At 35.1% G+C, this 144,179-nt stretch overlaps 4 protein-coding genes, 1 long non-coding RNA gene and 4 other non-coding genes across 15 annotated transcripts; 4 read left to right on the top strand and 5 right to left on the bottom strand.

The window, feature by feature from the left end:
• Positions 1-11,879: 11,879 nt before the first annotated feature.
• Positions 11,880-11,986, bottom strand: LOC112416118 (small nucleolar RNA R71). Its single transcript, XR_003006433.2, has one exon. It is a non-coding gene; the product is annotated as a small nucleolar RNA R71 (small nucleolar RNA).
• A 42,326-nt stretch (positions 11,987-54,312) lies between these two features.
• LOC112420518 (small nucleolar RNA R71) lies at positions 54,313-54,419 on the bottom strand. Its single transcript, XR_003010698.2, has one exon. It is a non-coding gene; the product is annotated as a small nucleolar RNA R71 (small nucleolar RNA).
• Positions 54,420-63,639: 9,220 nt separating this feature from the next.
• Positions 63,640-63,746, bottom strand: LOC120576253 (small nucleolar RNA R71). Its single transcript, XR_005642330.1, has one exon. It is a non-coding gene; the product is annotated as a small nucleolar RNA R71 (small nucleolar RNA).
• A 7,317-nt stretch (positions 63,747-71,063) lies between these two features.
• Positions 71,064-71,170, top strand: LOC120576237 (small nucleolar RNA R71). The gene has a single exon (XR_005642314.1). It is a non-coding gene; the product is annotated as a small nucleolar RNA R71 (small nucleolar RNA).
• A 3,586-nt stretch (positions 71,171-74,756) lies between these two features.
• Positions 74,757-76,577, top strand: LOC25495773 (amino acid transporter AVT6A). Of its 4 annotated transcripts, none has more exons than XM_039834938.1 (3): positions 74,757-74,997; positions 75,467-75,935; positions 76,022-76,577. In XM_039834938.1, the coding sequence occupies exons 1-3, from the start codon at positions 74,757-74,759 to the stop codon at positions 76,149-76,151; spliced, it is 840 nt and encodes a 279-aa protein (XP_039690872.1). In that variant the 3' UTR covers positions 76,152-76,577. The 4 variants fall into 4 exon arrangements, with proteins under 4 accessions (XP_039690872.1, XP_039690875.1, XP_039690873.1 ...); XM_039834941.1 differs by having other exon boundaries at positions 74,843-74,981; positions 75,282-75,935; XM_039834939.1 differs by having other exon boundaries at positions 74,855-74,997; positions 75,282-75,935.
• A 6,578-nt stretch (positions 76,578-83,155) lies between these two features.
• LOC25495772 (protein MAIN-LIKE 1) lies at positions 83,156-86,325 on the top strand. The gene is made up of 5 exons (XM_024785702.2): positions 83,156-83,270; positions 84,223-84,584; positions 84,663-85,314; positions 85,404-85,940; positions 86,033-86,325. The coding sequence occupies exons 3-5, from the start codon at positions 85,279-85,281 to the stop codon at positions 86,183-86,185; spliced, it is 726 nt and encodes a 241-aa protein (XP_024641470.1). The 5' UTR covers positions 83,156-83,270; positions 84,223-84,584; positions 84,663-85,278; the 3' UTR covers positions 86,186-86,325.
• A 14,360-nt stretch (positions 86,326-100,685) lies between these two features.
• Positions 100,686-106,251, bottom strand: LOC11413950 (uncharacterized). 4 transcript variants are annotated; one of them, XM_039834954.1, is made up of 11 exons: positions 106,157-106,251; positions 104,851-105,019; positions 104,355-104,583; positions 103,350-103,843; positions 103,079-103,219; positions 102,611-102,970; positions 102,406-102,522; positions 102,239-102,324; positions 101,944-102,130; positions 101,616-101,784; positions 100,686-101,166 (listed from the first exon to the last, which is right to left on the bottom strand). In XM_039834954.1, the coding sequence occupies exons 1-11, from the start codon at positions 106,186-106,188 to the stop codon at positions 100,871-100,873; spliced, it is 2,280 nt and encodes a 759-aa protein (XP_039690888.1). In that variant the 5' UTR covers positions 106,189-106,251; the 3' UTR covers positions 100,686-100,870. The 4 variants fall into 4 exon arrangements, with proteins under 4 accessions (XP_039690888.1, XP_024641541.1, XP_039690890.1 ...); XM_024785773.2 differs by lacking the exon at positions 106,157-106,251 and adding an exon at positions 105,110-105,208; XM_039834956.1 differs by lacking the exon at positions 106,157-106,251 and adding an exon at positions 105,110-105,208 and having other exon boundaries at positions 102,611-102,958.
• Positions 106,252-106,961: 710 nt separating this feature from the next.
• On the bottom strand, positions 106,962-110,012 carry LOC120575915 (uncharacterized). Its single transcript, XR_005642162.1, has 2 exons — positions 109,895-110,012; positions 106,962-107,058 (listed from the first exon to the last, which is right to left on the bottom strand). It is a non-coding gene; the product is annotated as an uncharacterized lncRNA (long non-coding RNA).
• An 11,395-nt stretch (positions 110,013-121,407) lies between these two features.
• On the top strand, positions 121,408-123,476 carry LOC25495769 (probable pectinesterase 53). The gene is made up of 4 exons (XM_024786362.1): positions 121,408-121,487; positions 122,396-122,459; positions 122,854-123,089; positions 123,317-123,476. The coding sequence occupies exons 1-4, from the start codon at positions 121,408-121,410 to the stop codon at positions 123,474-123,476; spliced, it is 540 nt and encodes a 179-aa protein (XP_024642130.1).
• Positions 123,477-144,179: the final 20,703 nt, after the last annotated feature.

Raw genomic sequence — 144,179 nt, 5'->3', positions numbered from 1 at the left:
TTTCAATGGTTCATTGCCTCCTTTTCCAAAACTGTGTGCAGTATTATTTCTCTCAAATAATATGTTTACAAACTCCTTGTATTCTTTTTGTACATCCTCATCTCTCGGCTTAACTCATTTGGATTTGTCCAATAACTTGCTCTCGGGTCAACTTTCAAATTGTTGGAAGAAATTTAAAAGGTTACACGTTTTTAATTTGGTAAAAAACAATTTATGTGGAAAAATACCAATGTCACTCATTGACTTTAATAACCATTTCCATAAAATAATAATAAACTTTTTACATATATGTGCATAATTATTGTGTGGTTATTAAACTCAATGACTGAGATTGGTATTATATATATAATTGCCAGACATTGTATGAGTTGGGAGCTAGGAAGATAGTAGTGTTTGAGATTGGACCTATAGGGTGCATACCAGCAATTTCAAGGACACATGAACACACAGAGGTGAACGCATTGAAGAAGCAAACCAAATGACACTTACTTCAACGAAAAGCTCCCAGCAATGCTAAAAATCTTACATCCAGTCTTCCAGGCTCTACCTTTGAAAAATCTTAATTAAGTATTTTCAAAGTATAAATGGCATTAGCAAATGGGTGGCTAAGATTAGTGAAATCAATATCATTCAAGGCTACATCAATTTATTAGACATAAAAAGATGTAATTGTATACCGGATTTTTGTTGTCCAACTATTTAGAGAACATATTTTTATGTTTATTTTTTTATTTTTTGACAAAAACAAAACGATATTTATTCCTTCAAATCGATTGAGTACATCAGTTACAAACATCGCTAAAAACATAAAGAGTGAATCTGCGAACAAACTCACAGCACCCAAGTTAATAGCATATAACGGCAAAATGCCTACAAATAATATGATAAAACCTAAGTCACCGAAATATCCATGCTTCCGGATCTGCAATGTTGACGTCCAAATCATTGGTTGAATTTGTAATTGACTGATGTAGATCTTTCAATAGGAAATGAACAAACACCGCGACAAGACGCGAAATCAAAACGCCGCACAAGACGACGAACAACACAACACCGCACTTAGATGACGAAATCACAAAAAACACAAAAGGAAAAACTTGAAAGATATGAAAACCACTTATTTAGATTGAAAGAAAAGGGGAAAAAGATGTAGAGGGGTGATTCTAGGTCAAAAAATGACCTAAAACCACCCCTCCTCGAAGAACGAAGGAGAAAGAAAGTTTAGAGAGAAGTTGAAGTTTCTCTCACTAGAAAACTAGGGCCGGCTAAACATATTTTTATGTTTATTGTTAGCATGACCATGCATTTATATTCCTATGAGTTGACTATTAAAAGTTAATAAAAGAACAATTTAACATGTGCTAAATAACATGTGTTAAAGTCATATAAAGCAAAAGTTTATGGTTCAAAGAGTTGTATAGGATTAAAATTTAGAAAGCACTACTAATGGCACCAATTATGTAGTACCCTTTTTTCTTCTCTTGCCTAGCAAAGATCACTTTCTATTTAATTTTTGTTTGCATTTTTTGGAAATGGTCCGAATCTAAAAAAATAAAAAATAAAAAATTCTTCTTGCTTTGACACAGGGAATGTGTTAACTGTGCCTCAATGACAGTAGATAAGGAAACAACTATGGAAAAATTATCTCACAAGATATGTAATCAAACACTTAAAAAGTATAATAAGTGCTCTTTTCAATATAAAACTCTCCGAAAACACTAGTTAACATAACTCATATTTTAAAATTCTCCAGAGTCCTTTGAAATAAACGAATATTGGCGTCCAAATGTGTTGAGTATCTTGCATTACAAATGATGCTAAATGATTATGTTAGATTCCTAATAACTTTTTTTTTGTCGAACAAGATGAGATTCTAATAAATAAAGACGGTATAATCGACAGAACGGCTAAAACCACAAATCAAGAACAAATGAAGTTTTGAGATATAATTAACCCAAATATTACACCCTTAATATAAATAAACACTAACGCGCAAGAGAGACCATGGGAACTATAAAAGATATACCAACCCCCAACTTAAAAGTAGCAAAATTATGAAGCAACTAAAGCAAAGCCAAAACAACAAAGCCTAATGCAAAGGACATTTGACCTAAGTCTATTAGTCCAGAAGATAAATTAATTAGCTAGTACTAGTACGACAAACTGAAGTGTATCAAAGCTATATACCCTCACACGTACCGAATTCTTCTCATGTCGTGTACCTGAACCAGTACCACGTACCGAAACGAATTACGAATTAAGTGACTATGGTCTAGAAGCTAAATTAAACGTAAAAAGTATGATGGTGGCCAAGGCAACCAAAGCCTAATCTTCATGTGACATCTAAAAGATACAATTAATAGCACATTGAATTTGAAGCAATCAACACGAGCTGGTGGCAAAGAGAAGAATAGGAGTTCGATACACATATAACTAGTTCTACAAGTTATCTAGATAGTTAGTTATAACTAACTGTCGTAGGTTTTCGATAGCCAACAGTCATTGTAATATAGCTATCATACACCTTCATAACCTCTATATAAGTTGTAACGCTACACTTTGATCAACGAATGAGAATTTACTTCGTTCATTTCATCTTTTATAAGATCTTGATCACTATAAACTAAAGATAGGTGACACAAATGTCTTGGTTTCCAATTAACTGGATTAAGACTTAGCATTAATTGAGGAATATGACAAATATGTATTTACTTATTTTGCATTCTTTAATCTTGGACAATCTGCATATTCTAACATGTAATAGAGAGATGATTTAATCTTGTTGGTGAAAAAGACTAGCTTAGTTGTGATCAAGGGAATGAAAATATTACTAGTTTGCTCATATTTTTTGGTTTCTAATGTGTATATCATATTGTTGAAATCCTTATTTGTACCTGCCAACATTTCTACATATGCTCATAACACATAAATATAAAAATAAGTTATGTCCCTATTTCTATTCATATTGACAATAATATGCAGAACAGAATTCCCTTAAACATCTTTATATGTCTAACAAATTGATGTACCATTTAATAACATTGATATGAGTATGACTAATATTAAACACAAAAACTGCATGAGAGATTGGTCAATATTGTTGCCGACAACGAGAATGCGGGTTTTCTGTTAAGACTTAAGGGTCATGTTGATAGGTTTTTGTTCCATTGCTTTTGCTTCTTCTCAAATGTGTTTTTATTTTTACTTCGGGCTTGAAATTCCAACAATTGAAAAGTACATCTATTCTTCAAGGTACAATGGCAAGTTACTATTAAAATGAGGAGCTTTCTGTCATAGTTGTAGAATAAGGCAATGCTTGGAAGCTATAAGAATGTTATTAGATCACATTAATATTTTATAACTTTGCAAAATAGATGTATCAAAAGTAGTACATTCAACTTCTTAAAAATTAACAAATTATGTTTTCAAATGCAAAATTGCTCTTTTTGCGTTCCTTAACATGTACCCTTAGTGTGAGAGTTAACTTAAAATCAGGTTTCTGCAGAATCGTGGCACGATGTCAAGGCAACGTGGCACGATGGAGGTTTTAGTTTTTTGGGCAAGGCACTGGAAAAATCGTGGCACGATGGGGTCTCATCGTGGCACGATGGTGCGCTGGCGGATAAAAATAAAACGTATTTTTGGGAGCAGATTTGTTAAAACGTATTTTTGGGAGCAGATTTCTTCTCGCCGTTGTTGTCTACTTTTGGCTTGTATTTATAACTTTCATACACTTTGTTTTGGTTGCTTGATTATCCCTTGCTCCACACATCAAGTTGTTATTGGTGTCATTTTTCATCGAATTCACAACAATTGGCGCCCACCGTGGGGCAAGGGTCAAAGGATAATTAAGTACCATGGGTTCAAAGTGGGATATTGAGAAGTTTACCGGAGATAACGATTTTGGGTTATGGAAGGTAAAGATGGAAGCAGTATTAATACAGCAAAAGTGTGAGAAAACTTTGAAGGGTGAAGGTTCGTTACCGGTCACCATGTCACAAGCGGAGAAGACCGAGATGGTGGACAAGGCCAGGAGTGCCGTTGTCTTGTGCCTCGGGGATAAAGTTTTGAGAGAAGTAGCAAAGGAAACAACCGCGGCATCCATGTGGGCAAAGTTAGAATCTTTGTATATGACAAAGTCTTTGACTCATCGGCAATTCCTAAAGCAACGACTCTACTCATTCAGGATGGAAGAGTCAAAGGCCATCATGGAGCAACTTACGGAGTTCAACAAAATCCTAGATGACTTGGAGAATATTGAGGTGCAACTTGAGGACGAGGATAAAGCTATACTCTTGTTGTGTGCTCTACCAAAATCTTTTGAATCGTTCAAAGATACCATGCTCTATGGCAAGGAAGGCACTGTTACCTTGGAAGAAGTTCAAGCGGCTTTGAGAACCAAGGAGTTGACCAAGTCCAAGGACTTGACTCATGGACACGGTGAGGGCCTAAGTGTCACAAGAGGGAATGGTGGAGGTAGAGGTAACCGGAGAAAGAGTGGTAACAAGTCAAGGCTTGAATGCTTTAACTGTCACAAGATGGGTCACTTCAAGAAGGATTGTCCGGAGATTAATGGTAATTCCGCACAAATTATCTCTGAGGGTTATGAGGATGCGGGTGCTCTGATGGTGTGGTGTTGTTTGGAGGATGAAGAAGGTGATGTGTCTCACCTTGGGAGTGATGCCTAGTGGAGCGGTGGTCGTCTGGAGAGACGTTAAACACTCAACATCAGCCTGGAGAGGCGGTGGTAAGAATACTCATGATCTACCTGTTGAGGTGGAGTTTCAAGGTTGAAGACATAGTGGGAGGTACGCATTTGCTAGTTGAGGTAGAGTACGCTCAGCGTGAGGTGGAGTTGAACACACCGGTATTGGTACGACTATGGAGGACCTTGGGTGCTATGCTCTATGGTCAGCAAGGGATTTCTTCATGAAGTTGAAGAATGTATAGCACGGCTTGCGGGATTACTCTAAAAGAAGGCTAAGAGTGATTGGGTGCAAGGTGGTCTTTAAGGAAGCAGGAGATGTTCTGCGTTGAAGATGTCATGGTGAATGCTTGTGGGACTACCTAAAACTCCTAGCGTAGTTGGACTGCAAGGACCTTCGAGAAGGCGGAAGACATTCCGAGGGCTGAAGGGGTTAAGGTGTATACTTGTGGATTACTCTAAAAGCCAAGGGTGATTGGGTATTAGTAGATCTTCAAGGAAAGCGGGAGATGTCTCGTATTGAAGAGGTTATGGTATAGTCTTGTAGAACTACCTGAAATTCCTAGCGTAGTTGGACTACAAGCATCCTCGAGAAGGCGGAAGATGTAACGCCCTAATTATTATTTAATTATTTTTAGTTGATTTAAAGTCTTTTATATGATTTTAAATGATTTATGTTGATTTTGTGGTGTGGTGTATTTTATTAAATGGTTATTTTCATTATTTAATAGAATAAGTGGAGAAATAGAATTATTTTGGAGTGTGGGAGTTAATTAGGATTTAATAAAAATTAAGGGAGTTTAATGAAATAGGGAAGTTATAGTTTGGGAGTTAGGAAAAGAAAGAAAAACAGTCTGAACATTTTAACGTAAGAAAAACTAGCTTTTGGGAGAAAAGGGAGAACGAGAGAAGGCAAGGAGAGAAGACCAAGAGAGAAGAACTTAGGAACGGATTTGCTGTGCTTTTTGTCTCTACAATTCTAAGGTAAGGGTGAGATTATCTTCCAATAATCATAATATGTAAATTCTGAAAATTAATCAATTGAATTGTTCATGAGAATAAAATTGGGAATTAGGGTTGATGCTAATTTTGAAAGGGATGGTGTAAGAATCATGTTTAATGTGTTTAGTTTAGTGTTTAGAATGATTTCTTAATCTATAATGTTGCTGTGATCAGAATTATGAGGAGATTAGAATTTGTTGGATAAATTGGAGAAGTTTTGTATGATTGCTAGAATGGTCTGAATTGTTGTTGTTGAATGCATGTTTTATGTTCATTTAGATGCCTAATTGTATATTGAACCTATAAACAATCTTTGGAAACATGTTTGGGCATTGGGAGATCAAAATTGGGAGTTTTGGGGTGAAAAATGGTTTAAACCCGTGAAAAATTATGCAGAAACGATGACTGTTCGCTTAAGCGAGCTGGAAGCGAGCTGTAAGCGAACAACTACTGTAAGTAGTTCGCTTAAGCGAATACTCGTTCGCTTAAGCGAAGTGCCTTTTTACAGCATTTCTTATTTTGTGTTCTTGTGTCTTTTTCACACGTTTCTGTTTTGAATTGGCCTTTGGTGTAAACATGAAAGTTGTAGATAATTTTGATAGCTTTCCAATGGCTTTGGTTTGACTCTAAAATGATTTTTGGTTTAGGAGTTATGATGAAAATACTTCAAGTAGAGTTGTTTATGTCATTGATTATGAAGTTGTCATGTTGTATACGAATTATGAGTATGATGTTATATGATTATGATTAAGATGTTGATTATGAAGTTAAATGATGTTGTTATGATGATTGTTTATGATATCGAGTTATGACTGTTGATATGATGAGTAAATGATATGGTTTAGGAGTCGTTAAAAGAATTATTATTACTAATTGATGGAGGTTAAGTTGTTAGATGCATTTGATGAATTATATATTATTATTATTGATTGTGAATCTCACCCCTTCTGCTTGAAAATGTTGCTCTTCGTATGAGTAACTTGCAGGTGATCGAGAGTAGGTTGCTATGTTTTGCTGTCGTGAGTGGTTATCCCTCACTGAGTCGTTTAGGTGCTCTGATACGTAACGGGATGGGAATTTTGTTGCATGATTTTCTATTCCTTACGTATTGTTTATAAACTTACATGATTAAGTTGTTAATTGGAGTTTTATGAGATGTTTTGATGAGGCCTTCGTGCCAAGACTTTTTATGTTAACGAATTTAATCCGCTGCAAAGTTTGAATTAATATGTTGAAGGATAAATTAGTTAATTAACTTATTTATGATATTATGAAGTGTAGCATTCCGTTTACATGTTGAATACTCTGATTTATTAAATGAAATTTTTAAGTCGGGAAAACGGGGTGTTACAATTGGTATCAGAGCAGGTTGGTCCGTCCGGCCAAGTAGTTGAGTCGTGTCTTGTTGAGTAACAGTTGTAATACTGTTTTACGTTGTCTTGATTGTCGTTGTGTTTACTGATTAATGGTTATATTTATTATGTGATCATGTTTGATTGATTGACTTTAATGTGGTTTGTATGTATTGTTTGAGGTTTCTATTTGGGTATATATAGTTTAAGATATTTAACCAATAATTGAATTCATTTTCTTGTGTGCTTTGAATTTCGAGGACGAAATTCTTTTAAGGGGGGTAGAGTTGTAACGCCCTAATTATTATTTAATTATTTTTAGTTGATTTAAAGTCTTTTATATGATTTTAAATGATTTATGTTGATTTTGTGGTGTGGTGTATTTTATTAAATGGTTATTTTCATTATTTAATAGAATAAGTGTAGAAATAGAATTATTTTGGAGTGTGGGAGTTAATTAGGATTTAATAAAAATTAAGGGAGTTTAATGAAATAGGGAAGTTATAGTTTGGGAGTTAGGAAAAGAAAGAAAAACAGTCTGAACATTTTAACGTAAGAAAAACTAGCTTTTGGGAGAAAAGGGAGAACGAGAGAAGGCAAGGAGAGAAGACCAAGAGAGAAGAACTTAGGAACGGATTTGCTGTGCTTTTTGTCTCTACAATTCTAAGGTAAGGGTGAGATTATCTTCCAATAATCATAATATGTAAATTCTGAAAATTAATCAATTGAATTGTTCATGAGAATAAAATTGGGAATTAGGGTTGATGCTAATTTTGAAAGGGATGGTGTAAGAATCATGTTTAATGTGTTTAGTTTAGTGTTTAGAATGATTTCTTAATCTATAATGTTGATGTGATCAGAATTATGAGGAGATTAGAATTTGTTGGATAAATTGGAGAAGTTTTGTATGATTGCTAGAATGGTCTGAATTGTTGTTGTTGAATGCATGTTTTATGTTCATTTAGATGCCTAATTGTATATTGAACCTATAAACAATCTTTGGAAACATGTTTGGGCATTGGGAGATCAAAATTGGGAGTTTTGGGGTGAAAAATGGTTTAAACCCGTGAAAAATTATGCAGAAATGATCACTGTTCGCTTAAGCGAGCCGGAAGCGAGCTGTAAGCGAACAGCTACTGTAAGTAGTTCGCTTAAGCGAATACTCGTTCGCTTAAGCGAAGTGCCTTTTTACAGCATTTCTTATTTTGTGTTCTTGTGTCTTTTTCACACGTTTCTGTTTTGAATTGGCCTTTGGTGTAAACATGAAAGTTGTAGATAATTTTGTTAGCTTTCCAATGGCTTTGGTTTGACTCTAAAATGATTTTTGGTTTAGGAGTTATGATGAAAATACTTCAAGTAGAGTTGTTTATGTCATTGATTATGAAGTTGTCATGTTGTATACGAATTATGAGTATGATGTTATATGATTATGATTAAGATGTTGATTATGAAGTTAAATGATGTTGTTATGATGATTGTTTATGATATCGAGTTATGACTGTTGATATGATGAGTACATGATATGGTTTAGGAGTCGTTAAAAGAATTATTATTACTAATTGATGGAGGTTAAGTTGTTAGATGCATTTGATGAATTATATATTATTATTATTGATTGTGAATCTCACCCCTTCTGCTTGAAAATGTTGCTCTTCGTATGAGTAACTTGCAGGTGATCGAGAGTAGGTTGCTATGTTTTGCTGTCGTGAGTGGTTATCCCTCACTGAGTCGTTTAGGTGCTCTGATACGTAACGGGATGGGAATTTTGTTGCATGATTTTCTATTCCTTACGTATTGTTTATAAACTTACATGATTAAGTTGTTAATTGGATTTTTATGAGATGTTTTGATGAGGCCTTCGTGCCAAGACTTTTTATGTTAACGAATTTAATCCGCTGCAAAGTTTGAATTAATATGTTGAAGGATAAATTAGTTAATTAACTTATTTATGATATTATGAAGTGTAGCATTCCGTTTACATGTTGAATACTCTGATTTATTAAATGAAATTTTTAAGTCGGGAAAACGGGGTGTTACAGAAGACATTCTGATGGCTGAAGAGGTTAGGGTGTAAACTTGTGGAGCTACTTGGAGTAGTGGGAAGCAAGGGTTTGAGCAGCAAGAAGATTGATGATCGGCATCATCACTGATTTGAAGTCAAGGTGGAGAATTGTGAGAGTTAACTTAAAATCAAGTTTCTGCAGAATCGTGGCACGATGGCAAGGCAATGTGGCACGATGGAGGTTTTAGTTTTTTGGGCAAGGCACTGGAAAAATCGTGGCACGATGGGGTCTCATCGTGGCACGATGGTGCGCTGGCGGATAAAAATAAAACGTATTTTTGGGAGCAGATTTGTTACAGATTTTAAGCAGATTTGTTACAGATTTTAAGCAGGACTTTTACTATAAATATAGACCTTGTATCAATGCAAACTTTGAGATAGAGGGGGCTAAAACAAGGGTTTAGAAATGCAACAACAAAACTAGGGTTTGTATAGAGTTTGTCTCTTAGGAGCAAACACTAGGGTTTGTGGGTTGATTCACCTTGGGAAACACTATTAGGATTGGAGTCTCTTGGTTACGGGAAGAGATTGGGACTTTGGGTAGAATTAGGCGGGAGACTTATTCTTGTAACCCATTGATTTCTCTTTGTAACGAAACTCATCATATAGTGGATTGGAGGATTGGAGGGCTGCTCTCTCCCCCATACTAGGTCAGATTGGACCGAACTGGGTCAACAAATTTCTTTGTGTTCTTCTTCTTCTTTGTGTTCTTCTCGCTGTTGTTTTCTACTTTTGGCTTGTATTTATAACTTTCATACACTTTGTTTTGGTCGCTTGATTATCCCTTGCTCCACACATCAAGTTGTTATTGGTGTGATTTTTCATCGAATTCACAACAATTGGCGCCCACCGTGGGGCAAGGGTCAAAGGATAATTAAGTACCATGGGTTCAAAGTGGGATATTGAGAAGTTTACCGGAGATAACGATTTTGGGTTATGGAAGGTAAAGATGAAAGCAGTATTAATACAACAAAAGTGTGAGAAAGCTTTGAAGGGTGAAGGTTCGTTACCGGTCACTGATGAGTCATTTATATACTATTTTAATATGCTTTTTAGTTTAGTTTTATTTAGATTTTATATTCGTATTATTTCCTTTTTAGGATAGTTTACTTTAAATTGCATTTATTATATTTCAGGGAAGAATATTGGATGGATTGAGTCTTGGAGCAAAAGAAAGGGATTTGGAGCAGATTGGACATGAAAATATGAAGATTGAGAGACAAAATATGTCTCCCACAAGTCAGAAGCCTGGCACGGCCCGTGCTAGCCTTGGCACGGCCGTGCAACCCTCCAGAATACCTTTTGCTGCTTTTGCTTGGATTCTAAGCTATTCTATTTTGGCGCACAATCTACCGTGGAATATTCTTGGAATATACTTGCTTAGATTTTAAGTCAAATGTGTACTATAAATAGAGTAGCTAGCCATCACAAATAATCATCTTTACTTGGAATACAATAAGTGACAATTGCTTTTCTAATTAAAGTTCTTTTATTTTCCTTTACTTTCTTGTCTTTTACTTTTATGCTTTCTCTCTTCTCCCCCATGTCTACGATGAACATGAGTGAGTAGACTTCTCCTTGTCTTGGGATTGTTGGATAAGTCTAAATGACATAATCCTAATCAAACCAAGCCCTAAGCCTTAATCTTATGTAACCCTAATTTCTTATCTGGATTCACCGTCTTAACATGGATCAACCATTATCAAACTGTGGAAACGAAAGTGGAGGGTTTGATAATTGTTTATCCATTATTTCAAATATCAATTCATAAAATGAAAGAGCTTTGATATTCGAACAAGTGAATTCAGACAAGGATTGCAAAGTCAGCGAAATAGGCTTTGCAATCTTTGAGACATATAGTTTCGATCTTCAAGGTAACTTATAACAATCAAGTCAGCGAAATAGGCTTGGTTGTTAGAGGAACCAAAATCTAATAGTAATCAAGTCAGCGAAATAGGCTTGGTTGCTAGAGGAACATAAGAGAAACTGTCTTGAGAAATTAGGTCTAACATAACATTATAGGCTTATGGTTTTGGTTTGAGAAGGACTTGTCATTTAGAGAAAACCAACGATCCCAAGGCTCCTTTTATTATTATATTCTTTCAAACGCTGGAAAACCCCCAACTTACAATTCTCTTCTCTCTTCTAATCACCTCTAAAAAGTTAATTGAATTGAACTACTCCCTGTTGGAACGATACTCTTTTATACTACTTCGGTAAGACCGTGCACTTGCAGTTTTATCTCATCAAGTTTTTGGCGCCGCTGCCGGGGAGTAAACTAATTTGATTAACTCTTTCTTTGTGATTAGAACTCTTTTCTCTCCCCTCTTCTTCCCTTCTTCTCTATTTTTCTACACTTGACTTTTTGGGTAGTTTAAAGATAATAGATAACATGGCTGAGGAACGCACTCTTAAGGAGTATTCGATCCCTTCTTCGGATGAGCCATGCACTATTATAGTTTACCCAACGGTTCCAGGTAGCAACTTCAAAATAAAACCTACACTACTAATTCTGGTACAACAAAACCAGTTCTCTGGATCACCTTCCGAAGATCCAAATTTACATATCTCAACCTTTTGGAGACTTAGTGTAACTTGCAAAGACGACCAAGAAACCGTCAGGCTACATCTCTTCCCTTTTTCTCTAAAAGATAGGGCCAGCAATTGGTTCAACTCTTTGAAGCCCAGTTCCATTACCTCATGGGACCAACTGAGGCGAGAGTTCCTTTGCCGTTTCTTCCCCCCATCCAAAACCGCCCAACTTAGGGGAAAGCTTTACCAATTTACTCAAAAGAACGGGGAATCTCTTTTCGATGTATGGGAGCGTTTTAAGGAAATACTTAGACGTTGTCCCCATCATGGTCTAGAAAAATGGTTAATCATCCACACCTTTTATAATGGTCTAACATCTAGCACTAAATTGACTATTGATGCAGCTGTAGGTGGTACCCTAATGAATAAAGACTTCACGACAGCTTACGCGTTGATTGAGAACATGGCTCTAAACCTTTTCCAATGGACAGAAGAAAAAGCAATCACCGATCATTCACCCTCTGAAAAAGAGGCAGGTATGGATGAAACCTCTTCCATTAACTATCTATCTACCAAGGTGAATGCGTTATCTCAAAGACTTGATCGCATGAGCACTAGTGCTAGCACACCTACCTTCTCACCTCCTTGTGAAGCATGTGGCCTATCTAGTCATTCTAGCACCGATTGCAACCTAAGTAGTGTTGAGCAGTTAAACTTTGTTCAGAATGGCCAAAGAGTTGTTCAAAAATCTCACATTGAACTTTTAATGGAAAACTATTTTCTTAAACAATCCGAACAGCTCCAATAGCTCAAGGATCAAACTAGACTTTTGAACAACTCTCTTGCTACTCTCACAACTAAGATAGACTCCATATCCTCTCTCAACAAAACTTCTGAAACTCAGCTCTCCCAGGTAGTTCGTAAGGTTGACCACCCCAGTAAAATGAATGCTGTTACACTTAGGAGTGGTAAGCCACTCGAAGACCCCATAAGGAGAACCAAAACCGATGACAGTGAGAAAGAAGTCTGCGAACCACCATCTAGGGAAACCAGGGTAGAAAGAGAAGAACCACGAGTTGAGGAAAACACACCACCTCCCTTTAAGCCAAAAAATTACCTTCCCACAAAGGTTTGCCAAATCAAAGCTAGATGAGCAATTCAAAAAGTTCATAGAAATGATGAACAAGATATATATTGATGTGCCATTTACCGAAGTCCTAACCCAAATGCCTACATATGCTAAATTTTTGAAAGAAATCCTTTCTAAAAAAAGAAAGATTGAGGAAGGTCAGACGGTTAACCTTACGGAAGAATGTAGTGCCATCATCCAAAATAAATTGCCACCAAAGCTTAAATATCCAGGCAGTTTTTCCATACCTTCTGTCATAGGGTCGGAAGTTGTGAAGAAAGCTATGTGTGATCTAGGAGCCAGTGTCAGCCTAATGCCCTTATCCCTTTATGAGAGGTTGGGAATAGGGGAACTTAAATCAACAAGGATGACCCTACAACTAGCGGACCGTTCTGTTAAGTACCCAGCTGGAATCATAGAAGATGTCCCCGTTAAGGTAGGAGAGGTGTACATCCCCGCCGATTTTGTTGTAATGGAAATGGAGGAAGACAATCAAGTACCGATTCTTTTAGGAAGACCTTTCCTTGCTACTGCAGGAGCTATCATTGATGTAAAAGAGGGTAAGCTTGCCTTTAATGTCGGTAAGGAGACTGTTGAATTTGAACTTGCTAAACTAATGAAAAGCCCTTCCATTAAGGACTCTTGTTGCATGATAGATATAATCGACCATTGCGTGAAAGAGTGCTCTTTAGCATCAACTACACATGATGGTTTGGAAATATGCTTAGTAAACAATGCAGGTACAAAACTGGAAGGGGAGGCAAAAGCTTATGAAGAGTTGTTGGATAGAACTCCTCCAATGAGAGGTCTAAGTGTGGAGGAGTTAGTGAAAAAAGAACCAGAACTTCTACCCAAGGAAGCACCGAAAGTAGAACTTAAAACACTTCCATCAAATCTAAGGTATGAATTCTTGGGCTTTAACTCTACCTATCCTGTTATTGTAAATGCAAGTCTCGATGAAGTAGAAACTGAAAAGTTGCTTTATGTCCTCAAGAAATATCCTAAAGCTATAGGTTACACCATTGATGACATTAAAGGAATAAATCCTTCATTATGCCTGCATAGGATACTTCTTGAAGAAGACTATAAACCCTCCATTGAACACCAAAGAAGGCTAAATCCTAATATGAAAGAAGTTGTGAAAAAAGAAGTTTTAAAACTCCTAGATGTAGGTGTTATTTATCCAATTTCTGACTCCAAATGGGTTAGCCCCGTGCAAGTTGTACCAAAAAAGGGTGGTCTCACAGTTATTAAAAATGATAAAAAATGAATCCATTGCCACTAGAACTGTCACCGGTTGGCGAATGTGTATTGATTATAGGAAGCTTAATAAAGCAACCCGTAAAGATCACTTCCCTCTCCCTTTTATAGACCAAATGTTAGAAAGGTTAGCTAAGCATTCACATTTTTTCTACTTAGATGGCTATTCTGGGTTTTTCCAAATACCCATTCACCCTAATGACCAAGAAAAGACAACTTTTACATGCCCCTTCGGGACCTTTGCCTATAGAAGAATGCCTTTTGGTCTCTGTAATGCCCCTGCTACTTTTCAAAGATGCATGATGTCTATTTTTTCTGACTTTGTTGAAAAGATAATGGAAGTCTTTATGGATGATTTTTCTGTGCATGGATCTAGTTTTGATGATTGTTTGACTAACCTTGAAAAAAATTTGGAAAGATGTGAACAGGTGAACCTAGTCTTAAATTGGGAGAAATGTCACTTCATAATAAGAGAAGGAATTGTCCTAGGACACTTGGTCTCCGACAGGGGAATAGAGGTAGACAGAGCAAAAATCGAAATTATTGAAAAAATGCTACCTCCCACCTTAGTCAAAGAAATTAGAAGTTTCCTAGGACATGCAGGGTTCTACCGCCGTTTCATTAAAGATTTTTCATCAATCACTAAACCACTAACCAGCTTGCTTCTCAAGGATGCAGACTTTGTCTTTGATGATTCTTGTTTGCAGGCATTTTGCAGGTTGAAAGAAGCACTAATTACCGCCCTAATCATACAACCACCAGATTGGAACTTGCCTTTTGAAATAATGTGTGATGCAAGCGACTATGCGGTCGGGGCAGTGTTAGGTCAAAGAAAGGAAAAAAAGATGCATGCCATATACTACGCCAGTAAGACCCTAGATGGGGCACAAGTAAACTATGCCACAACAGAAAAAGAATTGCTTGCAGTTGTCTACACCATTGACAAATTTCGGCAATACTTGGTAGGATCCAAAATCATTGTTTACACAGATCACTCGGCCATAAAATACTTGCTAAACAAAAAAGATGCCAAACCGAGATTGATCCGATGGATTTTGCTCCTCCAAGAATTTGACCTTGAAATAAAAGATAAAAAAGGCGTAGAAAATGTTGTCGCTGACCACTTGTCCCGACTTCGGGAGACCAATAAAGATGAGTTACCCTTGGATGACTCATTCCCGGATGACCAACTCTTCTTATTGGCACAAACTGACGCACCTTGATATGCAGATTTTGTTAACTTTCTTGCAGCATGAGTACTACCGCCTGAGTTAAGTTACCAACAAAAGAAGAAATTCTTCAATGATCTCAAGCACTACTATTGGGACGAGCCCTACCTCTTCAGAAGAGGCTCAGATGGGATCTTCAGGAGATGCATTCCTGAAAACGAGGTAAGTAGTATTCTAACTCATTGCCACTCCTCTTCTTATGGCGGCCACGCCAGTACACAAAAGACTTCTTTCAAAATCCTTCATTCTGGTTTCTGGTGGCCATCACTTTTCAAAGATGTGCATCTCTTTATCTCTAAATGTGACAAGTGTCAACGCACCGGTAGCATTACTAAAAGAAATGAAATGCCTTTGAACAACATCCTTGAAGTGGAAATTTTTGATGTTTGGGGTATTGACTTTATGGGACCTTTCCCCTCCTCTTTTGGGAATCAGTACATATTTGTAGCCGTTGACTATGTGTCCAAATGGGTTGAGGCCATTGCCTCCCCCACTAATGATGCACAGGTGGTTATAAAACTGTTTAAAAAAGTCATTTTCCCTAGATTCGGAGTGCCACGTGTTGTGATAAGCGATGGTGGGTCTCACTTCATTTCAAGACATTTTGAAATTTTTTTGCAAAAACTTGGAGTGAGGCACAAAATTGCGACACCCTATCACCCCCAAACTAGCGGACAAGTGGAGGTCTCCAATAGACAAATTAAAGCTATCCTTGAAAAAACTGTTTCAACCTCTAGAACAGATTGGTCAAATAAGCTTGACGATGCCCTTTGGGCCTATCGAACGGCTTATAAAACCCCCATTGGAATGACCACGTTTAAACTTGTCTATGGGAAATCTTGTCACCTTCCTGTTGAGCTCGAGCATAAGGCCTATTGGGCAATTAGAAACCTCAACTTAGATCCCAATTTAGCCGGTGAAAAGAGAAAACTTCAACTAAACGAGCTAGAAGAACTTAGGATGGATGCCTATGAGAATGCCCGCATTTACAAAGAGAGAACTAAGAACTGGCATGACAAGAAAATCATCAAAAAGCATTTCAAAAGCGGCGACCTTGTGCTGCTCTTTAACTCTAGGCTAAAGCTCTTTCCAGGTAAACTGCGGTCCCGATGGTCCTGTCCTTTTCAAGTTTGCACAGTCTACCCTTATGGGGCGATTGAGATCTTTTCTGAAGAAACAGGATCCTTCACGGTTAATGGACAAAGGCTTAAAAGCTATAATACCGGAGAAGTAAATGAATTAGTGGCTGATTTCACCCTTAGTGACCCACCTTGAGGATTTTTCATCCTTACCTTCGTCAAGCTAGTGACGTTAAAAGAGCGCTTCGTGGGAGGCAACCCACCAATTTAATCGCTTTCTTTCTTTTCTGTTATTTCTCTTTGTTTTGTAGGTAAATGTCCGAGATTGATTAAGAAACGCAAGAAAAATCAAAGTTCCAGGAACCAGAAGGGCGGCACGGCCCGTGCTTGATTTGGCACGGCCGTGCCAAGCAACACAAACATAACACTCGGCAGAATGATGGCACGGCCCGTGCTACATCTGGCACGGCCGTGCCAACCTGAAGGCCTCCGGAGTTCAAAATTTCGACAAATTGTGAGCTTTCCGCACCCTTTCTCACTTTTTCCTTATTTCTTTCGTTTCTATCATCTTGAATCATTGAGGAAAATGCTTCTCCTAAGTGTGGGGGGAGCCTAATAAAGTGTCTTTAGTCGTAGTGTTTCCAAACTCCCTTGAACTTTATTCTTTTGTTTTGTTTTATTGTAAAAGGCATGGTTAAGTAGCTAATTTCTATTGAAAAAAATCATGACACAAAAATTTTCATTGTCGCCTCTTATTTTGTTGATTCTTGTACATGAAAGCAAACTCTTGTGTTTTAAGTCTTCTTGATATACCCACATCTTGTTTTAAAGTGAATAAAATTCTTCAATGAGAAAAACACAAAGTTGCTTCCCTTGAGTAAATGTATGAATAGGTATTTTAAGGAAACACGTTTTAATCTTAGTGGTGCATTAACCTTTAGAGATTCTCAAAGCGCCAGTAGTATAAGTGAGTATAAGGGAGTTCATAAAAATCCAAAAAGCCAAATAAATTCCAAGATCTCATCACTGAATCTAGATTGGGGAAGGAGGTAGGCCCTCCGACTTCCTACGTGAAGGTGATTGTTATCTTGAGAAAAACTTTAAAAAGCATCGTTGAATCTAGATTGGGGAAGGAGGTAGGCCCTCCGACTTCCTACGTGAAGATGATGTTTTAAGGGATACCATTGAATCTATATTGGGGAAGGGGGTAGGCCCTCCGACCTCCTACGTGAAGATGTTGTTCCTTAAATAAAGAATTTAAAATGTGCATATGGCAAAGAACAAAGATTCTCAAAAACTCCCATCTCTCTTATAAATATTGTAGAAGGAATCTTTCTTGGTTAGTTTAGTGCTAGGATTAGACCATGTTTCCTCATAATACCTATCTTATACAAGAGCAAGAAAAGGGTTGGACTTCACACACACACTCACTTGAAACTTGATCGTTGGGTTGAATAAAGATTTCAAGAAATGCTTGAGTTTGTGATTAGTGTACATTTGGGACTTAAGCCCTTGAGGAGACATGTGTTTTAATTAAATTGACATTTGATTTAACTGTTGATGCTACTATGTTTATGCATTTTGCTTGAGGACAAGCAAAGATTCAAGTATGGGGGAGTTTGATGAGTCATTTATATACTATTTGAATATGCTTTTTAGTTTAGTTTTATTTAAATTTTATATAATTTTATATTAGTATTATTTCCTTTTTAGGATAGTTTACTTTAAATTGCAATTTATTATATTTCAGGGAAGAATATTGGATGGATTGAGTCTTGGAGCAAAAGAAAGGGATTTGGAGCAGATTGGACACGAAAATATGAAGATTGAGAGACAAAATATGTCTCCCACAAGTCAGAAGCCTGGCACGGCCCGTGCTAGCCTTGGCACGGCCGTGCCACCCTCCAGAATACCTTTTGCTGCTTTTGCTTGGATTCTAAGCTATTCTATTTTGGCGCACAATCTACCGTGGAATATTCTTGGAATATACTTGCTTAGATTTTAAGTCAAATGTGTACTATAAATAGAGTAGCTAGCCATCACAAATAATCATCTTTACTTGGAATACAATAAGTGACAATTGCTTTTCTAATTAAAGTTCTTTTATTTTCCTTTACTTTCTTGTCTTTTACTTTTATGCTTTCTCTCTTCTCCCCCATGTCTACGATGAACATGAGTGAGTAGACTTGTCCTTGTCTTGGGATTGTTGGATAAGTCTAAATGACATAATCCTAATCAAACCAAGCCCTAAGCCTTAATCTTATGTAACCCTAATTTCTTATCTGGATTCACCGTCTTAACATGGATCAACCATTATCAAACTGTGGAAACGAAAGTGGAGGGTTTGATAATTGTTTATCCATTATTCCAAATATCAATTCATAAAACGAAAGTGGAGCTTTGATATTCAAACAAGTGAATTCAGACAAGGATTGCAAAGTCAGCGAAATAGGCTTTGCAATCTTTGAGACATATAGTTTCGATCTTCAAGGGAACTAATAACAATCAAGTCAGCGAAATAGGCTTGGTTGTTAGAGGAACCAAAATCTAATAGTAATCAAGTCAGCAAAATAGGCTTGGTTGCTAGAGGAACATAAGAGAAACTGTCTTGAGAAATTAGGTCTAACATAACATTATAGGCTTATGGTTTTGGTTTGAGAAGGACTTGTCATTTAGAGGAAACCAACGATCCCAAGTCTCCTTTTATTATTATATTCTTTCAAACGCTGGAAAACCCCCAACTTACAATTCTCTTCTCTCTTCAAATCACCTCTAAAAAGTTAATTGAATTGAACTACTCCCTGTCGGAACGATACTCTTTTATACTACTTCGGTAAGACCGTGCACTTGCGGTTTTATCTCATCAGTCACCATGTCACAAGCGGAGAAGACCGAGATGGTGGACAAGGCCAGGAGTGCCGTTGTCTTGTGCCTCGGGGATAAAGTTTTGAGAGAAGTAGCAAAGGAAACAACCGCGACATTCATGTGGGCAAAGTTAGAATCTTTGTATATGACAAAGTCTTTGACTCATCGGCAATTCCTAAAGCAACGACTCTACTCATTCAGGATGGAAGAGTCAAAGGCCATAATGGAGCAACTTACGGAGTTCAACAAAATCCTAGATGACTTGGAGAATATTGAGGTGCAACTTGAGGACGAGGATAAAGCTATACTCTTGTTGTGTGCTCTACCAAAATCTTTTGAATCGTTCAAAGATACCATGCTCTATGGCAAGGAAGGCACTGTTACCTTGGAAGAAGTTCAAGCGGCTTTGAGAACCAAGGAGTTGACCAAGTCCAAGGACTTGACTCATGGACAAGGTGAGGGCCTAAGTGTCACAAGAAGGAATGGTGGAGGTAGAGGTAACCGGAGAAAGAGTGGTAACAAGTCAAGGCTTGAATGCTTTAACTGTCACAAGATGGGTCACTTCAAGAAGGATTGTCCGGAGATTAATGGTAATTCCGCACAAATTATCTCTGAGGGTTATGAGGATGCGGGTGCTCTGATGGTGTGGTGTTGTTTGGAGGATGAAGAAGGTGATGTGTCTCACCTTGGGAGTGATGCCTAGTGGAGCAGTGGTCGTCTGGAGAGACGTTAAACACTCAACATCAGCCTGGAGAGGCGGTGGTAAGAATACTCATGATCTACCTGTTGAGGTGGAGTTTCAAGGTTGAAGACATAGTGGGAGGTACGCATTTGCTAGTTGAGGTAGAGTACGCTCAGCGTGAGGCGGAGTTGAACACACCGATATTGGTACGACTATGGAGGACCTTGGGTGCTATGCTCTATGGTGAGCAAGGGATTTCTTCATGAAGTTGAAGAATGTATAGCACGGATTGCGGGATTACTCTAAAAGAAGGCCAAGAGTGATTGGATGCAAGGTGATCTTCAAGGAAGCAGGAGATGTTCTGCGTTGAAGATGTCATGGTGAATGCTTGTGGGACTACCTAAAACTCCTAGAGTAGTTGGACTGCAAGGACCTTCGAGAAGGCGGAAGACATTCCGAGGGCTGAAGGGGTTAAGGTGTATACTTGTGGATTATTCTAAAAGCCAAGGGTGATTGGGTACAAGTAGATCTTCAAGGAAAGCGGGAGATGTCTCGTATTGAAGAGGTTATGGTATAATCTTGTAAAACTACCTGAAATTCCTAGCGTAGTTGGACTACAAGCATCTTCGAGAAGGCGGAAGACATTCCGATGGCTGAAGAGGTTAGGGTGTAAACTTGTGGAGCTACTTGGAGTAGTGGGAAGCAAGGGTTTGAGCAAGAAGGAGGTTGATGATCGGTGTAACGCCCACTTTCGTTTAATCGTTATTTAATCGAGTTTAGGCAATTATATTATAATTATATAATATGTGCATGATTTTGATATGTTTTGATGATTTGATTGATGACGTGATAAGTTATGAGTTTTGGAGGATTTGATAAGATTAGAGAAATTATTTTATTGATAAATAGAATAAAGATTTGAAAATAATATAAAATATTTAGTTGAGGGCTGTTTTGATATTTTAGATAGTTTTGGGGGAGAAAGTGAAATAAGATAAGTAATTGAGAGAGGATATAAAAAGGCTAGACCTAGTTTTAGAAAAACGGATTGTACGTGAAAACTTTTGGAAAAAGGGAGAAAAGCTTAGAGAGGAGCAAGAGACCAAGAGGGCTGCGATTTTTCTTCACACAAGGTAAGGGTGGGACTAATAACTCAGTAGCATTAACCTCTGTAATTCTGATGATTAGTTGAGAAAGTTAGGATTGATTTAGAGAAGTTTTGGAATTAGGTCAAAACCCTAAAATTTGAGAATAAACGGTAAAACTTGTTTAGATTGATGTAAGAATTGTCCTTTAACCTTAGAATATGTTTAGGATGAATTCTGGAATCAAAACCAAGCTTAGAACCATGTGAATCGACAGATTTTTGTGATTTTAGGAAGCCTGGCCGTAGCGACATTCATCGCTCGCCACGGCGAGCCATGATCCTCGCCTCGCGAGTGATGAGCTTCATCGCTCGCCACGCGAGCAATCCCCTTCGCCTCGCGAGTTGTTTGGTTCAACTCGCCATGGCGAGCAATCCTTCCTCGCCTCGCGAGCTTAGGCAGAGTGCATGTCATATTTTGTATTTTTGACTTTTTAGTTGGACCTTGAGTGCCTTTAAGTGCCTAAACATACCTAGAGATGATTAGGAATGATTTTAGGACAGGATTGAACCCAGAACAACATCAGTTTGGGAGATTAGTGTTACTCGCCATGGCGAGTAAGTACTCTCGCCTCGCGAGTACAACCAGGATGAACTTGTTTGTGCGTTTGTGCGATCTGTGTCGCACTTGTTGATCAAGAGTGAACCTCTAATTGGTAATGAGACCTAGAAACGTCGTTAAATGCAGACTGTAGAGTTGTTTAAGTTATATTAATATCAATGGAATATGAACTATTATATTGTATATTCATGCAAGATAAGAAGATGTGTTAATGATGCAAATTATGTGCTTTGATATAATGATATCATCTTGTTATATGATTTGTTTATGCTGCTTTCGTTATTCAACTAAGTGCATAAGTATATGATGAAGTTTAGCTCCAAATTATTGGATGCATGTTGATAAGTCGATTACGTTGTTTTGTTCATATGTGTCCATGCATAGCATATCATTGAGCTTAGTCCTCACCACGAATATTAGGAGCTTTGTCCTTCGCACGTTTTATAGGAGCTTTGTCCTCCGCACGATTAAAGTATATTAATACTTATGATGACGATTGGTACCACATGCATATAAGGAGTCTAAGAGCATTGTCACATTGTCATGATTAAGATGCCTTGTTGATAATGATTGAATATGTGATTACGTGATATGTGTTTATTGATTATGTTATGCTATTCCTAATTAATGGATATACGATTACGTGGTAACTGTTTAGCAAATATGCAAAGTTAATAATGGAATGATTATGATGTTAATTTATGATTCTCAATTACATTGATTAATGTTATTCTGTTATGAAATCTCACCCCTTCTGTTTGAATGTTACCTCGACCGTGGGTAACGTGCAGGTGATCGAGCTTAGTGTGCTGTTTCCGTCGTGAGTGGCCTTGCCTTCACTGTGTCGTCTAGGTCGCTCTGATACGTAACGGGATGGGGCTTTATGATTATGCATGCTTCATTCTCTTACGTGACTATCATGTTTATGTTTTATGATGTTGAACAATTGTTATGCTTTGTTAAGTTGATTTAACTCATTTGAGATATTTGATGGGGCCTACGTGCCAAACTGATTTATGGATTACGAATTAAATTCCGCTGCAATGTTTAAGATATTTTGTTAAATCATTATTTAACTGTTTTGGATTACGTTATATGTGATATCCCGTTTATGGTTTTTACTCTGATAATTGTTTATGAAATTTGTATATTGGGAAAACGGGGTGTTACAATTGGTATCAGAGCAGGTCGGTCCGTCCGGTCAATTAGAGGGTTGTGTCGAGTCTTAGTAATATTATATTACTATCTTATACTGTTGTTGCTACTTTTGTAGAATATCAGAATGGCTGGAAGAAACGATGCTGCGTTAGCTGCTGCTCTACAAGCTGTTGCCCAAGCTGTGGGACAACAACCTAACGTGAATGCTGGTGCAAATGTTGAAGCTAGGATGTTGGAGACGTTCATGAAGAAGAACCCTCCGGTTTTCAAAGGACGTTATGACCCTGATGGGGCCCAGACGTGGCTTAAGGAGATTGAGAGGATTTTCCGGGTTATGCAGTGCACGGAGGATCAGAAAGTTCGGTTTGGTACTCATCAGCTGGCCGAGGAAGCTGATGACTGGTGGGTTGCTCTTCTGCCTACCCTTGGGCAGGAGGGAGCTGTTGTGACTTGGGCTGTTTTCAGGAGGGAGTTCCTGAGAAGATACTTTCCGGAAGATGTTCGCGGGAAGAAGGAGATCGAATTCCTTGAGTTGAAGCAAGGAAATATGTCCGTGACAGAGTATGCTGCCAAGTTCGTGGAGCTGTCGAAGTTCTACCCGCACTATACTGCTGAGAATTCTGAGTTCTCAAGATGTATCAAGTTCGAGAACGGTTTGAGGCCCGACATCAAGAGGGCGCTTGGGTACCAACAGCTGAGAGTTTTTCAGGACTTGGTTAATAGCTGCAGGATCTATGAAGAGGATACGAAGGCTCACTACAAGGTAGTGAATGAGAGGAAGAGTAAGGGACAGCAGAGTCGTCCTAAGCCGTACAGTGCTCCCGCTGATAAAGGGAAACAGAAGATGGTCGATGTTAGGCGGCCTAAGAAGAAGGATGCTGCAGAGATTGTGTGTTTCAATTGTGGTGAGAAAGGCCACAAGAGCAACGCCTGCCCTGAGGAAATCAAGAAGTGTGTCCGGTGTGGTAAGAAAGGTCATGTTGTAGCTGATTGTAATCGTTCGGACATTGTGTGCTTCAATTGCAATGGAGAGGGTCACATTAGTTCCCAGTGTACTCAGCCTAAGAGGGCGCCGACTACTGGTAGAGTCTTTGCTTTGACTGGTACTCAGACAGAGAATGAGGATCGTTTGATCAGAGGTACTTGCTATATTAATAATACTCCTTTAGTTGCTATTATTGATACTGGTGCTACGCATTGCTTTATTGCTTTCGATTGTGTTTCTGCTTTGGGTCTTGAGTTGTCTGATATGAATGGGGAGATGGTTGTCGAAACTCCAGCTAAGGGTTCGGTGACTACTTCTCTCGTATGTTTGAAATGTCCTTTGTCTATGTTTAGTCGTGATTTTGAAATGGATTTAGTTTGTCTACCTTTGAGTGGTATGGATGTGATTCTGGGTATGAACTGGTTAGAGTACAATCACGTTCTTATTAATTGTTTTAGCAAGTCAGTACATTTCTCTTCCGTCGAAGAGGAAAGTGGTGCAGAGTTTTTATCTACTAAACAGCTGAAGCAACTGGAACGCGATGGTATCTTGATGTTTTCATTAATGGCTTCTTTATCTGTTGAGAATCAAGCAGTGATTGATAGGCTACCGGTGGTGTGTGAATTTCCTGAAGTTTTTCCAGATGAGATTCCTGATGTACCTCCAGAAAGAGAAGTCGAGTTTTCTATTGATCTTGTTCCTGGAACGAAACCGGTCTCGATGGCACCTTATCGTATGTCTGCTTCAGAATTATCTGAGTTGAAGAAACAGTTGGAGGACTTACTCGAAAAGAAGTTTGTTAGACCAAGTGTTTCGCCTTGGGGAGCGCCGGTTTTGCTAGTAAAGAAGAAAGATGGTAGTATGCGGTTGTGTATTGATTATCGGCAGTTGAACAAGGTAACTATCAAGAATAGGTATCCACTTCCGAGAATTGATGATTTGATGGATCAGTTAGTGGGTGCACAAGTTTTTAGCAAGATTGATTTGAGATCGGGTTATCATCAGATTAAAGTAAAAGATGAGGATATGCAGAAGACAGCTTTCAGAACGCGTTATGGTCACTATGAATACAAAGTTTTGCCTTTCGGTGTGACCAATGCACCTGGAGTGTTTATGGAGTATATGAATCGCATCTTCCATGCATTTTTGGATCGGTTCGTTGTTGTGTTCATCGACGATATTTTGATTTACTCCAAGACTGAAGAAGAACATGCAGAACATCTGAAGATTGTCTTACAAGTGTTGAAAGAGAAGAAACTTTATGCTAAATTGTCTAAGTCTGAATTCTGGTTGAATGAAGTGAGTTTCCTTGGCCATGTTATTTCCGGAGATGGTATTGCTGTGGATCCGTCTAAAGTCGGAGCTGTATCGCAATGGGATACTCCTAAGTCCGTTACTGAGATTAGAAGCTTTTTGGGTTTAGCCGGTTACTACAGAAGATTTATTGAAGGGTTTTCTAAGTTAGCTCTTCCGCTTACACAATTGACTTGTAAAGGTAAAACTTTTGTGTGGGACGTTCATTGTGAGAGGAGTTTCGGTGAATTGAAGAAACGTTTGACGACTGCTCCAGTTTTGATTTTGCCGAAGCCCGAAGAACCTTTTGTGGTGTATTGTGATGCGTCCAAGTTGGGTTTAGGAGGTGTGCTTATGCAAGAAGGTAAAGTGGTAGCTTATGCTTCAAGACAGTTGAGAGTTCATGAGAAGAATTATCCTACGCATGATCTCGAGTTGGCGGTTGTAGTCTTTGTGTTGAAGATATGGAGACATTATTTGTATGGTTCGAGGTTTGAGGTGTTTAGTGATCACAAGAGCTTGAAGTATTTGTTCGATCAGAAGGAATTGAATATGAGGCAGCGAAGATGGCTAGAGTTGCTAAAAGATTATGACTTTGGTTTGAATTATCATCCGGGTAAAGCTAATGTTGTTGCAGATGCCTTGAGTAGGAAGACATTGCATATGTCCGCCATGATGGTCAGAGAATTCGAATTACTTGAACAGTTCCGAGATATGAGTTTGGTTTGTGAATGGTCACCTCAGAGCGTGAAACTGGGTATGCTGAAGATTGATAGTGATTTTCTGAGAAGCATCAAAGAAGCACAGAAAGTTGATGTAAAGTTTGTGGACTTGTTGGTTGCTAGAAATCAGGCTGAAGACAGTGATTTTAAAATCGATGATCAAGATGTGTTGAGATTCCGAGGAAGAATTTGCATTCCAGACAATGAAGAGATTAAAAAGATGATTCTTGAAGAGAGTCATAGAAGTAGCTTGAGTATTCACCCGGGAGCTACGAAGATGTATCATGATTTGAAGAAGATTTTCTGGTGGTCTGGTTTGAAACGAGATGTGGCTCAGTTTGTGTATTCCTGTTTAGTTTGTCAGAAGTCGAAAGTTGAGCATCAGAAACCCGCTGGGATGATGGTACCTTTAGACGTGCCAGAATGGAAATGGGATAGTATATCGATGGATTTTGTGACGAGTTTGCCGAATACTGTAACGCCCACTTTCGTTTAATCGTTATTTAATCAAGTTTAGGCAATTATATTATAATTATATAATATATGCATGATTTTGATATGTTTTGATGATTTGAATGATGACGTGATAAGTTATGAGTTTTGGAGGATTTGATTAAGATATGAGATTTTATTTTATTAATGAATAGAATAAAGATTTGAAAATAATATAAAATATTTAGTTGAGGGCTGTTTTGATATTTTAGATAGTTTTGGGGGAGAAAGTGAGATAAGATAAGTAATTAGGAAGAGATATAAATAGGAGAAGACCTAATATTTTAGAAACTGATTGTACGTGAAAACTTTTGGAAAAGGGAGAAAAAGCTTAGAGAGGAGCAAGAGACCAAGAGGGCTGCGATTTTCTTCATAACCAGGTAAGGGTGGGACTAATAACTCAGTAGCATTAACCTCTGTAATTCTGATGATTAGTTGACAAAGTTAGGATTGATTTAGAGAAGTTTTGGAATTAGGTCAAAACCCTAAAAATTGAGAATAAACGGTAAAACTTGTTTAGATTGATGTAAGAATTGTCCTGTAACCTTAGAATATGTTTAGGATGAATTCTGGAATCAAAACCAAGCTTAGAACCATGTGAGACGTCGGATTTTTGTGATTTTAGGAAGCCTGGCCGTAGCGACATTCATCGCTCGCCACGGCGAGCTATGATCCTCGCCTCGCGAGTGATGAAGTTCATCGCTCGCCACGCGAGCCTTTCCCTTCGCCTCGCGAGTTGTCTGGTGCAACTCGCCATGGCGAGTGACCTTTCCTCGCCTCGCGAGCTTAGGCAGAGAGCATGTCATATTTTGTGTTTCGACCTTTTTAGTTGGACCTTGGATGCCTATGAGTGCCTAAACATACCTAGAGATGATTAGGAATGATTTTAGGACAGGATTGAACCCAGAACAACCTTAATTTGGGAGATTAGTGTTACTCGCCATGGCGAGTAAGTACTCTCGCCTCGCGAGTACAACCAGAATGTAGTTGCTTGAGTGTTTGTGCGATCTGTGTCGCACGTGTTGATCAAGAGTGAACCCCTAATTGGTATTGAAACCTAGTGATGACGTTTAATACAGCCTGTAGAGTTGTTTAAGACTATATTGATATTAATTGAGTATGAACTAATGTATTGTATATTCATGCAAGATTACGAAGGTTTGATAATAATGCAATTTATGTGCTTTGATATAATGATATCATCTTGTTATGTGACCTGTTTATGCTGCTTCTGTTATTTAACTAAGTGCATAATTATATGATAAGGTTTAGCTCCAAATTATTGGATGCATGTTGATTACGATGATTACGTGTTTTGTTCATAAGTGTCCATGCATAGCATATCATTGAGCTTAGTCCTCACCACGAATATTAGGAGCTTTGTCCTCCGCACGTTTTATAGGAGCTTTGTCCTCCGCACGATTAAAGTATATTAATACTTATGATGACGATTGGTACCACATGCATATAAGGAGTCTAAGAGCATTGTCACATTGTCATGATTAAGATGCCTTGTTGATAATGATTGAATATGTGATTACGTGATAAGTGTTATGCGATATGTTATGATATTCCTAATTATTGGACAACGATTACGTGATAACTGTTTAGCAATTATGCAAAGTTAATAATGGAATGACTATGTTGTTAATTTATGAGTCTCAATTACATTGATTAATGTTATTGTTTTATGAAATCTCACCCCTTCTGCTTGAAAATGTTGCCCTTCGTATGGGTAACTTGCAGGTGATCGTGCTTAGTGTGCAGTTGCCGTCGTGAGTGGCCTTGCCTTCACTGTGTCGTCTAGGTCGCTCTGATACGTAACGGGATGGGGCTTTATGAATTATGCATGCTTCATTCTATTACGTGACTTTTATGCTATTTATGATTTATGAACTGATTTTCTTTTAAGAATTATGATGAGGCCTGCGTGCCAAAACGTTTTATGATTATGACTTAACTTTCCGCTGCAATGTTTAAGATATTGGTTAAATTATTATTTGACTGTTTTGGATTACGTTTATGTGATATCCCGTTGTTTACGATGCTTACTCTGATAAATGTCTATGAAATTTGTATATTGGGAAAACGGGGTGTTACAATTGGTATCAGAGCAGGTCGGTCCGTCCGGTCAATTAGAGAGTCGTCTCGAGTCTTAGTAATATTATATTACTATCTTATACTGTTGTTGCTACTTTTGTAGAATCTCAGAATGGCTGGAAGAAACGATGCTGCGTTAGCTGCTGCTCTACAAGCTGTTGCCCAAGCTGTGGGACAACAACCTAACGCGAATGCTGGTGTGAATGCTGAAGCTAGGACATTGGAGACGTTCATGAAGAAGAACCCTCCGACTTTCATAGGACGTTATGACCCTGATGGAGCCCAGACGTGGCTTAAAGAGATTGAGAGGATTTTCCGGGTTATGCAGTGCACGGAGGATCAGAAAGTGCGGTTTGGTACTCATCAGCTGGCCGATGAAGCTGATGACTGGTGGGTTGCTCTTCTGCCTACTCTTGGGCAGGAGGGAGCTGTTGTGACCTGGGCTGTTTTCAGGAGGGAGTTCTTGAGAAGATACTTTCCGGAAGATGTTCGCGGAAAGAAGGAGATCGAGTTCCTTGAGCTGAAGCAAGGAAACATGTCTGTGACAGAGTATGCTGCCAAGTTTGTGGAGCTGTCTAAGTTCTACCCGCACTACACCGCTGAGAATGCTGAGTTCTCGAGATGCATCAAGTTCGAGAACGGTTTGAGGCCTGACATTAAGAGGGCGATTGGGTACCAACAGCTGAGAGTTTTCCAGGATTTGGTTAATAGCTGCAGGATCTACGAAGAGGATACGAAGGCTCACTACAAGGTAGTGAATGAGAGGAAGGGTAAGGGACAGCAGAGTCGTCCTAAGCCGTACAGTGCCCCCGCTGATAAGGGTAAACAGAAGATGGTCGATGTTAGGCGGCCTAAGAAGAAGGATGCTGCAGAGATTGTGTGCTTCAATTGTGGTGAGAAAGGCCACAAGAGTAACGCCTGTTCTGAGGAGATCAAGAAGTGTGTCCGGTGTGGTAAGAAGGGTCATGTCGTAACTGATTGCAATCGTGCAGACATTGTGTGTTTTAACTGCAATGGAGAAGGTCACATTAGTTCTCAGTGTACTCAGCCTAAGAGGGCGCCGACTACTGGTAGAGTCTTTGCTTTGACTGGGACTCAGACAGAAAATGAGGATCGTTTGATCAGAGGTACTTGCTATATTAATAATACTCCTTTAGTTGCTATTATTGATACTGGTGCTACGCATTGCTTTATTGCTTTCGATTGTGTTTCTGCTTTGGGTCTTGAGTTGTCTGATATGAATGGAGAGATGGTTGTCGAAACTCCAGCTAAGGGTTCGGTGACTACTTCTCTCGTATGTTTGAAATGTCCTTTGTCTATGTTTGGTCGTGATTTCGAAATGGATTTAGTTTGTCTACCTTTGAGTGGTATGGATGTGATTCTGGGTATGAATTGGTTGGAGTACAATCACGTTCTTATTAATTGTTTTAGCAAGTCAGTGCATTTCTCTTCCGTCGAAGAGGAAAGTGGTGCAGAGTTTTTATCTACTAAGCAGCTGAAGCAACTGGAACGCGATGGTATCTTGATGTTTTCATTGATGGCTTCTTTATCTGTTGAGAATCAAGCAGTGATTGATAGGCTACCGGTGGTGTGTGAATTTCCTGAAGTTTTTCCAAATGAGATTCCTGATGTGCCTCCAGAGAGAGAAGTCGAGTTTTCTATTGATCTTGTTCCTGGAACGAAACCGGTCTCGATGGCACCTTATCGTATGTCTGCTTCAGAATTATCTGAGTTGAAGAAACAGTTGGAGGACTTGCTAGAAAAGAAGTTTGTTAGACCAAGTGTTTCACCTTGGGGAGCGCCGGTTTTACTAGTAAAGAAGAAAGATGGTAGTATGCGGTTATGTATTGATTATCGGCAGTTGAACAAGGTAACGATCAAGAATAGGTATCCACTTCCGAGAATTGATGATTTGATGGATCAGTTAGTGGGTGCACGAGTTTTCAGCAAGATTGATTTGAGATCGGGTTATCACCAGATTAAAGTAAAGGATGAGGATATGCAGAAGACAGCTTTCAGAACGCGTTATGGTCACTATGAATACAAAGTTATGCCCTTCGGTGTGACCAATGCACCCGGAGTGTTTATGGAGTATATGAATCGCATCTTCCATGCATTTTTGGATCGGTTTGTGGTTGTGTTTATCGACGATATTTTGATTTACTCCAAGACTGAAGAAGAACATGCAGAACATCTGAAGATTGTCCTACAAGTGTTGAAAGAGAAGAAGCTTTATGCTAAATTGTCTAAGTGTGAATTCTGGTTGAAAGAAGTGAGTTTTCTAGGCCATGTTATTTCTGGTGATGGTATTGCAGTGGATCCATCTAAAGTTGAAGCGGTATCACAGTGGGAGACTCCTAAGTCCGTTACGGAGATTAGAAGTTTCTTGGGTTTAGCTGGTTACTATAGAAGGTTTATTGAAGGTTTTTCTAAGTTAGCTCTTCCGCTAACGCAGTTGACTTGTAAAGGTAAAACTTTTGTGTGGGACGTCCATTGTGAGAAAAGTTTCGGTGAATTCAAGAAGCGTTTGACGACTGCTCCAGTGTTGATTTTGCCGAAGCCCGAAGAACCTTTTGTGGTATATTGTGATGCGTCCAAGTTGGGTTTAGGAGGTGTACTTATGCAAGAAGGTAAAGTGGTAGCTTATGCTTCAAGACAGTTGAGAATTCATGAGAAGAATTATCCTACGCATGATCTCGAGTTGGCGGCCGTAGTCTTTGTATTGAAGATATGGAGACATTACTTGTATGGTTCGAGGTTTGAGGTGTTTAGTGATCACAAGAGTTTGAAGTATTTGTTCGATCAGAAGGAATTAAACATGAGGCAGCGAAGATGGCTAGAGTTACTGAAAGATTATGACTTTGGGTTGAATTACCATCCGGGTAAAGCTAATGTTGTTGCAGATGCCTTGAGTAGGAAGACATTGCATATGTCCGCTATGATGGTCCGAGAGTTCGAGTTGCTGGAACAGTTTAGAGATATGAGTTTGGTTTGTGAATGGTCACCTCAGAGCGTGAAACTGGGTATGCTGAAGATTGATAGTGAATTTCTGAAAAGTATCAAGGAAGCACAGAAAGTTGATGTAAAATTTGTGGACTTGTTGGTTGCTAAAGATCAGACTGAAGACAGTGATTTTAAAATCGACAATCAAGGTGTGTTGAGATTCCGAGGAAGAATTTGTATCCCAGACAATGAAGAGATTAAGAAGATGATTCTTGAAGAGAGTCATAGAAGTAGCTTGAGTATTCACCCGGGAGCTACGAAGATGTACCACGATTTAAAGAAGATTTTCTGGTGGTCTGGTTTGAAACGAGATGTGGCACAGTTTGTGTATTCCTGTTTAGTTTGTCAGAAGTCTAAAGTTGAGCATCAGAAACCCGCTGGGATGATGGTACCTTTAGATGTGCCAGAATGGAAATGGGATAGTATATCGATGGATTTTGTGACAAGTTTGCCGAATACTCCTAGAGGGAACGACGCAATTTGGGTTATTGTTGATAGATTGACGAAGTCAGCTCATTTCCTACCTATCAATATTAGTTTCCCTGTTGCACAGTTGGCAGAGATTTACATCAAGGAGATTGTGAAGCTGCATGGTGTTCCTTCGAGCATTGTATCAGATAGAGATCCAAGATTTACTTCTAGATTTTGGAAAAGTTTGCAAGAGGCTTTGGGTTCGAAGTTGAGATTGAGTTCGGCGTATCATCCACAGACAGATGGTCAGTCGGAGAGGACAATTCAGTCGCTAGAGGATTTGTTGAGAATTTGTGTTCTTGAGCAAGGAGGAACTTGGGATAGTCATCTTCCGTTGATCGAGTTCACTTATAATAATAGTTATCATTCTAGTATTGGAATGGCACCGTTCGAGGCCTTGTATGGTCGGAGATGCAGAACTCCGTTGTGTTGGTTTGAATCAGGAGAAAGAGTGGTCTTAGGACCAGAGATTGTTCAGCAAACTACTGAGAAAGTTCAGATGATCCAAGAGAAAATGAAGGCGTCGCAGAGTCGACAAAAGAGTTATCATGATAAGCGTAGAAAAGATCTTGAATTTAAGGAAGGAGACCACGTGTTTTTGAGAGTCACTCCTATGACTGGCGTAGGACGTGCTTTGAAGTCGAAGAAGTTGACCCCGAAGTTCATTGGTCCGTATCAGATTTTGGAAAGAGTTGGAACGGTGGCTTACCGAGTGGGTTTACCGCCGCATCTTTCGAATTTGCACAATGTTTTCCATGTGTCGCAACTTCGGAAGTATGTTCCGGATCCATCTCATGTAATTCAGAGTGACGATGTGCAAGTTAGAGACAACCTTACGGTAGAGACTTTACCGTTAAGGATTGATGATCGTAAAGTGAAGACGTTGAGGGGCAAAGAGATACCTCTCGTGAGAGTCGTTTGGTCGGGAGCGACTGGTGAAAGCTTGACGTGGGAGCTTGAGAGTAAGATGCTGGAGTCGTATCCAGAGTTGTTTGCTTGAGGTAAATTTTCGAGGACGAAAATCTTTTAAGTGGGGGAGAGTTGTAACGCCCACTTTCGTTTAATCGTTATTTAATCAAGTTTAGGCAATTATATTATAATTATATAATATATGCATGATTTTGATATGTTTTGATGATTTGAATGATGACGTGATAAGTTATGAGTTTTGGAGGATTTGATTAAGATATGAGATTTTATTTTATTAATGAATAGAATAAAGATTTGAAAATAATATAAAATATTTAGTTGAGGGCTGTTTTGATATTTTAGATAGTTTTGGGGGAGAAAGTGAGATAAGATAAGTAATTAGGAAGAGATATAAATAGGAGAAGACCTAATATTTTAGAAACTGATTGTACGTGAAAACTTTTGGAAAAGGGAGAAAAAGCTTAGAGAGGAGCAAGAGACCAAGAGGGCTGCGATTTTCTTCATAACCAGGTAAGGGTGGGACTAATAACTCAGTAGCATTAACCTCTGTAATTCTGATGATTAGTTGACAAAGTTAGGATTGATTTAGAGAAGTTTTGGAATTAGGTCAAAACCCTAAAAATTGAGAATAAACGGTAAAACTTGTTTAGATTGATGTAAGAATTGTCCTGTAACCTTAGAATATGTTTAGGATGAATTCTGGAATCAAAACCAAGCTTAGAACCATGTGAGACGTCGGATTTTTGTGATTTTAGGAAGCCTGGCCGTAGCGACATTCATCGCTCGCCACGGCGAGCTATGATCCTCGCCTCGCGAGTGATGAAGTTCATCGCTCGCCACGCGAGCCTTTCGCTTCGCCTCGCGAGTTGTCTGGTGCAACTCGCCATGGCGAGTGACCTTTCCTCGCCTCGCGAGCTTAGGCAGAGAGCATGTCATATTTTGTGTTTCGACCTTTTTAGTTGGACCTTGGATGCCTATGAGTGCCTAAACATACCTAGAGATGATTAGGAATGATTTTAGGACAGGATTGAACCCAGAACAACCTTAATTTGGGAGATTAGTGTTACTCGCCATGGCGAGTAAGTACTCTCGCCTCGCGAGTACAACCAGAATGTAGTTGCTTGAGTGTTTGTGCGATCTGTGTCGCACGTGTTGATCAAGAGTGAACCCCTAATTGGTATTGAAACCTAGTGATGACGTTTAATACAGCCTGTAGAGTTGTTTAAGACTATATTGATATTAATTGAGTATGAACTAATGTATTGTATATTCATGCAAGATTACGAAGGTTTGATAATAATGCAATTTATGTGCTTTGATATAATGATATCATCTTGTTATGTGACCTGTTTATGCTGCTTCTGTTATTTAACTAAGTGCATAATTATATGATAAGGTTTAGCTCCAAATTATTGGATGCATGTTGATTACGATGATTACGTGTTTTGTTCATAAGTGTCCATGCATAGCATATCATTGAGCTTAGTCCTCACCACGAATATTAGGAGCTTTGTCCTCCGCACGTTTTATAGGAGCTTTGTCCTCCGCACGATTAAAGTATATTAATACTTATGATGACGATTGGTACCACATGCATATAAGGAGTCTAAGAGCATTGTCACATTGTCATGATTAAGATGCCTTGTTGATAATGATTGAATATGTGATTACGTGATAAGTGTTATGCGATATGTTATGATATTCCTAATTATTGGACAACGATTACGTGATAACTGTTTAGCAATTATGCAAAGTTAATAATGGAATGACTATGTTGTTAATTTATGAGTCTCAATTACATTGATTAATGTTATTGTTTTATGAAATCTCACCCCTTCTGCTTGAAAATGTTGCCCTTCGTATGGGTAACTTGCAGGTGATCGTGCTTAGTGTGCAGTTGCCGTCGTGAGTGGCCTTGCCTTCACTGTGTCGTCTAGGTCGCTCTGATACGTAACGGGATGGGGCTTTATGAATTATGCATGCTTCATTCTATTACGTGACTTTTATGCTATTTATGATTTATGAACTGATTTTCTTTTAAGAATTATGATGAGGCCTGCGTGCCAAAACGTTTTATGATTATGACTTAACTTTCCGCTGCAATGTTTAAGATATTGGTTAAATTATTATTTGACTGTTTTGGATTACGTTTATGTGATATCCCGTTGTTTACGATGCTTACTCTGATAAATGTCTATGAAATTTGTATATTGGGAAAACGGGGTGTTACAAATACTCCTAGAGGGAACGACGCAATTTGGGTTATTGTTGATAGATTGACGAAATCAGCTCATTTTCTACCTATTAATATTAGTTTCCTTGTTGCCCAGTTGGCAGAGATTTACATCAAGGAGATTGTGAAGCTGCATGGTGTTCCTTCGAGCATTGTATCAGATAGAGATCCAAGATTTACTTCTAGATTTTGGAAAAGTTTGCAAGAGGCTTTGGGTTCGAAGTTGAGATTGAGTTCGGCGTATCATCCACAGACAGATGGTCAGTCGGAGAGGACAATTCAGTCGCTAGAGGATTTGTTGAGAATTTGTGTTCTTGAGCAAGGAGGAACTTGGGATAGTCATCTTCCGTTGATCGAGTTCACTTATAATAATAGCTATCATTCTAGTATTGGAATGGCACCGTTCGAGGCTCTGTATGGTCGGAGATGCAGGACTCCGTTGTATTGGTTTGAGTCAGGTGAAAGAGTGGTCTTAGGACCAGAGATTGTTCAACAAACTACTGAGAAAGTTCAGATGATCCGAGAGAAAATGAAGGCGTCGCAGAGTCGACAGAAGAGTTATCATGATAAGCGTAGAAAAGACCTTGAATTTAAGGAAGGAAACCACGTGTTTTTGAGAGTCACTCCTATGACTGGTGTAGGACGTGCTTTGAAGTCGAAGAAGTTGACCCCGAAGTTCATTGGTCCATATCAGATATTGGAAAGAGTTGGAACGGTGGCTTACCGAGTGGGTTTACCGCCGCATCTTTCGAATTTGCACAATGTTTTCCATGTGTCGCAACTTCGAAAGTATGTTCCGGATCCATCTCATGTAATTCAGAGTGACGATGTGCAAGTTAGAGACAACCTTACGGTAGAAACTTTACCGTTAAGGATTGATGATCGTAAAGTGAAGAAGTTGAGGGGCAAAGAGATACCTCTCGTGAGAGTCGTTTGGTCGGGAGCGACTGGTGAAAGTTTGACGTGGGAGCTTGAGAGTAAGATGCTGGAGTCGTATCCAGAGTTGTTTACTTAAGGTAAATTTTCGAGGACGAAAATCTTTTAAGTGGGGGAGAGTTGTAACGCCCACTTTCGTTTAATCGTTATTTAATCGAGTTTAGGCAATTATATTATAATTATATAATATGTGCATGATTTTGATATGTTTTGATGATTTGATTGATGACGTGATAAGTTATGAGTTTTGGAGGATTTGATAAGATTAGAGAAATTATTTTATTGATAAATAGAATAAAGATTTGAAAATAATATAAAATATTTAGTTGAGGGCTGTTTTGATATTTTAGATAGTTTTGGGGGAGAAAGTGAAATAAGATAAGTAATTGAGAGAGGATATAAAAAGGCTAGACCTAGTTTTAGAAAAACGGATTGTACGTGAAAACTTTTGGAAAAAGGGAGAAAAGCTTAGAGAGGAGCAAGAGACCAAGAGGGCTGCGATTTTTCTTCACACAAGGTAAGGGTGGGACTAATAACTCAGTAGCATTAACCTCTGTAATTCTGATGATTAGTTGACAAAGTTAGGATTGATTTAGAGAAGTTTTGGAATTAGGTCAAAACCCTAAAATTTGAGAATAAACGGTAAAACTTGTTTAGATTGATGTAAGAATTGTCCTTTAACCTTAGAATATGTTTAGGATGAATTCTGGAATCAAAACCAAGCTTAGAACCATGTGAATCGACAGATTTTTGTGATTTTAGGAAGCCTGGCCGTAGCGACATTCATCGCTCGCCACGGCGAGCCATGATCCTTGCCTCGCGAGTGATGAGCTTCATCGCTCGCCACGCGAGCAATCCCCTTCGCCTCGCGAGTTGTTTGGTCCAACTCGCCATGGCGAGCAATCCTTCCTCGCCTCGCGAGCTTAGGCAGAGTGCATGTCATATTTTGTATTTTTGACTTTTTAGTTGGACCTTGAGTGCCTTTAAGTGCCTAAACATACCTAGAGATGATTAGGAATGATTTTAGGACAGGATTGAACCCATAACAACATCAGTTTGGGAGATTAGTGTTACTCGCCATGGCGAGTAAGTACTCTCGCCTCGCGAGTACAACCAGGATGAACTTGTTTGTGCGTTTGTGCGATCTGTGTCGCACTTGTTGATCAAGAGTGAACCTCTAATTGGTAATGAGACCTAGAAACGTCGTTAAATGCAGACTGTAGAGTTGTTTAAGTTATATTAATATCAATGGAATATGAACTATTATATTGTATATTCATGCAAGATAAGAAGATGTGTTAATGATGCAAATTATGTGCTTTGATATAATGATATCATCTTGTTATATGATTTGTTTATGCTGCTTTCGTTATTCAACTAAGTGCATAAGTATATGATGAAGTTTAGCTCCAAATTATTGGATGCATGTTGATAAGTCGATTACGTTGTTTTGTTCATATGTGTCCATGCATAGCATATCATTGAGCTTAGTCCTCACCACGAATATTAGGAGCTTTGTCCTCCGCACGTTTTATAGGAGCTTTGTCCTCCGCACGATTAAAGTATATTAATACTTATGATGACGATTGGTACCACATGCATATAAGGAGTCTAAGAGCATTGTCACATTGTCATGATTAAGATGCCTTGTTGATAATGATTGAATATGTGATTACGTGATATGTGTTTATTGATTATGTTATGCTATTCCTAATTAACGGATATACGATTACGTGGTAACTGTTTAGCAAATATGCAAAGTTAATAATGGAATGATTATGATGTTAATTTATGATTCTCAATTACATTGATTAATGTTATTCTGTTATGAAATCTCACCCCTTCTGTTTGAATGTTACCTCGACCGTGGGTAACGTGCAGGTGATCGAGCTTAGTGTGTTGTTTCTGTCGTGAGTGGCCTTGCCTTCACTGTGTCGTCTAGGTCGCTCTGATACGTAACGGGATGGGGCTTTATGATTATGCATGCTTCATTTTCTTACGTGACTATCATGTTTATGTTTTATGATGTTGAACAATTGTTATGCTTTGTTAAGTTGATTTAACTCATTTGAGATATTTGATGGGGCCTACGTGCCAAACTGGTTTATGGATTACGAATTAAATTGTTTATGAAATTTGTATATTGGGAAAACGGGGTGTTACAATCGGCATCATCACTGATTGATGAGATAAAACCGCAAGTGCACGGTCTTACCGAAGTAGTAATAAAGAGTATCGTTCCGACAGGGAGTAAACCTTTAGAGATGATTAGAAGAGGGAAGAGATTGTAGATTGGGGGTTTTTTAAACGGTTGAAAGCAATATAATAAAAGAGCCTTGGGATCGTTGGTTTTATCTAAGTGACAAGTCCTTCTCAAACCAAAACCATAAGCTTATAATGTTATGTTAGACCTAATTTCTCAAGACAGTTTCTCTTAAGTTCCTCTAGCAACCAAGCCTATTTCGCTGACTTGATTACTATTGGATTTTGGTTCCTCTAACAACCAAGCCTATTTCGCTGACTTGATTGTTATTAGTTCCCTTGAAGATCGAAACTATATGTCTCAAAGATTGCAAAGCCTATTTCGCTGACTTTGCAATCCTTGTCTGAATTCACTTGTTCGAATATCAAAGCTCCACTTTCGTTTTATGAATTGATATTTGGAATAATGGACGAACAATTATCAAACCCTCCACTTTCGTTTCCACAGTTTGATAATGGTTAATCCATGTTAAGACGGTGAATTCAGATAAGGAATTAGGGTTACATAAGATTAAGGCTTAGGGCTTGGTTTGATTAGGATTATGTCATTTAGACTTATCCAACAATCCCAAGACAAGAAGAAGCCTACTCACTCATGTTCATCGTAGACATGGGGGAGAAGAGAGAAAGCATAAAAGTAAAAGACAATAAAATAAAGGAAAAGAAAAGAACTTTATTTAGAAAGGCAAATGTCACTTATTGTATTCCAAGTAAAGATGAATATTAGTGATGGCTAGCTACTCTATTTATAGTACACAATTGACTTAGAATCTAAGCAAGTATACTCCTAGAATATTCCTCGGGAGATTGTGCGCCAAAATAGAATAGCTTGGAGTCAAAGCAAAAGCAGCAAAAGGCATCTGGAGGGTGGCACGGCCGTGCCAAGGCTAGCACGGGCCGTGCCAAGCTTCTGACTTGTGGGAGATATATTTTGTTTCCCAATCTTCATGTTTTTGTGTCCAATTTGCTCCAAATCCCTTTCTTTTGCTCCAAGACTCTCTCCATCCAATATTCTTCCCTGAAATATAATAAATTGCATTTTAAAGTAAACTATCCTAAAAAGGAAATAATACTAATATAAAATTATATAAAATCTAAACTAAAAAGCATATTAAAATAACATATAAATGACTCATCAAACTCCCCCATACTTGAATTTTTGCTTGTCCTCAAGCAAAAGGCATAAACATAGTAGCATCAATAGTTAAATCAAATGACAGTTAATTAAAGCACATGTCTCCTCAAGGGCTTTAATCCCAAAATGTACACTAATCACAAACTCAAGTATTTCTTGAAATCTTTATTCTACCCAACAATCAAGTTTCAAGTGAGTGTGTGTGTGAAGTCCAACCCTTTTCTTGCTCCTGTATAAGATAGGTACAATGAGGAAACATGGTCTAATTCTAGCACTAAACTAACCAAGAAGAATTCCTTCTACAATTCATATAAGAGAGATGGGAGTTTTTGAGAATCTTTGTTCTTTTGCCATATGCACATTTTAAGTTCTTTATTTAAGGAACAACATTTTCACGTAGGAGGTCGGAGGGCCTACCCCCTTCCCCAATCTAGATTCAATGATATTCCTTAAAACATCGTCTTCACATAGGAAGTCGGAGGGCCTACCTCCTTCCCCAATCTAGTTTCAACAATGCTTTTTAAAGTTTTTCTCAAGATAACAATCACCTTCACGTAGGAAGTCAGAGGGCCTACCTCCTTCCCCAATCTAGATTCAGTGATGAGATCTTGGAATTATTTGGCTTTTTGGCTTTTTATGATCTCCCTTATACTCACTTATACTACTGGCGCTTTGAGAATTTTTAAAGGTTAATGCACCACTAGGATTAGAACGCGTTCCCTTAAAATACCTATTCATACATTTACTCAAGGGAAGCAACTTTGTGTTTTTCTCATTTGGAGAATTTTATTCACTTTGAAACAAGATGTGGTTATATCAAGAAGACTTAAAACACAAGAGTTTGCTTTCATGTACAAGAATCAACAAAATAAGAGGAGACAATGAAAATTTTTGTGTCATGATTTTTTCAATAAAAATTAGCTACTTAACTATGCCTTTTACAATAAAACAGAACAAAAGAATAAAGTTCAAGGGAGTTTGGAAACACTACGACTAAAGACACTTTATTAGGCTCCCCCCACACTTAGGAGAAGCATTGTCCTCAATGATCCAAGATAAAAGAAAAATAACAGAGAAGGAGAGGTAGAAGAGTGAGATAGAGATGAAAGAGATAAGGTGAAAAAGAAGAAGAGGAAAGCTCACATTTTTATGGAGGTCCATAGGGAGGGCCCTGAAGGTGTAAATGTTGCATCATGTTCCGAAGCATTTGGTTATTTTCTTCGGATATGCGGTTGCCCCGTAGGACATCATTTCTTAGCCCAGATAATTCAACACCTTGCCTTTGTTGCTCGGTGCTTATCCTTTGTACCTCGGTTTGCATCTATGCCCATCTTTCATTGTTGTCGTTATGGTCATGGGGCTCTTCTTCATGGTGCATGTGAGCACCCTCTTCGTCACCTTGATTATGCTCTTCATGTACCTGTAATCCATCACCAACATACAACAAATTTTCCTCCACCTCGGGGTTAGTCCGAGATGGGTTAGGAAGTAAAAACAAAAGTGGTATGCGAAGTTGAAGTGCATAAGTCATGGGTGGGTGAATCTTAATGAAGTTCATAGCAACAAGGGTTTCAATGTTAAGTCTATTGTTGCCCTCAATTGTATTTATCCCATCTCCTTCACTTACTCCAAACTTTCTAGCGATGAAGGTAATGATACCACCGACTACTATCTCAGCTCTATTGTCAGGTCTAGCTCCTATGGAGGAAAGGTAGTCAAGTAGGTAGAAACAAGTATTAACGGGATTGGTATTAAGCATTGCCCAAAGCATAAAAAGTTCATCCGTGTAACACCCCGTTTTCCCAATATCAAAATTTCTTAAAACATTTATCAGAGTAAGCATCGTAAACAACGGGATATCACATAAACGTAATCCAAAACAGTCAAATAATAATTTAACCAATATCTTAAACATTGCAGCGGAAATTATGTCATAATCATAAAACGTTTTGGCACGCAGGCCTCATCATAATTCTTAAAAGAAAATCAGTTCATAAATCATAAATAGCATAAAAGTCACGTAATAGAATGAAGCATGCATAATCATAAAGCCCCATCCCATTACGTATCAGAGCGACCTAGACGACACAGTGAAGGCAAGGCCACTCACGACGGAAACAGCACACTAAGCTCGATCACCTGCACGTTACCCACGGTCGAGGTAACATTCAAACAGAAGGGGTGAGATTTCATAACAGATTAACATTAATCAATGCAATTAAGAATCATAAATTAACATTACAGTCATTCCATTATTAACTTTGCATAAATGCTAAGCAGTTATCACGTAATCATGTATCCAATAATTAGGAGTAACATAGCATAATCAATAAACACATATCACGTTATCACATATCCAATCATTATCAACAAAACATCTTAATCATGACAATGTGACAATGCTCTTAGACTCCTTATATGCATGTGGTACCAATCGTCATCATAAGTATTAATATACTTTAATCGTGCGGAGGACAAAGCTCCTATAAACGTGCGGAGGACAAAGCTCCTAATATTCGTGGTGAGGACTAAGCTCAATGATATGCTATGCATGGACTCTTAACAACAAAACATCGTAATCATCGTAATCATGTGCATTCAATAACTTGAAGCGGAACGTCATCATTTTCTTTATATTCATAAATAAACATTGCATACTCAATTAAATAACAGCAGCAGCATAATCAAGTCACATAACAGCAGGGGGATATTAACATATCAACATTACTTCAATAGGATCATAAGCATTTCATTATATCTCACATATTGCATACTACATTAGTCATGCTCAATTAATATCAATATATCTTAATAGCTTTACGGACTGCATTAAACGTTATCTCAGGTTTCATTACCATTCAGGGGTTCACTCATGATCAAAAGGTGCGACACAGATCGCACAAACACACAAAAAACTACATTCTGGACTTGCTCGCGAGGCGAGAGTTCTTACTCGCCATGGCGAGTACCACTCAAACTCCCAACTAATGTTGTTCTGGGTTCAATCCTGTCCTAAAATCATTCCTAATCATCTCTAGGTATGTTTAGGCACTCAAAGACACTCAAGGTCCAACTAAAAAGGTTGAAACACGAAAAATGACATGCACTCTGCCTAAGCTCGCGAGGCGAGGAAAGGTTGCTCGCCATGGCGAGCTGCATTGCACAACTCGCGAGGCGAGGAAACAGGGTTCGCGAGGCGAGCGATGAACTTCATCACTCGCGAGGCGAGGATCATAGCTCGCCGTGGCGAGCGATGAATGTCGCTACGGCCAGGCTTCCTAAAATCACAAAAATTTGTCGATTCACATGGTTCTAAGCTTGGTTTTGATTCCAGAATTCATCCTAAACATATTCTAAGGTTAAAGGACGGTTCTTTCATCAATCTAAACAAGTTTTACCGTTTATTCTCCAATTTTAGGGTTTTAACCTAATTCCAAAACTTTTCTAATTCAATCCTAACTTTGTCAATTAATCATCAGAATTACAGAGATTAATGTTACTGAGTTATTAGTCCCACCCTTACCTTGTATGAAGAAAAATCGCAGCCCTCTTGGTCTCTTGCTCCTCTCTAAGCTTTTCTCCCTTTTTCCAAAAGTTTTCACGTACCAAGTGTTTTTCTAAAACTAGGTCTAGCCTTTTTATATCCTCTCTCAATTACTTATCTTATTTCACTTTCTCCCCCAAAACTATCTAAAATATCAAAACAGCCCTCAACTAAATATTTTATATTATTTTCAAATCTTTATTCTATTTATCAATAAAATTATTCTCATATCATAATCAATTCCTCCAAAACTCATAACTTATCACGTCATCAATCAAATCACTAACTTCACCACAAATCATCAAAACATATCAAAATCATGCATATATTATATAATTATAATATAATTGCCTAAACTCGATTAAATAACAATTAAACGAAAGTGGGCGTTACAACTCTCCCCCACTTAAAAGATTTTCGTCCTCGAAAATTTACCTTAAGTAAACAACTCTGGATACGACTCCAGCATCTTACTCTCAAGCTCCCACGTCAAGCTTTCACCAGTCGCTCCCGACCACACGACTCTCACGAGAGGTATCTCTTTGCCCCTCAATGTTTTCACTTTACGATCATCAATCCTTAGCGGTAAAGTCTCTACCGTAAGGTTGTCTCTAACTTGCACATCGTCACTCTGAATTACATGAGATGGATCCGGAACATACTTCCGAAGTTGCGACACATGGAAAACATTATGCAAATTCGAAAGATGCGGCGGTAAACCCACTCGGTAAGCCAGCGTCCCAACTCTTTCCAAAATCTGATATGGACCAATGAACTTCGGGGTCAACTTCTTCGACTTCAAAGCACGTCCTACACCAGTCATAGGAGTGACTCTCAAAAACACGTGGTCTCCTTCCTTAAATTCAAGATCTTTTCTACGCTTATCATGATAACTCTTCTGTCGACTCTGCGACGCCTTCATTTTCTCTCGGATCATCTGAACTTTCTCAGTAGTTTGCTGAACAATCTCTGGTCCTAAGACCACTCTTTCACCTGACTCAAACCAACACAACGGAGTTCTGCATCTCCGACCATACAGAGCCTCGAACGGTGCCATTCCAATACTAGAATGATAGCTATTATTATAAGTGAACTCGATCAACGGAAGATGACTGTCCCAAGTTCCTCCTTGCTCAAGAACATAAATTCTCAACAAATCCTCTAGCGACTGAATTGTCCTCTCCGACTGACCATCTATCTGTGGATGATACGCCGAACTCAATCTCAACTTCGAACCCAAAGCCTCTTGCAAACTTTTCCAAAATCTAGAAGTAAATCTTGGATCTCTATCTGATACAATGCTCGAAGGAACACCATGCAGCTTCACAATCTCTTTGATGTAAATCTCTGCCAACTGGGTAACAGGGAAACTAATATTAATAGGTTGGAAATGAGCTGACTTCGTCAATCTATCAACAATAACCCAAATTGCGTCGTTCCCTCTCGGAGTATTCGGCAAACTCGTCACAAAATCCATCGATATACTATCCCATTTCCATTCCGGCACATCCAAAGGTACCATCATCCCAGCGGGTTTCTGATGCTCGACCTTCGACTTCTGACAAACTAAACAGGAATACAATAACTGTGCCACATCTCGTTTCAAACCAGACCACCAGAAAATCTTCTTTAGATCATGATACATCTTCGTAGCTCCCGGGTGAATACTCAAGCTACTTCTATGACTCTCTTCAAGAATCATCTTCTTAATCTCTTCATCGTCGGGAATACAAATTCTTCCTCGGAATCTCAACACACCTTGATCATCGATTTTAAAATCACTGTCTTCAGCCTGATCTCTAGTAACCAATAAATCCACAAACTTCACATCAACTCTCTGTGCTTCTTTGATGCTTTTCAGAAATTCACTATCAATCTTCAGCATACCCAGTTTCACACTCTGAGGTGACCATTCACAAAACAAACTCATATCTCGGAACTGTTCAAGTAACTCAAACTCTCTGACCATCATGGCGGACATATGCAATGTCTTCCTACTCAAGGCATCTGCAACAACATTAGCTTTACCCGGATGATAATTCAAACCAAAGTCATAATCCTTTAGCAACTCTAGCCATCTTCGCTGCCTCATATTCAATTCCTTCTGATCGAACAAATACTTCAAGCTCTTGTGATCACTAAACACCTCAAACCTCGAACCATACAAGTAATGTCTCCATATCTTCAACACAAAGACTACTGCCGCCAACTCGAGATCATGCGTAGGATAATTCTTCTCATGAACTCTCAACTGTCTTGAAGCATAAGCTACCACTTTACCTTCTTGCATAAGCACACCTCCTAAACCCAACTTGGACGCATCACAATACACCACAAAAGGTTCTTCGGGCTTCGGCAAAATCAAAACTGGAGCAGTCGTCAAACGTTTCTTCAATTCACCGAAACTCCTCTCACAATGAACGTCCCACACAAAAGTCTTACCTTTACAAGTCAACTGTGTAAGCGGAAGAGCTAACTTGGAAAACCCTTCAATAAATCTTCTGTAGTAACCGGCTAAACCCAAAAAGCTTCTAATCTCAGTAACGGACTTAGGAGTATCCCATTGCGATACAGCTTCGACTTTAGACGGATCCACAGCAATACCATCTCCGGAAATAACATGGCCAAGAAAACTCACTTCCTTCTGTAACGCCCTCTCTAATTATTTGATTATTTTAAATGAGTTTAGAATATACTTATATGATTTATGTGATTTATATGATTTATTTTGATAAGTGATATTTTGTTATGATATATGTTATATATTTATTAATATAATATATATGTTATTTGATTTAGAAATATGTATATGTTTTAGAAAAATATATGTTAATTGGTTTAGAAAATATATGTTAATTGGTTTAGAAAATATATGTTAATTGGTTTAGAAAATATATGTTATTTGGTTCATAAATATATATGATTCGTTTTAGAAATAAATGTGATTTGTTATAGAAATAAACGTTATTTATTATAAAAATATATATGATTTGTTGCAGAAATAAATGTGATTTGTTATAGAAATAAACGTTAATTATTATAGAAATATGTATGATTCGTTTTAGAAATATATGTCATTTGTTATAAAAATATATAAATGATTTGTTGTGGAAATAAATATATATATATATATATATGTTATAGAGATATATTTGTTATTTATTATTGTTCTAGAAATATTTTATATATATATATATATATATATATATATTAGAATAGAATATTGAAATTTTGGTAGGCAATCTAATATATTTTTGTACTTAATATAATATATTTTGGTACTCAATTGATATATTTAATTACTAGATCTAATAGGTGCATTACTTGTTTCCAAAGTTTCTCACTTATTAGTTGTAAATTATCTCTATAAATAGAGAACTCACACAGTGCATTCTACACACCGAAATTCACAGTTGATGCTTCCTGTGCTTTTCTTCTCTTCTCCCTCTTTTGACTTGGGTTGACGAGTCTTTCTTCTTTTTCTACTCCTTTCTGTCCCTTCGGAATTAAAAGTGTTCTTAAGGCTATAATCCCTCTTATGTTTAATGTCCTTTTAAAGAAGAGAAAGCGGTATAGTTCTTCGTCGATCAATCCAAGGTAAGGGTGAGACTAACTTTGCAATTCTATTAAGTACGTGAATCAATGGTTAGGTTTAACATGATGTAGGATGAGTTTTTGAGGAATTGAAAAGTATGTTAAAATTGTAGAATTAATGAATAAACGGTGGAAACTTGTTAAAAAGATGTAGAAACTGTCCTTAGACCTTAGATAATGATTAAAATGATTTGTTGATATTTATAATGTTATATAATTAGATATATATTGCATGAATTATGATTGATGAATTAGTATATGTATGTATATGTTTGTGAATACGATATTGTCCATGATTGATGAAGTTTTATATGTATATATGATGTTTTAAGATGTTGATTATTATTTGATGTTGTTATATTGTGATATAATTGTATATGCATTGCTTGAATTATATGTGAATAATTGAGACGTTGTTGACTTGTATTTGATATTATTATGTCATGCTGTTTTTGTATACTGCTGTGTTGCTGTTGTTATTTAACTAAGCTGCATGAGTCGGTCTAAGTTGATTAAGATGATGAAGTTCCAAATTATTGGATTATACAAGAGTTTGTCGATTTAAGATGTTAAGAGGTCGAGTCCATGCATTAACATTTCATTGTTGGGGGCTTGATGCCCTGGAGCCTTTGCTCAATTAAGTTGAGGGCTTGATGCCCTGGGAGCCTTTTTACGCTCAATAAAGTTGAGGGCTTGATGCCCTGGGAGCCTATTTACGCTCAAAGATTGGTACCACATGCATGATTAGAAGATTAAGTTGCATAGTCAAGAGGTTAAGTTGTCAAGTTGTCAAGTTATCAAGTTGTCGAGTTGTTAAGTTGTTAAATCATGAAATTGTTTAAAGCTGTGATTCTTTATATGAACTATTAAAGAAGTGAATTATGATATATTATTATCTATGATGAATATTATGATGATTACATGATGTTGTCTATGAGTTGTTAAATATGATTGATGATGTTTATGTTGTTAAATGTAATTGATGAATTATATGCTTAATATTATTGTTTGTGAAATCTCACCCCTTCTGTTTGCCCACCATGGGTAACTAACAGGTAACCAAGAATAGTTGATGTCGTGTGAGCTTTCCTTCTCGTGTGTCTTAGGTGCTCTGATACGTAACGGGATGGGATCTTTTGTTATTGCTTTTCTATTCCTTACGTATTGTTTTTGAAGATTTACGACTATGTTTTTAGATTGGATTTTTATGAGATATTTATGAAGAGGCCTTCGTGCCAAAGACTGTTTTGATTATTGAATAAATTCCGCTGCGAAGTATTAAAGATTTTGTTATTGAATTTTAAATAGTTATTTATTCAGTTTATGATTTTAAGAAAAGAAGTGTGACATTCCGTTTTTGTTAACTACTCTGATTAAATAAATGAAATTTTCACGTTGGGAAAACGGGGTGTTACAATTGGTATCAGAGCAGGTCGGTCCGTCCGGCCAATTAGAAGAGTCGTGTCAAGTTTTAGTAATAGTTATATTACAATCTTTATGCTATTTGATTAGTTGTTTTGTTTCTGATTAATGGTTATGTTTATTATGTGATCATGTTTGATTGACTAACTTTGATGTGGCTTACATGTTTTGTTTGAAGTTTCTATTTGGCTATGTTTGGTTTAAGATGTTTAGGCAATAATTGAATTCCTTTCTTGTGTGCTTTGAATTTCGAGGACGAAATTCTTTTAAGGGGGGGAGAGTTGTAACGCCCTCTCTAATTATTTGATTATTTTAAATGAGTTTAGAATATACTTATATGATTTATGTGATTTATATGATTTATTTTGATAAGTGATATTTTGTTATGATATATGTTATATATTTATTAATATAATATATATGTTATTTGATTTAGAAATATGTATATGTTTTAGAAAAATATATGTTAATTGGTTTAGAAAATATATGTTAATTGGTTTAGAAAATATATGTTAATTGGTTTAGAAAATATATGTTATTTGGTTCATAAATATATATGATTCGTTTTAGAAATAAATGTGATTTGTTATAGAAATAAACGTTATTTATTATAAAAATATATATGATTTGTTGCAGAAATAAATGTGATTTGTTATAGAAATAAACGTTAATTATTATAGAAATATGTATGATTCGTTTTAGAAATATATGTCATTTGTTATAAAAATATATAAATGATTTGTTGTGGAAATATATATATATATATATATATATATATATATATATATATATATATATATATGTTATAGAGATATATTTGTTATTTATTATTGTTCTAGAAATATTTTATATATATATATATATATTAGAATAGAATATTGAAATTTTGGTAGGCAATCTAATATATTTTTGTACTTAATATAATATATTTTGGTACTCAATTGATATATTTAATTACTAGATCTAATAGGTGCATTACTTGTTTCCAAAGTTTCTCACTTATTAGTTGTAAATTATCTCTATAAATAGAGAACTCACACAGTGCATTCTACACACCGAAATTCACAGTTGATGCTTCCTGTGCTTTTCTTCTCTTCTCCCTCTTTTGACTTGGGTTGACGAGTCTTTCTTCTTTTTCTACTCCTTTCTGTCCCTTCGGAATTAAAAGTGTTCTTAAGGCTATAATCCCTCTTATGTTTAATGTCCTTTTAAAGAAGAGAAAGCGGTATAGTTCTTCGTCGATCAATCCAAGGTAAGGGTGAGACTAACTTTGCAATTCTATTAAGTACGTGAATCAATGGTTAGGTTTAACATGATGTAGGATGAGTTTTTGAGGAATTGAAAAGTATGTTAAAATTGTAGAATTAATGAATAAACGGTGGAAACTTGTTAAAAAGATGTAGAAACTGTCCTTAGACCTTAGATAATGATTAAAATGATTTGTTGATATTTATAATGTTATATAATTAGATATATATTGCATGAATTATGATTGATGAATTAGTATATGTATGTATATGTTTGTGAATACGATATTGTCCATGATTGATGAAGTTTTATATGTATATATGATGTTTTAAGATGTTGATTATTATTTGATGTTGTTATATTGTGATATAATTGTATATGCATTACTTGAATTATATGTGAATAATTGAGACGTTGTTGACTTGTATTTGATATTATTATGTCATGCTGTTTTTGTATACTGCTGTGTTGCTGTTGTTATTTAACTAAGCTGCATGAGTCGGTCTAAGTTGATTAAGATGATGAAGTTCCAAATTATTGGATTATACAAGAGTTTGTCGATTTAAGATGTTAAGAGGTCGAGTCCATGCATTAACATTTCATTGTTGGGGGCTTGATGCCCTGGAGCCTTTGCTCAATTAAGTTGAGGGCTTGATGCCCTGGGAGCCTTTTTACGCTCAATAAAGTTGAGGGCTTGATGCCCTGGGAGCCTATTTACGCTCAAAGATTGGTACCACATGCATGATTAGAAGATTAAGTTGCATAGTCAAGAGGTTAAGTTGTCAAGTTGTCAAGTTATCAAGTTGTCGAGTTGTTAAGTTGTTAAATCATGAAATTGTTTAAAGCTGTGATTCTTTATATGAACTATTAAAGAAGTGAATTATGATATATTATTATCTATGATGAATATTATGATGATTACATGATGTTGTCTATGAGTTGTTAAATATGATTGATGATGTTTATGTTGTTAAATGTAATTGATGAATTATATGCTTAATATTATTGTTTGTGAAATCTCACCCCTTCTATTTGCCCACCATGGGTAACTAACAGGTAACCAAGAATAGTTGATGTCGTGTGAGCTTTCCTTCTCGTGTGTCTTAGGTGCTCTGATACGTAACGGGATGGGATCTTTTGTTATTGCTTTTCTATTCCTTACGTATTGTTTTTGAAGATTTACGACTATGTTTTTAGATTTGATTTTTATGAGATATTTATGAAGAGGCCTTCGTGCCAAAGACTGTTTTGATTATTGAATAAATTCCGCTGCGAAGTATTAAAGATTTTGTTATTGAATTTTAAATAGTTATTTATTCAGTTTATGATTTTAAGAAAAGAAGTGTGACATTCCGTTTTTGTTAACTACTCTGATTAAATAAATGAAATTTTCACGTTGGGAAAACGGGGTGTTACACCTTCAACCAGAATTCACACTTAGACAATTTAGCATAAAGTTTCTTCTCTTTCAACACTTGTAAGACAATCTTCAGATGTTCCGCATGTTCTTCTTCAGTCTTGGAGTAAATCAAAATATCGTCGATGAACACAACCACAAACCGATCCAAAAATGCATGGAAGATGCGATTCATATACTCCATAAACATTCCTGGTGCATTGGTCACACCGAAAGGCATAACTTTATATTCATAGTGACCATAACGCGTTCTGAAAGCTGTCTTCTGCATATCTTCATCTTTTACTTTAATCTGGTGATAACCCGATCTCAAATCAATCTTGCTGAAAACTTGTGCACCCACTAACTGATCCATCAAATCATCAATTCTCGGAAGTGGATACCTATTCTTGATAGTTACCTTGTTCAACTGCCGATAATCAATACACAACCGCATACTACCATCTTTCTTCTTTACTAGCAAAACCGGCGCTCCCCAAGGTGAAACACTTGGTCTAACAAACTTCTTTTCGAGTAAGTCCTCCAACTGTTTCTTCAACTCAGATAACTCTGAAGCAGACATACGATAAGGTGCCATTGAGACCGGCTTCGTTCCAGGAACAAGATCAATAGAAAACTCGACTTCTCTCTCTGGAGGCACATCAGGAATCTCATCTGGAAAAACTTCAGGAAAATCACACACCACCAGTAGCCTATCAATCACTGCTTGATTCTCAACAGATAAAGAAGCCATTAATGAAAACATCAAGATGCCATCGCGTTCCAGTTGCTTCAGCTGCTTAGTAGATAAAAACTCTGCACCACTTTCCTCTTCGACGGAAGAGAAACGTACTGACTTGCTAAAACAATTAATAAGAACGTGATTGTACTCTAACCAGTTCATACCCAGAATCACATCCATACCACTCAACGGTAGACAAACTAAATCCATTTCAAAATCACGACCAAACATAGACAAAGGACATTTCAAACATACGAGAGAAGTAGTCACCGAACCCTTAGCTGGAGTTTCGACAACCATCTCTCCATTCATATCAGACAACTCAAGACCCAAAGTAGAAACACAATCGAAAGCAATAAAGCAATGCGTAGCACCAGTATCAATAATAGCAACTAAAGGAGTATTATTAATATAGCAAGTACCTCTGATCAAACGATCCTCATTCTCTGTCTGAGTCCCAGTCAAAGCAAAGACCCTACCAGTAGTCGGCGCCCTCTTAGGCTGAGTACACTGAGAACTAACGTGACCCTCTGCATTGCAATTAAAGCACACAATGTCTGTACGATTGCAATCAGCTACAACATGACCCTTCTTACCACATCGGACACACTTCTTGATTTCCTCGGGACAGGCGTTGCTCTTGTGGCCTTTCTCACCACAATTGAAGCACACAATGTCTGCAGCATCCTTCTTCTTGGGCCGCCTAACATCGACCACCTTCTGTTTCCCCTTGTCAGCGGGGGCACTGTACGGCTTAGGACGACTCTGCTGTCCCTTGCCCTTCCTCTCATTCACTACCTTGTAATGAGCCTTCGTATCCTCTTCATAGATCCTGCAGCTATTAACCAAGTCCTGAAAAACTCTCAACTGTTGGTACCCAAGCGCCCTCTTAATTGAATTGTCATTTGATATAACTGTTGGTGCTACTATGTTTATGCCTTTTGCTTGAGGACAAGCAAAGATTCAAGTGTGGGGGAGTTTGATGAGTCATTTATATGCTATTTTAATATGCTTTTTAGTTTAGTTTTATTTAGATTTTATATAGTTTTATATTAGTATTATTTCCTTTTTAGGATAGTTTACTTTAAAATGCAATTTGTTATATTTCAGGGAAGAATATTGGATGGAGTGAGTCTTGGAGCAAAAGAAAGGGATTTGGAGCAGATTGGACACGAAAATACGAAGATTGGGAAACAAAATATATCTCCCACAAGTCAGAAGCCTGGCACGGCCCGTGCTAGCCTTGGCACGGCCGTGCCACCCTCCAGAGACCTTTTGCTGCTTTTGCTTGGACTCCAAGCTATTCTATTTTGGCGCACAATCTACCGAGGAATATTCTAGGAATATACTTGCTTAGATTTTAAGTCAATTGTGTACTATAAATAGAGTAGCTAGCCATCACAAATATTCATCTTTTCTTGGAATACAATACGTGACAATTGTCTTTCTAATAAAAGTTCATTTTACTTTATTGTTATTTACTTTTATGCTTTCTCTCTTCTTCTCCTTGTCTACAATGAACGTCAGTGAGTAGACTTCTCTTGTCTTGGGATTGTTGGATAAGTCTAATGACATAATCCTAATCAAACCAAGCTTTAAACCTTAATCTTATGTAACCCTAATTCCTTATCTAAATTCACCGCTTTAACATGGATCAACCATTATCAAACTGTGGAAACGAAAGTGGAGGGTTTGATAATTGTTTATCCATCATCTCAAATATCAATTCATAAAACGAAAGTGGAGCTTTGATATTCGAACAAGTGAATTTAGACAAGGATTGCAAAGTCAGCGAAATAGGCTTTGCAATCTTTGAGACATATAGTTTCGATCTTCAAGGGAACTAATAACAATCAAGTCAGCGAAATAGGCTTGGTTGTTAGAGGAACCAAAATCTAATAGTAATCAAGTCAGCGAAATAGGCTTGGTTGCTAGAGGAACAAAAGAGAAACTGTCTTGAGAAATTAGGTCTAACATAAAGTTATAAGTTTAATAGTTTGGTTTGAGAAGGACTTGTCGTTAGGATGAACCAATAACCCCAAGACTTTTATCTTTTATTTTATTATTTGCTTTTAATCAAAAACCCAAACATTTCTACCTTATAAACCTTTAGTCCAATCATTATCTAAAGTTAATTGAATTCATAACTCCCTGTCGGAACGATACTCATATTTTACTACTTCGGTAAGACCGTGCACTTGCGGTTTTATCTCATCAAGTTTTTGGCGCCGCTGCCGGGGAGTTATTGTAATTTGATTAACTTTTTAATAGTGGTTAGTCTAAAAAAAAAAAAAAAAAAAAAAAAATTTATATAAAAAAAAATAGTATATATATATATATATATATTTATAAAATATTTTATTTCCTTTTTCTTACCTTTTTATTTTTTATTTTTTTTATATATTTATAATATATTTTATTTCCTTCTCTTATTTTATTTTTATTTTATATATATATATATCTCTCTCTCACTCTCTATAAAAAATAAAAATATAAAAAATAAAAATATATATATATATATTTATATATAAAATCTCTCTCCCTCTATTTCTCCTTATTTTATTTTATTTTATTTTATTTTTTTTATTTTATTTTTTATTTTTTATTATTTTTTATTTTCTATCCTTAACCGCTTTGATTTCAGGGATGGCTCAAAGAAACACACAGTAATAACGATATGGCTGAGAAACGTGCTCTCAAAGAGTATGCAATCATATCTTCAGATGAGCCGTACGATGCTATTGTGTACCCAACGGTTGAGGATATTAAATTTGAAATAAAGTCTGCACTTATTTACCTGGTGCAGCAAAATCAATTTTTCGGATCACCCACTGAGGATCCGAATTTTCATGTTTCAATTTTTCTAAGACTCAGTGGAACTTTGAAGGCAAACCAAGAGGCCGTAAGGCTGCACCTCTTTCCTTTCTCTTTGAGGGATAGAGCTAGTGCTTGGTTTCATTCATTGAAAATTGGTTCTATAATTTCATGGGACCAAATGAGGAAGGCATTCCTTTCCCAATTCTTTCCCCATAGTAAAACAGCTCAATTAAGGAGTCAAATCACACAATTCACTCAAAAAGATGGTGAATCTCTTTACAATGCGTGGGAGCGTTTCAAAGAAATGCTTAGGCTTTGCCCCCATCATGGTTTTGAGAATTGGCTTATTATCCACACTTTTTATAATGGTCTTTTGTTTTCCACAAAAATGAATGTTGATGCAGCTGCAGGTGGAGCTTTGATGAATAAAACTTACACAGGAGCCTATGATTTGATCGAGAACATGGCATACAACCACTATCAGTGGACAAGTGAGAGAGTTATCACTGAAGGTACTCCTCTACCCTCTAAAAAAGAGGCAGGTATGTGCCAAGTTTCTACCCTTGATCATCTATCTGCTAAGGTGGACACACTTTTTCAAAAATTTGATAAATTAACTGTAAGTGTCGTCACACCTGCTCTTGTTTCACCACCTTGTGAATTTTGTGGAATACTTGACCATACTGGTGTTGAATGGCAACTAGGTAGTGTTGCTAAAAGTCCCGAGCAAAATTTTTATACCTTTGGACAACAAACAACACCCGTTTATGCAAGCAACGAAAGAGTCCCTCAGAAATCCAGCTTGGAAATTTTACTAGAAAAACATGCTATGGAGCAATCCAAGCAATTTCAAGAACTTAAAAATCAAACTGGATCTTTGAATGACTCTTTTGTCAAGCTTACATCTAAAGTGGACTCCATTGCTACTCACACTAGAATGCTAGAAACTCAAATCTCTCAAGTAGCCCAAAAAGTATCTACTTCCTCTCAAACCCCCGAAGTCTTTCCAGGTCAAACTGAAGCCAACCCAAAAGACCTTATAAATGCTATTCAACTTAGGGACGGCAAGCAGTTAGAGGACCCCATTATGAAAACTAAGACAATTGAGGGTGAGATAGAGAGTGAAAAGCAACAAGGTGAGGAAGTCATAGGAGAGAGTGATAAGCCAATCGTTTCACCACCTTATAAACTCAAAATCCATGTCCCACAAAGGCTTGTTAAGCCTAACCTCATAGTAATTGAGAGTTTTTCCACCCCTTGTGTGATTGTTGAGAGTGAAACCATTGAAAAAGCTATGTGTAATTTGGGAGAGAATCTTAGGTTGATGCCACTATCCCTTTGGGAAAGATTGGGTATTGGGTAGAGAAACCTCCTAATCGTCAAGCTAATGACTCTAAAAGAGCGCTTCGTGGGAGGCAACCCACGGGTTTAATTGCTTTTATTTTTTTGTTTTTTTTTGTTGTTTTAATTTATTTTGTAGGTATTTGTCCAAAAATGATGCGAAAAATGAAGAAAATTGAGCCTTGCATGTCCAGAAGCTTGGCACGGCCAGTGCCAGTGATGGCACGGCCGTGCCTGTAACCTAGCCATACTTCACCAACTTCCAGAGAGTTGGCACGGCCCGTGCCTGTACTGGCACGGCCGTGCCATGGTCCCAGACCCTCTTTTACCATTTTTTTTCCACTTTTCTTCTTCTTCCTTCATTCTCAAACACAAACTACCCTCATCCTTCAACTTCCCTCTCTAAACCTCCATAACATCAACATTTAAACCTCCATATCTATCTCCATTCATCATTCCAAACATTTACCACCAATCAAAACCAACAATCATCCATTCAAACACCAAATTCTACACTATTTAACCCTAACCCAAAAACAAAAAAAAATTCTTCACAAATCTCCATCATTAAACTCATCAACCTCACTTAAACCCCAACCCACCACTAAACCAACCTTTCCAAACCAAAACCTTACCAAACCATAACCTTCCCTAAAACCCAAACCAAGTTAACTAGGTCAATGGAATAAAAAAAGGCAAGGAGATTGAAAGCTCTAGAAGTGGTGCAAAGAAAGAGAAAGCAACATCCAAGAACCATGGCATCCATTTTAAAGATGACAAGCAAAGGAGTAGGTCTAAAGCTCTTATCTCTCAATCTATTTATGCTTGTCGATACACTGATAATAATGCTATGGATAGACTAGGAAAGAAGTAGGGACTGATGAGGAATGATGAGCTATTTATGAGAAATGCTTTATAACCACCATGTTAACATTTGCTATTACTTGCTTGATTATCTTGTTTCAATTGATAAAAAGAAAACCGGATGATAAGGGTAATATAATGGTAGCTGGAATCATCACTTTTATTGCTAAGAAGTTTGGGGTGAGTATGAATCAAGGGATCAAGAGGATAGATGAGAACTATTATCTAAACTTTTATACTACTTTGTCATTCCTTAAAAACCATGACTCTACTCACAATTACCAATATGCATGGAGAATCATTAGAGCTAATTGTTTGATTATTCTACCTAATTCGGACATTACTAATCCGGAGGTGGTGGAAAATTTGCTTTATGTTGGTACTAACCCACAGGTACAAAATGATGGTGATGATGGTGGTGATGAAGAGGAGGTAGGTGCAAACTTGCACCATTAACAAGAAGCCGGTGGAAACTATAATGATGAATGGTGGGCATTGATGCAAACCGAAGTTCAAAGAACATGCACCGAGCAACAAAGACAAGGTATTTTAAGGAAACGCGTTTTAATCTTAGTGGTGCATTAACCTTTAAAGATTCTCAAAGTGCCAGTAGTATAAGTTAGTATAAGGGAGTGAATAAAAAGCCAAAAAGCCAAATAAATTCCAAGATCTCATCATTGAATCTAGATTGGGGAAGGAGGTAGGCCCTCCGACTTCCTACGTGAAGATGATGTTTTAAGGGATACCATTGAATCTAGATTGGGGAAGGGGGTAGGCCCTCCGACTTCCTACGTGAAGATGTTGTTCCTTAAATAAAGAACTTAAATGTGCAAATGGCAAAGAACAAAGATTCTCAAATACTCCCATCTCTCTTATATGAATTATAGAAGGAATCTTTCTTGGTTGGTTTAGTGCTAGGATTAGACCATGTTTCCTCATAATGCCTATCTTATACAGGAGCAAGAAAAGGGTTGGACTTCACACACACACTCACTTGAAACTTGATCGTTGGGTAGAATAAAGATTTCAAGAAATACTTGAGTTTGTGATTAGTGTACATTTGGGATTTAAGCCCTTGAGGAGACATGTGCTTTAATTGAATTGTCATTTGATATAACTGTTGGTGCTACTATGTTTATGCCTTTTGCTTGAGGACAAGCAAAGATTCAAGTGTGGGGGAGTTTGATGAGTCATTTATATGCTATTTTAATATGCTTTTTAGTTTAGTTTTATTTAGATTTTATATAGTTTTATATTAGTATTATTTCCTTTTTAGGATAGTTTACTTTAAAATGCAATTTGTTATATTTCAGGGAAGAATATTGGATGGAGTGAGTCTTGGAGCAAAAGAAAGGGATTTGGAGCAGATTGGACACGAAAATACGAAGATTGGGAAACAAAATATATCTCCCACAAGTCAGAAGCCTGGCACGGCCCGTGCTAGCCTTGGCACGGCCGTGCCACCCTCCAGAGACCTTTTGCTGCTTTTGCTTGGACTCCAAGCTATTCTATTTTGGCGCACAATCTACCGAGGAATATTCTAGGAATATACTTGCTTAGATTTTAAGTCAATTGTCTACTATAAATAGAGTAGCTAGCCATCACAAATATTCATCTTTTCTTGGAATACAATACGTGACAATTGTCTTTCTAATAAAAGTTCATTTTACTTTATTGTTATTTACTTTTATCCTTTCTCTCTTCTTCTCCTTGTCTACAATGAACGTCAGTGAGTAGACTTCTCTTGTCTTGGGATTGTTGGATAAGTCTAATGACATAATCCTAATCAAACCAAGCTTTAAACCTTAATCTTATGTAACCCTAATTCCTTATCTAAATTCACCGCTTTAACATGGATCAACCATTATCAAACTGTGGAAACGAAAGTGGAGGGTTTGATAATTGTTTATCCATCATCTCAAATATCAATTCATAAAACGAAAGTGGAGCTTTGATATTCGAACAAGTGAATTTAGACAAGGATTGCAAAGTCAGCGAAATAGGCTTTGCAATCTTTGAGACATATAGTTTCGATCTTCAAGGGAACTAATAACAATCAAGTCAGCGAAATAGGCTTGGTTGTTAGAGGAACCAAAATCTAATAGTAATCAAGTCAGCGAAATAGGCTTCGTTGCTAGAGGAACAAAAGAGAAACTGTCTTGAGAAATTAGGTCTAACATAAAGTTATAAGTTTAATAGTTTGGTTTGAGAAGGACTTGTCGTTAGGATGAACCAATAACCCCAAGACTTTTATCTTTTATTTTATTATTTGCTTTTAATCAAAAACCCAAACATTTCTACCTTATAAACCTTTAGTCCAATCATTATCTAAAGTTAATTGAATTCATAACTCCCTGTCGGAACGATACTCATATTTTACTACTTCGGTAAGACCGTGCACTTGCGGTTTTATCTCATCAAAAGTCGGAGGGTTCTTCTTCATGAACGTCTCCAACATCCTAGCTTCAGCATTCGCACCAACATTCACGTTAGGTTGTTGTCCCACAGCTTGGGCAACAGCTTGTAGAGCAGCAGCTAACGCAGCATCGTTTCTTCCAGCCATTCTGATATTCTACAAAAGTAGCAACAACAGTATAAGATAGTAATATAATATTACTAAGACTCAACACGACTCTCTAATTGACCGGACGGACCGACCTGCTCTGATACCAATTGTAACACCCCGTTTTCCCAATATCAAAATTTCTTAAAACATTTATCAGAGTAAGCATCGTAAACAACGGGATATCACATAAACGTAATCCAAAACAGTCAAATAATAATTTAACCAATATCTTAAACATTGCAGCGGAAATTATGTCATAATCATAAAACGTTTTGGCACGCAGGCCTCATCATAATTCTTAAAAGAAAATCAGTTCATAAATCATAAATAGCATAAAAGTCACGTAATAGAATGAAGCATGCATAATCATAAAGCCCCATCCCGTTACGTATCAGAGCAACCTAGACGACACAGTGAAGGCAAGGCCACTCACGACGGAAACAGCACACTAAGCTCGATCACCTGCACGTTACCCACGGTCGAGGTAACATTCAAACAGAAGGGGTGAGATTTCATAACAGATTAACATTAATCAATGCAATTAAGAATCATAAATTAACATTACAGTCATTCCATTATTAACTTTGCATAAATGCTAAGCAGTTATCACGTAATCATGTATCCAATAATTAGGAGTAACATAGCATAATCAATAAACACATATCACGTTATCACATATCCAATCATTATCAACAAAACATCTTAATCATGACAATGTGACAATGCTCTTAGACTCCTTATATGCATGTGGTACCAATCGTCATCATAAGTATTAATATACTTTAATCGTGCGGAGGACAAAGCTCCTATAAACGTGCGGAGGACAAAGCTCCTAATATTCGTGGTGAGGACTAAGCTCAATGATATGCTATGCATGGACTCTTAACAACAAAACATCGTAATCATCGTAATCATGTGCATTCAATAACTTGAAGCGGAACGTCATCATTTTCTTTATATTCATAAATAAACATTGCATACTCAATTAAATAACAGCAGCAGCATAATCAAGTCACATAACAGCAGGGGGATATTAACATATCAACATTACTTCAATAGGATCATAAGCATTTCATTATATCTCACATATTGCATACTACATTAGTCATGCTCAATTAATATCAATATATCTTAATAGCTTTACGGACTGCATTAAACGTTATCTCAGGTTTCATTACCATTTAGGGGTTCACTCATGATCAAAAGGTGCGACACAGATCGCACAAACACACAAAAAACTACATTCTGGACTTGCTCGCGAGGCGAGAGTTCTTACTCGCCATGGTGAGTACCACTCAAACTCCCAACTAATGTTGTTCTGGGTTCAATCCTGTCCTAAAATCATTCCTAATCATCTCTAGGTATGTTTAGGCACTCAAAGACACTCAAGGTCCAACTAAAAAGGTTGAAACACGAAAAATGACATGCACTCTGCCTAAGCTCGCGAGGCGAGGAAAGGTTGCTCGCCATGGCGAGCTGCATTGCACAACTCGCGAGGCGAGGAAACAGGGTTCGTGAGGCGAGCGATGAACTTCATCACTCGCGAGGCGAGGATCATAGCTCGCCGTGGCGAGCGATGAATGTCGCTACGGCCAGGCTTCCTAAAATCACAAAAATTTGTCGATTCACATGGTTCTAAGCTTGGTTTTGATTCCAGAATTCATCCTAAACATATTCTAAGGTTAAAGGACGGTTCTTTCATCAATCTAAACAAGTTTTACCGTTTATTCTCCAATTTTAGGGTTTTAACCTAATTCCAAAACTTTTCTAATTCAATCCTAACTTTGTCAATTAATCATCAGAATTACAGAGATTAATGTTACTGAGTTATTAGTCCCACCCTTACCTTGTATGAAGAAAAATCGCAGCCCTCTTGGTCTCTTGCTCCTCTCTAAGCTTTTCTCCCTTTTTCCAAAAGTTTTCACGTACCAAGTGTTTTTCTAAAACTAGGTCTAGCCTTTTTATATCCTCTCTCAATTACTTATCTTATTTCACTTTCTCCCCCAAAACTATCTAAAATATCAAAACAGCCCTCAACTAAATATTTTATATTATTTTCAAATCTTTATTCTATTTATCAATAAAATAATTCTCATATCATAATCAATTCCTCCAAAACTCATAACTTATCACGTCATCAATCAAATCACTAACTTCACCACAAATCATCAAAACATATCAAAATCATGCATATATTATATAATTATAATATAATTGCCTAAACTCGATTAAATAACGATTAAACGAAAGTGGGCGTTACAATCCGTCCTAGTTGTTCCTACTTCTTTTCTACCCCAAATTGTACAAGCCATGACTCTCTGGAGGTATCTAAGCACGGGGTTGTGAATGTTACTAGCCTTGTTGTTGCGAGGATTGTATTGCCTTAACCCGGTAATGCGTTTCCAAAAGAGAGCGGGGTCATAGTGTTCCGACTTTAAATTTGGATTCCAAGAGTCATGGATGAACCCCGCATTTGCAAAGTCCATCTCTAAACAGAAATTTTCAAGAGACATCTCATAATCCATATTTAAAAGTCGGAAGGAAACTCTATGATCGAGGTTGTCAAAGTTCACCTTATCCTTCGTAAATTCAATAGAACTTAAGAATTCATAAGTGAAATTTTCGAAGCCCTTCATAGGTCTAAGCATATCAACCCATCCTAAATTTCCTAGTAAGCTAAACACATTATCCCTTAGTCCTAGCACACTCAAAGTTGATGAGTCATTTATATACTATTTTAATATGCTTTTTAGTTTAGTTTTATTTAGATTTTATATAGTTTTATATTAGTAATATTTCCTTTTTAGGATAGTTTACTTTAAAATGCAATTTGTTATATTTCAGGGAAGAATATTGGATGGAGTGAGTCTTGGAGCAAAAGAAAGGGATTTGGAGCAGATTGGACACGAAAATACGAAGATTGGGAAACAAAATATATCTCCCACAAGTCAGAAGCCTGGCACGGCCCGTGCTAGCCTTGGCACGGCCGTGCCACCCTCCAGAGACCTTTTGCTGCTTTTGCTTGGACTCCAAGCTATTATATTTTGGCGCACAATCTACCGAGGAATATTCTAGGAATATACTTGCTTAGATTTTAAGTCAATTGTGTACTATAAATAGAGTAGCTAGCCATCACAAATATTCATCTTTTCTTGGAATACAATATGTGACAATTGTCTTTCTAATAAAAGTTCATTTTACTTTATTGTTATTTACTTTTATGCTTTCTCTCTTCTTCCCCTTGTCTACGATGAACATTAGTGAGTAGACTTCTCTTGTCTTGGGATTGTTGGATAAGTCTAAATGACATAATCCTAATCAAGCCAAGCTCTAAGCCTTAATCCTATGTAACCCTAATTTCTTATCTGAATTCACCGTCTTAACATGGATCAACCATTATCAAACTGTGGAAACGAAAGTGGAGGGTTTGATAATTGTTTATCCATTATTCCAAATATCAATTCATAAAACGAAAGTGGAGCTTTGATATTCGAACAAGTGAATTCAGACAAGGATTGCAAAGTCAGCGAAATAGGCTTTGCAATCTTTGAGACATATAGTTTCGATCTTCAAGGGAACTAATAACAATCAAGTCAGCGAAATAGGCTTGGTTGTTAGAGGAACCAAAATCTAATAGTAATCAAGTCAGCGAAATAGGCTTGGTTGCTAGAGGAACATAAGAGAAACTGTCTTGAGAAATTAGGTCTAACATAACATTATAAGCTTATAGTTTTGGTTTGAGAAGGACTTGTTATTTAGATGAAACCAACGATCCCAAGGCTTTTATCTTTTCTTTTATTTACTTTCAATTAAAAACCCAAAACATTCTACCTTATAAAACTAGTCTAATCATTATCTAAAGTTGATTGAATTCATAACTCCATGTCGGAACGATACTCTTTTATACTACTTCGGTAAGACCGTGCACTTGCGGTTTTATCCCATCATGTTTTTGGCGCCGCTGCCGGGGAGTTATTGTAATTTGATTAACTTTTTAATAGTGGTTAGTCTAAAAAAAAAAAAAAAAAAAAAAAAAATTATATAAAAAAAAAAAAATAGTATATATATATATATATATATATATATATATATATATATATATATTTATAAAATATTTTATTTCCTTTTTCTTACCTTTTTATTTTTTATTTTTTTATATATTCATAATATATTTTATTTCCTTCTCTTATTTTATTTTTATTTTATATATATATCTCTCTCTCCCTCTCTATAAAAAATAAAAATATAAAAATATAAAAAATAAAAATATATATATATATATTTATATATAAAATCTCTCTCCCTCTATTTCTCCTTATTTTATTTTATTTTTTTATTTTTTTATTTTTTATTTTTTATTTTTTATTTTCTATCCTTAACCGCTTTGATTTCAGGGATGGCTCAAAGAAACACACAGTAATAACGATATGGCTGAGAAACGTGCTCTCAAAGAGTATGCAATCACATCTTCAGATGAGCCGTACGATGCTATTGTGTACCCAACGGTTGAGGATATTAAATTTGAAATAAAGCCTGCACTTATTTACCTGGTGCAGCAAAATCAATTTTTCGGATCACCCACTGAGGATCCGAATTTTCATGTTTCAATTTTTTTAAGACTCAGTGGAACTTTGAAGGCAAACCAAGAGGCCGTAAGGCTGCACCTCTTTCCTTTCTCTTTGAGGGATAGAGCTAGTGCTTGGTTTCATTCATTGCAAATTGGTTCTATCACTTCATGGAACCAAATGAGGAAGGCATTTCTTTCCCCATAGTAAAACTGCTCAATTGAGAAGTCAAATCACACAATTCACTCAAAAAGATGGTGAATCTCTTTACGATGCGTGGGAGCGTTTCAAAAAAATGCTTAGGCTTTGCCCCCATCATGGTTTTGAGAATTGGCTTATTATCCACACTTTTTATAATGGTCTTTTGTTATCCACAAAAATGAATGTTGATGCAGCTGCAGGTGGAGCTTTAATGAATAAAACTTTCACAGGAGCATATGATTTGATCGAGGACATGGCATACAACCACTATCAGTGGACAAGTGAGAGAGTTATCACTGAAGGTACTCCTCCACCCTCTAAAAAAGAGGAAGGTATGTGCCAGGTTTCTACCCTTGATCATCTATCTGCTAAGGTGGACACACTTCTTCAAAAATTTGATAAATTAACTGTAAGTGTCGTCACACCTGCTCTTGTCTCACCACCTTGTGAATTTCGTGGAATATTTGACCATACTGATGTTGAATGCCAACTAGGTAGTGTTGCTAAAAGTCCCGAGCAAAATTTTTATACCTTTGGACAACAAACAACACCACCCATTTGTGCAAACAACGAAAGAGTCTCTCAGAAATCCAGCTTGGAAATTTCACTAGAAAAACATGCTATGGAGCAATCCAAGCAATTTCAAGAACTTAAAAATCAAACTGGATCTTTGAATGACTCTTTTGTTAAGCTTACATCTAAAGTGGACTCCATTGCTACTCACATTAGACTGCTAGAAACTCAAATCTCTCAAGTAGCCCAAAAAGTAGCTACTTCCTCTCAAACCCCCGATATCTTTCAAAGTCAAACTGAAGCCAACCCCAAAGGCCTTATAAATGTTATTCAACTTAGGGACGGTAAGCAGTTAGAGGACCCCATTAAGAAAACTAAGACAATTGAGGGTGAGATAGAGAGTGAAAAGCAACAAGGTGAGAAAGTCATAGGAGAGAGTGATAAGCCAATCGTTTCACCACCTTATAAACTCAAAATCCATGTCCCACAAAGGCTTGTTAAGCCTAACCTCATAGTGATTGAGAGTTTTTCCACCCCTTGTGTGATTGAGAGTGAAACCATTGAAAAAACTATGTGTGATTTGGGAGAGAATCTCAGGTTGATGCCACTATCCCTTTGGGAAAGATTGGGTATTGGGTAGAGAAACCTTCTAATCGTCAAGCTAATGACTCTAAAAGAGCGCTTCGTGGGAGGCAACCCACGGGTTTAATTGCTTTTATTTTTTTTGTTTTTTTTGTTGTCTTAATTTATTTTGTAGGTATTTGTCCAAAAATGATGCGAAAAATGAAGAAAATTGAGCCTTGCATGTCCAGAACCTTGGCACGGCCAGTGCTAGTGATGGCACGGCCGTGCCTGTAACCTAGCCATACTTCACCAACTTCCAGAGAGTTGGCACGGCCCGTGCCTGTACTGGCACGGCCGTGCCATGGTCCCAGACCCTCTTTTACCATTTTTTTCCACTTTTCTTCTTCTTCCTTCATTCTCAAACACAAACTACCCTCATCCTTCAACTTCCCCCTCTAAACCTCCATAACATCAACATTTAAACCTCCATATCTATCTCCATTCATCATTCCAAACATTTACCACCAATCAAAACCAACAATCATCCATTCAAACACCAAATTCTACACTATTTAACCCTAACCCAAAAACCAAAAAAAAATTCTTCACCAATCTCCATCATTAAACTCATCAACCTCACTTAAACCCCAACCCATCACTAAACCAACCTTTCCAAACCAAAACCTTCCCAAACCATAACCTTCCCTAAAACCCAAACCAAGTTAACTAGGTCAATAGCATAAAAAAGGCAAGGGGATTGAAAGCTCTAGAAGTGGTGCAAAGAAAGAGAAAGCAACATCCAAGAACCATGGCATCCATTTTAAAGATGACAAGCAAAGGAGTAGGTCTAAAGCTCTTATCTCTCAATCTATTTATGCTTGTCGATACACTGATAATAATGCTATGGATAGACTAGGAAAGAGGTAGGGACTGATGAGGAATGATGAACTATTTATGAGAAATGCTTTATAACCACCATGTTAACATTTGCTATTACTTGCTTGATTATCTTGTTTCAATTGATAAAAAGAAAACCGGATGATAAGGGTAATATAATGGTAGATGGAATCATCACTTTTATTGCTAAGAAGTTTGGGGTGAGTATGAATCAAGGGATCAAGAGGATAGATGAGAACTATTATCTAAACTTTTATACTACTTTGTCATTCCTTAAAAACCATGACTCTACTCACAATTACCAATATGCATGGAGAATCATTAGAGCTAATTCTTTGATTATTCTACCTAATTCGGACATTACTAATCCGGAGGTGGTGGAAAATTTGCTTTATGTTGGTACTAACCCACAGGTACAAAATGATGGTGATGATGGTGGTGATGAAGAGGAGGTAGGTGCAAACTTGCACCATTAACAAGAAGCCGGTGGAAACTATAATGATGAATGGTGGGCATTGATGCAAACCGAAGTTCAAAGAACATGCACCGAGCAACAAAGACAAGGTGTTGAAATGATCGGGCTAAGAAACGATGTCCTAAGGGGCACTCAAATATATGAATAAAACAATAAAATGTTCCGATACATGATGCAACATCTTCACCTCCAAGGTCCACCTTAAGGACTTCAATAAAATTGTGAGCTCTCCTCTTCCTTTACTCTTCTCTACTTCTCTTCTTTCTTCATCCTCTTCTTCTTTTTTTTCTTTTTCTTCTTCTTCTTTTAAATCATTGAGGACAATGCTTCTCCTAAGTGTGGGGGGAGCCTAATAAAGTGTCAATAGTCGTAGTGTTTCCAAACTCCCTTGAACTTTATTCTTTTGTATAGTTCTATGGTAAAAGGCATGGTTAAGTAGCTAATTTTTATTGAAAATATCATGACACAAAATTTTCATTGTCTCCTCTTATTCGGTTGATTCTTGTACATGAAAGCAAACTCTTGTGTTTTAAGTCTTCTTGATATACCCACATCTTGTTTTAAAGTGAATAAAATTCTCCAATGAGAAAAACACAAAGTTGCTTCCCTTGAGTAAATGTATGAATAGGTATTTTAAGGAAACGCGTTTTAATCTTAGTGGTGCATTAACCTTTAAAGATTCTCAAAGTGCCAGTAGTATAAGTTAGTATAAGGGAGTGAATAAAAAGCCAAAAAGCCAAATAAATTCCAAGATCTCATCATTGAATCTAGATTGGGGAAGGAGGTAGGCCCTCCGACTTCCTACGTGAAGATGATGTTTTAAGGGATACCATTGAATCTAGATTGGGGAAGGGGGTAGGCCCTCCGACTTCCTACGTGAAGATGTTGTTCCTTAAATAAAGAACTTAAATGTGCAAATGGCAAAGAACAAAGATTCTCAAATACTCCCATCTCTCTTATATGAATTATAGAAGGAATCTTTCTTGGTTGGTTTAGTGCTAGGATTAGACCATGTTTCCTCATAATGCCTATCTTATACAGGAGCAAGAAAAGGGTTGGACTTCACACACACACTCACTTGAAACTTGATCGTTGGGTAGAATAAAGATTTCAACAAATACTTGAGTTTGTGATTAGTGTACATTTGGGATTTAAGCCCTTGAGGAGACATGTGCTTTAATTGAATTGTCATTTGATATAACTGTTGGTGCTACTATGTTTATGCCTTTTGCTTGAGGACAAGCAAAGATTCAAGTGTGGGGGAGTTTGATGAGTCATTTATATACTATTTTAATATGCTTTTTAGTTTAGTTTTATTTAGATTTTATATAGTTTTATATTAGTAATATTTCCTTTTTAGGATAGTTTACTTTAAAATGCAATTTGTTATATTTCAGGGAAGAATATTGGATGGAGTGAGTCTTGGAGCAAAAGAAAGGGATTTGGAGCAGATTGGACACGAAAATACGAAGATTGGGAAACAAAATATATCTCCCACAAGTCAGAAGCCTGGCACGGCCCGTGCTAGCCTTGGCACGGCCGTGCCACCCTCCAGAGACCTTTTGCTGCTTTTGCTTGGACTCCAAGCTATTCTATTTTGGCGCACAATCTACCGAGGAATATTCTAGGAATATACTTGCTTAGATTTTAAGTCAATTGTGTACTATAAATAGAGTAGCTAGCCATCACAAATATTCATCTTTTCTTGGAATACAATATGTGACAATTGTCTTTCTAATAAAAGTTCATTTTACTTTATTGTTATTTACTTTTATGCTTTCTCTCTTCTTCCCCTTGTCTACGATGAACATTAGTGAGTAGACTTCTCTTGTCTTGGGATTGTTGGATAAGTCTAAATGACATAATCCTAATCAAGCCAAGCTCTAAGCCTTAATCCTATGTAACCCTAATTTCTTATCTGAATTCACCGTCTTAACATGGATCAACCATTATCAAACTGTGGAAACGAAAGTGGAGGGTTTGATAATTGTTTATCCATTATTCCAAATATCAATTCATAAAACGAAAGTGGAGCTTTGATATTCGAACAAGTGAATTCAGACAAGGATTGCAAAGTCAGCGAAATAGGCTTTGCAATCTTTGAGACATATAGTTTCGATCTTCAAGGGAACTAATAACAATCAAGTCAGCGAAATAGGCTTGGTTGTTAGAGGAACCAAAATCTAATAGTAATCAAGTCAGCGAAATAGGCTTGGTTGCTAGAGGAACATAAGAGAAACTGTCTTGAGAAATTAGGTCTAACATAACATTATAAGCTTATAGTTTTGGTTTGAGAAGGACTTGTTATTTAGATGAAACCAACGATCCCAAGGCTTTTATCTTTTCTTTTATTTACTTTCAATTAAAAACCCAAAACATTCTACCTTATAAAACTAGTCTAATCATTATCTAAAGTTGATTGAATTCATAACTCCCTGTCGGAACGATACTCTTTTATACTACTTCGGTAAGACCGTGCACTTGCGGTTTTATCCCATCAAAAGTATAAGGGTCTGGATATCGACAAGGATGCAAAGGTTTAGAGAGAATAATTTTATATCTGTCCCTTTGCTTGGTGTCCTTGAAGATTATTCCATGATTCTTGGCTTGAGTTTTCTTCTTTTGTTGTGGTTCTCCAGAAGAGCTTGCTCCACCTTTCCTAGATGCCATTTATCCGGAACCTTGGGTGACCGTTTGTGTTTTGGGTGTGGGTGGGGTTTTGGGAAATGTTTTGAGTAGAAAAGGTTGGTTGGGTAATGGGGTTGGGGTTTGAGTAAGTGATAGGAGTTGGATTGGGTGAATTGATGAAGAATTTGTGGGTTTTTAGGTAGGTGAATGGGGGCTACGAATTTGATGATATTCGGGAGGGATGGAGGAAAGTTGTTTTTGATTGATGGGTTATGTTTGGAATGGGTTTGTGATTGGTTGGGTGAAGAAATTATGTGAAATGGTGAGGTTTTGGGGGAGATATGGAAGCTTTGAAATTCTATGGTTATGGAGGTTTTTGAGAGTAGTGTAAATGGAGAGAGAGTTTGTGGTGGAGAATGAGGGAACAAGAAGATGAAAAGGTGGGTTTATCCTTACCTGTGGTCGGGCACGGCCGTGCCAACCTTAGCACGGGCCGTGCCAACTTTCTGGATTTTTGGGTGGTTTTGGATAGGCGTGGTCTGGCACGGCCGTGCCAGTGTGAGCACGGGCCGTGCCAAGGTTTTGGACAGTGGCCTCAAAATTTTTCTCGTTTTGCTTGAATCACCTTCGGACAATTACCTACAAAATAACTTAAAAACAAAAACAAAAGCAGTTAAATGCGTGGGTTGCCTCCCACGAAGCGCTCGTTAATTGTCATTAGCTTGACGTTAGGAAAGTGTCCTTAGAATGGATCAAAGAGGTCATGTTGTGTAGATGGCGCTAATAAGCGTTCTTTCACTTTATGACCATTAATCATATTACAAGAATAGAGGGCGGGACCTTTCATATAATTCTCCAACTCAAATCCTATCAACTCATCACTCACTTGAAAAACAATCCTACCATTTTGAACATCTACTATAGCACCCGCAGTGGCGAGAAAGGGTCGTCCTAAGATTATAGGGCACGCATTGTCCTCATCTATGTCAAGTACCATGAAATCAGTTGGGATTTCTATCCCTTCTATTTTGACGGGGATGTCCTCGACATATCCGACAGGTTGGATATCAGAACGATTGGCTAACTTCAATGTTGTTTCGGTAGGCTTTAGCTTGCCCAACCCCAGCCTTGTAAAGAGGGGTAAAGGCAACAGACTAACACTAGCTCCTAAGTCACATAAGGCATGGTTTAAGGTTTCATTCCCTATCATACAAGGGATGGCAAAACTTCCTGGATCTCTAAGCTTTGTAGGTGGCTTCTTGATGATTGCATCATTGTCCTTTGTCAAAGCTATTGTGTCATTATGATCTATAGCCTTTTTCTTTGAAAAAATTTCTTTTAAAAACTTGGCGTATAGAGGCATATGAGACAAAGCTTCAGCATAGGGGATTTTAATGCAAATCTTGCTAATTATGTTAAAGAGTTTAGTGAATTGAGCCTCCAAGTTGAGCTTAAGCCTTAAGGGTGTTAGGGCTTTGTTCTTATCAAGCGGTTTCTCACGGTTTATCACACCATTCTTACCTAGACACCTGACACTCTCCCTCTTGACATTTTTAGCCTTAGTAACAGTCTCTTCTATCTTGCTACCCCTTAGAAAAATAGCGTTGACATGGGCTTTGGGGTTTGTTTCAGGTTGACCGGGAAAGACTCCCGGTGTTTGAGAAGAGGTGGCCACTTGTTGGGCCACTTGGGAGATTTGAGTCTCAAGCATTTTGGTGTGTGTGGCGATGGAATCAACCTTGGTATTGAGCTTGGAGAGAGAGTCGTTCAGAGATCCTGTTTGGTTTTTTAACTCTTGAAGTTGTTTATTTTGATTCATCATGCAATTTTCTAACATTATTTCCAAACTAGATTTCTGAGCCACTCTCTGGTTGTTTGTATAGCCAGGTGGTGCTGTTTGCCCATAGGAACCTTGAGGATTTTTGTAAAAATTTTGATTTGGCCTCATTCCTTGGTTGTATTGAGCGTAATTCAGTTGCTCAATATTGGCAGCACTACCTAACTGACAATCAACACCTGTATGACTAGTTATACCACAGACTTCACAAGTAGGGGATGCAGGAGAAGGTGGGGCAGCATTAACATTAAGTTTTTCAATTTTTTGTGTTAATGCCTCAACCTTAGCAGCTAGGTGGTTATATTCAGAGACTTCGTATATACCTGCCTCTTTCTTAGAGGGAGTAGGAGTGGTGACGGCTCTTTCGTTGGTCCATTGATAGTGATTTTGAGCCATGTCCTCAATCAAAGCGTAAGCCTCCGTGTAGTTTTTGTTCATTAGAGCTCCACCTGCAGCTGCATCAACAGACATTTTAGTGGTATAAGTCAAGCCATTATAAAATGTGTGGCCTATAAGCCACTTCTCTAGGCCATGGTGGGGACAAAGTCGAAGCATTTCCTTGAAACGCTCCCACGCCTCATAGAGAGACTCCCCATCTTTTTGATTGAAACGCGTAATTTGGTCTCTAAGCTTAGCTGTTTTAGATGGGGGAAAGAATCGGGCGAGGAATGCTCGCCTCATATCGTCCCATGAAGTAATGGAACCGACTTCTAGGGAATGGAACCAAGCGCTAGCTCTATCCCTTAAGGAAAAGGGAAAGAGATGAAGTCTTACGGCTTCTTGGTTCTCTTTAATGGTGCCACTGAGTCTAAGGAAGGAAGAAATATGGAGATTTGGATCCTCAGTGGGTGATCCAGAAAACTGGTTTTGCTGCACTAAATTGAGTAGTGCAGGCTTGATTTCGAAGTTATTACCTGCAACCGTTGGGTACACGATAATAGCTTGTGGCTCTTCCGTTGAAGGAGTAGCATACTCTTTGAGAGTACGTTCAGCCATAGCGGTATTATTTTGTGCCTCTCTCTTTTTCTTATGCAAAAATCTTTCGATCTCAGGAATAAATTCTCCGAGACTTTTACTTCTTCGCATAAGAAACCGAGAACCCAAGAAGTTAGTGGTAAAAACAAAAAGAAAAAGAAGTAGAAGAGAAAAGAGAAGAGAGTTCTAATCACAAAGAAAGAATTAATTAAATTAGTTTACTCCCCGGCAGCGGCGCCAAAAACTTGATGAGATAAAACCGCAAGTGCACGGTCTTACCGAAGTAGTAATAAAGAGTATCGTTCCGACAGGGAGTAGTTCAATTTAATTAACCTTTAGAGATGATTAGAAGAGGGAAGAGATTGTAGATTGGGGGTTTTTTAAACGGTTGAAAGCAATATAATAAAAGAGCCTTGGGATCGTTGGTTTTATCTAAGTGACAAGTCCTTCTCAAACCAAAACCATAAGCTTATAATGTTATGTTAGACCTAATTTCTCAAGACAGTTTCTCTTAAGTTCCTCTAGCAACCAAGCCTATTTCGCTGACTTGATTACTATTGGATTTTGGTTCCTCTAACAACCAAGCCTATTTCGCTGACTTGATTGTTATTAGTTCCCTTGAAGATCGAAACTATATGTCTCAAAGATTGCAAAGCCTATTTCGCTGACTTTGCAATCCTTGTCTGAATTCACTTGTTCGAATATCAAAGCTCCACTTTCGTTTTATGAATTGATATTTGGAATAATGGACGAACAATTATCAAACCCTCCACTTTCGTTTCCACAGTTTGATAATGGTTAATCCATGTTAAGACGGTGAATTCAGATAAGGAATTAGGGTTACATAAGATTAAGGCTTAGGGCTTGGTTTGATTAGGATTATGTCATTTAGACTTATCCAACAATCCCAAGACAAGAAGAAGCCTACTCACTCATGTTCATCGTAGACATGGGGGAGAAGAGAGAAAGCATAAAAGTAAAAGACAATAAAATAAAGGAAAAGAAAAGAACTTTATTTAGAAAGGCAAATGTCACTTATTGTATTCCAAGTAAAGATGAATATTAGTGATGGCTAGCTACTCTATTTATAGTACACAATTGACTTAGAATCTAAGCAAGTATACTCCTAGAATATTCCTCGGTAGATTGTGCGCCAAAATAGAATAGCTTGGAGTCAAAGCAAAAGCAGCAAAAGGCATCCGGAGGGTGGCACGGCCATGCCAAGGCTAGCACGGGCCGTGCCAAGCTTTTGACTTGTGGGAGATATATTTTGTTTCCCAATCTTCATGTTTTTGTGTCCAATCTGCTCCAAATCCCTTTCTTTTGCTCCAAGACTCTCTCCATCCAATATTCTTCCCTGAAATATAATAAATTGCATTTTAAAGTAAACTATCCTAAAAAGGAAATAATACTAATATAAAATTATATAAAATCTAAACTAAAAAGCATATTAAAATAACATATAAATGACTCATCACTGATTTGAAGTCAAGGTGGAGAATTGTGAGAGTTAACTTAAAATCAAGTTTCTGCAGAATCGTGGCACGATGGCAAGGCAACGTGGCACGATGAAGGTTTTAGTTTTTTGGGCAAGGCACTGGAAAAATCGTGGCACGATGGGGTCTCATCGTGGCACGATGGTGCGCTGGCGGATAAAAATAAAACGTATTTTTGGGAGCAGATTTGTTACAGTTTTGTTACAGATTTTAAGCAGGACTTTTACTATAAATATAGACCTTGTATCAAAGCAAACTTTGAGATAGAGGGGGCTAAAACAAGGGTTTAGAAAGGCAACAACAAAACTAGGGTTTGTATAGAGTTTGTCTCTTAGGAGCAAACACTAGGGTTTGTGGGTTGATTCACCTTGGGAAACACTATTAGGATTGGAGTCTCTTGGTTACGGGAAGAGATTGGGACTTTGGGTAGAATTAGGCGGGAGACTTATTCTTGTAACCCATTGATTTCTCTTTGTAACGAAACTCATCATATAGTGGATTGGAGGATTGGAGGGCTGCTCTCTCCCCCATACTAGGTCAGATTGGACCGAACTGGGTCAACAAATTTCTTTGTGTTCTTCTTCTTCTTTGTGTTCTTCTCGCCGTTGTTGTCTACTTTTGGCTTGTATTTATAACTTTCATACACTTTGTTTTGGTTGCTTGATTATCCCTTGCTCCACACATCAAGTTGTTATTGGTGTGATTTTTCATCGAATTCACAACAATTGGCCTACAAGGTAGCATAACCCATCTATTATTGATAATTCTGTTTCTAGAAGTGTTGAATGTCTTGGAATGATGCAAAATGATTATGTCTGAATTCTTAACAATTTTCTATCATCTTTTCAATCTTTTCTGACACATAATCTGTTTCTACTTTCCTGGTTGGATGCTATAACTCAAACTTCCGATTTTTAGCGGTGTTTTAAGTTAATCAAACTTCCTAAATTGCTACTAAAATCATTATATAATGACATATCAGACATCTAAGTTATTATTAGTACTATCTTGGCTTTAATTTGCTTTATTTCTCATAAAACAGAAGTTTTGCCCATCACATTAGTCTTGTTTAATGAATGGGCGATTGTGTTGTCTATGAGAAATGGAAGCATGTAACACATCCTATAGTAATTCAAAACTTCTATGAAAATAAAAGTCTTGCCCGTCGCAAAAGTCTTGTTCAATAAATGTTTGATTTTGCTGTCAAGGAGAAATGGAAGTATGTTACACACTCTGTAATAAATCAAAACTTCTAGAAATACAAAAGTCTTTCCATCAAAAGAGTAATGGAAGCATGTAACACACTCTATAATTATTCAAAACTAATTTTTCTTTTAATGCCAAATATTAATATGTTAGTTGTTATGTTAGAATTTTTTTCTTGTATCTTGGATCTTTAACTCTTCATATCCCTTAACCCTAATTGATTTGCATATAGAAACATATAGTTGTGTCATTTACCGAAACGTCTATAGATTAGACGACAATGTTAGGAAGATGACTCAAACGCGGGACGGTAATTTTATGGATGAAAGTTTCCATTTCATAGTTTGTAAACTAAAAAAAATGGTAACCAAGATCAATAAACAACTAGGTGGTACACATGGTTATTTGGAATTGATGCTTATTTGATACACATGATTATTTGCCAATACTCACTTTTTTTCACTCAAGTAAAAATTGGTCTATCTATGAAATCAAGTTTTGTTGCGAAGTTATTTGGTTTGTGTCCATGTAACACTACTTCTATGACAAATTTAGCTGTATTCTCTGTGATTATTGCAGATTCATTGAGATTCACGTCTGCATTGTCAATTGGATTAGCAGTTCTTTTCCTTATCATTGCCGTAGGGATCTCAATTATCAAGATTATTAGCGGCGGCATTGGGATGCCAAGACTCTTCCCGGTCATTACTGATGCAGCTTCAGTTTTCGATCTATTCACTGTAGTTCCGGTGCTGATGACAGCATACGTATGTCACTACAATGGTATCGAATAGTTTGAAACCTTTCTCTTAATGTTTTTATTACTCTCAATAGACTTGTATAATTGTAAGTTGGTTATGGATAAGAATCACGTCATTCTATGTCCAACTAATCTGAAAAGAAACCATGTCTGTCAATTTTTTATGAGCTAAAAAATTTATTTTCAGGTTATTTTGGTTAATTCCTGCTCGTCAAAACACGGAACACTAAGGAAGTGTTTTTATATACTTGGTTGTTCATTCTATGTTACCAACACGACGATTGATAGTACACATTTTGTGGTTCAGGCTTGGTTGCTTGATGCGGTTGTATAATCCACAAGCTGATTCCATGTACTAATAAACATCGGCAACTATTGCAAAAGTTTCAGTTATGTGGGAGGATAACATCAATGCAGTTAGCTATATAGATCCACTTGTTTGCTTCATAGATTTATTATCTGGTGATTACATTGTGTGCTCTTTGTTTTCAGTTCAAAGCATAGAGAATGAACTGGAGGATTCCTCACGGATACGTGGGGTTGTGCGTACTTCCCTTACTCTATGCTCTTCGGTGTACTTACTGACAAGCTTCTTTGGGTTCCTTCTATTTGGTGAAGGAGTTCTTGATGATGTTCTTGCCAATTTTGATACTGATCTTGGAATTCCCTTCGGTTGTGCGCTCAATGATGCTGTTCGTTTGAGCTATGCTGCGCATCTTGTGCTTGTATTTCCTGTAATTTTCTACGCGTTGAGGCTCAACGTAGATGGTCTGATATTTTCCTCATCAAGAAGGCCTTTGGTTGTTGATAACTTAAGATTTTCATCAGTTACTATTGCCTTTGTTCTTATTATCTTCCTCGGAGCAAATTTCATACCGAACATTTGGGTTATTTTCCAGTTCACTGGAGCAACAGGTGCTGTCTGTATAGCATTCATATTTCCAGCTGCAATCGCTCTGAGGTGAGTTTGGTCACTGAATTCATTTAGTTCTGTAAATATGATTAATCAACTCAAAAGTTATCATTAAGCATTTTCTTTTCCTGTAGGGATCGATACAACATAGCAACTAAAACAGATACGATTCTGGCTATCCTTAGGATAGTGCTAGCGGTTTTGTCAAATGCTGTGGCGATATACAGTGATGCTTATGCTTTGATCAACGAGAAGAAAGCATAATGTACATGATTTCTTGATTTGATAGCTTACAGTACATATATTTCCAAACTTTCAGATTAAAGGAACATAGCTACCATGTGTACAAATATTCTTCAAAAGTATGTGAAGGCCTGCAACATGTTCAACCTTGTTTATAATAGAGTAGGGATATTTGAACATCGCAAGTCTGATGCCGTATATGGATGTGGTATGTAAACACGCTCAACTCAACTGCCGACATGACTGAGCGAAAGAAAATAAATAAAAATACCAAATTGTATATTTATAATATACGGTGTCCGACACCATATTTGTTGTCAATATTTAATTCTCTTGTAATATGATCTTTAGTGTTGTAAATGTAGAGGTTCTTATTGAATGTGCCTCCATTTCCCAGACTTCATATCCTTTATAACTGCAAGTGAGGTATTTGCTGGCACTTGTATACATTATTATTTGTTGGGTTTCATCACAAAAAGAAATTGAATAATGGATATGAAAATGAATGACTTGTTAATGGTTTGCTTTCTAAATTTTCCTTGAAATTGAACTTTTGGTGCACTTTTCTAAATTATACTTATGTAATCAAAATCAAGTGTTTAGTTGAATATATAGTACCTTATAGTGCCTGATGGTGTTGCAGAGGGGACAAAAAAGAGAAAACTTTTCATATTCATTGTGCCCATCTATGAAGCACAGGCACTCCTCGGATTGGGCGTGTCCCGATGTCGGAAATGTGTCGTGTCCGACACCGACACGACACCCACATTTGTAATTACACTGAATTATGTGATTTTTTTCAAATTATTAACTGTGTCGACGTGTCCATGTCATGTCCGGTGTCCGTGTCCGTATTTGTGCTTCATAGGTGCCCATTTTCTTACAGTAAACCACGTACATAGGTTCAGCATTGAGCATGAGATTGCATTTGATTATTAGGACTAAAAAAAATCTGGTGACCAAAACCAAAGTGACAACCAAAGTATGCACAAATTTACTTTTAACACATCAACAACCCATACACTTCTCAAATCCTCTAGAACTATAAAGCTAAATGCATAATAGCCATTTCCTATAGTGATCATCTTCCATTGTGACAACGGATTTAATAGCATAGCCTGTATAACTTAGCTCGCAGGTCACTAGTTTTTGATAGGTAAATCTACTTTGGGGAGCAATATGCAATGAATTTCTTTTGAAACCTTCAATAACTCTTTCCTACTCTTCTTCAAAAAACTTGATTGCAATTGTTGACATGATAAGTGAGATTTAGAAGTCTTACTTTGGATGAGAAAGTAGATATTGAGCAACATATAAGTTAAGGAACCGATATACCTAATTTCTTGAGGTTTTTGGTGAAGATATGATGTCAAAACTTACTTGTGTGGTTATTCTTACTTCAACGTAATGACTCACTCCAATGTTTTAAGGCTCTCTTGGAACTCCCAAGAGTGGTATCAAAGTCTGGTTCACCTTAATGAAGGAGTAGGAGTTGTTCTTGGTCTTGAATAAAGGATGCGGAGAATCTCACACTTGAAGGAGATAACTGTCGATGGTACATAATAAATATAAATTTTGAACTCAACCTATCCTGATGAAATTTGATTGGATTGACTAACATGTTTGATCAAAACTGATCCAAACCACCCATAAAACACCACTTACATGAGATGGTAGTTCACAAGACCTGGGCAGCCATATGCTTTTAATGACATAAAATGAACAAAATAATTAGTATAAGATTTGTTTGGTGATGACACATTCAGCACGTGACTGGAATTAGAATTTTTTATGAACTTCAAAGCACACAATTGCATTAGGAACCATAACTTCCTAGTATAGGACATGGTGTAAAAGGTTAGGTGAAGAATCGGGGAGAGTAAATCAACTCCCTTATACATGAAATATTGTCACATCTAGTTGTAGTAAATGAACTTCCCATATGGTTAATGATTAAGAATAGTAAAAGAATCACAGATTCACTATCTTTAATTGCATCAATCCTCTAGAAAAAAATATATTGTGTTTGCATATTTTGATTATAGGTGGTCTTGAAAATATCGCTCTTAACATGTTGACAAATCATTTGAAATTTTGATAGAATGTCGAATTTGACATTTTTTTTGGAGAATGTTGAATTCGCTGATAACCATAATAAGCATCTTGCTCCAAAGATAATTGAAGGACATTTCATCAAACACATATCACAAATTTATAAGAGTGCACAGTCAGGAACTAATTTGGAATTTTGATAATCACAATAAGTATTAAGGGAATATTGAAGGACTTATTAACGAAATATTTTAATGAGATAAACTATTTTGATTAAAAGAGAGCACAATCACAAACTAATTTAAAATTTTGATACATTCAAATATTATTATGACCGCCCGTTACACATATCGAGATCAAAATGACTATTATCTTCGTAAAAAAAACAAAAGGTTGTGGCATAATATATATACCCCTTTTTAGGAACCTATCTATACATATATTCTATTATCTTATATACTTATCTATACATATATATCTATAATATTATTATATATATAAACTAGATGGAGGATTTTGGGTTGTATTTTGAAAATTGTTGTTGACGCTGTAACACACCTGTAAATGACTAAAATGACCATTCGGTAGTTAACTATCGATGCAACGAACTGGTGGTAATTAACTGTTGATGTAATGAACCGGCGGTAGTTAACTACCGAGGTTCCATCGGCAATTAACTGTCGATGCTCTGTTATAAGAACAGAACGGCACATAGGAATTTCCAAAACTCCATTGTTGCAGTATTGAGCTTCAATGTTGCGATTTTCTCCAACCTTAAGTCATTCAACGCCAATTACAATCACAAAATCAAATAAGTGCTTATTATCCTATTGCATTGACTTTTTTTTTATTGAATTGTTACATTTTTTTGGATAAATTGTCACATAATTAGGTTTTGTTGATTTTTTATTTTATGATGTTAGATGTTTATGATTTGATTGAATTGTGTGATGTTGATTCGAGTAGAAATTGTTGATTAGAGTTGAATTTAATGAATTGTTGTAGAATTGCTAGTAATTATTTGAAATTCTTAGGAATTTTATGGTAGAATTTTTAGGATTAGTGTAGGTTTTAATCTCCGATACGTTACATTACATTATACACTTCCTAAATATGTGGTATAATCCGATGTTGGGTTTAAATTAAATTGTTGAAAGTTTGCGAAAAATATCGGCATTAAAGTGTCTTATACTAAGTATAAAGATTTACAGCACCATTTGAAAACTCAAAAAAATGGATATAACACATGTTGCATTCTACCAAATGAGTTGTATAAATTTTCCCATCAAATTCTCTCATATGAGTAGTGACAAACAAGAATGCATTCCAAAAGGTTGTTTTGAACTTAATCTTACTGCCCTGTCAACTGACAAATTTCAATTGACAGAGGAGCATGATCAAGTACAAAACAATATCTTAGAGGTACATTCCCTTATGTCACACTCATCTTATATGAAGGAATCTAATGAAAAAATTTGTACAACCATTAGGTAGAATACAATATATGTTTTATCTATTCTTTTGACTTTTCAAATAGGCTTGCAAATCCTTACATTCAGTATAAGACACTTCAATACCAACATCTTCCGCAAATTAACAAGAATTAAACTTAAATTCCAACAAAATAAGACACTACATAATAATGATGCTACCTAAACATAATCTTATGGTAGAATCAAACTCTTGAGAATATCTTTAGGCAATCTCAGCAATGTAGCTTCCATCTCAATCCTCGGGAACATGCGCTCCTGATAATATTTGGAGAACATGCTCCTCACGTAATCATGATATGTCAGCATTATCTTTTCGGTCTGCAAACAACCGGGACGTGTATACTGAAGGTTCTCCACCATCATTCTGTCTTTGGAGTTGTGTCCTTTATTGAAAAATACAAGAAAATTAAATCAACCTAAAACTAAAATTATATATAAAAAAACAACTATAACAACTAAAATGTATAATAGCACTAAGATTTTGTCGAATAAATTTGGATGAAATTTAAGAGAGATGTTGAGAGATTGAGTCGAGAGTGATAATGGATGCGAGAGTAATGGTTCCTCCTGAAATTTGTAGCAGAAATCGCATCGATAGTTAACTACCGATGGACTCTGTGATAGTTAACAAGAATGAGGGGCAATAATGGTTCAACCGCGGTAGTTAACCGCTAGTTAGTTCCTTCGACATTGTTTTAAGTGTGAACAACAATTTTCTTGTATTTTTCATTATTTCAATTACTCTCCTAAACAAAGTTTCCTATAAAAATATAGAAACATTATAATGTAAATCTTTATTATTGTGATATTAAAAAATATAGGGTTAAATATGTTTTTAGTCCTTATATTTTGCACCCCTTTGAAGAATAGTCCTTACATTTCATTAAATGTTTTTAAAATCCCCACATTTTATTTCGTTATTAAAATTAGTCCATGTTGTTAATTCTCTAACGGAATGTTGATGTGACAATTAGTGTGTCTCAATTATTTTAGGGCTAAATATGTTTTTGGTCCCTATAAAATTGGGAACTTCTAAGTTTAGTTCTTACTTAATTTTAATAGGTTTTTTAGTCCCTACAACAAAAAAAAAATTACTTCTAATTTTAGTCCCTGTTACAACAAAGTTTGTTTAATTATCCTTAAACTCTTAAATTTTTGTACGATTTTTTTGAGACAAGTTTAGAATACTATGAAAGGTTCATTAACTAAAATTTAGAATTTTTTAACATGAAACGAATTAAATATGAATTTTTTAAAACGGAAAAAGTTAAAGATAAAATTAACAAAATTTGGACGTAGAAATCAAATTTTGCGACAATTTTTTGTAGAGGAACTTTTAGTAATATTCTTAACACGTCTGCAAAAAATTGTTCAAAACTCAAGAGTTTAAGCATAAATTAAACAAATTTAAATTGAGGAGGGACTAATACTGACTGCAGAAAAAAAAATTAGGGACTAAAAGAAATATTAAAATTAAGTAAGAACTAAACTTTTTTTTTAGAGAAAGTAAGGACTAAACTTAAAAGGTCCCAATTTTACAGGGACCAAAAACATATTTAACCCATTATTTTAAGGTTAAATATGTTTTTGGTCCCTACATTTTGCGTGAGAAATAGTCCTTACATTTTAATAACTGTTTTTAAAATCCCTAAAATAATAAGTCCAAAGAAATACTTAGAAAATCAATTTAGTGTATACAAAATAAATTAAAACAACTTTTAAGCCCAGAGAAAGGAAAAAAGAAAGCTCAAAATAAGTGGGTCCTTGGGATAGGGGGAGACATCAGTTCCTATAAACTTAGATAAGGAAAACTATAATATATGCGAGATTCAGTGTCATCATATAAAAAAGAGAGACATCAAAATATATTGAGTCTCAAAAATTAAGTTGTCCCAAATAAAAAAATTCTCATGACTAAATGTTTGGTTTTAGTTTTCTCATAGACTAAATTGAATCTCGCATTTTTATCATGAACTTAAATGAGTTTCACTTGTGTGTGTATGGGAATAGAACAGTGAACAAATTATTGAGTTTGATTTGTAGTGGAATATGAGTCTCCATTTAGATTCAGTTTTTCAATCTCCTTCAAGCAGTAGATTAACGCATTTTCCTCTATCTTTTTTCCCTCGATCATTATTAGTGTTTTGTTTTTTCTTACTTTGTCTAAGCTTTTTAATATTCTGACTTCTCCGTTTGTTCTTACATTGTTTAGTTTGCGTTGGAAATTAAATAAGTCCCACATAGAAGGGAACAAAGAAAACTAACGTGTTTATAAACAATAAAGAGTTTGCATACATTGACTTGATGAGTTTATTGGAATTCATCATAGACAATCGTAAATGTAAAAGAGAATTGTTGTTGACATATTACTTTTGATTTGATGATTTTTTTGACAAAAACCATAAATATCTTTGAGAATATTTCGCGATCTTTATCATTTTTCATTGATTTTTCTTAATAATTCGTTTTTAATTTTATTGATTTGCCTTCCTTATTTATTTTAATTGTATTACTCCTTTGATCTTCTTCTTTTTTGGTTATAACTGCTTTGATCTTCAACAATAGTGAATATTTTATTTCTAAAGAACTTTCACGGAATTTTCTTCTTTTATTTCCTTTGTACGGAAATATTCACAATTATTTTAATTGTATTAGTCATTTAATCTTCTTCTTTTTTGGTTATAACTGTTTTGATCTTCAACATTAGTGAATATTTTATTTCCAAAGAACTTTCACGGAATTTTCTTCTTTTATTTCCTTTTTCTTTGTTTTAGGCTTAACATTTAAGTCCTCAAAAAACATTTCAATAAGTGTAAAAATTAAGTATTTGAATATTGTTTTGCAAATTACTTAAATAAAAAAAAAATCTTTGTACATAATTATTTTAATGTAGAAAATATAACAACATATTATACCTTAAAAAAAATCGTTGTGCACAATTATTTTAATGATTTTTTTTATTATTATTTGTATTTAAGTAATGTGCAAAACAATATTCAAATGCTTAATTTTTACAATGATTTAAATGTTATTCTTATTAAGATATATACGCATAAGTATAATACTGCAATTGATTGAAACGTACCAAAATAATGATTGAAACATTCAAAATCAATAAATATTATTAAAGACAATTTATGGTTTTTGTCAAAAAAAAAAAAAGGTTTGTTATTAATGACAAAGGTTTGAGGTTTCCTCGGCAGTTAACTGCCGAAGTTTTCAGTTTTCCTCGGCCTGCAACCGTATTTCTAAAACTTCGGCAGTTAGCTGTCGATGGGCATTTGAGTAATTTACTCGTGTGGCACGGCCAAACCAAATGTGGGAACAACAATTCTGTAAAATGATGAATTCTTATATGACTGGTGCTAGTCACACCCAAAAAAAAAAAAAAGTTACACCCCAGAATGACTAATATACCCCTAAATTGAACATAAGTAAACTTAATTTACATTAACCTATATTGAAGTAAGTAAATTGAATTTACATTTGAAAGTTATCGCTATTTCTCATCAAACTTGCGTGCAGAGTCTCTCTCAACTGTCGCTGGCTTGCCGCATCTCCACCACTTCGTTTCAGAGCCCATCGCAGTTTAAAGGTAAGATCCTCCCAACTCTTATATCAAGCAGAATAGGTTGGGGTGCAGGAAAACGAACCCTTACATTTTTGTATTTTTACACTGACAAGGTGTTTGTCAAAATGACTCAACTAGGTTAACTCCTAAATATAATTGTATCCATTTTGTTTAAGTCCAGAATGATGGTATTTTTACTTATTGAATCCAAGAGTTAGATTGTGTTATGATTTCCATTTGAGTAAGAAAGCAATGATTTTCTAGTTTTCTGCATATGGGAACTGAATCACATGAAACCCAATTAAAGTTAGGATAAGTTTGAATTCATTTTTTTTAGTTTTTATTTATGAATAGCTTTATTTGATCAATGATGTGGGTAATGTATGAAATTCAATATAGTATATGTTTTGCTGAGATTTATTCATAAGACCTTAGTAAGTTCTGCTATGCTAAATGTTTTGCTGAGTTTATTCTCTTTTGACTTAACAAAACACAGCCAAGAAGCCAAGCTATTTTTCATTGTTTTTTCTTTCAACCTCTCCTGTATCGAATTAATTGATTATATCTTAATGGTTAATGACAATTTAAAATATATATTAAGATATTAATCAAACTCCTCCAAGTTTACTTGGTTCAGGTGTTACCTTGAATCTTTTCCTTACTGTGGTTCAGCTGCTGTGTTTTCTTAAAGGGGCTTTTGGTGCTGCCACCATAATTGTGTATCTTGTTCTTGGTAATTTTGCGTTAGACAGCTTGCTGGAATCGGGTAGCCAAGTAGTGAGGCAGGGGTATGCTTAGGGAATGAAACACCCCTACTAGAAATCACCTAGGATATCTAGCATGAGTGTTAAACTTGACATTGTGGTTTCGCATGGCTATGTGTTTATGTTTCCATTTGGTTTGTTTCAATAAAATAAAATCTTTGTTATTCCTTTATTGATGTTAAATGGGATCAATAACATTCCTTACGGTGTAGGTATGGCACGGACGTTTACTACTGATGGAAAAGCGTGTGTTAGGCCTACCGCTTCTACCCAACAACTTCACGACAAACAAGTCACTTCTTCAAAGAATGGGCGTGTTAGGCCTACCGCGTCTACACGTCGACTTCACGACAAACAAGTAACTTCTTCAAAGAAGGAGCTTGTCAATATGCTGCCTCGTGAAGCCTACGAGCCACATCATGTAGTCAATGAGCCACGTCAGGAACTAGACGAGCCACATCAGGATATAAGAGCTGATAGTGTGGAGGTACATGGATATCCCGGTGGCCCCAAAGACTGTTCTATTCTAAAGTCATATGGGGACCATGTGGCTAGACAAATTTGGGAAGGAAAGGTAATGTAGCAACATGTTTCTCGTTGTGTTTGTTTGTTTTCAAAATATTTTAAAAAACAATATTTCCATATATTTCAGGATCGAGGGGAGTTAAGGATCTTCAATAACGGAAAAAAGATGAATGGAGCTACCCTTCAACACAACGAGGTTCAACGATTAGTTGAGGGGTCTGGACTACTACCTTTGTTGAAATGCAGCCATGAGTTGATCGACAAAGGGCTCATTTCTGCTTTCGTTGAGAGGTGGCACCAGGACACCAATAGTTTTCATTTGCCGGTCGACTGTTACCTTGGATGACGTGTCGTCATTGTTACATATACCTATCACGGGGGCATTCATCAATGTCAATGTCTTTGACAGGGACCAATCTGCAAGACTATTAAGAGAACTATTGGGAGTATCCATACAATTCGCTAAAGAAGAGTTTGCTGTAACACATGCATCACAGGTTCGTTACTCTTGGTTGTTAGATCTGTATAATCAGCGTTGTGAACAGCAGCGTTGGGTGGAGGCTGCGAGAGCTTTTTTATTATGTCTGGTTGGGTGCACGCTATTTAGTGACAAGAGTACATTCGTTGTAAACGTTGCATATTTGGAGTTTTTCCGTGACCTCGATAGTTGTGGAGGATATGCATGGGGTGTTGCTGCCCTAGCCCATCTGTATGACAACTTACGCTATGCAAGTTTTCATCACATGAAATCAATTTCTGGTTACCTAACACTTATACAGGTATCATTGTTGTTATACTTTTTATTCTTTCGTTTAGATAGGTCATTTAATTAATTGCCAAGTGATGTGTGCTTTTATTATATTTACAGGCATGGGTTTACGAACACTTTCCTACGTTATGCACTAATTGTTGTAAAATGCGGCCAGATTATAAAGAACAACTACCCCGATCTATTAAGTGGAAGACGAAGAGAGATAAAGGCCTGGTGATCCCTTTTAGACAGGCTCTTGATAATATTACCGTTGATCAAGTTTGTTGGACTCCCTACGTTGCACACAGAGATGTCCGACCATTGAACGAGGTATCTCTTTATAGAGGTTGGATCAGGTGGGGTTCTAAGATGTATGCACATCTTCCTGATAGGGTACTTCGTCAATATGGACACGTACAAAGTATTCCTTTGTCACCCAACGATGTCACAGGTCATTCGACGACTTTAGAGCGTATGGATGTGATGTTCACGCAGTATGCCATTAATGTGGTTGATCCCGATCTTGTTTCAAATGACCCGTCAGCATGTGTTGACGGGTATATGGATTGGTTTCGTATGATCTCTCATCCTTACCTCATACGACGAGATCCAAACCCACTTGTTGAAGGACTGACTGCAGATGCAACATCATTGGTAATTGTCTAATTTTTTGTTTTTAATAGTCATTTCACTGTATGATTGTGTAACTTTTCATTTATATTTGATTAGTTTTTCCTTAATTGCAGCTGAGGGCCAGGCAGATTGTCAATACGCTTCTTGACAAACAATATATTGCACCTAATGGGATCCCTCTTGTGAATGAGTTAATGAAATTGTTAACTACAGAGAAAGGTGTAGAGCCATCCAAGAGGAACAAGAAGAAAAGAAGACTTAGATAGACTCAATGACTTTATGCATTTCACTAGAATTGCAATTTTATTTACTTTTTTTTTTGTAACAATTTTTTTTTTATTTACTTTGAATACAAGTGTAACTTTATGCATTTAACTGGCATGCAATTTTATGTATTTTGAATATAGTGCAACACTGCAACTTTATGCATTTAACTATTATGCATTTCACTAGAAGTGAAACTTTATGTATTTTAAATACAACTGCAACTTTATAAATTTAACTAGCTGTGCAACTTTTCCTTCTCAAAAAAAAAAAAAACTAGATGTGCAACTTTATGAATTTTGCATACTTTGAATACAGGAGATAAATGTAAAAATGTTCCTCCAACAATTTTATGAAAGTACCAAAATTAGGGTACACCAACAAGTATTTTGATGATATCTCGACTACATATAAGGTTATTAAACAGGATCACCAAGGTTTATAACAGGTTCATATGTATGTGGAAATATTGTCAACCAAGATTGTATGCGTGTAAGATATGCAGTTTCCCACGTGTAAGCTTCTTCTCTGCAATACTTTTTCCATAAATTAGGCTTCAAATAAACCTGTCAAAACAAAGAAAATTTATACATTTGATGACTTTATTTGTATTATTAAGTATAATGAAAAAGAATTAAAAATTGTGATAATGTACCTGAACAAAATGACAATAATTAACGTAGGTAATTACTATGAGACCAGATGATGGTGAAAATGGACTTCTAAGAGGGAAAAAAGTCATCGGCATGTCCACAAATAATGAGACAAGTGTGATATTATACTTTGAAGCAATCACATGTCCCATTGCTGGAAGTGTCATCCACTTATCCCTAGTTGCATATCCGTTAACATATAAACTTTGGATCATATCTTGAACATAATCTTCCCCACCAAACATCTTTGAGTAATCTTCCCTCCACTCTTGAAGCTCTTCCAAACATTCCTGACGAATTAGAGGCCATGAGTCTTCACCTCTACCAAGCAAAGCGCCAATTGCACGATATCCACAATTACCATTTGGGCCTACATCCAGAACGTGATCTATGAAATGGTGGATCTCCTTATGTAACCATTCCATGAAAGGCATCACTCTAGGTTTATCAACCTTATTGAGTGAAGGTCGAGGTGTAAGCTTCTGTAGGGATGGTTGTGTTCTAAACTTCAAAACCGATGGTTGAGGTGTAACCTTCTGGACTGAACCTTGAGATTCAAAAGCGGCATCTACATGTTCCCACCAAGATGGATCACGCTTTGTTGATTTTTGTCTCTTGCACACCTTTCTCTTCCCTTTCTTTGGTGCACCTTTTACACTCACTTTGTTAGGCGTTGGGTACATTGAGGTGGTTGTTGGGAAGACAAGTTCATGTACCTTACTCTTAAGTGCAATTTTTCCACACATATCAAGCTCATCAAATCTTCTCATTAATGCATCAATCTCAGGTTTCATAGAGAACTCTGATGATTTGTTGAATCCATCATCGAAAAAACTTAATCTCCTCAAAAAAATATGAACAACATCTAATGGGATGACACTAGGCATCATACTATATCTGGCTAGTTCACATGCACAAGGTAGGCCATGAGTCGTCCTAATAGTGCAATGACAACTACACTTATCAATACCAACATACTTCACACGGTCAAACTCATTGGCAATGTGCGACAAGGCATGCCTCGAAACATGGCCGCATAAGTGGGCGTACAATCTAATATTGTGTCGATGTTCTTTTTGAAATATGCTTGTTTCAAATGATGATTTTATCTCATTCTGTCGTAGTGTGATCATGCTATAGAAGCAGCCTCCCAAACACTACATATGTCTCCCATGCTATCTTGTAATATCCTCTTCAAACTCCAATGTGAAGACTCAACCCTATTAGTAGTTGTATTTCCTAAATGCATAACCTTGTTTGTCCATGCTTCAACAAATCTTTCCTTGTGAGGAATCAACCACTGTTCATGTACATAATCATGAAAATTGGTATTATCATCACAAATTTCTTTGAACACTTCCAACTTCTGTTGATACTCAACTTCGTCAGAACAATATACTACACCTTCCCATGCCTCCATGACCATTTTTTGTTTCTCTTTTGGGGACACAATCATCTTACATTTGGCCTTCACATTCTTGCATACATGAAATAGACACAATAAATTTACCGCATTTGGAAAAACAAGTTGCACTGCATTCATCAAGGCAATATCTCTATCAGTAACAATGACACCAACATCACCACTTGTAATTTGTTCTTTCAACATTTTTAGTGCCCAAACAAAGTTATTACCACGCTCAGATTGTAAATAAGCAAATGCCACCGAAAATGTTATTCCGGTCGAGGTCACACCAACAATCTCTAGCAATGGCAAATGATACTTGCAAGTCTTATATGTGCTATCCATAATCAAAACTAGGTGGAACTTATTCACAAGTGTGATTGAATCTGGATGTGCCCATAATATGTCCATCAACTCATCAGAATCATCCACTTTTCTATGGTGCTCATCTTCCATTGTTCCAAAAGATTTAAGAGAGTAGTTTGTATAACTTAGCTCGCAAGTAACTAGTTTTGGTAGATAAATCTACTTTGGAGAGCAATATAGCATGAATTTTTTTTGAAACTTCGAATACATCTTTCCTACTCTTCTTCAAAAATCTTTGATTGCAATTGTTGATGTGAATGTGAACTAGAAGTCATACATTAGATTAGATGAGAAAGTAGATATTGAGCAATAGGACTCATATACCTAATGTCTTGAGGGTTTTGGTGAAGATATGATGTCAAAAATTACTTGTGTGGTTATTCTTATCGTATAGAAAAACGATGAGATTAACAAAGACGGCTAGGGTTTCATTGAATACAATAAACGAACAGATTAACAAAGACGGCTAGGATTTTATTGAATACTAATAGCATAGCTCATTACTATATTATCTAATGCCTATCCTTAAACTCATGATACATCACAAGAAGCATTGTGAGTTTGTCAAACAAAACACAAACAACATACTAAATAATATATACTAAACTTGAAAACAGGGAACAAATGTGTATTTCTCTGATTTTTCACTTAAAAACTCATTAGTGTATCCAAAAAAACAATGTTTAAATTTAGTAAAAAAGACTCATTAGTCATTAACGTATAGTTTAAATTTAGTACAAAAGAAGTATATAGTTTAAACTTCTAATACATTTATTTTCGTCAATTTTTTATTCACAGTATTATTAACGAATATTTTAAACTCTACTATAAATTATGAAGCTATACATCGAAAAATTAATGTATTGGAAATATTTATTAAAGTTGATACATAAGGTTATTCAGAATTGAATTTTATATTCTAAAATAATAATGTAAATAGGGTGCTGCTAACCGGTGCCCCCGGGGCACTGGTTAAGAAATAATAAATAGGCAATAAATAAATGAATCTCAATTGATTTACTTAAATTAAAGTGATATATAAGTCAACTAATTAAAATAAGATATAGTTGTATTTATTGTTTGTTTTTGTAGCACTAACATCATCAATTATGTTATTTATCATATACAAATAAAAACGATAATATATAAAAATAAAAATAAAACATAAAGACAAGATGTAAAAAAAGAACAATTTTTTTTTTAAATAATACCTAATAAATTGAACGTAGCGTAAAAAAAAAGATTGAATATTTTATTTGTTGAAAGATAAAAAAAATAAAAAAATTTGAATATGGTATTGATGATGACAGAGAGATATTGAATATAACATTTATTAATTTTAATTAGTTAAAATATTTTACACTTTAATTAAGGTAAATCAAGTGAGATCCATCTATTTATTGCCTATTTATTGTTCCTTATCCGGTGCCTCGGGAGCACCGGTTAGCATTGCCCTTAAATAAATGATTAATTGTGTTGATTTTAACTATAAAATTAAGGCTAAATTGACCTTTTGGTCCCTTAACTAATTCTTTGTTTTCGTTTTGGTCCCATAACTTCTAAAATCACCAAATTGGTCCGTTAACTCGTATAGCTTATGTCAAACCCGTCTTTCCGTGAAAACAATAATTGTGCCGTTAGTTAGTGATTACGTGGCGCAGCCAGATTGGCAGCCAGCGTGGCACGTATATAAAGGCATAAAAACTTCATAAATCCAAAATTAGGGTTCTTCTCCTTCTCAGATCTACTTCTCTTCTCCTTTGAAAATTGCCATCATCTTCTTCTCCTTCTATCTGTTCAAAATCATCTTCTTTATCAGATCTTCTTCGCGGTCGCCGTTGCCCTTTGCATTTGATTCTAGAAAATGTCGAAGCAAATGAGTCAGTGTTCTGGTTCCGTCGGTTCGAATCTGAGAAAGAGAGTAATTTTTGAATGCAGGTGTGGTGAAGATACTGTTGTTCGAACTGTTACTGATAGTCAGAATCCAAATTGTGGAAAAAAGTTCTGGGGATGTAGAAACTACAAAAATCAGTACGACAAAGGCTGTAGTTTTTTCAAGTTAGTTGATGAAGAGTTCATTGATGAAAGGGATATTAAGATTGCGAAATTGGAGAAAAAAAATCAGAAGTTGAAGACAGTGCTTGAGAAGACAAGATTTTGGTTGAAAATTTCTCTGATTTTTGGATTATGCTGTTTTGGTGTTTGCCTAGTATTAGGAACAATTCTTAGCTGCAATGTTAGTAGCAGTTGGAGCAATATTTACTTGAAATAGGTTGAATATTAGATTGTAGCATTTTGGCTTTCAAAGTCTTGTTGTATTAATGAATTATGTCTTTGTATTGTTAATTATGAATGAATGAATCAAGGCTCAATTATGAAATGAATGTCTCTGTATTTTGAATCAATTTTCAATTATGCCTAGTCTTGAATGAATGTCTCTGTAATTTGAAATGGTATGGTCCTTAAATTCGACCAAAATGAAGATTATACCAAGTCAAGTATGACTATAATGATTGAATCCCTAATGATATGCACATAGATAATTTCATAAAGTAATGATTCATTCCAACATTGTCATTACATCAAAATAAGGTACTTGGTCATTAACATCAAAATATACTTAAGGACCTAAATTGTCACTGACCATAATGAAGTAGTACCTGGTCATTAGCATCAAAATATACTTAAGGACCTAAATTGTCACTGACCATAAACAAGTTCTTGGTCATTAGCATCAAAATATTAATCCAACACCTAAATTATCACATAGCATTACATGAAAATATATGCACATAGGCATTACATCAAAAAAGGGGCACTTAGAAATAACTGCAAAACATATTGGCCCTAGCAGAATCTTATGAACTTCTAATGTTGACTTGAAGTTGAACCCTTAACCCTAGCAAACACTTTCTTCTTCTTCATGTTTGGTTGTGTTGATGAAACCTTATCCTTGCCCTTCCTTCTTTTTCTGGTTTTGTTATGTTGATTTGAGGTCCTTGCAGATGTTGCACCAGTTGGGTTCTGTTGCTGAGGTCCTTGCAGATGCTGCATTGTATTGCCTTGCGTTGTTGATGTTACAGCTGTTGGTGGTGGAGGTTGATTTTGAAGTGGTGGTGGTGGTTGATTTTGCACTGATGTGCCTTGAGCAGAAGTTGGATTTTGGACTGATGTCCTTTGACCAGAAGTTGGATTTTGGCTTGATGAGGGTTGACTTGGTGGTGGTGGAAGCTTGCAGGTGGACTTGTTATGTCCACTCTGCTTGCACCTACTGCATTTTATACCCCATCTTGCCCTTTTCATCTGAGTGTTGTCCAACAATTCATTAGCATCCTTGTTTCTTCTCTTTTTTGGTCTACCAGGTTGTTTTTTGATGGGTGGTGGCTGAAGATCAGTGTACTCAGTCCTTTGCCATAAACTTTGACCATTAGCCGGATAAATGGAACTAGAGTAACATGCTACATATTTGTCCTTCATGAAGATATCTGGAACAAAGTCAAATATGTTCATGTCGAACTTCTTCATACATGAAATAGCATGACAGCAGGGCAATCCTGTTAGTAACCATTTCCTGCAGTCACAAGACCATCTTTGCAGGTTGACATGAAACTTGTGACCAGTTAAAGAAACATGTCTAACTTCATAATCAAACTCATTTGCACGCCTACAAATATAACATTTCATAAAATTAGTATCGCTACTGCAAGTATAAACATTGATAAACATACCATTAATAAATACAAGCATTCATACCTGACCAACCAATTGTTAGTAAATGAAGACTCTCTGTCTAACTTTTTCTTAATGTTGGGTAACACACCATCCTCCAACATTGCAGCTTTCTGCCTGTTTGCTTCCCATCTCTCCATCAGGTACACTCTGATGGTCCTCACACATGGTCACCACTGGCTTACCTCTAGCTATGATAATAGTTGAGTTAAATGTCTCTGACATGTTATTCACCAGAGTGTCACATTTTGGATCACCAGTGAATTTGTGTTTGCTCCAATGCTTGGCAGGAATATTTTTGAGATACTCATATGCTCCTTCACTTATATCCTTGATATCTTTCATGGCATCATTGAATGCATTTTCATATGTTGCTTTTGCTGCCCTCCACATCAACTCCTTTAACTTTTTCCCAGGATGTTTTTTCCTAAAGTTATTGTACAGATGCCTTACACAAAACCTTTGATCAACATCAGGCAGTAACTCATCCATAGCTGGCAAAAGACCCTGCAATGTAATTGTGATTGTTAATTAAACAGAAAAAAAGTCTAACATGTAAAAAGACAATAATGAAGTAAAACTACCTTTTGCTGGTCACTAATAAAAGTGTAAGTCTTACACAATCTTGGTCCACCTAAATCACCAATTAGAAGCTCCAAGAACCACTTCCAAGATTCTTTGGTCTCTCCTTCCACCACAGCATAAGCTATTGGAAGCATCTGATCATTAGGATCCCTTCCAATAGCAGCAAGCAACATCCCACCATAGTAACCCTTCAGGAAACAACCATCAAGCCCGATAACACTCCTACAGTTAAAAAAACTATCTTTGCACCCTTTCAAACAAATATATAGTCTTTCAAAATGTGGACAGAAAACTGCTCCAATTGCCTCAAGGTCTGCTTCATTGCCTTGGAATGGTTTAGTGGTAACACAAACAGTTGACTCTTTGTTTGATCTTAATAACTCATGGGCATAATCATATATTCTGGTGTACTGCTCCCTAAAGGATCCATCCACCAAATCAATAGCCTTACCTCTAGCTCTATAAGCCTTACTCCAACACACCCTCATGTTCCATTTTTCATGAGCTCTAGTCACAATAGTCTTTAACTGCAAGCTTGGATTCTCTTTCACCCTTGAATGCAGCTTATCACCTAACCAATCTGAGTTCATTATCCTTAGCTTGTACTCCCTACTGCAAGTGTGTTTACCCTTTATCCTCCTCAATTGCCATGTTTCCTCATCTGGTATTTTTACACAGTGCATTTGACTCTCACATGAACCCTTCTTCCCACGACATATTACCTTCACCCTCCTTTTATCATTCTTAACAAACTTTAAATTCCTGCCAGAATGTACAGCAAATGTTCTAACAGCATCTTGAAATTCCTTCTTTGACACAAAATAAGTCCCTACCTCCCACTCATAGTCACGCATATTTTCAGGTTTCTTAAATGTGGCAAACTTAAGCTTATTCCCACCATTTTCCTCTTCATCTTCACTTTCAGCTCCACTCTCTAACACATCACTGTTATACTCCTCTTCCTCAACTCTGACTATGCTAGATTGACCAACATTTTGGTTTGTGTTAGTTTGCTCACCCACTACCTCATCATCAAACACAGGTTCAGTCACAATATATTGTACTCTTGATCCTCTTGGTCTTCCCCTCCTTTTCTTTGGCTTACTACCACTGGCCTCTGCAGTCACACTAGGTTCTATCTGAATTCCTTGAGATGCAGCTTCCTGAGTCACATTATGATCTGCTTCAACATCTCCCTGTATTGCTTCTTCATTAACAACATTCCCAACATTCCTCTCAACATCAAAAATGTCACTAACTACATCTGCTTCATGACCTCCTACCACACCATCCCAGTCTTCACCCCCTAACTCTTCCTCTGAATCATCAAAGTTATGTTGCAGAGCACTATCTTCACCTTTATCTTCTCCTCCTTCCTCACCTACCCAATATGGATCAATAAAATCTGCTAAGTTAATGTCAGGTTCACCCCTAAATAACTCATCCACAACAGTTTCTACCCCCTCATCAGTTTGTCTTCCCAAACCACTAGATCCAAAATCATTTACAACCACAGATTCCCCCTCTACATTTATTTCATTATTTAACACTCCATCCAACATAGTGGGTCCCTCATCATTTGTTTCTTTCAATTCAGTGGGCCCCACATCCATTACAATATTCTCTTCATTAACCACATTGTTGTCCCCACCATCCAACTCACCTCCCACATCAGCATGATTCTCCACATCACCATGATTCTCCACATCAAAAGCATTTCCCTCATTTTCAAACACTACATCATTTCCCTCATTTTGGTCTGCATCTCCCATGCCAATACCATTTCCCTCATTTTGGTCTTCCTCTCCCATGCTAACAACATTGCCTATTGGGTACTCAAGCATGGGAAGGTTCATAACTGGCCCTCCCACATTTCCTGCATCATCTACTACTTCCTCTATCACAACTCCAGGATTTGGTATAGGGAAGGCATTGGCTTCATCTAAAGGGTCCAGATTAGCAAAGGGTTCATCTGCAGAGTGTATTACATACATATGAACCCTATTATTCTCTTCTGCTATGTGTTGCATCCTTCTACAACCTCTGTCACTTCTCAACCTAACTAAATCATCTAGTAGACTAGGGTCATGGTACCAAAGGCTTGAAATCATCGTGTACCCCAATCTCTTAATAGTTGCTAACAGAGAAAAATAACTCCAGTAATCAGGGTCACATTCTAACACAGTGTTTTTGCCATCATATGCATTGTGGTTCCATTCAACAAAATCCCCCCCATGGTGAAGTACAAGCAGAAAAGTACCTTCCGCCTGTAAAAAATAGCGAATAATCAACTTAAACCAAGAAAATATACATTTACACCCATTTACACCGTAAATCTGTTAAAAATTTGTTTGCAACTTGGTTTTTTAGCGAAACCCTAATCCAAAACCAACATGAATACCAGAAACCACCAAAACAAATACTAGAACCCACAAACAAAAACCCTAAACCGGGAATACCAACAAACCCTAAAAAATAGAGAAACACGTACCTGGTGCATCGCAGCTTCCCCTTCATCGTCTGATGAATCCATGGTGATGATCATGAATCGTTCCTTGCAAAATCCGGTTTGAATTTCTTCTTCTTGTTGTTGATGATGATTCGTCTTCTCCACTCTCTCTCTAAAACTCTCTTGTTTCTAAAACCGGTTGAGTTACTTCTCTCTCTAAACCCAAAGACAAACCCTTTATATACGTGCCACGCTGGCTGCCAATCTGGCTGCGCCACGTAATCACTAACTAACGGCACAGTTATTGTTTTCACGGAAAAACGGGTTTGACATAAGCTATACGAGTTAACGGACCAATTTGGTGATTTTAGAAGTTATGGGACCAAAACGAAAACAAAGAATTAGTTAAGGGACCAAAAGGTCAATTTAGCCTAAAATTAATAGCATTTACTAAAACATTCTTATTAATTGTAGTTAGTGAAGTGGTTAAATGAAGTGAAATTCTATAAATAAGAATATACTAGTGGAAAATAATAATAAATGTTGCATTGATAATATGTAATGACAAAAAAAATTGAATGAAAAATGTGTTACTTTAATAAATGTTCGTATTTTGCTCATTGTCATAACTTGAATTCTAAACCTTTAACACATCAACTTCTTTTAATCTCTTATCACAAACCAAACCAAGTGAGCTACTCACAACCTCATTCTGAAGTGACAATTATTTTAAGAGAAATAAAAAATGCATAAGTGACGATTATTAGGCGACGAAGTGTGTATTTACTTATGAAGGGAATGTATTTTTAAACATAACATGAGAATAGAGCGTTAATGAAAAAGAAATTGTATTTTAATTTATTCATTAAGACAAGATGAAGTTTTTGGTATTCTTGTATGATTTTTGTTTTGTGGTGAATCTTGTGTAATTTCTTTGATACAAGTATATAATGTATTTTTTTTGTGAATATATTTATAAAATGCATTTATTATGAGTTAATATTTTATGATAAATACTTGCGATCGCATGACAACCATAGATTCCTTTATAGTTTACAACTTGCACAAAAATATCGCCAGGGTCACACCTTCGCACCGGTCATGTAAGAACTAGTTGTTGCTGGTTCGATCCTCGGCATCCTGAGCTGCAAATCAATCAAAATTAATAGCGTACTTTAAAGTAACCTCTTTTTTATATTTTTAATTTCCACTAAACATTTATTTTGATCTAAAATATTTATTTTATATCACTAAATTGTTGTGTAATACATAAAATGTTTAGTGTGATGTTGTTTTGTTTCTCGTCTTTATGCAGAGTTGTCTGTTTTTCATATCTTGTCCAGGTGTTTCTTCAGTTTATATTGTCAGACCAACTTTGATCTAGAGCAGATCCAATCAATGACTTTGGCGTCCTCAATGTTGTAGATCTAGATGCATGGTTATTCCGGAGACATGAATATAGTCATATTGATGGACTTATCTCCCTTGTCGTTTTATGCTATTAACGTGGATGCTACAAGTTTGTTTGTAGATTCATCATTTTAATTTTAATGAATTTGTATTATATCCATGTATTCAATCAATTTGAATGAATATCGTTTACTTTTAATAAAAAAAATGTATATATTTTTTTTGTCAAAAATAAAAGGGCGTTATATTTAAACATAAGATCATAGGAAGAGTAGAATTTTTCTTCCTCTCTCTTCTCTCCTTCTCAAACTCTAGCCGTCACCCTTTTCTTCTTCTTCTTTTTAGAGGGGTGATTTAAGGTCAATTTTGACCCAAAAATCACCCATCCGAATTGTTTTTCCTTCTATCCTCCTAATTGAATAAGTGATTTCACATATTTTCTGTTTTCTTTCGTTTGTTTTTGTCATTTTGTCGTCTCTGAACGACTTCGTTTGTTTTGATTTCCCGTCTTTGTGCTGTTTTTATTTTTTTATTTTCCGTCTTAGTGCAGTGTTTATTTGATTCAGGTTGAAAGATTAGCTTTGAGCAAGTGCAGATCCGATCAAGGACAATGACTTTGGTGTCGTCAACGTTGCAGATCCGGAGACATGAATATAGTCATATTAGTCATATTTGTAGGCATAGGTACTTTGCCGTTTTATGCTATTAACATGGATGTTGTGAGTTTGTTCACAGATTCATCCTTTTTGTTTTTAGTGAATTTGGATTTGTATTGTATCGATGTACTCTATCAATTTGAATGAATAAATATCGTTTATTTTTGTAAAAAAAAAAAAAAAAAAAGATCAGAGGAAGAGTAATTTAAGCTCTCTTAGTAAGAAAATAATTTTTTTTATTTTTTCGTTAAGACAACATTAATTTTTTGGTATTCTAGTATTGTGTGATTGTGCGAAAATAAGACAGCATAAAGGACTGAAAGAATGATTAAGTTAAAGAATTTTTGGGTTTCACAAGAAAGAAATTGAGTAATGGATTTGAAAATGTATGACTTGTTAATTCTGTTTTCTAAATTTTCCTAGAATTTGAACTGTTGGTGCATTTCATAGTATTGCGCAATTCTTATGTAATCAAATATTTTTTAAATCAAGTGTTTGGTTTAATATATAGCAACTTGAAATATAGTGCCTGATGGTGTTGCAAGTGGTAAAAAAAACGAGGAAACTTTTCATATTCATCGGTGGCCATTTTCTTAAGGTAAAACACACATAGGTCCAGCATTGAGAGCACTGCTCTGGTAAGACAGCATGTGCAGCTTCTTGCAAGGTTGTGGGAGTCGTGGTCTTCTTTCAAGATGAATGTTTTCTCTTCAGTTGCTTCAGGATAGGATTTTGACTCGTTAGAAACTCTTTTTAAGGAGAATTATAGTTGATCCTGGTGGTATTTCTTATATTTTCTGTAATGAGTATGTGGAGTCAGTTTGTCTCCTTTTTGTTAGATGTCATTATTTAAGCCGGGTGTGGTATCATATATTTAGGTGGGTGGTTGGGGTGAGAGTTGGTTTTACCTTTAGATTTAGCGAGTCTTCTTAGTTTTATGTTCGAATTTAGGTAGGGGGTTGTTAGGTTTCTTATTAATCTAGCAATTTGTTGTGTGGTTCTTGTGGAGATCCCGAAATGCTCACATCTTTTTGGGGAAGGAGGCGTTTGTGCTCTAGTTGATGTGTGTATATGGTTAAATTTACCTTTTGGAAATGGTTTTTAGGAAAACATTTTGGTCATGCATGTTCCTTCTATGAGTTTGATCGTGAACCCATTATTTGTTGGTATCGATAATATCTTGTGCCAGATTTGTCTAGGGGTTTGTTGATTGAGGGATTCTAGTCCTAGTTTTTGCTTGTTCGGCTATGGTTGGTGTTCCTCGTAGGAGTTCAGTCAATTTTTTTTATGTTGTATTAGTTTTTGCTCTTATTTTTCAGTGGGAGTTTTAGTTTTATTTTTTATTATTTGACCAGAATACTTCTTGTATATATAACTTGGCTCGCAAGTCACTACTTTTGATAGGTAAATCTACTTTGGGGCGCATTATGCCATGATTTTCTTTTTGAAACCTTAAATACCTCTTTCCTACTATTCTTTAAAAATCTTGATTGCAATTGTTGATGTGACAAATGTGAATTAGAAATCTTAATTACATCGAATGGAAAAGTAGATATTGAGCAACATATATGTTAATATATTCATATACCTAATAGGTTTTTTATTGAAGATTTGATGTTAAAAATTACTTGTCTGGATATATTCTTAGCTCAACGTGATGACTCACACCAATGTTTTAAGTTAAGGCTGTTTTGGAAGTGGCAAAAATTGTATCAAAGTCTGGTTCTTCTTGATGGTGAAATAAGAGTTGTTCCTGGTCTTGAATCAAGGATGTAGAGAATCTCTTGCGTGAAGAAGATAATATTAATAGGACATAATAAATATAAGTTTTTGACTCAACGTATATCGATATAATTTGATTGGATTGAGTAACAAGTTGATCAAAACTGATCCAACCCACACATGAAACACCATCTACATGAGATGGAGTACACAAGACCTTGGCAGCCATATGCTTTCAATGACATCAAATAAACAAAATAAACATTTGTGAGGTTGAAGAAAGGGAATAAAAATATTAGGTGTCATTCAATGACACCATGAATAAGAATATTTGTGATGTTGTGATACTTAAATGATAATAAAATTAAATATATAAGTGCTAAAAAGATAATAAAATTCCTTCAAAAATAGATAATAAAATTAAATTGAACCTCCTTTCAAAAAAATTATATGGATCGGTTCAAAAAAAAAAAATTAAATGGAAGAAAAAACAAATTGAAATATAATATTAAAAAATAAAAGATAAGGTTGCCTGCGTGAGTTGAAGAGAAGTGTTTGTGAAATAAATTACGAAGTAATTTTTTGAAATAGCATTCAACAACTTTTGGTTAAAGTTCATTCCACACAATTTTATGCATTCTAAAAAAGTTTTTTTTTTTTTAAGGTACTTTATTGGTATTGTGAGTAAATAAGAAAAAGCCGGGTCAAACGGTATCTAGCCACCCACTACAACAAATGCTTAATCAGAACTGTAAAAGACTAAGTAAGTATTTACTAATTTTACTAATGGTCTTGTATATAACTAGTTTCTTTCCAAAAGTGCACAATAGTTTTTGTCAAAAAATATTATTGTTGCTTCTATTAATCAATAACAATTGATGGAATTGTCTCCAGAAGGTCATTTATATAACACTAAGAAAAACATCAATCTTAACTTAATCGTTATACTCGAATGTTATTCCAGCTGTATATTCCTTCCTTCAAGGTAAGGTTCACTACTCTTCCTAAGTTATAACTTAACCATTTCCTCCATATTATCGCCTACCGGAGAAGCACTACATGCAAACCATAAAAAATGAAAAGAAAAAAAATCCACCCTACATCCTTCACATTTTTTTTTGTTTGTAAAGTCGGAAAGAGAAGAAACAAAAACTACATCCAAATACAAGGTTTCTAAGGATAAGAATGAAAGTGACATATAAGCATGTATACACGATCGACTATAGCAAAGCACCGTCAAGCATACAATCCACACACAATTATCACAGTTTACTATCTCAGTTAACAAAACCATCTACAACAACCCTTATCAACCATTTCACAAATTGAATTCGTCAAATTTCTCGTACTGTATCACTAAAATGCAAGGTTAACATAAAAACTATAAAAAAAAAATAAAAAAAAAAAAACATGACACGTAAAAACATATCATCAATAAATAATTTAATGAGCACTTAACAACTACAAACTACACACAGAAACATAATGGACACATGACCCACGACCCACACGGTCTGATTGGAAACATTAAAATTAAAGGAAAGGGGGTAACTGCATTTAATTCTAGTCTAGGCAACAATGTTCATTACTCATAAAATTTCACAATCTGTGTTTGACAAAACTGGGAATTGTTTTCCCATTACAACTTTAAGTGGTCTCATCGGCTCATCGGCCCCACAATCACTTCAAAATTTGTGTTGGAAATAGTATAGTTAGGCAAGCTTGGGAATTGTATTCCCATTACGACTATAAGTGGTCCCATTGGGACCAAGAGTAACAGAGATGTCACCTAATTGAAAAATGGTCACATCGCCCCTAAAAATCACATTTAACCCATTCAAATTACCACGATAGTCACATAATTCGGCCATGATACGACAGCGTTGAGAGTACACACCAATATTGGCACAATGATAACCAAAAGCTGAACGATAAGTAAAATCTGACATTCCCTTCCGAATCTCTTCAACAGCAATTTCAATTCTACCTTTAATGCTCCTTTTCTTGCCTACAAAAAAAGAATATGAACAAGTTCAAAACCAAGCACAACATGTGCAGAAGTAAAAGATCTAAAAAAATGCAGCATCCATTCATTTTTAGGGAATATCCAATTCTTAAAAATGACCATTTAACTCCATGTTCTCAGTGGTGCGACCAATACCTATATTCTTAATTATTAATTTCCCTCTACGTGTAACTAATGGACTATCCTCCATCTATTCCCTCTTAAATAAAGAAAGTTTAAAGTCCCTTACTCTGCTAATCAATTACCATACACGTCAGTCGTGCCAATTTGAACAACCCGCTATTTTTTGCAATCCGCAATTGACAGCACTCAAGTCAGCACAAAATTTAAGGTATGCAGGATTATTAGTTTTTATTATAATATTTACACAATAAATGAGATGGACATTTTAAAGTATGGAAAATGACACTGAAGGAAAAGGAGGAACTTACGGGAAATTGGTGTCACAGGAGCAGGCTTAGGCTTTTTGTAGTACTTTTTGGAGAAACGCGGCGGAGAGTATTTGCTCCTTTTTAGCGCTTCTATAAAGAAACCCAGATCTGTATAGAAGCCACATAATTCTTCATACGTGCCAGCTAGAAAATCATCATCAGCTACTTCCTGCAGGTATAGAAGAAGATTTAATGACACATCTCATAAGACATTTATTTTTAAACTATAATTATTATTTCAAATGGTTACAGTCTTACAGAATCATACTTTTTTTCCTTGTTGAAAGATTCTAATATTTACAGTTTAATGTTTAGGAAAGGGGCATACCTCGTCTGGAGTCCAACAGGAATTAATTTTTGATTGCAACTCAGGTAGACTCAGCTCAAAGTTTTTACTGACGGCCCTTTGATTGATTTGTTCATAGAGTGTGTCAACATGAGAATTCAAATGAATGTCCAGCATCAAGATTGATTTTAGTTTACTTAAGCTCTTACTCGGACGAACACAACAGTTTCTAAAAAGAAAGAAAAGACTTTTAGAGCCAACTCAACAGTATCTAAGAATACAGAAATGTGATGAGTGAAATCATTCAGCAGAGAATAAAGAAAATGCACCATCTTACTCTTTATTAAATTCAACTATAAGCTCCCAAACATCAGGCACTCTCTTTAAGAAATCCAAGAAAACAGTATTATCTAAAACTTTATTCTGCAGATAAAAGAAAATAAAATCAGAAAGACAAATGTAATTGCCATTTACAACAAGGAGAACAATAAACCGAGCACATGCCTGTAATTCTGTCGAATCAAAAGAAGCTAGAGCACATAGCCCACCATAAATTGCTACATCCCTAGCAGAAATCACTTCGATGTACTGATTACCTAGATTGGTGCTTATCTCTATGAACTGAAACAAATAATAACCAAATATGGTTATACAATAATGAACAACACAGGACAAAAATTAAAATAAAATTAAATGTATGTAAACAAACCTTTTCAGCTGCAAGTTTGTACTCTTTTTTATAGAGATAGTTAAGAGCAAGAGCACAACGAAGTTTAACAAATAAACTTGGGTCAACAGCAGCTAAAACACTTGGATCATGTGACTTGATATCCACGCCAGCCCTGTTTAAATGGGTACCAAGACAACGCAGCTGACCCAACTCAATGCAGACCAAAATTGCATTCAGTCGCATCTTAATTGTTTCCGTCAATGTAGTGCAATAAACCCGGCACTTCATGTACATATTAATAGCAGACCCTATATCCCCATGAGCATAGTAAAAATCTCCAATATCATTGTATCCCTTGCATATCCGGCCTTTAATCAAAGTCTGCAACTTAATTAAGGTCTACAAATTAATTAACCACAAGTCTACAACTTAATAAACCACAAGTATATATAGAAAATTAAAATGACCTCCCCTAGAATATAATAATAGAAAATTATAGAGTAAGACCTGTAAGTTCTTCTCAATATCAACACACCAAGCCTCATCAGCGCCATAAGCAGAACCAAGATGCATATCAATACAGGTAGCGATCTCCTTCATGAGAAAGGTATCTTCCTTTTTGATCTTATCCAATTTTGAAAGAAGATCCTACACCAGTTATAAAAAAAATGAACAACAATATCTCTATAGCACTGACACTTTTGATCAGCAAAATTTAATAAATACAACATCAATAATTGCAGATTGAGACATTGAAAATTATAGAATAATATATTACCCGATAGAAAGTAAGATCATTTTCTGATTCACTATAGACTTGTTTCTCGTTCTTCAAGATAGAATCACACCAATCCTTGATCTCATCAAGGAAACTTCTGTCAATCTCTTCAAACTTGTCTAGTTCATTGAGAATTTTCTCCATGATTTTGACATCTGTTCCCTTCTTGGTTTCATTAAAGGCCAAAAGAAGCAGTTTCAACTGCATTGCGGGGTTGTTGTTGTGATGACTGGCGATGAAGAGGAGACGAGAGATTCTGGTCCGGCCAGAGTAGGGGCTAATGTATTTCTCAATGCTGTCATAACCAACCTCATCTATGCAATCATCTTCCCTTTTAACGGGCTCTCCTAAACAGAAGATCTTGGTGTCAGGGGCAACAAGACAGTACTTGTGTGGGTCAGTTTCAATGACTTTGAAGTATAATGTTCTCATCCCACCTCTCACAGGGAAGAAGTCGCCTTCCCTCACTGGTCGATAAGCCTCCAAGAAATAAGCTGCAAACATAAAACTAGGATTAGAATTCAAAAGAAAATAGAATAAAACAAATTTATGTCAGAAGGGGGCCGCTGCCAATCAAAATAGCAGTTAGGAAGTCGGATTGTGGCCTATTGCGATTCCAAATTTCATAATTTGCAAGTAAAAAATCTCAAAATGAACTGCCTGGTATGTCAATACAATTCTATCCTACAAATTGAAGTACAAACACTGACAATGCCAGAATTTTTAGAGAAACAGCACAAAATTTATGGTCACCTATCACAGATACAAGATTGTGAATATGAAATGATGGTAACAAATTGATGTCCATATCCTATTTCATTTAATAGGGATGTAATTTTTGAGAAATCAAAATAGTAATCATCTAGAAAATTGCTCTCTAGAGATGCAATTCAGTCATTATTGTCGAATACACATTTACATATTCAATCATTATTGTCAAGGACGTATCAACAAAAGAAGAAAAATAAATCACTATGGCAATTATAGAATGAAACAGTAACTCACGTTTTAAATATTCATCAAGGAGGTTTCCAGTAACACTTTCAATAGTATCTTTGACGGGAAGTATGTGAACTCTCTTTCCATATTCGACATCAGCACATTGATACACCGAAACAATGTCTCCAATATCGACCCTAAGATTGTTCCTCACAACCGTGTTCATTGTTATTGCTGTCACTTCACATGCTTCGTGATCCAATGCAATACAAATAGTATCTTTCTTTTCATAACCCTAATAACCAAAAACACCAAACAGAAACATAAACATCACATATGAAACGTACAACCCTAATCAAACATGATAAAACACAAAAACGAAATTCATAATTAATATACAGACACAAAAATACACCAATCCAAACAGGTACTATGCTTCATAGTTACAATTCAGGTATCAAATTTAACATGAAACCCTAATGTAACACATTTTGATAACAAATTGACTTAGTTTAACCGAACCCTAACTAATCAAAAACACAAAAACCTAATCCAATAATACCTTGATCAAGATAGTGTCACCGCGGAAGATTTGAAGCTCTTTCATAACATGAGGATTAAGAGCGACGAAGGAGTTGTCATCTTCAATGGCTTCTTGAACAATAAATCTATGTGAGTCTTTTCTGTGTTCGTCAATCGAAGTGATGGAATATCCTTTTGCTTTTTCCTTACTGTAAAAATTAAACAAAATCAAAAATTATGGAAATTGAAATGAAAGAGAAGATGAAAAGGATCGGTGAAATGCAGAGAAGGAAACGTACACATCGGAGGATTTAGGTTGATTCGCCGCCATAGCGGAAGAAGAAGAGAGTGGTGGTTGAGTTTTGTGAAAGTTGAGAGAAGAAAAGAAAGAAATAGAAAGAAATAGAAAGAAATGAAAGGTTAAAGGGATTTGGGTCTTGCGAAGATATTTATAGGTAGGGTTAGTTTCCTTTCTTGTTACCAAAGAAATTTGAGTAAACTAGACCATCGACTCGCTATCGTACGCGTCATATACAAAATAGTGTTTAGTTGAATGTCATAATTGTTTTAATTAAATTCATAATATTAATTATCATATATATTGGTATTGTACCATATCATATTATGTCCTTGATATTGCAACATGATATCGACCCGGCACAGATTTTGATCTTTCAATTGGAATGAACAATAAATGCGATTATCATTGAAATTTAAATTACCCAACATTCTCCACAACTTACGTTAATTGGTGTATATTCCCATCGTTTTAAGGGGGCACATTAGAACCAAACTTCTTGTAGGAAAACTTTTTGTAATTTAAATCAATCAATAGCATAAAATTAGGAACATAATTTAACTTTTGATAAACATTAAATAATTAGGTTAAATTATTGCTAACATAATACAGCAAATGAGCGGGAAAATATTAAATTGTTGCAGACCTAACAAAATTAATAAATCAAAGACTATAAATTATTAAACTTTGAAAAATTAAGATAGTAATTTAAAAGTTCAAATTTAATTAGATTGATGATTTTAATTAACACTAGTTTAGAGACCGGGCAAGTTAGATATTAAATAAGTTTTATAAGTTTGTGTGCACGAATACACGTGTCAATATATTAGATTGAATTTATTTAAATTTAAAATTATATTAATATCATAAAAATAAATATAAATGATGAGATGAATGTCCGATGCACGAATGAAAAGTGTAATAAAATCAATAATAAATATCCTTTTGCTTTTTCCTTACTGTAAAAAACAAACACAATCAAAATTATGGAAATTGAAACGAAAGAGAAGATGAAAAGTATCGATGAAACGCAGAGAACGAAACGTACACATCGGAGGATTTAGGTTGATTCGCCGCCATAGCGGAAGAAGAAGAGAGTGGTGGTTGAGTTTTGTGAAAGTTGAGAGAAGAAAAGAAAGAAATAGAAAGACTTGACTATGGTTATGATGATTTGGTGTAAAACAAAACTTTTTTTAACAATAGTTTAAAACAAAATTGTTGTGTGAAGTTTTACTTCAAATGATAAAAAGAAAATTAGAAAATGTAAATTATTTTCAAATTTATTGAAATTCAAAATGAAAAAAAAAAATCTTAAAAAGAATACACAACGTGATTTGTGCTGATCAGAGGAGACATCCGACATTCGACGAGGAGTTTGTTGAAGTCAAGTTTGGGGTTTTTTTTTTTTTTTTTGGGTAGGGGGTACTTAGACACTAAAGTTAATATGTGAACAAGAGTGATATGTTTAAGGTTAGAGTAAAGTGTGATAACTGTCGGCCATTAGTCTTTGAAGTGGGTAGGAGGCATTATAGTAGATTGAGAGAATCTTGAGTTCACTATCGATCAGAGCCTCTGTTCAGTGCAAATCAAAAGTAGATATGGAGTGTGGATATGAGAGGATCCACCGTGGGTTATGAGTCTACGTCGGGCCTCCGTCCAACATTAGACTTCTGGGCCACCGTTTGGTCATAGAAAGAGAGCCGGTTTGAGAGTCAGCGGCGCCCCCTTCCTCTCGCGGCTTAGGGTTTCCTAGATCCCCTAGAGCCGCCGCCTCCACTACTTTGGTAGTGATCCGTCAGCATATATGTTGTTGTTTGGTTAGTGTAATAGACACCTTTCCCTTGTTTTTCTTCTTTCGTTCTTGTAAACTCCTTCACCTATTCGGTCCATTTTCATCATTGTGATGTTGTAGTTATTGTTTGTGTTTGTCGTTCTCACCTCCACCCATACCTGTTGAACCAAAAATCTTTTTGATGAATGTTTTAATGATAACAAACCTTATGGAATAAACGCTAAATTTTATGAATGGTGATCTACTGATGTTTGCACTTAAGTCTTTTCAGAGAAGTAGACAAGAATTAAGTCTCTTACAAGTGCATATATATACATTCAATGAAAGAATACCAAAACAGTAGCATCACAAGCTCAAAGAAGATATAGAAAAAATATTGTTTGAATCAAATGAGTGTTGATTGAAGATTCAACAAGAAGATGTATTTTATGATCAATTGACTCATCCTCGTCACCACATGGTTTTCAACAAAGCCTTAAAAGATTCGAGGAATAAAGGATTAATATTTGAAAGACACTCAATGAACAAGAAACATTGTGTGGAATCACTAAGAGGAATTATGAGAAGAATTGCATCATCAAACAATTCAAGGTTGATTTACCAAAGAAGATATTGTCTTCTTATATAGAAGAGAACATTATCAACTTTGATGAAAAGAAGGTTCTTATGATGAAGATGATTATTACACTCGAAATTATTCTCATTACTTCATCGAAATAATTAGAATCAACTTTGAGGAGAAACCAACCGATGAATGAATTATTCATTAATTGGAGAATTATCAAGGAAGAAAATTCATGATCATATGCATGAAGATTCTATCATAAAAAAACATAAGATGATCCAAAAATCTTCCATCATTTTTTAAAATATGATTCGGGAGAATAGAAATCAATCAAATGAATTTTTACTTTGAGAAAAGTTTCTCATGTTCTTACAAAGAACATACTGGTCATACAAAGTGAAGAGAACATCCTCACTTTATGTTTTTTTAACACATATTTACATTTATTATCTTGTTATCTACTAATGTGTTTTGTGAGAATGTTTCAGTGAGAATGTTCTTGAGAACGTTCTGACCTCACAAAGATAACAAAGCATCTTCATCAAAGCAAATGACAAAAATGATCTTTTGATAAATGTCAAGAATGTGCAGAATCAAAGATCAAGAAAAAATTGTTATTCTCTTTCTCTCACCAAAAGAAGGATCAATGATCATAAGAATCAAGATCCTTAAAGGCATTAAAAGGCAAGAAATCAAGGCAAATCTATAGTGTATTTGCACATGGGCCTTAGAACTTTTTATGGAATAAAATCAGCATAAGCCCTATGCATTTTTCGATCCATTAAGGAATAAAGTGAAAATATCTTCAAAGAATTGATCACAAGTGTTCCTTGGAAATAAAGCAAGTGACATTCTTGAGTGGCATCATTGTATGACATCAAGGTGACATCAACAAGCTTCTACAACAATATTACAGCTTATAACAACTTGCAGAACATGTTCCTTCTTTGCTCAAGTTTGGCTTGTACAGAGAGAACGTTCTGGGTAAGCAAAACCACCAAAGAAAGATCTCAAAAGTTGTTCCTTGTGATAAAAGCATATGACATCATCATATGACATCAAGATGACATCAACACGTGACCAGCAAGTTTCTACATCAAGAGTACAACAAATGACATCTTGCAAAACGTGTTGCTTTGGGCCCTCATGTGGCTTTTTCAATCCATTAAGGAATTTTGAGGAAAAGGAATATCCAAACAATCAATATCTATCTCTAAGCTACATGACATCATCAAGATGACTTCAGCAAAAATCATCAAGTGGGCAGCAAGTTACAAAAGGCTTGATCACAGCTCATCACCTACTAGCAAGCACGTGCTCTACAATTTCGTTCAAGTTTGGTTGGAACTGAGAGAATGATCTGGGCGAAACTGAAGAAACATTCTCTACATGCTTTCTCCCCAAGTCTCTTTGGAGCCAAAATTCAAATTCAAATTGGAAGCACAACAGCTCTTTATTAGCTTGCTCTCCAAGGGATTCAGCTCTATAAATAGAAGAGGACATTGAAGGAGAAATGCAAGAGTTTGAAATAAAAAGCAAAAACTATCAATCTCTTCAACATCTCTTTCAACAATCATCTTTAATTCTCATTGAGAACATATTTATGAGTTTGTACTCATACAAGGATAGTTTGTTTGACATATAAAGTTCCAAACAACATCCTACACATCTTTTGTTTGAGACGCTAGATCCAAACAACATCTTTCTTATTTTTGTTTGAGACATTCGATCCAAACAATCACCTCACAAAGAGATAACTAGATCTCAAGTCTATTGGGCTTAATAGTTTGAGATAGGAAGAGTTCCAACCTTTCTTGTGCGAAAGCAAAGAATTGTAGAAGCCTGCTGAGGTTGATAATACAGTGGTTACGGACTGATCTGGTGTGATCAAGACCTTATAGTGTTGGTTAGAAGTTTCTACCAACTGCATACTATAGTGGATAATCTCACACGAAGTGTGGGGACTGGAAGTAGCCGGGTTTGGTGAACCAGGATAACTCTCCTGTGTTATTCTTCTTTCTCTCTCCCTCTCTCTCTCTCTCTCTCTCTCTCTCTCTCTCTCTCTCTCTCTCTTTTATTTTTACACGATATGCACACACTATCACAAGCATTAATATTTATTTATCTCCAGAATGCTCTAGTACTAATTAATCACAACCAAATTAATCCAGAGTTCTCTGGTCCTTAATTAACCATAATATTATTTTATCATTCAGTTTAAATAATTAATCTTATAACTGTTATCCAGAACATTCTGGTCCTTTATAAAACAACTGTTTAAATATCTAAATATTTTATAATCTTCTTTTATTTAACATTTACCAAGAATTTTCTTGAGTACATAAACTTGTTAAGTTTCAGGATTAAATTTTAAAAGGGTCACAATTCAAACCCCCCCTTTCTTGTGACTATTTCTTCCACTTCAATACCTCCCTCCACCGGAATCTCTCCTCCTCATTTCTTTTTTGGCCATCTAAAAGCCGAATCTGGTACATCAGAACCTCCCCTTCTGTCACCCCCTATTTTAAAGATTGTGGTTTTAGTTGTGTACTTGCAGAAAAAGTACAATAAGGATTCTAGGGTTAAGAATCGTCTATTAGGGTTTAGACTGAATATTGGATACTTGAGAATGTTCTCAAGGGTGGTATTTATAGTCTTCTATGGGCTTGGGTTTTGGTTGCTTAGTCTCCAAGTAATAGGGGTATTTAGGCCTTTTGGGTGGTTTCTAGAAGGTTCTAGAGGTTTAGAAAGGCGGCTTCTGCGCCTTGGGCTTTTGGGCTCTCTTCAAGGGCGCTAAGCCCTTTTTGAGGGTCTAAGAAGCCCTTTTGGAGGTCTCTTAGGTCCTTAGGAATATTATGACGGTCCACAGCCCCCAAGCACAAGTTTTGGTACAAGGCGTGGTGCTTTAGAGCTAAAGAATAGATTTAGGCCGGTTTTGAAGTCTGTAGCGTGGCGACGTCTTATAGGATAACGCGCCCAATCTTCACAGACTTTCTGAAGAACCTTTTAGGTCCCTAAAGATGGTGTTTAAGTCCTTCCTGTGGGTCCCTAAACTCTTAGGAATATAATGACGGTCCACAGCTGATGAAAGATTTTTACCTCTCATAAAACTATTTACACGTAAGTATAATAGGATCGTGTCCACAGGGAGTTGCATATTTCATAAGCATTTTCGCAATATTTGTCATGTTAAGTGTTTGGGTATAAATTGTTTGTTTGTGTAAAACTATTTTCCTAATAGACATAAAAGTAAAACGAGAAGAGATAGGGCTATTCCGCTTGCGGTCAGAGACATCAACCAAGCGTAACAGCTGCAATCTCTCGATCGATTAACGGATTCTAGCTTTTTAAACTATATTATCACAATCACTCGACAATATCATTCGTGTCCAAATGATATCGTTATTTCTAAGGGATCGTTTAAACATCGATTTCCCAAACATTTAAACGATCACAAAGTCGATTGGGTAGTTTAATCGACGATTTCCCAACCGATTAAATTACCCAAAAGCATTAAGTTCTAGATTAAAAGTGATTATCAAATATTAACATCCATGTCTAGAGTGATAACTTAAGATAGATTGTTATTCTATTTCTAGATTCAAAAGTATGTGTCCATATCATTTTGAATCTCAATAAAACAATAAAAGCAAGAATAACAACAATATTGAATAAATTGCTAGAACCATATATTAAAAGATCAAAAGATTACATAATAGCTTGTTTGAATACCTCAAAACTACAAGAGTAGATGTAGCTACATATGTCTATGATAGCTTTGCAAAGGATGAAGAAAGGGTGAAGATTCTATGACAAGATCCATGATGTCTCGACAAATCTTGGCTTGAATCTACTCCTAACTACCTTGCTTTGTGTTTCTATCTCTAGAAAAGCCCTCGTCTCTCTCTAAAACCAGGAAAATATGAATAAAAATGTAATAATCTAATGGAAAGAGAAGAGAAAACTATTTATATGGACTGACTGCGTGCCAGTTCGCTTAAGCGAAGCAGAGTTCGCTTAAGCGAACAACCAGGAAATCTCCAGTTGACCATTGAGGTGCTGCCACGTGGTCCCTATCCTCTGAAGTTGGATGAACTTCGCTTAAGCGACGCATAAGCGAACATGTGAGCGAACTTTCCTGGAGCTCACTGGAACTTGGTCGCTTAAGCGAACCATAGTTCGCTTAAGCGAAATGACCTTTCTTCATGAGCGAACTGGAAGCGTGCTTGTAAGCGAACAGAACGGTTGCTCTCTGTAATTGGTTCGCTTAAGCGAACAGGAGTTCGCTTAAGCGAACGGACCTTGGTTCAGGAGCTTCCTTCTTTTCGTCCTTGCTTGTCGTTTCCTGCATAAATGGGGTAGAATCAGGCATGTAAAGCATAAATGGTAAAATTGCACTCAAATGGTAGCTTTTCCTTAGATAACTTGCAAAACAAGTCACTAATTTGCCTAAGTTAACACATGAAATATGTTACTTTTAAGCACTTATCAACAGCCCCCAAGCACAAGTCTTGGTACAAGGCGTGATGCTTTTAAAGCTTACGAATTACTTAGAATATACTTCTTCCCTGTACTAGATGCTTTTCAGAAGCATCTGGAATTTCATGAGGGCGACTACCCTTTGTGGTGCTTTTGATCGCAATCGATTAATGTAAATTGCAAAGACGGTCCTCGCCGTTTATACTCTTTGTGAACAAATTTTGCTCATGAGAAAAGAATCAATAACCTCTTTGATTACTTATGAATCTTCTTCTTTTTTATCGGGCCGCCGAGTCAGAGCCTTAAAAAGGTTAACCCTTTCATGGGCGGACTGTCGATTTGAATATATCGGGCCGCCTTTGATAGGCGGACTGTCGATTTGAATATATCGGGCCGCCTTTGATAGGCGGACTGTCGATTTTAGTATATCGGGCCGCCGAGTCAGAGCCTTAAAAAGGTTGACCCAGTTTGGGCGGTCTGTCGATACTTCTTGTTATAAAAAACCTGCAAAACAAATCTCAAAGGTCGAAAAAGTTATTTTAGAATATAACTCCGCGTTTCATCTTTATGTTTTCCATGGTGGGACTATTGCTTCCATGCTCGTTTAATTATGGCCTGTTGATTGGCGAGTTCTCTCCTTTCATTCATCCAGCCCTTGGCGGGCTTGTTAGTATCCCAACCTTGATTTATCTGAAATATAACAATTTCTCGAAACTTCCAAAGTAATCAGTATCATAAATAAACGAGTCCTTTAATCATAGGCAATCATATTTAATGGAAACTAACTATTGTTTGTCTTCTTTCATTTAGCTCGCTTATACTTTGTATTTCTCTTCCTTTCATCCTCTCCTCTTCATTCTTCTACTAAAATGAGAATTGAATAAAGTATTTATTCTTTCTAAATCGGGACTGTCTCACCCATTATCTTGTCGTGCTCCTATTAAATCCAAACTAATTCGCTCACTCCACTATGTAAAGCTAATTTTGACTATAAGACTTATTATCCGCATATGATGTATATGCACCAAAAAATAATTGCAACATAAACAAAATCGATAAGAGACTTCGAAATTAAAAATTATGATAGATGATAAATATATATGTATGTGTTTATATATCATAATGCAGACTACCGTAATTTAGAATCATGATAGTTTCTTCTACCTATTTTTCTTATTTGTTGTGCTCTTTTCTCTCATAATTTAAGAAATTGGAAATAACTCGCCCATTATGCTATTTATTCGCCAATCCGAGTAAAAACAAAAATATAATAGGCTATCAAAGAATAAGTCAGTTCTCAATATACAATTGTCCTACACGTAAAGATCGGAAAGATGAAACCTGAACGTTATTTTTCTCTTTGAGTCACGAGAGACGTTGTTACGGTTGTGTAGTGTTCCCTTGGTTCGTTGAAGTTCTTGCCCCTCTTGTTAATTCGTAGAATTCTCTTTACAAAGATATTACATACATACTCGAACAAATCATGTTAGTTACTTTCAAATCAACTGTTGAAACCCATAATATCATAAATACGATTTATTTACAAAAATTTAAAGAAACAGAGTATACGGTCCCCTTTTGAGAATGTTACTACTATACTTCCTATCATATCAGAGATTATTTAGTTATTAACTTAAACTTCTTGCCACAATTTGCAAACCTGCTATCTATCTAATGCTCTTAAAACTTCTAGAGATCATGTCCACATTCTATATAACAAAGAGGTGCAGCAGTAAACTTGATATGTTGAGCCCAATATATGTCTGATTAAAATCTTTAACATTAACATTTCCATAATGGATACAGTTAACAAAACCGTAATAATATGCAATTTGTTATACGTCGTTAACTTTCATTGCATACAAAATTGAAGCTATATCGAATGCAATTCTACTGAATAAATCTCTATCCTGGTACTTTGATAAGCCAGATAAACATGTACACCAGTCATTAAACATGTATTTCAACCAATTCTTAAAAGAAACGGGAGCATTTGAATATGTATCTTAATTAAAGAGTTTTTCAAAAAGTACTTATCATAGGAAACCTTACATACTACCTCCGTCCCTAATTATAGTACCCTTTTGAAAAAATAACGGGAATTAAGATAGTGGATATTTGTATTAAATATGTTTGTAATTAGTATTGTTTTTACAATTTTATCCTTTAAGAGAGAGATGGTTTATGTTTTCAACATGTTATTTATTGTTGATTGAAGAAAAAGATGTATAATTAATAGGGGCATGTATGTAAAGAAATAATTAATGCAGTTGAAAATAGCAAAGGGGTCTTATAAAAAGGGACAAAAAAAATTCTCAAAAGGGTCTGATAATTAGGAACGGAGGTAGTATAAGCTATTTCTTAAATACATGAACGTGTACCCTGCCGCCTAATGATTATGGACCTAACTCTAAGAATTAATTTTTAGAAACTTTAATTTGGCGATGAATACTTAATCATGGCAGTATAGTTGGTACTTGGTGGTCATACACTTAAAAGCAAACAGAAACAAAAACTATACAGCTAGGCAAGGAAGCGAGCAGAAAGAAAGACAAAGTTAACTTAGAAAAGTAAAATAAATAACGGATGATACGTTTATAGTATTACCGCATGATAACTGAAGTACTTTGTTCGATCAAAGTAATTATACAAGTAATATTAGAACAAGAACTTACACGTCGATGTTCTTTTTCCAAGCAGGTACCGATCCAGTAAGAAGGTTTCCAGTTAAAAATCAGATTTCAGATAGCAATATATGTTGGAATATTTTATTATTTAATAATATTCCAATATCATTTGGACAAATATCTTAATAATAATTATATTAGCTATTTATCAATTGTGAGCCTTAATTGATTAGTCAATTAAGTGATCAAATTAAGTAATAAGGCTAATTAGATTTCTATTTTGGATAATTAATTATTTAATTAGTTGATATGGACTCAACATGAGTGGATGTCCGGATGGCCCATTAACGGAATAATGGGAAACCCTAATGGCCATCCAATATAAAAGAGGCTATGGTCCCCAATACACCGTACACGGCAATACTCTCTCTTCTCCCCATCTGAAGAGAACTTGAGGCATAAAGGTACCGGTTGAGGAAGAACCAAATCAGCCGCCGCTAACTCTATTGTGTGTTTCATATCATCTCCTCTCTTTGGTTATCGTTGTTGATGAGAGGTCTGCCTTGAAAGCTTTATCCATGTATTCCTAATAGCCTAATTCTTAATATCCTTGATAAATCAAACATGTCGTAGATCCGATCATAATCATGTTCAATGTTTTGTTTGCTTCCGCTATTGATTCATAATTGTTGAACATGTTTTATGAAATCTGTTTATATTAAGAGCTAAATTTACAACAAGTGGTATCAGAGCGGTCTTTATGTTTGATTTATTGGGATTAACCTTAATTCTATTATTTGAAATTCTTTCGATCCAGATTTGTGTGTAAATAATTTGTTGCGATCGATGATTTTTTTTGATGGATTCTTTCGGCTTTATTTAGTTTTGTTTCTCACATTCATATGTTGATCAGCACGTGAACTTTTTTTTTTTTTGGTTTTACACTATTATTGTTGAATTAAATTATTTTGATAAAATGATGTGCTGTTTTGGTTCCGAGATCAACACCTATCATAATGCTTTGTTTTGGTTTTCATATATGAAACTTTAGTATAATAGACCATAGTACTTTTACATTCTTTCAAATTTACACTATTTCTTTAAGGTGTCATCATCATAATAAAAGGGAAAATAGTAATGTTTATCATGTTATGTAATTAAGAGCATTACTAATTTAAGTTTTTTCTCTATGTTGAAATTTGAGAGGCCAATTAAATTGTATAAAATATTGGAATCGAAAGGAAATAGTTGTGTCTATGCATTATTGTTATTTTGGCAATTCATGAACACATATATGACTTATTGTTTTCTGATTTTGATTACTTGACATGATCTAAGGATTTGCATATGGTTTTCAATTTGATCAGTATAATCGGATCTCTTTATATAGATATATACAAGAATATTTGGATTCCGAGCAAATTTAAACAATTGTTTAAATTTTTTGTTTTCTTATTTTTCAATCAAATCTTTCGGTTTAACTTATTCATAAAGTTTGTTGCATTCTTCTATCTATTCAGTCTTTGTTATAACAAATACAAATATACCGTTAATAAATAAGTATTTGGATTTGATTTGTTTTGAAAATTTGATTTGATATGATTCTTGATCATCATTATCATATGTTGCAGCTTAATTTTCTATTTAAAATTAGTTTTGATTCATGAAGATTTTGTACAATTTAATTTGAAAAGTAGGCACATAAAGGTTAAAATATATTTGTGATATATTTGTTGCCTTTTAATAATGAATCTCAAAATATTATGAACTTTTTTTCTTTTTTTTGTGTGTACATAACGTAAGAATTTAGTTCTTTAAAGTTTGAGAAATAATAATTATAGTTTTGTTTATTTATTTATAAACATAAAGTATATTTCCTTATTTAGAAAATAATTGAGTCTAGAGTTATTATTATTTTATCTAAAGAATCATTTGGTATATGTGAATCAATTGTGGCATGAATATTTTGGTGTATATATGATTCAATTTTCCTTTGTTTTGAAATTGAATATTTTTCTTATAGCATGATTATGGTGTTAGAGTTTATTGTTATTAAGTTTTCTACAATAATATTTTTTCTTATCATGCATTTTGAATATATTTCATGCTATGTTTGTTGTTGCTTTTATGCGATATATGTAAATGTATTGTCATACACACATTGGTGTGATTTGTGACTTACATCTTCTTTCAAATTCGTGATTTTGTCTTCACACTTAAGTATTGTCATACACACATTGGTGTGATTTGTGACTTTCTTCTTCTTTCAAATTCGTGAATTTGTCTTCACACTTAAGGGTTGTCGAGTGACCTTATGGTTACTTAGCAACATAATGGACTAATTCAGCCTACATTATGTCAGTAGTGCTTTGTAAATTTAAGATCATTCCCATTTAATTTGTTGTGAAATGTCTAGTAGTTGCGGTTGTTTTGGTTGAAGCAACATGTTGCCAAAGTAACCTCTGTTGCGTAGATTTGATTCAACTGAACTTGCAACAGACGTAGTATGAAATTATCCATGTGCGTTGTTGTCGGCCCCAAGGAAGGCACAACTTGACCGGATAATTACATACATATTATAGTAAATGTATGGTGATTATAAAGTAATTATCCATGTGAATAATAGGATACCTCAATGTGACTATTATTTGACAGGCTTATCACCTCATTTAATATATATTAAGATTATCTAGTAACTGCAGTTGAGTCGGTTGAAACAATAATGTTGCCCAAGTAACCTCTGTTGCGTAGATTCGATTCAACTGAAGTTACAAAAGATGTAGTGTGTAATTATTTATGCGAGTTGTCGTCGGCCCCAAGGAAGGCACAACTTGGCCGGATAGTTACATACCTGTGATGGTAAATATGTGGTGATTATAACGTAATTATCCATGTAGATAATAGGATGCCCAAAGGTGACTATTATTTGACAGGACTTATCACCAATGTTTGATCATTACATTGAGATTACCGCTTGCAGTTAATTCTTAGCAATCCAAAGATTGTGTTTTAATGGTGCGCTTGGTATCTTGTTAAGGTCTTTTATTTACAAATAAAGAAGCACGTTTCTTTAATATTTTACTGACATGTATGTTGATGTTGTGTTAGTGTAAACTTATTTAATTATTTAAGAGTTTACATTCACATATATTACGATAAACATATGACAATTATAAGAATTTATTCTTTGTCAAAGAAAATTGTCATTGTTTGATCATTGTTATAAAATACCACTAGAAATTGATATTATTTTTAAAGACTCGATATTGATGATGCACTAGGTATTTTGGTGAGTGCTTTTGCTACTCTTGTTCTCTTTAAACTAATATAGTTTATGTATCTGCTAATCTGAGTTGAATTTTTTTTTTTTTTTTAACTCTTAAAAGTTCAAACTTTTAGGAATTAAAGAATAGTATTAACATTATTCTTGGATCTAGACCTTAGATAAGGGTGGTGAAACTCACATTCTCTCGCAAATTCAGTATCTAATGTGAGAATCAAGTTTGACAAGTGAGTATACACCAAATCTCATAGGTCAATGTGATCATAAAGTTAAAATCTCATATGTATTAGAAGTATTGTTTAAGATGACAATTTTTTGTCATATTTTCTTTGCTTAAACTAAGGTGCTTTTAAAGCAATATAGAGAAAGACAAACTCTCATTGGAAAGGGGGTATTTCGTTAAGGTTATTAGGCAAAGAAAATGTTAGGAGCACATTATGTAAACATTTAATCTTGCTAAGACGCTAAAAATTCGACTATCATATGACTTGTTCGAAAATTCAGTAATTTCGACTATCATATGACTTGTTCGAGAATTCAGTATTTTGTATTATCTTTGCACAATTAAGTTTATAACTGTTACAGTTAGAAATGATCGTTTAAATGATCAATTCATAAAGTGTGCAAATAAGGAAAGGCTGAAGCAAGAGAAAATAAAATAGTGCTCATTCGGAAAATACCTCAAAAGATAAGGGCAAATAAAGAAAGGTAGTCTTGACTGACTTATGTCCAATGACGTTGAAAGATATATCAATTTAGAATGGACAAAGTCGATAAAGATTGCTTTATTCATTTTTTTGAACCAATTTTAGATTGTCGTTACTAGCTTTTTTTTGTATTTAAAAGACAATTTGGTGAATCATCGTTTGAATTTTATTTATTTATTTATTTTTCTTTGAATAAGTCAAGATATTTTGAGTTCTATTTTCAATTGATGATTCAATGTGTCTTTTAAGTTAAATTATTAGAGTCAATTCACTTATGACTTGTGACATTCTATATTGTTTAAGGTTTTGAATACTATAAGTTTTTCGTCCCACAAATTAAGAAATTTTTTTGAGACATAAATTGTTAAGCTTTCTTGAGGATATTGAGTTTGCGTGAGAGATATGGTTTTAAAACAAAATTGAATGAGGAAGAATTAGTTCTAAACTAATTCATATAGTTACTATTATTATAGTATATTTGGATCCTCGTGAGGACATTATTGTTCTTTCTCTCAATCAAGTTAAATTAATTCATATAGTTCAAACTCAACACCCTCAAGAACTAGAGCTTCTAATGTCATAAAGAGTTGACTTGAAAGAGAAATTCTATTTAGTGTAATTGAAAGACTCTATTAGGACAGTCATGACACTAGTTTGCTTTGTTATAGTTTTGAAGCTACATAAGATGGATGTCAATGCATTGTTTCTTAATGATGACATTAATGATGCAATATGGTGCAACTGAATCAAACTTTGAGTCAATTGATACAAAGTAGATGGTTTAAAAAAGCATGAAATCCACTTATAAGTTAAGAAATTTTTCTTTTTTAGTGTTACCACAAATTCTCTTGAAGCAATTGTCTCATTTGATTTTGAGATAATATTATGGAGAGTTGTGGATTTAACAAGTTCAGTGGGAGTAAGTTTATGTTCCTAGTTTAATATGTCAATTTTATTTTTAGTCAACGTTGATATATGTTTTTTATGTGAGACCAAGGAAATCTCTAACAAAAGTTAGTGATGAAAGATCCTTGGGACACCTCTTTTGTATTAGGCATTTCAATACTTAGAGATTTTTCTCAAGGTATTATTCGAATATCACAAAAGAGTTATTTCAATAAAGTTGAAAATAAAATGACATATTTTTTGGATGACCCCAATCACCAAGAGAGACTTTTCAGTCTCAAATATTGCCTATTAGAAAATTTATGAATTCAGAAATATAAGTATTTTCTATGCTTTGCCTATATGATTTTTATGTATGATTTTATTATACACATTTAGAAATAACGTATATAATAAGATTGTTTGGCAGATATTTGAGCAATTCAAAGTTTGAATTGTTGAAAAGGCAACCATAAGGATTATTAAAGAGAACAAGAGAGCTTATGCTCATGCAAGAGATCTGACAATTTAGAGATCATTTATGTGTCAGACTTTGGCTTTTGGATGTAAGTAGATAATACACATCCTAACTCAAGAAATGACTGTAAGTATTTATGTCACTTGGTTGCATATTGTTAAAGGTATTGAAAGACCGCTCAAGTTATATAGTGACATAATTCAGTCGTATAGTTGTTTAACAACAAATTTTTAAAAATTCGTTACCTAATAGATTATTGTTGTTAAATGATAGAACATGCAGAGACAAACTTCATGCTAGCTGATCCACTAATCAAAGACATGACACATAAGGTCTTTCATATGGTTGTTGTCATTAAGGATGTCTTGGATTAGTGGGAGTCTCTTATTTTATGTTCTATACTTTATTTTAGTATCGATACAGACTTTATGGTATGATTTTCTGCAGAAATAAAGTTCATAAGGTTATTTTGTTATAACCATTTCTGTATCATTTTAAGCAAATATTGAATTTGCAAACTTCAGTTTGATCTCACTAAAGTTTTCAGTTGGACCAATTGGAAATAGACATGATTTAGAGATCACATTACATGAAATTTCCATGTCATTCATCCATATCGATCTATGTCATCAAGTGCATTGATATGGTGGTCGTCGGGGTTCCGTCACGTTATACGTCAGTGACGACAGCCGCGGTGGTCCCATTATTAATGTATGAGGTGGACCAGATTGTAAAGTTGAAATTTAAAAATAAATAGCATTCAGTTGCGCGCCTAAAGAATTCTGATATAATTATTAAGATATGTAGTCCAAGTGGGAGATTGTTGGAATATTTTATTATTTAATAATATTCCAATATCATTATGTGGACAAATATCTTAATAACAATTATATTAGCTATTTATCAATTGTGAGCCTTAATTGATTAGTGATCAAATTAAGTAATAAGGCTAATTAGATTTCTATTTTGGATAATTAATTATTTAATTAGTTGATATGGACTCAACATGAGTGGATGTCCGGATGGCCCATTAACGGAATAATGGGAAACCCTAATGGCCATCCAATATAAAAGAGGCTATGGTCCCCAATACACCGTACACGGCAATACTCTCTCTTCTCCCCATCTGAAGAGAACTTGAGGCATAAAGGTACCGGTTGAGGAAGAACCAAATCAGCCGCCGCTAACTCTATTGTGTGTTTCATATCATCTCCTCTCTTTGGTTATCGTTGTTGATGAGAGGTCTGCCTTGAAAGCTTTATCCATGTATTCCTAATAGCCTAATTCTTAATATCCTTGATAAATCAAACATGTCGTAGATCCGATCATAATCATGTTCAATGTTTTGTTTGCTTCCGCTATTGATTCATAATTGTTGAACATGTTTTATGAAATCTGTTTATATTAAGAGCTAAATTTACAACAATATATATCATGATCCTCATGCACATAATCTGGTACAACGCTGCTTTACGGTTTGTTGATGTCCTCTCAAGACGGCGTCGGTCGAGTTCATGGCGGTGTGATTCTTAGCGGCTTCGATGATGAGACGGATGCCCGGAGGTCAGTGACGACGGCATCAAACAAGGCTGGATTGAAGTGTGGCCCGGGTCCGTTTTACCGGTTCCACGCTCACTGCATTTTTGTCTGGGACCTGCTTTGATCGAAGCTTCTTTGAGCGTTGTGGTTTCAGGAGAACAAACAACAACACAATCGGACTTACCGATTGTACAACAATAGTCTTACGATGTGGAATTTTGAAAGGAGGAAGAAAACAGCAACTCATCGGCGAGATGGATTGATAACTCACAAGCTGAAGAGATCTTTCATCGCCCCTATGACCTCGCCATCGGGTCAATCAGACATCGCAGCGATGAAAAGGAAAAGGTGTTTCTAAATCGCGGTTTAGGGTTGCGATTGAGAGGTGAGGTGTGGCCTAGGTTAGTTTTACCGAGGTTCCCACAGACGACGCCAACTGTACTTGCAGAAAAAGTATAAGGATTCTAGGGTTAAGAATCGTCTATTAGGGTTTAGACTGAATATTGGATACGTGAGAGTGTTCTCAAGGGTGGTATTTATAGCCTTCTATGAGCTTGAGTTTTGGTTGCTTAGTCTCCAAATAATAGGGGTATTTAGGCCTTTTGGGCGGTTTCTAGAAGGTTCTAGAGGTTTAGAAAGGCGGCTTCTGCGCCTTGGGCTTTTGGGCTCTCTTCAAGGGCGCTAAGCCCTTTTTGAGTGTCTAAGAAGCCCTTTTGGAGGTCTCTTAGGTCCTTAGAAATATTATGACGGTCCAAGTTGTTTGTTGTTTTACTAGCTTTCATAGTTTCTTCTTCCAGATCTAGTATTTTCAATTCAATCTGTTGTTTGGCTTCATCTTTATCCCTTTGTTTTGGATCTGGTTTCTTTTGAAAGAGCCACTTGATTGTTGTTTGTATGTGAGCTGGGTTTCCTGCCTGGTATCAATTTTGCAGGTTTCTCAAAGAGTTGTGGAGTGCAATCTTTATGGTGAAGGCTGCTTTTTTAAAAGAGAAGTGGGTTTCCTGCTTTTGTAGAGGCCCCGTTCTTCAATTGCGTTCAATTGCGTAAGTAGATATTTCCTACGAGAAGTGAGGAAGGTATAACATGCAAATGATAAGATAATTTCCAGAACAACAAGAGCTGCAAACAACTAGGACAATGAAAGGACATATGAGTTCACAGTTGTATTTTTATGTAAAGGGTTTTTGATGCATACTATTATTAAACTTCTCTTTACAGTTTATGATATATTTTATCTAAAGTTCATTGCTACATACATGTCATATTATTTTTTAGTTGCTTCTTCCTCACTATCCTTTTGTGAAAGCCTTTTATTCACTAGAGCATTTATCTCTTCTATCATCCCTTGATATAGTTTTAAAGTGAACCTAACCTACATATGCCTTCTTAGGGTTGCACACTAAACTCCACTGCCAAAGGCGTGTCCTATATCACTGCTCAACAACGCTCCGATAGGTCATCGGAAAGTGGATTTTCATTTGTAAACAGCACGGTAAAAGGCAGCGGACTTGTTTATCTGGGAAGACCATGGGCTAATTACTCAAGAGTTGTTTTCTCTTATACCTATATGGACAAAAATGTTCTCCCTAAAGGATGGGATAATCATTTTGATGACGAGAAAAACGTGTAAGTACAATAACACAACAAATCATACACTTTGATTGATTGTCTTTATACATATTACTCCCTATAGTTCTAAATATAAGGAAGTTCAGTCAACAAAATTTAATTTATTTGGTGTCCAATTGATCCAAATACATCAATGTTTGTTGACCGAAATGTAGTGAACCAGATAGAGTAAAATCTAAATGCAGTGAAGGGCTAATTGTATGGATTTGTTTGTGTAAATGCAGGACAAAATTATATTATGGCGAATACAAGTGCTTCGGACCTGGATCCAACTTCACCGAAAGAGCTCCATGGGTACGACGTCTGACAGATGAAGAGGCCCAACAATTCATCAGCATACAGTTCATCCTAGGAAATACATGGCTCAATGGCCCTCACAATTAGGCACTGAGGAATGTCTATGATGCTTTTAGACATGATAGCATATAAAAATGTGGAATAACAATGACTCTTGATCTTAGCACTTGTTTGCAATATGTTAGTTTATATTTGATAGAATTAAGGTTATTATATATATATATATATATATATATATATATATATATTGCAGAAGACAAATATCACCCCTCCTTTTAGGATTTTTATTGTTTGCAAACTCTCATGTGTCAACAGGAAATGTACTGGAATATTAGATAATATAATATATTGGAGAAGACAGATATTGAGTGATAGTGACTATCTAATATATATGATTCAAACACCACTGGTAACTTAAACACCATTATTATACACAAACAAGACACAACATAACATAAATTATAATGTGTGAAAATGTATTGAAGGGTTGGAAGAAAAAGGAGTCCCTGATTTTAATTAATAGGAAAAGTTTTATGATCCATGAAGGTTCTTGTTATGTATGAGAAATTACATTTTCCTGGACATGTGGAGTAAAGAAAATTCTTGCTAGAAAATATGGGAAATGCTAACAGGCACCGGTTAAGGAGTAGTAGTTATTGCATTGAAAAATTGTGTAATTAATACTAAAAAAGTCAAAATATTTTATTTTATGGTAATAATTTCCTTTTTTAACATCCTTAACCAGTGCCCCGGGGCACCGGTCAGCAAGACTCTTAAAATATTCATCAAATTTGTGCACCGTTCGAACTAGAAAATATGACTTCTTTACCCTTAAAAGAAACATTTGACTTCTTTAATCAATTTAGTAAAAAAAACATATTTGACTTCTTTACAAAAATGTAAGAATTAATTATAATTCATTGTAATTGACCAGAATACAATTAGAATTATATTCAATTAATTCATATTAAATATTAACATATCCATCCACACACTCTTCACCATATGAAGACTATAAAACCAAGCATAAAATCAATAGGGAAAACACGAAAAAAAAAAGGAAAAATAATAAGAAAAAACACAAAATGAGTCAATACTTCTCTCTCTTGTTGATGCTTTTTGTTCTATGTGTTGCTTCCTCCAATTCAATTTCAGCCAAAGTTGTTGATGTAGATGTCATTTGCAGAGAAGCCTCCAATCCTACATATTGTTCAAATCTTCTCAACTCAAAGCAAGGAGGTGCAAAAGGTGTAGATCTTGTCGACCTTGCAGAATACACAATTGATGTGCTTAGTGAGAATTGGACCAACACATATAACCTAATCAATAAATTGATTAACAATGCTGAAAATAGTATGGTAGCAAACTATTATTATCGTTGTTCAATAGATTTTATGAATAAAGATAGTGTCGCTAATAGCCTTGGAGATGCACTTCTGAATTTAAACATTGGAAATTATCCAGCCATGGCTAAAGCTATAACTGATGTTAAGCAATACCTTTTTGATTGTATTGATAGTCTGCGCAAAAATAAAACTAGCCCTTTACTCCCAAAGTATGTTGATGTTCTTCAACAAGGTAATCAAGTTCTTCAAATTATAACAAAATATTTAAATCTTGAAAAATAACTTAGTTTTTTAAGAAGGAATTGTTAGATAATAAAGTAATGGGCTATGAACTATTGGATCGGTTAGTTTAGAGTCCATCAGATTTTATATATAATCTCTTATAAATCTATTTTATCATATAATGCAATTGATATTATTGGAACCCTAACCGTCTCTTTATTCTCTATTGAATCCTATTGTTAACATGGATAATAGTTTTGATTGTTTCATAGTTATTTCATTGAGAATTATTTCATTTAGCTCATTTGGAGGAACAGTCTTATCAAATGGCCATTAAATCCAATTTATTTAATACTCCCTCCGATCCTATTTATAAGAAAAAGTTATCTTTTTAGATTTATTTAATAATTGATGTACCTAACTTAGAAATAGACCAAATGCATCAACTATTCAATGAATCAAAAAAGTAAATTATTTCTTATATATAGAACCGGAGCGAGTAAAAAATTTCTCTTACACAATTTCCAAAATTGAAAGTATATTACTTTTATTTTAAAGCAATTAACGAATTAGTAGTATTAACTATTTGATTTGATATTGTCACAATACATTGATCGGGAATATAATTGGACTTGGATTCTGTAAACAACGTCTCTTGTTCGAGTATTTTGGATGGAAATAATGTAGTTGAAACACCCAATAAAAGTGGCAAGCCAAGGGCTTTAGATGATATCACCACTTAAAACTCATACATACACTATTAGAAGAGGGCACTGACCAATTTAAATTTTTTATATTTGTTTATCTATAGACGAAGTAATAATAATCACCTAAAACTTACACATGCAATTCCGAGGTTTTGAATGAATTCAAGTAATAATATCGATATTTTTTTAGTTGAGATAGATCTTAGTAACTAGAGGTCCATATTTGATAATATTACATCTCCCTAATTATAGGACCCTTTTGAGAAAAAAAATTTTATCTCCTTTTATAAGACTCATTTGCTATTTCCAAGTACATTAATTAATTTTTTACCACCATACCCCTATTTATTTTATATCTTTTTCTTCAATCAACATTAAACATTATATTGAAAACATACACTAACTCTCTTTCTTAAAGAACAAATTTGTAAAAACAATAGTAATTGCAAACAAATTTAGGGACGGAGGTAGTAATTGTTTGCAAGTTTTTATCAATTTTATTACCATTGCATTATATCCACTAACTCTCTATACACTAACTTAAAGACGGAGGTAGTAATTGTTTGCAAGTAATTATTTATACCATTAGATTTTATACATTAACTATTTATAATTAAGGACGGAGGTAGTAATTATTTGCAAGTTTTTATCAATTTTTTTAATTGCAAGTTTAACACCGAGCACGTTTCAACAAACAAATTTAACTTCTTTAAAAAAAAATATTTGCATTAATTATAGGATAAATGCTAAGGCATTTGTTTAGAAGTTCAAAGTGGAAATTTCGTCTAGAAAGTTATGCATTCAAGATATTGAGACAACAAAAAGTATTTTTGACATAAATTTGACAAAAAGTATCACTTATTTTTATTTTTAAATCCTTAACAAGTGTTATAAAGGCATTTGTTAACATAACCCTAATTATAATTCATTTTCCGTATTAACTAATCATACTATAATTTGAATATTTAACATTTTCATATGAGCAATGATATTTGAACAACCATTTCTTGTGACAACCTTTTGGACAACTAAATTATACAAAGAAATTTAGGTAGTGACGCATAAATCAAAGCAATAGAGAGAGAAAGTAAAAGGATAATGTGAGTATGAGAGAGAAAGTTGTCACAAAAGTTGTCAAAAAGTGTTGTTCAAATATCATTTCTCTTTTCATATACTCCATCCGGTATTGAATATATGCAACAAAAAAAAATCGCACTCTTTAAGAAAATTAGTTGGTGTCATTTATTTCACTCAAAGTTATAAAAAAATACAATTGTAATTTCTAAATTACCCTTAATGGGAACTTGTTCCATGAAAAAAAGGAAGTCACATTAATTTAAGGGTAATTTAGGAAGAGTAACATTAAATATGATAGAAGTTGTTGACTTTTGCTTATATTCAAGACCATCATTTTGTTTTGTTGCTTATATTGAAGACTGGAGGGAGTATTATGATATCCTTCCACATACTCTCACTCTTATAAATGTGGTCGGGGGAATAATTTTTTTTGGTAGTGTGATTTATAACATATACTCCCTCCGTCCTTAAATGTAAGTCTCTTTTACATTTTTCACATTTCTTAAAAAAAGTTGTTAGCACAATTAATATATCTATTTTGTATGTTAATATTATTACCAAATTATTCTGTTTGTATTTGTACTAAATTTGAATTTTCTCATTTTAAGACAATTTAGTAGTATTAATTAGGGGTATGTTTAAAAAAAAAAAACAATAAATGCATCTAGTAATTTTAAAAGAGGTTTATATTTACAGACAAATTTTTATTTTTTTTTTGACAAAAATAAATGATATTAATTCATTCAAATTGATAGAGTACATCGATACAATGCAAATTCACTAAAAACAAGAAAGATGAATCTGCGAACAAACTCACAACATCCATGTTAATAGCATAAAACGACAAAGTACAAAAGCCTACACATATGACTATATTAAAGTCTCCGGATCTATAACGTTGACGACGCCAAAGTCATTGATTGAATCTGCAATGGATCTAAGTTGATCAGACAATCTGAACCAAACAAATACCTGAACAAAACAAGAAAGACAAGCAACGCCGCACAAAGACGACCAACAGCACAATGTCGCACTAAGATGACAAAATCACAAAAGAAAAAACGAAATAGATGTGAAAAACACTTATTTCAATAAAAGGGAAAGAGAAAAATGAATTTGAGTGGTGATTTTTGGTCAAAAATTGACCCTAAATCACCCATTTTTGATGGATGAAGGAAATGAAACTAGGGTTTTGGTGACGGCTCACACAGGAGAGAAGGAGAAGAGAGAGATTGTTAAAATGTTAATATATTTATAAACAAATTTTTAGTCAAAAGGATATTTAAATATAGGGCGAAAGGAGTAATTGAAATAACATAAATCGAGTCATTTTTTTTTTAAGAAATCAAAATGAAATATATTATAAACGACAGCCAATCTTCACAGCACAAGGTGTACCATTGAAGACCGTCCAAAAGTTACAAATCTGTTCAAACAGAGCAATCAAAAATCAACCAATGCCTGCACAAAGGAAAGGGGTCTGGCACCAATCATGAAAATAATAAGGAAATACAGTCAATTTAGCCTTAAACCACCAAAAAGAGAGAAGTTTAATACCCTCCAACATTTGATAATGAGAACGTTTTTTACCACGAAAAATCCTGTCATTCCTTTCTTCCCATAACTCCCACAGTTGCAAACCAAATCAAATGAATAAGTGAGCATCTTGATTTTCCGTAACCTGAACAAGTGCCAAACTGATGAAAATGATCCACAATGTTACCCGAATCCGCAGAATAAATCGAGTCATTAAACAAATATCTATATATACATGTATTCTAAGCTACATTTTGCTTACATGTCACCTCACAAATGCCCCTTTTCTAATTTATTTTCTTTAAGCATTCACCATGTGGCTCTCTCTTTTCTTTTTCTCCTTTTTTTCATTTATTTACTAAATATTTACATATATTCATTCTTATATTTATTATGTAACTTGCCAATTGAGCTTTGTAGTAACTGTCAATTTGTCTTAATTCTCCACTTAAGTTGAACATAAATCAACATTTACTACCTTTTTCTTTGGAAAGTTTCTCATTAACGGTTTTGTTATGAAAATTGTAAAGATCACTTTTTATTCTTATTCATGTATGACTTTTCATTTGCATATTTGGTTTTAATAAGTGTATCCTTTTAAAACTCTTAGCCTTTCAATTCAATAATAATAATAATAATTAAAAACTGTTACGTTAATTATTAATTATATTATATATAGGTCTTATATATGTACAACCCCTTGGTGCACATGTGAGTTTGAGATTTCAATCTGAGTGGATTCTATCTATTGCACATGAAGAAGTCTTACCATTCTTTGTCGCGATAGGTAAGCAACCACAAATAAAGTCCTTCATATTGTCATATTTCTGTTTCTTGGTAAGATTTTAGTGGTTAATATAAATTATTGCTATATTTGTTATTCCTTCATCATCAATTACTTTAGTTCTTGAAATTGAATTGTTTGCATATGGTATAAACTTTGTTGTACACCAGTCTTAGTTTGTTTGATATAGTTAGTATAAAATTTGTTTGATATATTGGTGGGAAGAAGTTTGGTTACACGTTAAGAATGATGCAGACAAATTGTTTGGATGGCTCATAGAGGTTGGTGATGAAGTGGGAGTTGTCGATAGCCATGGATGGCAGGGGTGGCAGCTAGGGTTAGGAGCGACGTCCTAAATTAGAAGAGGGGGAGCTGAACCGTTTCAGACTGATACCATATAGAAAGATAAATTGTAAAATGAAATTGTTAATTTCTATTAGTTTGAGTTGTATATATATATAGATTAACATTATATCTTTGTAAAAGAAACTTGAGTTGTTCTCATGCAAACTTTGTGATGATGTGACACTCTAAAAAAAACTTTCTATCATCTCTCAAATCTTTATCTATCTATCTATAATATACTAATAATAAAACTCACACCCTTTCTTATTCTATTAAAACATTTTCTTTTCTTAACTATATCTATTCTTGATTTTTGACATTGTCATCGGTTGCAAGAACAATTCATCAATTTCATGTGAAGCAACTTTCATAATAAATGCATTATATGTCCATTTAATTAAAATGATCAGTTACATTTCAAAATTATTCCTACTCTATCCATTTTTTGCCTATAAAGAAAATTCCATTTATAGTTTATTAGGCAAATTTTACAAAGCTTCTATGTATATATATTTGCAACTTATTTTGTCTCTTCCATTCCTTCAATTTCATTTTTTTGATAGTTTTCATTTTTCTCTTCCAACTTCATGTGCATTTCCTTATAATATTTTGTTATCTAATGGATATCCTTTCTTTGTAGGGTTTTGGAAAAAGGAGAGTTTGATTGAAACAACATTTCTTATGTGAAAAGGTGATTATCTTTAATTTAATATTGAAGTTTTTCTCTTTATTATCTTTGTTAGACGCTGTATCACTAATCTTTTGATTTTTATGTTGAACTATTTTTGCTGATTTAGTAGTATGCTGGAAGGTTATATTTATCACAGAATTTTTTGTTTATATTTGAAATTACTTCAACGAAATTATATCTATTTTTTTGTTGTCATTCTCTTATTTCTGTTTTTTTTTTTTTACCACAGTCTATGATATAGTTGTATATTTCACTCCATAGATATTCATTATTATTTCTCTTAACACCTCATTATCTATCTACCTATCTATCTAAACTATATATTGTTAGTTAAACTGAAATTAAGATAGTAGTTAAAATTGTTTATAATATAGATAAAATTTAATTAAAAAATTGTTTATTAAGTATAATTTTTTTATACAAAAAAACTAAAAAAGTATAGATAAGTGGAGAAATGTCATGGATTCTTGCATAACTTTTTTGTTTGTGCCTTTAATGGATGGGCCTTTCTTTGGTTCTTTATTTTTAATGGCTGAAAAATATGATATATTTGTTTCTATTATTTATCATTTAGGATTGAAGGAAATATGAATGAGATTGGAGTTGAAGACAATGGTGCTGATTTAGAGAATGTTCAAAATGTCGATGTTCATTATTGGAAGTATAATGTTACTACTTCTATTTTGGATGGAAACAATGTTTTGGTTAGTGGCATTTACGAAGCATTTTTTGTGGTTTTCATGTTGTTAAGTTGTTGTTGATTAATTATAATTTGTATGATTTCTTGAAATATCTATTGTAGCATTTTCCTCGACGTGTGGCTGAGAATGGTTTGTATATCAATCAATCTAAAATTCTCCTTTTTGATGAAGAAACCGATAAATCTTATGACTGTGATGTTCACACTACGTCAAAAAGCATGCATTAGAAATACATAGGGAGAGGATGGTACGACTTTGTTCTTGAAAGGGCCTAAAAGTTGGTGACGTTATTTTGTTCACAGTCAATAATCCTCCTAATAGGATGTATGCTACCGTCGTTAACTTGGAGTGATTCTATAACCGAATGTTGTGGCTCAAGGTTGTTTCTATGATTGTCTATTTTTAATGTAATATTCAAATTGAGGAAGGTTTGGCCAAAAAATTATCGTTTTTTTTATTGAAGTTAAATTTTAATTGTGTTTATTTTAAATTTGGTTAATGGTTAGGGTTTTCACGAAGATCTGCATCTTGCTTCGTTAATTTGGTTAATGGTTGAAGTAATGAATTGAAATTTATGTTAAACTATCTATTTGAGGAAGGTTTGGCCAAAAAATTATCGTTTTTTTTATTGAAGTTAAATTTTAATTGTGTTTATTTTAAATTTGGTTAATGGTTGAAGTAATGAATTGAAATTTATGTTAAACTATCTACGTTGAATGTATAGTTTACACTTTCTAACATAATTCATCAATAGTTGATAATTGTCTGACTTCTTTGGGGATATTCTTGCAATTTCTTGACATTATTAGATCACATGTCACATCATTTGACAATTCTATAGCGCGGACTTAAATCCAATAATATGAAGGTAACAATTCTATATTGCGGACTTAAATCCAATAATCGAAAGGTGAGACCAAATTGAATGATTTTAAAATTAAGGGACTAAAACTTGGTACAAATAAGGGACTTAAACTACAATTAAACCTAAATATTGTAACCGAAATTTTGTTGAGTACCTTAAGTAAAGCAACTATTCAAATTCTAAAACTAACTTTTACATGTCACGATAATTCATTAAGACAATGACTTCAACACTTTTTTTTTTTTTTTTTTAAAAAAATTAACCAAAGTATAGTAAGTATTTTTAATTATACCAATCATCTCTATACAATTCATTAACAAAATGACTTCAACTATTTAGGGACATAATTAGAGAACGTAAAATAAAATTTTTCACCACAAAAATTGATTTTTTAATGAATATGAGACAACTTAAGTAAGATATATAAGAGATTAAAAGTGAGAAGTTGATGCATAATTTACAAGAACATAACTAAAAGATGGAAAAAGAAAAAACAACAAAAGATTAAACTATATGCTATCCACCTTTTCTTATATAATAACAACAACAACAAAAATTAAGATTGCACTATAATATTTAATCATATTTTAATGAAACCTGTGCAACGCACGGGTTGAATACCTAGTTTTATATTTAATTTCATAACATATTTCCTTGTGAGTGAAAAAAAAAAAGATCAACTTTCAAAAAACCCGAAACAAGTCCTTCCATAAAAGGAGATAACATTTATTATGTGTCTTTATCACTCCAAATGAAATAAATGGAAAAATCATAAATAGAGAGATCTTAACTAACATTATCACCACCTTGTGCAATTTCATGACGAGGTTGTATTAAGCTTGTCATTAAGCACATCAATTGTGTATTGTGCAAAGGTCAACGATATCTACACCTTCTATTGAAATTGAATAAAGCACCAAAAAGAGATGTGAAGAGTATATGGATAGATATTTTTTGGGTTACAATAGTGCTAACAGAAACAAAAAAGCAGGAAAAAGAAAAAGAAACAGAACCAGGAACAAAGAAAAACAAACAGCTAGCTTCTAACAAAGTAAGTGCCTATCGCATCAGCTCTAAGCAGAGGAAGGAGGTCAGCTGGAGGCGATTGGTGGACGATAAAATGAGCATCTGAACTAGCACCCAATTTAGCAAAGTAATCTGCACATTGATTCCCCTCTCTTGAAGCGTGATGAAGAGAGATGTTCCGATCAACTAGTATATGGATAGATATGATAATATTTGATATGGAATTTTTTTTAAAAAAAAAAAGAAGCTAAATTAGCACAGGGAAATCGAAGCTGAGACCTTGAGGAGGAGCACATTTCCAGATCTCAAGCCAATACACTTTTTTTTTGTGGTAGCCGGTGTTTGAACCCCGGACCTTGCATATACTATGCATTATCCATACCAACTGAGCTATGCTCGCAAGAACCCCAAACCAATACACTAGATCAACCCAAGTGGGTTTTTAATATGAAAATATTAAATATTTAAATTATATTATGATCAATTAATTACAATGAATTATAATTAACGCAAATATTTTTTTAAAGATGTCAAATTTGGTCGTTGAAACGGTGCTCGGTATTAAATTTGCAATCAATTATTTTTTTATTTTTTATTTTTTTTTGACTAAAACTTGCAGTCAATTACCTCTAGTAACAAAGGTCTTTCTCAACTAAACACTATGTTGATATTATTACCGAAAAGTTCAGTTAGAATCTCACAATTGCATGTCTGAGTTTAAGGTGGTGATTGCCAATCCGTATAAAGATATATAGACCTTTAAAATTGGTTAATGCCCTATCCTAAAATTGCATGTGTGAGTTTTTAAGTGGTGATATCATCTAAAACCTTGGCTTTCCATTTTTATTAGAAATGATATTAGCAATTTTTTTGATGACATCGAGATATTTTGGAAGCGAAGAGGTATCATGAAATACAGGTTCACTAGGTGAATCTCCATAAATACAATTGTTAATATCAATTGTGATAAAATCTGCTTTCTCATGCACATCAGTATAATCTCCCCTCTTAGTTTTTTCTTCAATTTCTACAATGTAATAAACAACCCAATCAAAATGTGTCAAACATCTACGGTAATAGTCTTCTTCATTGATATCACGACTTTGTGCATTTAGTTTCTTGATTAAATCAACTGTGTAGGTTATATTAGCATGAACATATTCAATGGAATATTTGTCAAGGCTAACAAGATCTCCACTTATACCAGGAGGTCTTGATTTGAGAAAAGTTGAACAAAATGAAGGGTCTTCAGCTTCTTTGCAAATGATTTCCACATCCACAATTTTGGTGGCATATGAGAATGTAACACATAAAAGAAACACAATTGTAATGGATGGAAAATGAATCATGTTGTATTTTTTCTTTTTCTCAATTCTCCTATTGAAATTTTAATATTTGCCATTTGCTTGCTTCACTCATTAGCTTTATATAGTTCTCATCAATTGAAAACTTGATAAAATATTGAATGAATTACTATAAGCACCATAATATTTTTTTATGACATCGAGTTATTTTTTTGAAGAGACATCGATATATTTTATATATATGTGTAAGCGCGCACATTATGATAAGAAATAATACACCAAATATTATTCCATTAAGTGAGGTCGACTTCATGGAACGAAATATCTTCATAAAATATCTTCCATTCCATAACTCATAACATAACATCCAGAACATGAAAACAAAAACATCTCCTTTATTCCAATTTCTTCCTCATTATTCTTTCCATTGTTATCGATCACATGACCCAGAACGTGAGTCCAAAAACATCTCTTTCATTCCAAATTCTTCTTCATTCTTCTTCCCATTTTGATTGTTTAAATCTCTCACTTCAAAACTGCCGCCGTTTTCATTTATCGTGCGAACAATAATTGAAGTGTGTAAAACAAAATGTGCAATAACATAATATAATAAATAATAATATAATGTGAAAAATGAGTCTTCGCGAGCTTAGTTCAGTTGGTAGGGACAATGCATAATATATGCAAGGTCCGAGGTTCAAACCCTCCCCACCAATAAAAAATAATGTGAAAAATGAAGCAGACAATCCGATAGAGTGCTTATTTCTTTATTTCATCAAATTGTTTGATAAAGTGCTTATGTCATTTTTTTGTGTGTGATGATTTATAGTAGTTACTCCGTCCCTAATTATAAGACCCTTTTGAGAAAAATAATTGTCTTTTTTTATAAGACCCCTTTGCTATTTTCAAGTATATTAATCATTTCTTTACTAACATACCCTTATTTATTTTGCATATTTTTCTTCAATCAACAATAAATATTATGTTGAAAACAATAGTAATTATATTAACAAATTTAATACTACAACTAACTTTCTTAATCTCCGTAATTTTGACAAAAGACTCCTATATTTAAGAACGGAAGTAGTATCAAAGAAGCAGACAAAAATGAATATTTTTCTGATTTGCATCCTCGTCAAATAAATGAGGATTTGAAATTTCCGATGAGGTGTAAATTAAAAGAAAAAATTGGCTATTAAATAAACATCAAAAGTATGAAAAGTTACCTTATAATTAAAATTGACTCTTTTTTTAGTAGAATGCTAACCGATGTCCTAAGGAAAATGATTAAGCATACAAAATAAGTAAGTTTTCATGAAAAAGTTATGTAATCATTACTTTATCAAAAGTAACATCTTAGGGGGAGTGTATTCAATTGGGATTTAGAAAGATTTTAAAAGACTTTTCTATGATGAAAAAGTCACGTGGTATTCGATCAAGACTTTTGTTTAAATTAAAAAAGTCTAATGGTATTCAATTAGGATTTTCTAGATTTTTAAAACAAGGTCTAAAAATTTTGTGATATTCAATCAAAACTTTTTAGAACTTTAAAAAAATCTCATGGTATTCAAAAAAATTCTGATTTCGATGGATTGTTAAAAAAATAAGATTTCACAAGACTTTGATGGACTTTTCAGTGATTTTTTAGCTTTAAAAAGTCTTTACCAACATCATGAGATTTCTATGGATTCTCATTTTTTATTTCTTTTATATTTTTACATCTCCCTTATCTCCTTCCCCTTTCTCAAATGTATCTGTATCTCTGTATGTTTCTTACGTATCTTCATCTCTTCCATTTTAACATTCCATTTTCACATTTTGCTATACCACGTAGGAGTGGGCATGGTTCGGTTAACCATATTAACAGAACCAAACCGAAGTGTTGAAATGGTTCTGAATAATCGAACCGTTTAAGGTTTGGAACTAACCGAGCTGAACCAAAGTTATGGCTCGGTTAACCGTTTGCTTACCTATTAACCGAACTGAACCAAACCAAAACCAAAATTTTGAACCGAAATGTATTTTTTATCCTTTTGCTAATTTAATTGTCTTTTTTTGTCCTTTTTAAATTTAATTGCAGGGTATTCGAAACATTATTGATATATTAAGGTAATCCATTGATAAGTGCTATATCATCAGACATCTGTGTAATAAAAAAATCAATAGACTAGTTAGAACTAAAATATGCAATCGATAGATGTTCAGTTTACACACTTGTTGCTGCCATATAACTAAACCATATGTGATTATTAAACAAACATATGAGCTAGAATTGTATACAAATTACTGTCAAAAGGTAAGTATGGTTTATCACATGAAATCATATCAAAACCAAGCTACAGTTACTGCCTACAAAACATGTTCCAAAATGTTGGAGGTTCAACACCAGGACCATACTTCCATTGCAAACAATAGATATATACTCCCTCCATAAAATATATAAGTCAAAGCTGGTAGACTTAAGATAGATAGATATATTCAACTATTTGCTTCTAAGCTCAAGAATCTAACAACAGGTAGCACGTCAAAACAATGTCAGTTTTGGACCAAACATGTCAGAAAAATTGAAATACTTTTATATAGAGATTGTCTGAAAAACTGTGCTGAGTTTGCAGGGTTTGCAAGGTTTTTTCAATTGGTTTTATTTGGTTTTCTGGAAAATAAGAGGTGTTGTGTAATTGTGTTATATGGTTATGGTTCGGTTCGATTCGGTTTGGATAATTGTGGTTATTAATGGTTCGGTTCGATTAATTAACTGTTATCAAAATAATGGTTCAGTTCAAAAATCTGTGAAATGGTTTAGTTAATTTTGATATGGTTCGATTTGGTTAACCGGTTCGGTTCGGTTATTGGTTAATTTTTCCCACCCATAATTTACCACGCATATTTCTCTTGCTGCAAAAAACATTTATGAATGAAGAACAGTATCATCACGATTTATGTCACGCTATGAAATCCTCGCAATCTACAATTAAATTTCTTTTTTTTAAAAAAAAGCTAATAAACACCATATATGTTTAAGTTATAGCAGACACTCATTTGCAACACTCTATATCAAACATCATCTCAAAAAAATAAAAAGACCAAGCATATATATGATTGATTTTTCAATGGTAGAATTGATTTATTTATGATAGAATTTATTTATTTATTTTTTGAAATAAGTTTCATTTTAACAAATAAAAGCATGTTGAGAATATTGTGCCAGAGAGTGTGTTTTAAATGGTTCTTTTATTGATTGTTTAAAATTTAAAGAGTCTTTTGAAATCTTATAAATCTCATAAAGTCATTCCAAATCCTATAAAATCTTAAGATGTAAATCCTTTAAAATCCCTATTACAAATCTTAACAATCTTTTAAAATCTTAAAAGTCATTCAAATCTTTCAAAGTCTTTTAAAATTCACAAGACTTTTTTATAGAAAAAATTTCTTTTAAAATTCAAATTGAATACACTCCCTTATATTTTTTCAAGACACAATTTCTAGTTTTAAATTCCTTAACCATTAGCCTGAGGGCACCGGTTAGCAAGACCTTTTTTTAATAGAAAAAATTGGCTCATTTATTTGATATTTAACGTTACCTATTAATATTACATTTTGATTGATTGATATCATGAAGCGTAAATTATCCCCTAATCAAGAGAGGGTAATGTAGATCTCACCTAATAATAATTAATAATAAATAATCCTTTTAACAGAATTGTCTATATGGAAAGCATTGACAATATTCCTTCAAATTTATTGAATGCATTTTTTCAAATTTTAAACCGAAGCAAGCATTGACTATTATAATATTTCGATGCCACCCGAAAAAAAATTCTTCTGGTGCTTATAGTAATTTATTCAATTTATCATGTTTTCAATTATTGAGAACTCTATAAAGCTAAAGAGTGAAGCAAGCAAATGGCAAATATTACAATTTCAATAGAAGAATTGAGAAAAAGAAGAATACAGCATGATTCATTTTCCATCCGTTACAATTGTGTTTCTTTTATGTGTTACATTCTTATATGCAACCAAAATTGTGGATGTTGAAACCATTTTCAAAGAAGCTGAAGAACCTTTATTTTGTTCAACTTTTCTCAAATCAAGGCCTCATGGTGTAAGTGGAGATCTCGTTAGCCTTGACAAATACTCCATTGAATATGTTCATGCTAATATAACCTACACTGTCGATCTAATCAAGAAACTAAATGCACAAAGTCGTGATATCAATGAAGAAGACTATTACTGTAGATGTTGGACACATTTTGATTTAATTGTTTATTACATTGTAGAAATTCAAGAAAAAACTAAGACGGGAGATTATACTGATGTGCAATGGAATGCAGATTCTATCATAACTAATATTAACAATTGTATTTATGGAGATTCACCTGGTGACCCTATATTTCATGATACCTCTTTGCTTCCAAAATATCTCGATGTCATTAAAAAAATTGCTAATATCATTGCTATTGTAACAATTCATTTGAGTTGATTTGGTGGTGTTGACTTAAGACATTATACTGTTCCTCAAAGTCTCATATCTAAATAATAGAAGGGATAATACATTTGATCGTTTCATAGTTATTTCAGTTAGAGTTGTTTCTTTGTATTCTACTTTTGTTAACGAGGTAATAGCTTTGTGAAATAGTTTTGTAAAATGGCCATTAAAGCCAATACTTAATAAAAATATTTCTTAAACAATATTGATCCGAGTATAATTGCACTTGGATTCTTTAAACAACTTCTCTTGTTCGAGTATTTTGGATGGAAAAATGTAGTTAAAGGAATTAGTAGTATATAAGTGGCAAGCTCTCTCTTGTGAGCCGTCACAAAAATCCTAGTTTCTTCTTCTTTATCCACGAAAGAAGGGTGATTTAGGATCTAACTCGTTTTTGTATTTTCCTTTTATTGAAATAAGTGATTTTCACATCTATTTTGTTTTATTTTGTGATTTCGTCGTTTTCGTGCGACGTTGGTTGTTCGTCGTCTTTGTGCGACGTTTGTTTTTCTTGTTTCTCTCAGGTATTGATCGCTTCAGATTGTCAGATCAGCTTCGATCCAACGCAGATCCAATCAATTACTTTGGCGTCATCCACATTGCAGATCCGGAAACATGGTTATTCCGGAGATTTAAATATAGTCATATGTGTAGGCATTTGTACTTTGTCATTTCATGCTATTAACATGAATGTTGTGAGCCTGTTCACAGATTCATCTTTTTTGTTTTTAGCGAATTTGCATTATATCGATGTACTATTTCAATTTGAATGAATGAATATAAAAAAAAGTGACCCTATATTTCATGATACCCCTTTGCTTCCAAAATATCTCGATGTCATCAAAAAATTGCTAATATCATTTCTACTATATCAATCCATTTGGATTGATCTTAATTTGAGACATTATAATGTTTCTCTTAAGGTCTCAGATCAAAATAATAGAAGGGATATTTGATCGTTTCATAGTTTTTTTTATTTAGAGTTGTTTCTTTGTAATCTACTTTTGTTAAGGAGGTCCAATTTATTTAATAAAAAAATTCTTAACCATTAAAGCTCAGGGAGTATTTTACTTTTATTTTAAAGCATTTGATTTGATACTTTGCCACCAACAATATATTGATCTGAGTATAATGCACTTGGATTCTTCGAACAACGTCTCTTGTTCAAGTATATAAAATAAAAATGGCAAGTCAAGGTTTTAGATGATATCACCATAGTTTTAAGTTCAGAAAGACCTTAGTTACTAGAGGTAATTCTTTTTTGACAAGTTCCTAGAGGTAATTGATTGCAATTTTTTTTTTTAAAATAAAATAAAATAATTGATTGCAAATTTTTGTAAAAAAATAAAATAAAATAATTGATTGCATACCGAGCACCGGTTTCAACAACCAAATTTGACTTCTTTAAAAAAATATTTGCATTAATTATAATTCATTGTAATTAATTGATCGTAATATTATTTGAATATTTAATATTTCCATATCAAATATTATCTTATCCATCCACATACTCGTCACATCTCTTTTTGGTGCTTTATTCAATTTCAGTAGAAGTTGTAGATATTGTTGACCTTGCACAATACACAATTGATGTGCTAATGACAATGCGACAATCTCATACAACCTCATCATTAAATTGTAAGGTGGTGATAATGTTATAGTAATAAACGGGTATAGTAGAAAGGTAACATTAACAACTCATTGATATCGTACAAAAACTTATAATTTAAAACAATTTTTTATTTTCGAAATGATATATAATTAGAGACGGAGATGATATTATGCATAAAAATGCAAAATGCCTTTTTTCATGTAGTGTGATAATCATCCTCGATGCTTTTTGTCCGTTCATGGTGAACTGGATTTGTGGCAATATGAAAGGCACTGGTGTTATAACTTGTAGCAGAGTTGGTTGTTGTTGAGAGAGAATCCAAGCTATGTAAGAAGATCGCACAACCATATGATTTCAGAACTAGCGACAGACATTGCACGATATAATGCTTTAGGGATGACTTTGAGACTGAATCTTGTTTCTAAAATTGCCATGAAATAGGAGAATTTACTAGGAACATACACAAGCCACTAGTAGATTTTCTCGAACATCAAGCACAATCAGCATCACTAAATGCTTAGAGTTTAATTGTTGAATCAACATAAAAAATAAATCATATTTTGGGGTGCCAAAGAGGTATTTAATGATTCGTTATACCGCTGAAAGATAGAAATGTCGGGGAGCCTGCATGAACTTGCATGAACTTACTAATGAACTTACTAACTGTATGTAAAACAAAAGAAATATGTAGACGAGTGATAGTTATGAGACTTCCCACCAGTTTGTGATATCGTGAGGGATCACCGATATTGTCACCTTTATCTCTTTGATATTTAACATTATCTTCCATGGGAGTGTCAACATGGGTTGCATTTGTGAGTCCAACTAGCTGGACCAAATCTTGAATATACTTTTGTTGATTTATGGTTTATATTGTGAAATGAAAGTGGAATTGCCTTTGTAGTCTATGAATAGATGCAACTTCTTGAAAATAATTAAGAATTCTTGTTCATTCAAGCTTAATTCTGTTTTTAAATTCACTAAGGATTTATGGGTTATTTTAGAATTAACGATTTTATCACTAAGGAATTAGAGCAAGATTAATTTAGAGAATTTAGCAATGATTCGATAAGTTGATTCAATAATCACATTCAAGTTGATACCTGATGATAGATATCTAGTGAAACTATAATCTATGACAATTTTATTGTTATAAAGTTGAAACTAATTTTATTTTGCTTACTTTTCATTATTTGTTGAACTATAAATATCGTTTGAGTTTAAACACAAAACCTCATACTCCTTAACCTTTAGCTCAAATCAATTGAGCTATCAAGTGTGTGCCGGTTTAATCCTTATGATTTATATGTTGTGTCATTTATTTTTTCCTATGCAAGAACAGATAAGGTCTCAAAAATTCTCGAAAATGTAAATAGTTGGACTCAAACAAAGTCTCCTCGTTAAAACAAATGAACATATAAAGTAAGAAAATAACATTAATGATTTATTGATATTGTAAAATAACTTATGATTTGAGACAATTTGTTTGTATCCACAATGTTATATAAAAATGAAACCAGCCCTTTACTCGCAAAATATGTTGATGTTCTTTGACAAGGTCATCAAGTTCTTCAAAGTATAAATTATTAAAAAAAAGTTCTTCAAAGTATAACAAAATATTTAAATTTTGAAAAATAAATGAGCTTTTATTTTATTAAAAGGATGATAAATTGGATTGTTTCTTAGTAATTTCATTTAGAGCTGTTTTTCGGGATTATACTTTTGTCCACGAGTTTCAAGAGTTTAGTCTTATAACATCGAAGAACGACGTTTTAATTTTCTTTACAATGAATTGTAAATTAGCATATCAATTTATTTAATATAAAACATTTCTCCTTTTTCAATTTTTTGAAAATGAAAAGTATTTTGATTTGAATATAAAGGAATGAAAAAAATTATTATTAACTATTAATTAGATACTCTGTCATCAACGTTAGATTGGTCCAAATATGATTAAGAGGAAAAAAAGACCTCACTAAAATTGACCTATTAAGCACTATGTACATTTGTCAATGGCAAAAGTCAATAAATACTTGCCCTAAAAATATTGTTTAAAAATCACTTTGTAGTCTTAACAAACTTTTTCTTTTTGTTGAATAAAGTCTTAACAAACTTTTAAATAGGTCATATACTTAAAGCGAGCTATATTCAAACTAAGTTTTTATACTCAAAATAAAACACTTTTTTATTTTTTTACGGCAAAGTTTATTGAAAATGCAACACTCACATAAGAAATACAAGCGCACAAACACAACACAAACAAACCCCGAATATACAATGTAAATCGTGAGCTTAACTCAATTGGTATGGACAATGCATAATATATGCAAGGTTCGGGGTTCAAACCTCGACCACCACAAAAAAAAAGACAATGTAAATAAGCAGGAACCTTCAAAACAACAAAAATAGCCGCAACCAAACAGAACCGCACAAAACAGCTAGCATGTGGCTTCAACAACAGTAGCAGAATTGGCACAGCACCAGCAGGCACTTGAGTTCCAACTCCATTCACAGAACAAGTATGAAGGGATATTTGGCATTTTCAATCTCAATTTTCAAGACAATATCTTGATTTCCTCTAGCACTTCCTCAACTACCCCAACCTCGTTGTTAAAGATTCTATTATCTCTACCTCTCCAAATCACCCAAATAGATGTGTGCCAAATTAGCGAAAAGCTTTTATGGATCCCAACCCGCAATGCATAAAACACAAGTTTCCGTAATATCCAGATGGCGTCTAGCAATATGAAAAAAGGAGGTATCTTGCTTGTGCTGCAAGCTATCTTTTATGTCTTGTTTCTTTTGCTTATTTCCTGCATTGTGCAATACCAAAAATATAATCAAGACATTGCAAGACCAACTGTCTCTTAAGATGATGCTGAGTTCTGCAACTCTAAAAGACTTGAGAGGGGTCAGTCAGACTTGAGCAAAGTCCTGCAATTAGAATATGAAGACAATTTATTATCAAAATTAACAAGGTTTTTATTAGAAAAAGTCGTAACTGTAAACAAAAAATTTATTACCTATTATTCAACCAAACTAGAAGCTTCAGCAAATAGATTCGAAAAATTGTTGTAAATATTAGACCTAAAATGCAGGGTGTTAGAATCAAATTAACATGGTTAAAATTAAAAATAAAATTGATATGATATGTACATTTTTAAGCTACCTTGTTTTATTTAAACTTGGTCATTTACCTTTGGTTTGATCCTCATTCTTAGTTTCTTAAAATAATTACAAGTAGATGAACCTTTTCTGCGCAAATCCAAACTGATTTTCATTCGCAAAGTTCATGGACATCCTCGTTAACTTTAGATGTTGAATTAACAAACTCCTCATTAGATTCTTCAAGATCCAATAAATCAAGTTTTGCAGTCGCATGCATTTTGCAAATATTGAATCGCAATATCATGGTGTTGTTCGGATCGCGAACCACTTTTAGATAGGTCAAGGGAGTGAACCTTAACCTTATTAAACAATAAAGTGCTTGAAGCTTTGCTGCCTCCTTCATGTAACTCTTCAATTATCAATCCTTGTATGTTGTCTTTCTTAGCATTAAGGGTCCATCTATGTAGAACATATTGTGATGGGAGTGAATAAACATTCTTCTTAAGGAATATATTAAGGCAACTTGTGACAACTACAACTTCCTTCTTTTGAAGTGAAATAAATGCACCTTGTATATCGACACTTCGTTAGAATCTTTAACTTTTTTTGCGACAAATATTTGAGAGCCAACCAACTCTTCCTGAAATCTTTAACATTTTTCTTGTGTAAACTCTTGATGCTTCTTCTTCCATTGAAAGGATATAAAGTTGGCAAAAGTGGCTTTGAATTTCTTGCCTTTAAAGTTTCTTTATCTTTCCTTATTTTAACGTGCATCAAGAGCCTTTTCATACTATCTTAACTTTCTCAATATTGGAGTACTTGAATTCAAAAAATCCTTAAAAAAATTATTCTTACTTTCTCTCCTTTATGTGGTAGGCATTGTAGCACAAAAATTGTGACGTAAATAAGCGGGAATCCATTTGAGACCTTGTATTTATTTGTCAAAAATGGAGAGAGCCAACTTTACGTTTAAGAAATTA

The sequence above is a fragment of the Medicago truncatula genome, chromosome 6 (genome assembly GCF_003473485.1).
Source record: "Medicago truncatula cultivar Jemalong A17 chromosome 6, MtrunA17r5.0-ANR, whole genome shotgun sequence".
Lineage (NCBI taxonomy): Eukaryota > Viridiplantae > Streptophyta > Magnoliopsida > Fabales > Fabaceae > Medicago > Medicago truncatula.
The sequence above is the reverse complement of the archived record's forward strand: the minus strand, read 5'-3'. Positions and strand labels throughout refer to the sequence as shown.

What these genes read in the sequence shown, in the direction of transcription:
- LOC25495773 (XM_039834938.1), top strand. Translation starts at nt 74,757, where the DNA reads ATGACAAATTTAGCTGTATTCTCTGTGATTATTGCAGATTCATTGAGA. An exon ending in ATACGTATGTCACTACAATG is followed by an intron (nt 74,998 to 75,466) that starts GTATCGAATAGT and finishes CTTTGTTTTCAG; the next exon opens with TTCAAAGCATAGAGAATGAA. An exon ending in CCAGCTGCAATCGCTCTGAG is followed by an intron (nt 75,936 to 76,021) that starts GTGAGTTTGGTC and finishes CTTTTCCTGTAG; the next exon opens with GGATCGATACAACATAGCAA.
- LOC11413950 (XM_039834954.1), bottom strand. Translation starts at nt 106,188, where the DNA reads ATGGCGGCGAATCAACCTAAATCCTCCGATGT. An exon ending in ATATTGAGAAGAACTTACAG is followed by an intron (nt 102,971 to 103,078) that starts GTCTTACTCTAT and finishes ATTAATTTGTAG; the next exon opens with ACCTTAATTAAGTTGCAGAC. An exon ending in ATAGTTGAATTTAATAAAGA is followed by an intron (nt 102,131 to 102,238) that starts GTAAGATGGTGC and finishes CTTTCTTTTTAG; the next exon opens with AAACTGTTGTGTTCGTCCGA.
- LOC25495772 (XM_024785702.2), top strand. Translation starts at nt 85,279, where the DNA reads ATGAAATCAATTTCTGGTTACCTAACACTTATACAG. An exon ending in GTTACCTAACACTTATACAG is followed by an intron (nt 85,315 to 85,403) that starts GTATCATTGTTG and finishes TTATATTTACAG; the next exon opens with GCATGGGTTTACGAACACTT. An exon ending in CTGCAGATGCAACATCATTG is followed by an intron (nt 85,941 to 86,032) that starts GTAATTGTCTAA and finishes CCTTAATTGCAG; the next exon opens with CTGAGGGCCAGGCAGATTGT.
- LOC25495769 (XM_024786362.1), top strand. Translation starts at nt 121,408, where the DNA reads ATGTCCTCTCAAGACGGCGTCGGTCGAGTTCATGGCGGTGTGATTCTT. An exon ending in GATGAGACGGATGCCCGGAG is followed by an intron (nt 121,488 to 122,395) that starts GTCAGTGACGAC and finishes TCAATTTTGCAG; the next exon opens with GTTTCTCAAAGAGTTGTGGA. An exon ending in TTTGATGACGAGAAAAACGT is followed by an intron (nt 123,090 to 123,316) that starts GTAAGTACAATA and finishes GTGTAAATGCAG; the next exon opens with GACAAAATTATATTATGGCG.